The following is a 144,179-nucleotide window of genomic DNA, read 5'->3' as shown; positions in this document are numbered from 1 at the left end:
GATAACATTTCTGTGAAGTAGCTTAGGACACTTTGCTACATTAAAGGTCCCTCAACTACCGAGACAGATATTGCCCCTCCAGGCCTACTTTTCTCCAGGCCTGGAGGCTGAAAGGGCTGCCTGACATCACAGTAGTTCAGAGAAGGTGGCCTCCTGCTTTAGGGCTCATTTTCAGCCCACAAGCAGCCTGCCATATGTTATTGAGGGCCAGCTCTCCAAATGGACCAGGCCTTCCACCAGCACTATAAGATGGCCTGATATTCAAAATCTCTCCCATCAGTTCCATCTCTCCATTAACACATCCATCCACCCCCACCTCCATTGACACACCACCCCTATTCCCATTCCCATATTTGTCCACCACCTACACAGCACAAGTCAGGAGTGTGATGAAATACACTCCACTTGCCTAGATGAGCGCATCTCCAACAACACTCAAAAAGCTCAACATCAGCCAGAACAAAACAGTCCACTTGACTAGCACCTCATCCACTACCTTAAACGTACACTACCTGCACCATCGGTGCATAGGGGCAGCCGCCTCTACCACCTAGAAGGAAAAGGACAGCAGACACATGGGAACACCACCACCTGCAAGGTCTCCTCCAAGCCACATACCAACCTGACCTTGCAAATATATCGCCATTCCTTTACTGTCACTGGGTCAAAATCCTGGAACTCCCTCCCTAACAGCACTGTGGGTGTACCTACACCAGATGGACTGCAGCAGTTCAAGAAGGCAGCTCACCACCCCCTTCTCAGAGGGAATTAAGGATGGGCAACAAATGCTGGCCCTGCTAGTGACCTCACATCCCTTGAACAATTAAAAACATTCCCCTCGTTGGTTTGATCTTCCTATTCCCACATCTCCCAATTCCATTTATGCTCCACACTAGCCTCCTACTACCCTACTTAACATCCGAGGCTATTCTTTTCTCTCACACCAGGATAGATAGTTTCCCTCTAAATACACTCTGGAGAGATTGCCAGTTAATGTCAGATTTAGTGCTGCTGCCCTGTGTATACAAGGGACCAGGCTGAGATTTCCCAAACTCATTTCATGTAGGACCCATACAGGCAGAAAACCAAGGAACCTGTTTTTCATTCTAGTGGTCCTCAATTCAAACTCAAGTTTCACAGCATCACCAGGCTCTCCTTCACATAAAGTCATTGTAATTCATCCATTTACAGGGTATGGGCAGCACTGCCAAGGCCAGTATTTATTGCCCATCCCTAATTGCCATGAGAAGGTGGTGGTGAGCTACTTTCTTGAATAAAACAAAGTGGCTTGCTGGGCCTTTTCAGAGGACAGTTAAGAGTCAACCACTTTACTGTGGGTCTGGAGTCATGTATAGCCCATATCAAGTAAGGATGGCAGATTTCCTTCACTAAAGGGTAAACCAGATGGGTTTTTATGATGATCCAGTGGTTTCATGAACACAGTTACTGATGCTATCTTTTTAATTCCAGATTATTTAATTAATTAATTTAATTTAAATTGCCCATCTGTTATGGAGGGAATTGAACTCATGGGCTGGATTTCACACAGGTGGGAGTGCATATTGCTCATCATCTGATTGGCCGGCAGCTGTAGAAGTCCCAGCAGCACCAGAACTCAATAGAAGGCTCTGCTGGAACTTCTGGGTAAGGAGGCCCACGGATGAAGAGGACATGAATCCCAGAGAGACGTAAGTATCGGGCAGGAAGGGATCAGGGAACGGGTGGGTGAGCTTTGGAGGCCAGGCAAGGTGGAACAAGGAGCGGGATTTTGGGGGTTGGGGGTGCAGTATCATCATAGAGAATGCACATTGCGCAAAGGACACCACCTGAAGGACATATTCCACCTTCCTTCTAAACAGATTCCTTAAAAATAAAACGGCCTGCCCACTCCCACCTGCCTGCCTATGCCAACCATTTTATGGCATTGGCAGTGTATTATTCCGGTCAATTGATTGTTAATTATTAATTTAAAAATGGCGGGAAGTCTGCTGATTTCAATGCCCACTCACGTCCTGTGTTATGGGGGACAGCTCGGGGGTGGGCAGGAAGTTTTGCCACCTCTCACAGTTTATGTGCCATCCCCTGCCGAAAACACGCCCAGCTGGTGTGGGGGGGCAATAAAATCCAGCCCCATGTGTCTGGATCATTAGTCCGGTGTAAGAGGGACTACAAAAAAGGTCTTAATAGCATTCAAAGTTAATAATCTTACACCAGGTCACTAAATTACTAATCCAATAGCATAACCGCTATGCCAATGTGTCACAGAATGGCCATTGTGAGACCGGTAGCGACCCCCAGCTTGTCAGGATCAAGTCTCCTCGGATTCGGGTTGCTTGTGAGTGCAACACAAAGCATGTGGTAAACTCCATCTGAGGACAAATAAGGTAATTTTGATATACAGTTCATTAGCTAGTTAAAGACAGGCAGAATGTTTTACCTCCTAATAAATAAAACGCTTTCTTAAATTCTTTGCCGTTAAAAATCAGATAAAATGTCAATGTACCTTTGCTCATTATCCAAATACTCTGCCTTCTGAAGCTTTATATCTGTTCCTGTGTTCCTCTTGTTATTTCCATCCGTAGCTATCTCTTCCATTTCATTGCTCCACTTAACTGAAACAAAAACCTTCATGGGTCACATTCAACCAGTGTTAAACCAATATACTGTTTAAGTATCACAACTTACTCATGACTAACTATGGCCACAAATAATCCTGAAATACAACAAACAGATCAACTACAATGAGGTATATACTTTACCAAGTGAAGCAAAAGCATTTTGTCAAATGTTTTAGAAGATAGTAAAGGACTGAGAAATTCCAATAATATGTTTTAAAGCTCATAAGAAAGTGACTGATTACAAATCCATACAGCAATTATTCATATGCTTAAAAGGAGATCAATGTCAACCAAGGTCATAAGAAGCAACTGTGATGAATTTGCCAGATTCATAATGGTCAACTTGGCCCTGGGCTTTGAGCTGGTCAAATCCCATTCCAGGATTTTAGTGAAAAATGTAAGCTGCCACTTCAGTGAAGTAATGAGAGGTCGTTAAGGTGAACACATTAAACTGAGCTCTATCTGCTCCTAGTGATTCAAATGGATGTTAAAGATTCTACATCAATAAAAAAAAAGAAAAACTTGCATTTACCTTCCCATCAGCTGTCTCAAAGCACTTTCCAGCCCATGAAATACTTTTGAAATGTAATCACTGTTGTAATGTAGGACATGTAGGACTATTCAAATATTAAATATTCAAAGAGCAAGAAGCTCTCGAGTATCCTAGCTAACAGTATTTTCTCAACCAAAAGCAGATTACTTGGCTATTTACTTCCTTGTGTTTCAGTGTTAAGTGCAAAATAGCTACCAAGTCTGCCAATATCACTGTACTTCAAAGTAAATCAGTGTGTGGAAAAGCTTTGAGATTTGACAAGATTCCATATAAATGCAAGTCTTTCCTTTCTGTTAACGTTACTGTTTTATACAGAATTACATTGAGTCTACAACATAGAAACAGGCCATTCGCATGATTGACCTAAGCCGGTGTTTATGTTCCACAGAAGGCTCAACCACCGTACTCCATCTAACCCTATTAACAAATCCATCTATTTCTTTCTCTGTCATGTGTTTATCTACCTTCTCCATGCCATTCACCTCAATCACTGCTTGTGGAAGTGAGTTCCACAGTCTCATCATCTGAGTAAAGAAGTTTCTATTAATTCCTTATTGGATTTATTAGTGATGACTTTGTATTTATGACCCTAGTTTTGGGCTGCCAGAAACATTTTCTCTACATCTACCATATCAAACCCTTTCATAATTTTAAAGGCCTCTCTACCAGGCCACCTCCCAATCTTCTCATTTCTAGAAAAAACAGCTCCAGCCTGTGCAGTCTTTCCTGATAGTTGTACCCTCTTAGTGTTAACTGTATATTAATTTTGTTTAACTGTGTCAGTTATGGCTTAGTTGGGAGTACTCTCTCCTCTGAATCAGCAGGTTTTCGTTTGAAGTCCTACTCCAGGGCTTGAGCACAAAAATCAATAGCATCACTCCAGATAAACACAAAAAAACTGCGGATGCTGGAAATCCAAAACAAAAACAGAATTACCTGGAAAAACTCAGCAGGTCTGGCAGCATCGGCGGAGAAAAAAAAGTTGACGTTTCGAGTCCTCATGACCCTTCAACAGAACTCAGTATCACTCCAGTGTTGACTGTTTAATGAGCTGTTGAACCAAGGCCTTGTCTGTCCTTCCAGGTGGATATAAAAGGTCCCATCGCACTATTTTGAGTCAGAGCAGAGGAATTATCCCTGGTGCCCTGGCCAATATTTATTCCTCAATCAACATTACAAAAACAGATTATCTGGTCATTAACACAATATTGATTGTGGGAACTTGCTGTGCGCAAATTGACTGCAGCATTTCCTACAAAAGTAATGAATTGACTGTAAAGTGCTTTCAGACATCCAGTGGGCATGAAAAGCGCTATATAAATACAAGTCTTCCTTTTTTTAGTTGTATGTAGGTGGTGGCCTTTGACTGGGGAATCCCAGCCCTTATAAATCAACAGGCTTGTTGGGTTAGGAAGTGCGTGCTTGTAATGTGTAATTCTGTAAATCAATGCTTATAAAAGTGTGTAAAGATTGGCCCACAGTTCTATCCTTCACAAACTGGTTTTCTGGAATATTAACACTTAGTCCTAGTATCATTCTTGTAAATCTATTTTGTATTTTCTCCAATGCTTCTAGATTATTTTTGTAATATGGAGACCAGAGCTGAGCACAGAATTCAAAGTGTGGTCTAACCAATGTCCTATATAAGTTTAGCATAACTTCTCTACTTTTGAATTCTGTTCCCCTAGAAATGGACTCCAGCGATGCGTCTGCACTTCTTATGACCTGTTAATCTGCAATGCCACTTTTAATAATTTAGTTTAAATAAAGTTCCTCCTAGAAGCTTCCATGCGTGAGATTTGTGCAAAATCTAGTTATTAAATCAGCCTTCAAATATGTTAAAGCGTCAAACCAATACATAAAAATGTTAAGTCCACATATCCTGAATTTCTATATCAGCTATTTTGTATCAGGAAGCAAAGAAAATTCAGTCATTTTATGTACTGTCCCATCATTGCATCCACTTCACAGTACAGTAAAAGCGACCACAGGAATTGGTCAGAAACAAAATACATACTAAAAAAATGCAACAAATGCAGCACCAGATACAAAATAAAGCACGGCATAAAAGTTATCAAAACAGTTTGTAGAGTGCTCCCAATGTACGGTGATCTTTGCCCAGTTTATTACTGGGTTGCTTTTTCCGGTAATTGCTACTGTAAACTTGCAGGTTCTCAGATGCATTTATTCGTTGCTACTGCTATTTTATTACCTTAACCCCAGTGCCCTGACCACTGATTGTTTTTGTCCTTAGTTTAGGTCTCTGGAGTCCAAAAAAAAATTAAAATTTATCATATCTTTGCCAATAAATATTAATTGGTTCAGCCATTCTATTTGTTTGTCTACTTTAATACCCCTAAATCCTCCATTTCTGCAAACTACATTTTTTAAATCCTGCTGTGGTGCGAACAACATTTTTCAGCAAAGGTTAATTGCTAATGTATCATGTTTATCAATCCTGGTCAAGTTCATAAATTTATACCTGGAATTCACTGCACAGCTTTGGCACCAGTTTCACAATGGTGTCCCTTTGTGCTAGCAAAATCTTTCTTTTATGGATCATTGATAGGTTAAGTGGGCAAAACTGCTGCCAGTGGACTTCCATGTGGGGAAGTGCGAGGTCATCCAATTTGGACTTGAGAAAGATAGATGAGAATAATTTATAAATGGTAAGAAATGTAGAGAAGCAGAGAGATTTAAGAGGCCATTTAGAAAAATCACTAAAAGCTCATGGACAGATGCAAAAATTTATTAGAATTAGTTAGATGAACGTGAGCCTTTATCTCAAGGGAGCCATAACACAAAGGGGCGGAGGTTATGCCATATTTGTATAAAATTCTGGTTAGGCCACATATGGATTAATTGCACTCAGTTCTGAGCACTGCACCTCAGCAAAGATATACTGCCTTTGGTATGAGTACAGTGCAAGTTCACCAGAATGACACCAGGGGGGGTAAAAGGGTTAGTTTATGAGAGTAGGCTGTGTAAGCTAGGCTTGCATTCCCTTTACAGAAGGTTAAGTGGTGATCTAATTGAGGAGTTTAAAATGATTGAAGAATTTGATAGGGTAGCTAGAGACAAACATTTCCTTTTGTGTGAGTCCAAAACAATGGGTCACATCTTTAAAATTAAAGACACGCCATTCAGGGATGACATCAGGAAGTACTTCTTCACAAAAAGGGTAGTGAAAAACTGGAACTCTCAAACCTAAATTTTTGTACAGGTTACTGGTCAATTAAAAAATTAAAAACTGAGATAGGGAGATTTTTGTTAGGAAAGGATACCAAGGGGTATGGAACAAAGGCTAAAAAAAGGTACCTGGATCTGCATCTGAAGTTCTGTAACCTGCAAGGCTACGGACCAGATGCTGGAAAGTTGGATTAAAATGAGCGGCTAGTTTCTTTTTTCTCCTCTTGGCCGGCACAGACACAATGGCATTTTTCTGCACTATAACTTTTCTATGGTTCTATAGGCAGGTAAATAGGGTTGAGCAAAAGAGCACCCATGATCTTGAACAGCAGAATTCCTTCAAAGGACTAAAAGGCTGGCAGAACTGTAACACATCCTCCAACTGGACCTGCAGCCGCAGAGCAGAGCAAGGCCAGCACTGCTAATAACCATCAAGGTCACCTTGCCCTGAATTTTTATGCCAGCAGATCATTCCAGGCTGGGGCTGGTGACATTGCCAACATTTCTCAGTTCACTGCATCAGGGAAGTCATCAAGCCACTGTATCAAGGAGAGGAGGGTTCCATTGTCTTCGGAAGGAGTAGGTACCAAGGGAGTGGGATTCCGATAGTTCCAACTTCACACAAGGCTCTGAGGATGCCACATCTCCATGAGATGTACTGCAAATGCAAAGTCAATGAACATGCAATTGTTGTGTCACCATGCACAGACCATCTTTTTCTTTCATTTGTTGGTGGTACTTACAAGGCTGGCATTTGTCAACACCTAATTACCTTTGAGAAGGTGGTGGTGAACTGCCTTCTTGAACCGCTGCAGTCTTACTGGTCCAGGTACACCCACAGTGCTGTAAAGAAGAGTTCCAGGATTTGACCCAGCAACAGTGAAGGAACAGTAATATAGTTCCAAATCAGGATGGTGTGAGACTTGGAAGGGAACTTGCCAGTTGTGGTGTTCCCATGTGTCTGTTACCCATGTCCTTCTAGGTGGTAGAGGTCATGCGTTTGGAAGGTGCTGTCAAAGGAACCTTGGTAAGCTGCTACCGTTCATCTTGCAGATGATATACACTCTTGCCAAGTGGTGGAGGGAGTGAATGTTTAAGGTGGTGGATGGGGTTCCAATCAAGCTGGCTACTTTGTCCTGGATGGTGTCGAGCTTCTTGAGTGTTGTTGGAGCTACACCCATCCACAAATGGGGTGGTATTTAATGGAGGTGACAGGAGCCTCGCCCTCTGGCTGGAGAGCCAGTGGAGGCCTTGTGTCGCTTCTTTTCGGGAAGACCCGCTGAATTAAATGCTAATCAGGCAATTAACTTGGCTGGGGCGGGCCTTCACCAGGATAAAGGACCCCAGAAGCAGTAGTCCCGCCCCTGAGAGCTGCCAGCCAATCAGAATCCGGCAGCTATCATTGCAGACAATGCCACCAGGGGATCCGTGATAGCTGCCGGCAACGCACTCATCAGAGGCCCAGGATCACAGACGGACCCAGGCCACAGATGAGTGATGGCAAGATGGCGGTTGTGGGGTGGGGATTGCAGGGAATCAGGGGGGTCAACAGCAGGGACAGGGGGATGGCTCTCATTCCCTTCCCATTGCCAGGTCCCTCGATCATGCACTGAGTGCCTTTGAACAAAGGATCCCCTCTGAGAGCCCACTAGCAACCCTGATAGGGTTTGCTTTTTGGACTCCCCCCACCTGCTGCTAGTTGAATAGCAGCAGCGGCAAGATCAGGCCATTAAGTATGCATTAATTGCCCATTAAAGGGCCTTGATTGACAGGAGGGCAGTAAGGCCATCCAGGGCCTTCCAATCCTGGACTTAATCAAGGCAGGAAGGCAGCAGGGTCCCCACCCGCCATCCTCTCACCTGATTAAATGCTCCCCACTATCAAACTCGCCTCTCGGGAGGGCAATAACTTTCCCGCATGGGGTGTATTCCATCACACTCCTGACTAGAACACTATAGATAGCGGATAGTCTTTAGGGAGTCAGGAGATGAGTTACTCGCCATAGGATTCCCAACCTCTGACCTGCTCTTGTAGCCAGCATTTATATGGCTGGACCAATTCAGTTTCTGGTCAATAGCAACCCCCAAAATGTTGATAGTGAAAAATTCAGTGATGGTAATGCCACTAAACTTCAAGGGGAGATAGATTCTCTCTTGTTGGAGATGGTCATTGCCTGACATACCTGTGGCATACATGTTACCTACTATTATCAGCCCAAGCCTGAATGTTGTCCAGGTTTTGCTGCATGCAAGCACAGACTGTTTCAGTATGAGTCGTGAACGGTACTAAAAATTGTGCCATCAGCAAACATCATCACATCTGACTTTATGTTAAAGGGAAGGTCATTGATGAAGCAACTGAAGGTGGTTGAGCCCAGGACACCACTTCTGGAGTTCTTCAGGGTAATGTCCTGGGTCAGAGATGATTGATCTCCCAACAACCACAACCATCTTCCTTTGGACTACGTATGACTCCAGCCAGTGGAGAATTTTCCCCCTGCTTCCCACTCAATTCAATTTTGCTTAGGCTCCTTGATACCACACACAGTCAAATGCTGCCTTGATGTCAAGGGCAGTTACTCTCACTTCACCTCTGGAATTCAGCTCTGTTGTCCATGTTTGGACCAAGATTATAATGAGATCTGATGAACGTTGGTAAAAGTCCAGTATCTTGACAGTAATCATGATGTTTTCATCTATGCCTGTCAGCCGATCAATCATCTTTGAGCCACCACGTCACACCAGAGGGCAGCTCTTTGGCCACAAGGGCTACCCGTTCCACACGTGGCTAATAACTCTCCTCCACAACCTAACCAGTTGTGGACAGCACACTTACAGATAACAACAGCCACGCTGCAACTGGGAAGGTTATGGAAATCATCCCTGCCCACTGCTAGGTCCCTCGATCATGCACTGTGTCGGTGCAGACTCGATGGGTCAAAGGGCCTCTTCTGCACTGTGTGATTCTGTGATCACAACTTCCTCTTGGCCAAAATCCAGAAATAAAAGATGCTGCAAATCAACATACGAACAAGGAACAGGGGGAGGCTATTCGGCCCCTCAAGCCTGCTCTGCCATTTAATAAGATCATGCCCGATCTGATAGTAAGCTCAAATCTGCATCCCACCTACCCCCGATAACCTCCCTGCCTCTCTCCACACCGGGTGTCCGAATATCAGGAGCATGGGGCTGAAGTGCAATTAAAACAAAAGCAAAAGACTTTTAAAATAACCAAAAAGGGGGTGCAGCCTATAACATGAAACATAGACATGGTCCAAGGAGTCCACACGGCCGAAAAATGCACAGGCATCTTGGGAGTCCATGGACCAGGACAACATATGATTGTACAGGGCTGCTACATGCAACACCTTCCACTCCAAGTTTCCAATGGCAAGACGGAGGGCTCCCAAGTAGAAAACCCTCCACTGGGGACCTCAGCCGCTGGACGGCAACAAGGCACATCAAGGCATATCTGAATGGTGGGCAAAGGCAAAAAGGTAAAGGGTATGCAGCAGCAGACCGCACAGGAAACCCCTCTGCGCCGAGCGAAAAGCACGGAGGGCATTTCCATGAGGCGGCTCAGGTTGCGGGGCCCCACTACCGGAGGGGGGATTCGGGGTTTGGGGCCAATGTGGAATTCTGTCTGAGCAGGGGTTCATCAAGACAGAGCTTCACCGCGCACCTGCGCCTCCTCAAGCCCACATATACAATTGGGACGGGGCATGACTGTCCTGAGGTCTTGAACAGCATTGGCCTTGAGCCGGACATCCACGGATGCCCAAAGCACCAACTCCTGTGGAAGCATCCAGTCCACTACTCCGCCACCCAGCACATCCCCAATTTTGGTCACCCCAACTGCCGCAGCGCTCCCCTCCGCCAGCCACTTGAAAGGGTGGAGGTGCAGAATCCTGAGCAGCGGCTCTCTGGCGACAGCCACTACACCTGACGGCGAAACGCTGCGGCGCGAGGTGACTGTATTCCAAGCTTTGATCACATCCTGGTAAAAGATGGGTAACGCCTGCAAGGAGCCACGAAGACTCCTCAGGTCTATGAACAGGAGCTGCATGTCATAATTCAGGCCACGTACCAGGCGAAAGAAGTACGTCGCCAGGGCACACCATTTAGCAGGAGGCTCTACTTAAAGATATAGCTGCAGGGTCTGAAGGCAAAAAGTCACCACCTGGGTATAAAGGCACACCAGCAACTGACCAGCGGGAGATTCAGGACCCCAGCAGTGACCCTGTGCGGCCTTTTGTCCCAGAAGAAGTCTACAAACATTCTCTGGATTTTTAAGACAAAGTCCGGAGGAGGGATCAAAATGACCAGCTGGTACCACAGCATGGTGGCAATCAGTTGGTTTACGACCAACGCTCGACCCCTGTAGGACAGCACCCGGAGCAGTCTTGTCCAGCATTTCAGGCGAGCGGCGACTTAGGTCTCCACCTCCTGCCAGATCGCCAGTCAGGATTCCTCAGCAGGGCAGAGGTAGACCCCCAGGTAGAGGAGAGTGTTCCTGCTCCAGGTGAAAGACCTGAGCTCCTCGGGTAGGTGGTCCATCTGTCACTGACCGACCACGAGCCCGGAACACTTGTCCCAGTTGATCCTGGCGGAGGACGCAGCAGAGTAAGACTGCAGGTAACCTTGCAGGACATCTCGAGCAGCTCTGGGCCTTAATGGCCCAGCTTCGAACACCACCACCTTAACACGGTGGCAGTAGTCTGGGTGGGCTGGCTGCCTGAGCTGCAACAGCTGGGAGCCAAGAGTAGGCAAGTGAGGTTAGGTTGGGTGGCTCTGTTTCAGCTAGTACAGCACAATGGGTCAAATGGCCTCCTTCTGTGTCGTACATTTCTACAACTTTATGACAGTGTCATCCTGGGAGCTGGTACACACATTACCCTTTCCCACTCCACCGCCCCAGCCTTCTTATAGCTCAGTCAATAATGCAGATCCCAATAATCTAGCCCAGTCAATAATTTACGCTCCCCTCTGAATTATTATTTTTCGTATTCATTCACGGGATGTGGGCTTCACTGGGTGCAGCAGCATTTATTGCCTATCCCTAATTGCCCTCAAAGTGGTGGCGAGCTGCCTTCTTGAATCGCTGCAGTCCATGTGGTGTAGGTACACCCATAGTGCTGTTAGGGAGTTCCAGGATTTTGACCCAGCGACAGTGAAGGAATGGCGATATATTTACAACTCAGGAAGGTGAGTGACTTGGAGGGGTCTTCCAGGTGGTGGCATTCCCATTTATCTGCTGCCCTTGTCCTTCTAGATGGTAGTGATCATGGGTTTGGAAGGTGCTGTCTAAGGAGCCTTGGTGAATTCCTGCAGTGCGTCTTGTAGATGATACACACAGCTGCTACTCTGCATCAGTGGTGGAGGAAGTGAATGTTTGTGGATGGGGTGCCAATCAAGTGGACTGCATTGTCCTGGACGGTGTCAAGCTTCTTCAGTGTTATTGGAGCTGCACTCATCCAGGCAAGTGGGGAATATTCCATCACACTCCTGACTTGTGCCTTGTAGATGGTGGACAGGCTTTGGGGGATGAGGAGGTGAGTTACTAGTCACACAATTCCTAGCATCTGACCTGCTCTTGTAGCCACAGTATTTATATTGCTAGTCCAGTTCGGTTTCTGGTCAATAGTAACCCCCAGGACGTTGAAAGTGGGGGATTCAGTGATGGTAATGCCATTGAACATCAAGAGACGATGGTTGGATTCTCTCTTGATGGAGATGGTCACTGCCTAACACTTGTGTGGTGTGAATGTTACTTGCCACTTATCAGCCCGAGCCTGGATATTGTCCGGGTCTTGCTGCATTTAGTTTGGGCGTGGACTGCTTCAGTATCTGAGAAGTCACGAATGGGTGCTGTGCATTGTGCAGCCATCAGCGAACATCCCCAATTCTGACCTTATGATGGAAGGAAGGTCATTGATGAACCAGCTGAAGATGGTAGGGCCAAGGACACTACCCTGAGGAACTCCTGGAGCTGAGATGACTGACCTCTAACATCCATCTTCCTTTATGCTAGGGATGACTCCAACCAATGGAGACTTTTCCCCCTAATTGCCATTGACTCCAGTTTTGCTAGTGCTCCTTGATGCCACACTTGGTCAAATATAGCCTTGATGTCAAAGGCAGTCACTCTCTCTCACCTCAGGAGTTCAGCTCTTTTGTCCATGTTTGAACCAAGGCTGTCATGAGGTCAGGAGTTGAGTGGCCCTGGCGGATCCTAAACTGGGCGTTAGTGAGCAGGTTATTGCTAAGTAAGTGCCACTTGATAGATTTGTTGATGACCCATTCCATTACTTTACTGATGATTTGAGCATAGACTGATGGGGTGGTAATTGGGCGGGTTGGATTTGTCCTGCTTTTCATGTACAGGACATACCTGGGCAATTTTCCACATAGCCAGGTAGATGCCAGTGTTGTAGCTGTACTGGAACAGCTTGGCTGGGGTGTGGCAAGTTCTGGAGTGCAAGTCTTCAGTACTATTGCCGGGATATTGTCAGGGCCCATAACCTTTGCAGTGTCCAGTGCCTCCAGCCATTTTTTGATATCACAGGGAGTGAACTGAATTGGCTGAAGACGGGCATCTGTGATGCTGGGGACTTCCGGAGGAGGCCGAGATGGATCATCCACTCGGCACTTTTGGCTGAAGATTGTAGCAAATGCTTCAGCCTTATCTTTTGCACTGGGGGCTCCTCCAACATTGAGGATGGGGAAATGTGTGCAGCCTCCTCCTTCCTTCAGTTGTTTACTGTCCACCACCATTCACAACTGGATGTGGCAGGACTGCAGAGCTTAGATCTGATCCATTGGTTGTGGGATCTAGCACTGGCTGCTTATGCCGTTTGGCCCGCAAGTAGCCGTGTGTTATAGCTTCACTAGGTTGACATCTCATTTTTAGGTATGCCTGGTGCTGCTCCTGGCATGCCCTCCTACACTCTTCATTGAACCAGGGTTGATTCCCTGGCCTGATGGTAATGGTAGAGTGGGGGACATGCCAGGCCATGAGGTTACAGATTGTGTTAGAGTACAATTCTGCTGCTGATGGCCCAAAATGCCTCAAGGATGCCCAGTCTTGAGTTGCTAGATCTGTTCGAATCTATCCCATTTAGCATGGTGGTAATGCCACGTTGTGTGGAGGGTATCCTCAATGTGAAGGCAGGACTTCGTCTCCACAATGACTGCAGTGGTCATCCATGGTGTACAACATGGAGGAGCACTGATTCATCAGCTGAGGGAGGGCAGTGCATGGTAATCAGCAGGATGTTTCCTTTCCCATGTTTGACCTGATGCCATGAGACTTGATGGGGTCTGGAGTTGATGTCAAGGACTCCCAGGGCGACTCCCTCCCGACTGTATACCACTGTGCCACCACCTCTGCTGGGTCTGTCCTGTGGGTAGGACAGGTCATACCCAGGGATAGTTATGATGGAGTCTGGGACATTATCTGTAAGGTATGATTCCCTGAGGATGACTATGTCAGGATGTTGCTTGGATAGTCTGTGAGACAGCTCTTAATTGGCACTAGCCCCCAGATGTTAATAAGGATTTTGCAGGGTTGACATTGCTGTTTCTGGTGCCTAGGTCGATGCTGGGTGATCTGTATGGTTTCATTCCTTTTTTGTGACTTTGTAGCTGTTTGTTAGGCCATCTCAGAGGAGTCACAGAAGACGACAGATTTCCTTCCCTAAAGGGCATTAGTGAACCAGATGGTTTCTACAGCAATCAACAATGGTTTCATGGTCATCATTAGACATTTAATTCCAGATTTTTATTGAATTCATCCCACCGTGGCGGGATTCGAACCCAGGCCCTGATAGCACTACCCTGGGTCTTTGGATTACTAGTCTAGCGACAATATTACTATGCCATTGCCTCCCCAACAGTGTTAGTATCTGAGCTGCTGACTGTAAGTGTCAAATCAAGCTCTTCCTCAGACTTGTGCTCTTCTCCTCGCCCTTAATCATCAGACTTGCCAGGCAGCTGGTCTTGGGTCTCAAAGTATAAACACACAAGAGAAGGGCTGGATTGAGGGAAATGTGGGGGAAAAGCAAGAGGTGCATGGTCACACTATTTGCATCTTGTGCTTCAAACGAGATCGCTGGATGAGGGTGAAGTCAAATTTGAGGAGGTACATATGACAGGGAGAAACTGTCATTCTGCCCCAGAGGCTTCAACAACGTCAGTCACAATAGCCTCAGTGATAGTTGCAGCATTAATGTGAGCACCATTGCCTCAAGGAGCTCTGCCTGTCCTCGGCTGGCTCATGCTGCTCATCTTGTCCTGTAAGAGAGGGAAGGGTGTCAGTGAGTGTATTGCAATGTGTTTGATATGATCTCAGTTAAATAGCTGGGAATATTTGGAAATTGCAAAATGTGGGTGAGGTTTACAGCAGTGGTAAATGTGCAAGAGTGAGGTGGAGTGTATGAATGTTAGAAATGAGTCTTTTTTCAGACACTGATGGTAAGAGATGGGGTGTGGGCATGTAGCAGATTCTGAGGTTCATGGTGCATGAAGTTGGTAAGAGGCAGCATTTGAAGATGCATTTATTAACCTTGACCATTCATGTGAGGTCGCTGAACATTTGGCAATACCATAACCAAGCAGCTGGCTGAAGACTCCTCACGTTGATCTCCGTGTTTGTCTGTTCCTTTCCAAGTCCTTGCCTGGAGGGCGTCCTGCTGAGGGATGATCTTTCTCCTCCTTTCCACCTCTGCACTAGACCTCCAGTGCTGAATCAGAGAACCTGAGAGCTTTCTCTCTGGGCTGTTGCTCCACTGCTTAAATTTCCTCCTGCTCAGAAACTCTGGCAGCCACTTCCAGCCCCTGCTACAGCCAGAATGCAGCTCCCCTTAAGACGTGCAAGCTGACTTAAGATTTGTAGGCTAGCCTTAATTGGTGATAGCTTCACACAGACCTAGACTCCCTGCTGAGCATGCAGCCAGACAGCAGCATATTTAGTGCACACCACAATCAAGGAGATGAACAAACTGCAGCAGGTGTGCATACTGCCTCAATTCTACCGGGTGCAGGGTAATTTTAAAACAGCTTTACATGGCAAGGCATCGTCAGTACGTAGGCATTGTTATGCTACAGCACTACAATGAATGTTATGTGAATGATTGAGTGAATAAGGAAATAATGCTTACACTTGCTAGAAGCTACATATATTCAAAGGCAGGGACCTGTCCTCTGCAGGCAAAAGAAACACATCCAGGCATTGTGTCTTTTTGAATTAAACAAAAAAACAAGGAGAACAATAGCTCCCTTGTACATTCTCCATGGCAACATCTCGACCAATCAGTCGACTTGCCAAGCAACCAGCACCCTTTTCTCAAGCAGTATAAACTGTTGCTCCCTTTGAAATTTGGCATCCTTGTGTCTGTCCTGATGAGTACAAGATGAAAACCTTTGACAGCATGTCCCTTTTTTCCAGCAATACTCAAGTTGTGTACTATCAAGGGACTAAACATTGATTGAAAAGTAAAGAATAATTTTAGTCATGTGCTTGGGAAAAGCTCATCATCCAACATTCCCCACTTTTGTCTCCATGCACAGAATCTCCAAAGCCCTTTCCTCATAGCGAGTGAAGGGTTGTAGCTTCAATGAACCATCTTCCATCTGCAGATGTTTGCCTGGAAGCACATAGAACGTGGACAGGTGTTGTGATAAAATATGAGAAAGGATGATTTTGAATCAAGCACTCGGGCCAGCAGCCACTTTATTTGCATGTGCGAACATGAAGCATGCATTTGATGTGGATAGTAGCATGCTTCATGCTCGTTGTTTACCTCAACTTATTGGCCATAGGTTAAATGCTTTGGCCAGCCTGCAATTTACAGTCCCCTAGAAAAAGATGTGCATGCTGATTTGGAAATTGCATGAGCAGTTGTCAAAGTGATGTGCATATTCTCTCTGTGCTGCAGCAACAAGATTTCACTGCAATAATGTCAAGATTGCAAGGTAACATTGTGAAAAGAAGAAAAATGCGAGCAGTACCTTGACACCCTACCCGAGACCTGCTTAGATTCAATGGACAAATTAAACTGCAGTCACACTTGCAGGTACAATTTTTTCATTGTTCTCCTAACAAACATCCTAAGCAGTCCAAGCAGGCCTAGAGATCCTCCCAATCTGCCCGAGTGCAGCAGCAGCCGCTCTCTAGCCATTGATTGGTCGCTCCAGGGAAATTATCACATTGAGTGACTGTTTCCTCATACAGTGCGGGCTTCTAATCCATATTTGAGCCTGACGTGGGGTTCAGAAGTCAACAGGGAAGATCGAGTCCCAGAACTCTTGACTTTTCATGGCATATGGTGTAGGTCACAATTATCCAAGTGTTCAGCAATTATGATTTCAAACTTTTCTTGCTTATAAATTCCTCAACATCCTCATGCACCCTGCCTCCTGTTCAGCCTTATGTCCACAGTCTGCTTTTCTGAGTTTGTTTTCCCCAGCCTATCCAATCTTCCACTAGTCTACTCAATGTTTGATCAGCTTCTTTGTATGTAAAGCATCTTGAAATGGTCTGTCACATGAAAGGTTCCAAATAAATGTAATTGTCATCAATTCAATTTAATTCTGAATTTAACCTTATTGAAGATTGAAACTCACTAAACTATTTGAAATGGCATAGGGCATTTACGATTCCAAACAAAAACTGTGGAGGACTTTCATCCTTCTGCAGAAACAGTCCCCTGTCATCCATTTCAATTTATTTTTCTTTCTCAGTTTTCCCTATTGTCATTTTAATTGGAACTACACCTAATGTCCCCATATACAACTTCAACTTGCATTTATATACTGCCTTTACTGTAGTAAGACATATGAACATACAAATTAGGAGGCGTAGGCCATTTGGCCCTTCGAGCCTGCTCCGCCCATTCAATAAGATCACGGCTGATCTGATTGTAACCTTCACGCTCCCACCTGCCCCCATAACCTTTCACCTCCTTGCTTATCAAGTATCTATCCACCTCGGCCTTAAAAATATCCAAAGGCTCTGCTTTCACCATCTTTTAAGGAAGAGAGTTCCAAATACTCAAGGCCCTCAGAGAAAACAATTATTTTCATCTCGGTCTTAAATGGGAGAACCCTAGTTCTAGATTCTCCCACAAGAAGAAACATCCTCTTGATATGACCGCAGCCAGTGTTAGTTGCTGCGCAAACCAAATCCCAGGGAGGAACTTGGTTTACAGGCCATAGTCTTTTTTTGTATTCTGCAACTAAGACGACATACCGATCTCAGCAGTAAGAGGTCCAGTAACATTTTGAGATTTTAATAATTAAAAGTAAAAGATTTAACAAAAAAATGAAAACTTAAGCACACAAGATTACAGTTACACAATTAATGTTCCCAAAACGACACTCTACTTGATTAAACCTACAAGTAACCACTTTCCAGGCAACACCCCCTTATAGATGTTTAAATAAGAAATCCAGTAATATTTCACAAGGCAAACTGCTGTAGCCTCAATAAAGGTGTACCACATGACCTTTAACCACTTCTGCTCTGCGGTAGAATCTACTTCAGAATAAAACTGCTTGCTGCAGCCCATGACTTTTCTGGCTTGATTAGATAGGTGATTCAAACTGCACCCTCTCCCAGCCCAGTGCTCCAGCTCTCTCAACAGCTCAAACAGCTCCAGCTATTTCCACCCTAATAGCTAACCACAGTAACTCTAATATACCTTTTTTCCCTTTCATCTCAGTTTCATTGTTCTCACACACCTCTTTGAATCTCATACCCTTTCAAATATAAGATCTTTCATGTTTCTATCTTGCCTTTACTTTTGGGTCAATAAAATATAATACCCCCACTATTATTTACCCATTGACTACTACAAGAAGTAAACATGTTTGTTTCTTTTCATCTCTGACTCCCCTTTGATATTCAAACAAACTCTCAACTTATCTAAAACTACAAATGTTAGGTCAAACCTATTTACTTGTACCTCAAACTTCATACTTCTATCCTTTTCATGTTTCCAACCGCCCAGACAACCTGACTCCTATCAAACTCTTGCCCAGATTAATTAAAAAACACACACACACACACACACACACACACACACTTTCCATATCCACTTTGTCAAGACCCCTCAGGATCATATGCGTTTCAATCAAGTCGCCTCTTGCTCTTCCAAACTCCAGTGGATACAAGCCTAGCCTGTCCAACCTTCCCACATAAGACAACCCTCCCATTCCAGTAAACTGTGTCTGAACTGCTTCCAATGCATTTACATACTTCCTTAAATAAGGAGACCAGTACTGTACACAGTATTCCAAATGTAGTCTCACCAATGTCCTGTATAACTGAAGCATAACCTCCCTACTTTTGTATTCAATTCCCCTTGCAATAAATGATAACATTCTATTAACTTTCCTAATTACTTGCGGTACATCTGCATACTAGCCTTTTGCAATTCGTGCACGCGGACATCTAGATCTCTCTACATCTGAGCTCTGCAATCTCTCACCATATGTAATATGCTTCTTTATTTTTCCTCCAAAATGGACAATTTCACATTTGCCCACATTACACTCCATTTACCAGATCTTTGCCCACTTACTTAACTTATCTATATCCCTTTTAGCCTCTTTATCTCCTCTTCACATCTTACTTTCCAACTATCTTGTGTCATCAGCAAATTTGGCAACCATCCCATCCATCCCTTCATCCAAGTCATTTATATAAATTGTAAAAAGTTGAGGCCCCAGCACTGATTCCTGTGGCACACCACTCATTACATCCTGCCAACCAGAAAAAGACCCATTTATGCCTAAACTTCCTGTTAGCTAGCCACTATCCGTGCCAATATGTTGCCCCACTATACCATGAGCTTTTATTTTTCGCAATAACCTTTGATGTGGCACCTTATCAAACGCCTTCTGGAAATCTGAGTACAGCACATCCATCAATTCCCCTTTATCCACAGCATATGTTAGTTTGTCATGGTTAAGCATGATTTCCATGTTGACTCTGCCTGATTACCCTGAATTATTCTAAGTGTCCTGCTATAATGTCTTTAATAACAGTTTCTACCATTTTCCCTATGACAGCTGTTAAGCTAACTGGCCTGTAATTTCCTGCTTTCTGTCTCCCTCCCTTTTTGAATAAAGACACCCAACAAGCTTTCAACAGTGCTTTCAAACAAAATTTGACACCGAGCCCCATGAGAAGACATTAAAACAGCCAAATGTGGAGCGATGAAATTCAAGGATGAGCAAGAGACCAGAATTTGAGGAGCACAGAGATTTCAAGTAGTTGTAGGGTGGGAGGTTACTCCCAGGAATTTCTTTGAGGCTCCTTGTGCTCCGCTGCAGTAACTTAGGTCAAATTTATGGTGATGGATTGGGAGAAGCCCAAGGAAATTCACACCCCTAGTGTTGAGAGTCTGGACAATGTACAACTGCCAGCTGCCGATTCAGAACACCAAGTACTGATATAACCTATCAAACACCGTTGCTCTCCTTTTTAAGATACATTGTGAATCCTGGCACCATAGGCAAAAGAAATTATGAATTTGTCAGCAACTTAATACCTAGTTATCTTACCTCACTAGATGAAATGTCAGATGAGGTGTTAAATGTTGCTGCTGCGAACAGCTGAACACCACATGGTTGCCTCAGATGCTGAGCACAGTTAACTGCTTTTAAACATTTTAGAGCATGAGATTATTCTAAACAAAGGTCACCAATTTATACACATCAAAAACTTGTATTGTGCCTTAAAGTAATAAAACATCCCAAAATACTTCACATCAGAGTGAACAGACCAAACTGTATTAGGTGAGTTAAGAGAGTTAATCAAATACACAGATGGGAAGAAGGAGAACATTAAATTTAGGATAATCAGTCAAGCTCATGATGAGCTTCATTTACACACATTAGAAGCAGCATACATTCATATGCAGGGATCCATTCTCTGCAAACAAAGAAGTATTTTCAAGGTTTGCGCTTTTTTAAAATTACCCAGGAGCTTGGAGAGCCTATGGATCCCCATTGCTTTCTGCATGGCATCGCCTCAGCCAGAGTCACCAATCAGTTCGCCAACCAATCAGTGCCCTTTTCTCCTTTCGTATAAATTGTAGCGTTCATTTGCAATTTGGCATTCTTGCGTTTGTCCTGATAACTGCAAGACAAAACGCTTCAGCAACATATCTCTCTTTTCAGCTATTTTCAAATCTGCTTAATTAATATTTATGGAGTGGGCGGGGTGGGAGCGAAGAAGAACAAGGAGAGGTCGATCCATCACAGAGTGGGGATGCTTGCCAATCTACTAAGGATAATCTTGCATGCAAATACTGTAGTGGTTAGAGGGCCTACCTGAACAAGCAGCAGAAGATCCCATTAGTGCTAGTAAACTATAGGTTTGGCTAACTTAACTCTTGCGCACATTGGGCAGTCCCTTAATAGTGGTTCTCGCCAGCTTGTGCCTAAGTTTTCCAAACTTAAATACATGGGTTGTGTCCCTGTCAGACAGTACGCATGCCACATCAAGTAAACTCAAATTCTACTCAGTTTCTCATTCTCAATTTTTTTAGTTAAGTTTGAGGAATCAGCATTTGTGTTTTTCATTTCAAGGAGGAATATATTATTTGTTTTATAAAGTTATGCTGCAAAATCTCAACATTAAGTTCATCAATTTCTGAATTGATCATTTATCATTGTGTAATTATAACTGGAATTTACATAGAATGTTAGATGTCTCATGGAAAAATTGCCTTCATTTCCCCTTAAGAGTAAATAAGTCAGTTTTTACAAGATATTATACAGAATAAGGTTGAGAAACTAAAATGGGCAACATTTTAATAATTATTTTGCTAAAACTAAAATCAAAAATCCAATATAGATTAATTTTCAAGTTATAGCTTGATCCATTAGTAATATTATACACCCCTATTATGGCTTTAGCTGCACATCTTCCTCAATAATGTATTTAATAGGGGCATTAATCAAGAATAGGAAATAAATTAATTAGAGAACACAGTTTTGACTGTTATTGCACATATCTAGAAACAAAAGGCTTACATTCATATAGCATCTTAGCATATCCATGGGAGACATCCCACAGTGCTATGAAGTGCAACACTCGATAGTCAATTTGCATACAGCAAAACATCAGAAACAAGATAACGGACAAAGTTTGGGTGGTGTTGAGAAACGTTGGCCCAGGACAAAAGATTCCCTATTTTACTTCACACTGTACCACAGAATCTTTAATATGTATCTGAAATAGGGCCTCAGCTCATCTTAATAATGCCATAACAGTTCAGTACTACACTGATGAGTCAGTATAGATTGTGTGTTCAAATCCTTTGAAGCTGGCCAGATGAACAAAATGGTCTTTTGTACACAGGCACATTGCTACTTTCTAAATACAGGAATTTACTTGAGATCACCAAGCTCAAGCTGCCAAGCTTCGACCACGAGCAGACCCAAAGCCAATGCAAAAGCAAAATACTGCAAATACTGGAAATCTGAAGTAAAAACATGCTGGAAATATTCAGCAGGTCTGGCAGCATCTATGGAGAGTGAAACAGAGTTAACATTTCACAGACCAGAAACGTTAACTTGGTTTCCCAAAACCAATGCATATGCAGTCCTCAGGAAATCAAAATTGTGAACATACAAAAATGCTTTTGGTTATTCTGTAACTTGTTCAAGTATTTAAGTGTAAACCCAGCTTAATAGAAGGATATATTATGCGTTGTATTGGTGGCTGAAAAAATCCAAGTTAGCTCGTCATGAAGACCCCTTTTGACACTCACAGCATTTGTTGTTTTGCATTTTCCCTATATGCTCATATCGAATGGCTTTGATAATCTGCTGAGCCTGTGTAGATAATTGTTTGCGGTAAAGATCCAATCCAGCACACCGGTTACGAGATACTCTGTTCTCCATCTTTTTGCCTGGATGCTAACCAAACAGAAAAGAAGAAAAAAAAATCATAAATCCTAACTGTTCTTATTTGAAGTATTGACTTCTGAATGGACCTTTAAAATTAATGCCAAAAATATTTTCATACCCTAAGCACCAATCGAAAGTAGCTTTTATTACTCAGCACCATCCATCTTCATGATATTCCTTCAGTTTTATTTATATCAAATATTAACTTTTTGAACTGTTTTCATTAGAAATTCAAACATAATCTATTCCTAATAGTTTTACTGTACTAAAAGTGTTTTTAATACTTTGAATTAACCAATGTAAATAAAACAGCAAAGTACTGATAAGAGTTAAAGCAATGCTTAATTAAGAATACCCTTTTACTTACCAGTAAGTTTCATATCTTATACATTTATAAACGAAGTAAAAAAAATGCCAAGTATTGACTAGAAGAAAAAAATCACAAAAAAACTTTACAAACTGATTTATTTCTGAACTTCTTTACAAGGCAATTTAGTCGTCAAGTATCTTACGACAGGTGAATAGTGTTGAACTAAGTTTACACGGCAATATGCTAAAGATTAAGGATATCTTAAATCAGCTGTACTGTTTACTGTGTCCACCCTCCATAAAAAAACATGAACACGGGCCTATGAGTGTGAACAGATTTACTTGTTAATCATGAATTATTTTTCAGGTTTCTTTTTAAAACAACTTAAATCAGTCCTTTTCACATTTTGTTGGTCTCTGTAATTATGCCTTATAAAGTAACTGCAACTATATTATTGGAACCAATCCAAGGTATGTTCCTTAAGGATGTGTCAGAGGGGGTTGCTTAAGTACATCTAGCAACGCTTCTTAAGTAACCACAGTCACCAAGATTGTCTGAAAGTCAGGGATGAAGTTTATGGACTTACTTTTGCTGAAAATGGCTATAGGCTTTGTTTCAATAAGTAGCATTACAACAGGGTTGTACCTGAGGTTATAGTGACCAACAGGTGGGGGAAGCAGCAACAAACCAAAGAGCAATTTTTTTTGTATATTAGTTTAACCCCTTCCATTTGAAACTGTACTTGTTAATTTACAAAAAAAACAAAAGAATATGTTGCATATTGAGTGATACAGTCCTCAACTAAATAAGCAGCTATGACACATCATTTGATGATAATAGTTGAACATGGACTATACACGAAAAAGGTGTGTGTGGGTCCAGTCATTTAGCTATTCATTCTGGGCCATGTAGATTTAATTTGGCAGGTGAAGAGTGAAATTCAAAGATCAAGAAAGCTGAATGTCAGGTACACAAATGAGGGAAAAGGGCAACTAATCCCACAGAAACCACTATGTCAAGGTGGTGAAAGGTTATGATACATAGAAAAAAATTATTCCCTTCGGTGAGCAAGTGGTTCAACAAGCAGAGGTTCTAGACAGATAGACAACGGTTTATTGAAAAATCATCATCATGGCAGCAGGTGCTAAATTGTGATGACAAAACAAGTAATCATAATTCATAAGAGTTATGGACAATGAAAATAAAAAAGTATAAAATAATAAAAGTATTGCATAAGTATGAACATGTAAGTATAATTACAATGCATTGCAAAATACAGGTCTCCTTAATTTACAGAATAGAAAGAAAGGTCTACTGCACTCAGCATTTTGCATTAAAGTACATAGATCATATGCTGTCAGCTTGAGTTCCTTAAATTCTCAATCATTTATATACTATTTGAGTTTTGTAAATGAGGGGATTGGGCTTCACTTAGTCTATTCATTCTATATCTTATTTGCAGAATGCTGTCTTTTCTCCTTGGAAGGCATATGGCATGCTTGCCTTCATCGGCAGGAGTATTGAGTATAAAAGCTGGGAAGTCATGCTGCAGCTGTATAGAACCATGGTTAGGCCACACTTGGAATATTGCGTGCAGTTCTGGTTGCCACATTACCAGAAGGTTATGGAAGCATTGGAGAGGGTGTAGAGGAGGTTTACCAGGATGCTGCCTGGTTATTAGCTATGAGGAGCAGTTGGAGAAACTCGGATTGTTCTCACTAGAGCGATGGAGATTGAAGGGCGACTTGATAGAAGTTTACAAAATTATGAGTGGCATGGACAGAGAAGATAGAAGCTTTTTCTCAGGGTGGGAGAGTCAATTACTAGGGGACGTAGATTTAAGGTGAAAGAAGAAAACTATAGAGGAGATGTGCGGGGCAAGTTTTTTTATGCAGAGGGTACTGAGTGTCTGGAATTCGCTGCCAGAGGAGGTGGTGGAAGCAGGTACAATAGTGGTGTTTAAGAGGCAGCTTGACAAATACATGAATAGGATGGGAATAGAGGGATATGGACCCCGCAAGTGCAAAATGTTTTAGCTTAACAGGCAATATGATCGGCGCAGGCTTGGAGGGCCGAAGGGTCTGCTCCTGTGCTGTACTTTTCTTTGTTCCTTATCGCACATTTACTTTTGTGTGGTAATGGGAGGTGATATTCAAGAGTTGTCTAGCAAAGTCCAGACAAAAGTTTTTTTTCCACCTTTCAGCAAGAGGACACATATACGGTTGTTTTATAGATTTAATACCAGTGTCAAAAGATCTAGCGGAGGAGTTGTGCATTTCTTTTTTCTAGTCGGAGCTGACAGGATCTGAACTGCTCTATCTGTAAATTTGGTGGAAGCGGATTACAAAAATAATTTTAAAAGCGACTTGAGTAGCTACTTGAGGATGAGATACCCGTAGAGTTATAGTAGGGATGAAGGCATTTCAAAGAGCCAGCACAGGCACAATGAGCCAAATGGACTCCTTCTATGCTGTAAGCTTCTTTTATTCTATTATCTCAAAAAGGAAAGACCATAAATTTTCAGTGTTTAGCGAGTGCTTTAAGATATGGAGCAAAGGAATCGTTTGCAAACCTATATAGATTATTGTTTAAATCAATTTGGAGCTTGCGATTGATTATTAACTGCTTTCATATGTAAGGGAGTGAAGTAAACACTTCAAAATCATTGCCATTTAAGTCGCTATGAGTATTGCAGGTTCTCAAGTCAAGTTTATAACAGCTTCAAAACTTGAAAAAAGTTAGAAATCCAAAAAGTGTGAGATGGTTCAGTAGCTCCACAAATGGATCATGACCTGCATCAGCATTGCAGGTGGAGAAAGTATATGATGCACTGCAGGAACTCACCAAGCCTCCTTACACAGCATCTTTCAAATCCACAATCACTGCCCTCTAGAAGGGCAAGGGCAGCACAGCAGTGCAAAAGATAAGGCTGAAATATTTGCTACAATCTTCAGCCAGCAGTGCCGAGTGGATAATCCATCTCAGCCTCCTCCAGAGGTCCCCCGCATCACTGATGCCAGTCTTCAGCCAATCTGATTCACTTCACATGATATCAAGAAACGACTGCAGGCACTGGATACTGCAAAGGATATGGGTCTTGACAATATTCCAGCAGTAGTACTGAAGACTTGTGCTCCAGAACTTGTCATGCCTCTAGCCAAGCTGTTCCAGTACAGCTACGATACTGGTATCTACCCAGCTATATGGAAAATTGCTCAGGTATGTCATGTACATAAAAAGCAGGACAAATCCAACTCAGCCAATTCCCGTCCAATCAGTCTACTCTCATCATCAATAAACTAATGGAAGGGGTCATCAACAGTGCTATCAAGCAGCACTTGCTTAGCAATAACCTGCTCAGTGATGTCCAGTTTGGGTACCGCCAGGGCCACTCAGGTCCTGACCTCATTACAGCCTTGGTTCAAACATGGACAAAAAAGCCGAACTCCCAAAGTGAGTGAGAGTGATTGCCCTTCACATCAAGGCCACATTTGACAGTGCGTGGTATCAAGGAGCCCTAGCAAAACTGGAGTCAATGTGAATCAGGGGGAAGATGATTGTGGTGGTTGGAGGTCAGTCATCACAACTCCAGGGCATAACTGCAGGAGTTCCTCAGGGTAGTGCCCTCAGCCCAACCATCTTCAGCAGATTTATCAATGACCTTCCTTCCATCATCAGGTCAGGAGTGGAGATGTTCGCTGATGATTGGTGCTGAACATTGCACATTCACGGCTCCTCAAATACTGAAGCATTCTATGCCCAAATGCAGCAAAACCTGGACATTATCCAGACTTAGGCAAACAAGTGGCAAGTAACATTCACGCCACACAAGTGTCAGGCAATGACCATCTCCAACAAGAGAGAATCCAACCATTGCCCCTTGATGTTCAATTGCATTACCATCACGAAATCCCCCACTGTCAACATCCTGGGGGTTACCATTGATCAGAAACTGAACTGGACCAGCCATATAAATACTGTGGCTACAAGAGCGCGTCAGAGGCTAGGAATCCTGTGACGAGAAGCTCACCTGCCAGCTCCCCAAAGGCTGTTCACCATCTACAAGGCACAAGTCAGGAGCGTGATGGAATACTCCGCACTTGTCTGGATGAGTGCAATTCCCACAACACTGAAGAAGCTTGACACCATCCAGGACAAAGCAGACCGCTTGATTGGCATCACATACACAAACATACACTCTCCTCCACCACTGACGCACAGTAGCAGCAGTGTGCGCCATTTACAAGATACACTGTGGGAATCCACCAAAGGCTCCTTCGACTGCACCTTCCAAATCCATGATCACTAACACCTAGAAGGACAAGGGGCAGCAGATAGATGGGAATACCACCACCTGGAGTTCCCCTCCAAGTCACTCACCATCCTGACTTGGAAATATATTGCCATTCCTTCACCATCACTTGATCAAAATCCTGGAACTCCTTCGCTAACAGCACTGTGAGTGTACCTACACCACATGGGTCAAGGCGGCAGCTCACCACCACATTCTCAAGGGCAATTAGGGATGGGCAATAAATGTTGACCCAGCCAGTGAAATCCACATCCCGTGAATAAATAATAATAAAAAAGTACATTTGCCCTTCCACCCAGTGTCTGAGGACACTGCTAGTAAAAATAGCACAAAATAAAAGGTAATAGGTCTGAACTGGAGGAAGGCTTAATTCTAAAACCTTGTTTCCCATGAGAAAGAATATCCTTTCTTATAAATTATAGAATCACCCAACACAGGAGTCTTTTCAGCCGAAAGCTCTGCAATTTTGTCTCCTTCAATCCCTGTTCAAACTTATTATTGAGTAGGAATTCTCCACCCTTTCAGGCTGTGCATTCCATATCACCACTCACTCGCAGTGTAAAAAGTTATCTTCATCTCACTTCTGGCTACTTTGCCAATTATCTTAAATCTGTAACGGAAATGTTAATCCCGTTTTCTCTTTCCACTGATGCCACCATACTTGGAGTACTTGCAGAATTTTCTGTTTTTATTTCCAGCATCTGCAATATTTTGCTTCTGCACCATATTGACAATACTCTGCAGCCTCTCCAAGGTCTGGACATCCTCTCTAAAAGGTAGTGCCCAGAATTGGACACAATGCTCCAGCTACTACAGAATAGTTAATGGGAAAGCAGCGTTAGGTGAGACCCAATGGACCATGAGACCAAGAAGCAACATGCTACTTCAGTGGCTATGTCTGCTATCAATAACTATTGGTTAATTTGTCAATTTGTTAAATTTGTTTTACGCAAAACAGCATAAGACACTGAGGCAATGCAGTAACAACAGGCGCTGCTGTGCTTCTGCGAGTGGAAAAGAAAATGAAATTTCTGGTTGTGCTGACTGATAGGTCAATCACCTATTATGTGAGCAGTAGAGTGACCGATGAGATGATCTCTGTATTAGACAGAAAAGGACCAAACATAAATTAAAGGTTGAGGGTACTAATAACTTTGTCTGCACTGGGACAGCTATTACTTCTTCTACAAGCTCATATGAGACAGGTGTTTCTGTACCTCAATTACTCGCCATTCCACAAACAGTTTCTGAAGGCAGAGCGAGAGACTGCCAGTCTGCCTCTGCTGCCCGGCAGTTTCTTTTCCCGCTCAAACCACTTCAACCGTGGAAAACTGCAACTGGATTACATTAAAATAAACACATTAACTCTCAAATTATCTAGCCAACTATCAGAACTCAGCAACTCCCCATTAATTTGTTAGTACCATCCGAACAGAAAATCAGTTTGCAGTAGGGCTTGGATGGGAGTAATTGTAGAAATCAGCACGTGGAAAATACTTCCTATTTTTACACAGAACTTATACAAAGAAACAACTCATTCCTCCCAAATTGAATATGCTACTGTTTAAGTGTAAGCCTCCAAGCATACTAACTCGATAACATACCCTTCTATTGCATTCATCTAAACTTCTCCTTAAATGCGTCTGCAGTAATTGCATCAACTACACCATGCGGTAGTGAATGCCACATTCGCACCATTCTCTAGGCAATTCAGGAGAAACATACCCATTGGAATTATTAGTGACGCAAATATTTAAGACCCCTAGTTTTGGTCTCCCCTTCAAGTGGAAATATTTTCTCTACATTTACTGCTCAAACTATTTCATAAATGTAAAGACTTTTACTTAGGTCAGCTTTTTCTCTTCTAGAGAAAGAGCCCCAAGCTATTTAATCTTTGCCAATTGTATAATCTCAGTTCTCGTATTAGTGCACCTATATCCTTCTTGTAATACACACAGCATTACAAGTTTAATCTAACCAAAATTCTATTCAAGTTTAACACTGTTTTTCATTCTAAAAATGTTTGCAATGTTGATGCCCTTTTTTAACCTGCGTCATTACGTGATCACTTGTACATCTGCACCCCTAGTTCCCTTTGCTCCCACTTCCCAAATAGTATGCAGCCTCCTTATCTCTTCTACCAAAAACAAGTGATAGCTTAAACTGTGATCCTTTCTCTCCAAAAACCTGGGCCTTTTTAAAAACAAGTTTTTGTTCTCTGCTTGTTGGAGGCATTAGCAAGGCTGCATTGATTGCTCATCTTTGGTGGCCCAGAGGGTAATAAGAGTTAACTATGTGATGTGGTACTGAAATTATCATAGGCCATAGCAGCCCAGCAGTACTGATATATCTGATTCCGGACCAATAATGTGGCCCCGGAGCAGTCCCCAGTACAGAGACATCTGTTGGCAGGAACTGTTAACAAAATAAGTAAAGCTGAAGATCCCAAGACCTGCAGTTGCGGAACTTGGATATTCTTATTGACAATTTCCCCCCCAGAACATCTAAATTGCCTCCCAGTATTTTGGGGAAGGGATATCCAAGAGAAGTCCGAGAGATGACATCAACAGGGTGGATACTCAGCTAAACAGGTTTCAACCTCTTCTTTCTTGCCTTTGTAAGAGAAGAAATGGAGGCAAAGTTTAAGAAAATATTTCCCCCATTATCCAAGATACCCAAATTAAAACTGGTTTAGTAAAAATTAAGGTTAGGCCTTAATTATACATGATACATACAATCAGGATAGTTTAAAAACTGTACTCCACAAAATATGAAGCAAAAAAATCTGAGCAATTATGACACTAAAACTTGCAAAAATGGATTTGAGAATTCAGGAACCTCAAATACTTTGGTTGTTAACAATGACAAGTGAATATTTGTAATGTAATGTGAGAGGGTGTGCAAGCCTCCAAATCACCATGAAAAACAAGTCAATAGCTGCATTTTAATTGAACTAAATTAAAAACAAAGTAAAGATATCTGGTGACAGGAAAATAGAGCCTAGAAAATTTTATACATAGAAAACAATTTAAAATAGTGCTAGATGAATATTTTATTAAGAGCATAAAATGCTCAAGCTTAATTCACGTTTCTCCCTCATCATAAATCTAGGATTTTCTCTCTCCAGTTTTCAAATGTTACTGTACAATTATCCACATCAATCTGTGTTAGTGAAGTTATTTTTCAGAAGCATTTAACCATGTTTCACCAGCGAAGTTTTCCATTTGCAGTTTACACATCAGCTCTCTGATCCAATGTTCTGTACCCTAACCTTCTTCCCCAGATTCTCCACAATCTTCTTCAATTTGTCAGGGTCTTGAAAGAAATAAACATAAAGAACTCTCTCGCCTTGAAGATTCAAGTTGCTTGCCAAAATTTGCCGTTTTGACTTTATGTCATCAGCTATATTCCCAATAATTTGCGGCAGTCTCTGCAATTGGCATTCCAATCTTTGAAGAGGCTCAGACAGTTCCTTCAAAATAAATAAATAATCAAGGTTTAGATTGGTACCAGTGAACACTAGTTAAATCACTAAAAAAGGTACTGGAAATATATACTTAAATCAGTGATGTGAATAATTTGTCCAACAACATTTTGTTGTTCTTATTCGAAATGTAGTTAGTATTCGTACAGGTGCATTTTCATGTTCAAGGAGAGGAAGAGAAAATTGTGTGTCTGTATCAAGCATTAGAATAAAAGCAACATTCTGCAGATGCTGGAGTCCTGAAATAAAAACAAAGTGCAGGAAAATCTCAGCAGGTCTGCAGCATCTGTAGAGAGGCCAATAGGAATTCTTCAGAACTGAGAGTGAGGTAAGAAAGCATTGGATTTATGCTGTTGAAAAGGGGGAGGGTCAGGTGGAAAAGGGAAGATCAGGGGTGGGAGAGACAGCAAAGGAGATCAAATGACAAAGATGTCAAGAAACAAAAGGCAAAGGGAGTGTAATGGTAATAGTCTAGAGTAGATGAGGGGAGCGAAGGCTTGCTAGATAAATTTGAAGGCTACATAAAGGTAGTAGGAAAATATGTTGTGAAGACCACAAAGGAGTTTGCAGATGGATGTAGATAAGTGGAGCGAGTGAGCAAAGATCTGGCAGAAGGAGTATAATGTGGAAAAATGTGAAGTTGTTCATTTTGGCAGGAAGAATAAAAAAGCAAAGTATTACTTAAATGGAGAGCGACTGCAAAATTCCGAGGTGCAGAGGTATCCAAGTGTTCTCATGCATGAGAGTCACAAAAAGTTAGTGTGTGGGCACAGCATGTAATCAAGGCGGCTAATGGAATGCTATCCTTTATTACAAGAGAAATTGAACATAAAAGTAAGGATGTTATGCTTCAGTTATACAGGGCATTGGTGAGTCCGCATCTTAAATAGTGTGCGCGGTTTTGGTCTCCTTATTTAAGGATGTAAATGCATTGCAGGCAGTTCAGAGGAGGTTTACTAGATTGATACCTGGGATGAGCAGGTTGTCTTATGAGGGTAGGTTGGACAGGCTGGGCTCATTTCCACTGGAGTTTAGAAGAGTCAGGGATGACTTGATTAACATATAGAAGATCCCGAATGGTCATGACGAGGTCAACGTGGAAAGATGTTTCCTCTCGTGGGTGAGCCCAGAACAAGGGGCATGGTTTTAAAATTAGGGGTCACTCTTATAGGACAGAGATGAGAACTTTTTTCTCTGAGGGTTGTGCGGCTTTGGAACTTTCTGCCCCAGAAGGCAGTCCTGGGTCACTGAATATTTTTAAAGGCAGAGATAGATAAATTCTTGTTAGGTGAGGGAATCAAAGGTTGTGGGGGTAGATGGGAATGTGGAACTTGAAACACAAACAGATCAACCATGATCTTATTGAATGGCAGAGCAGGCTCGAGGGGCCGAATGGCCTACTTCTGCACCTATTTCGTATGTAATTGCAGAACAAAGTACTCTGGACCAATGCTTTGTTTCTTTTACTACTAAGAGCACAAAACCCATCACTTTCTACCTCTCCACTTCCGAAGTAGTCATATTGGACTCAAAAGATTAACTGTGTCTTTCTCTCTCCACAGATGCTGCCAGACCTGCTGAGTTTTTCCAGTCCTGTTTTTATTTCGAGCACTATTAGGTCAGATATCTAAACTTTACCCCAACCCTGGAAAAGCACCTATAGCCATCTTTTCTCAACATTAGTTCTCAGTAGCTTCTTCGGCTATCTAGAAGAGCCAGGATGAGGTCTGCTTTATGTCAATCATAACCAACACGGACAGAATGCACTACAAAGAGCGAGTAAGTGCTCCACAACTCAGCTCTGCAAGAATTTTATAATCAAGTCGCAGCAGGTAAATCATAATGCAAGCTACCCAACAGTCAAGCTAGCAAATTTTCAAGAATGTATTTAGAACAAATCTGCATGTTACTAAATACTGTGATCAAAATCCTTAAAACATTCCTGGTAAATGAGCTGTAACAATCTGTAAGCCAATTATAGTTTCTTTGCAACAATAATTCTTGTTCATTCAGAATGCATTGCAAACTTTCATATAAATCTATTTTCGGAGTAAGGTCATACAGTGGCATGGCCATTGGAGTTAGACTTTGTAGAAACTCTAAAAAATCATCTTCCTCATCTACTAAATCAATACTGATGAATTCTTGCAATTCACCAGACAACTTTTCTAAAACTCATTTCAAATCTAGTGACCCCTCATTATTAGTATAAAAAAAGCTTTTGAATAAGAAGTTGTCCCCAATCAAATAAATTGTTCCCACCATTTTGCCATACTGAGCCAATTCCGTCCTCTCACCCAACTCTCCCATGCCAATCAAAACAGAACAGACCGGAGTACAGTACGATCGAATAGATTACATGCAAAACTACCTCACTGTGAAGCAGAAGTTTCTTGGACTCAGAATACATAACATTCCGAAGTCTCTCAATATCAGATTCCAGTGCAGACCAGAGGTAAGAGTGCTCACGCCGGGTTGTTCCCAATTGGTCCTTTAATGAAATAACATCCTGCTGTAGATTTCTGGCTTGCTCTTCCAGACCACTGTAAGTTCTAAACAGTTGCTGTTTGTCATCTACATCAAAAATCTGACAGAGTCTGAAATAAAAGGACAAAAAAGTTTTAAAAGTGCTACACTTAGATGGGAGCAGAAAATTAAAACCGCCAGTTAATGATGCAGCAAGCAGTTCTTTTGTAAGATATGAATGCTCAAAATACAAGAAACTTAGTTCATTTTCATATGTTCCCAACACTATATTTCTTCCCCACCTGCCCCCACAAGCGAATATGGCCAACTTATGGAGAAAATCAAGACTACGTGAAACCAATGTAGTATTTATAATTTCCTCAAAATCTTTCTACAAATGTTCTGCCATCAATATCTTCAACATACATTTTCATTCCAGTAGTGAAACAGATCAAGCCATACACCATGGAGCAATATATCACCCATGGACAATAATTGCATAGAAAGCTAACCCTTTACTCAGCATACCCAAAAGCCAACAGCATCGACACCCGCAACAGTTGCAGTCTACTTTTAAATGATTCTCACCATTAGTGGCCAATAAGCCATGACAAAAGCGACAATGGTCGCCCCTTACAAGGGTCAGAAGTGAGACACCAGCTAATTTCCGCATTACAAAGGAAAATAAAAATAAACAGACAAGTTCATTAATTTCATACACATTTGCTGCTGAATAGCGCAAATCATCAAGTAACAGGTTCCACCATAAAACAGACAGATTGAGTAACCAAGGATTAGAGTATATAGAGAAAGACTGCTTTCACCAGTTACCAAATTGGTAATGAGGAAGGCTAGAAGAACCAAAGATGTAAGTTGGAAGACATTCTTCCCCCTACATATTTAGAACATGGCACTTCAGTGTCACGCCAAGGGGTAACTACATTGCTGAAGATGTTACCTTTCGAATGAACATTAAACCAAACCCACTTCCACAACAGATTCTATGAAGAGCCAAGAGAGTTCTCCCTGTGTTCTGGCCAACATTCCTGCCTCAACACCATCTACAAATACAGATTATACCTGCCATTTTTTCCACATTTAAACAGGGGAAACTTTCTGTTAACCAGCAAGTTAAACTCTGTAAAACAAAAAAGGAGCATTCTGGTGTAGAAGATAAGGTGACACATCTATTTGTGTCAGAATTTATTTTCCAGTATTCACATGGCATTGCTCAAATTCAGACAGTACAGTGTTTTACACCATGTAATATAATCTCTGTTGCTAAGTCATGTATGATGCTTGAATGAGTCAAATTGGAGTTCTTAGAGAGCATCAGTAGTATTGGATTCACCCAGTCCTGCTGAAGGGTCATGAGGACTTGAAACGTCAACTGTTTTCTTCTCCGCCGATGCTGCCAGACCTGCTGAGTTTTTCCAGGTAATTCTGTTTTTATTTTGGATTTCCAGCATCCGCAGTTTTTTGTTTTTATCTCTTTGTTTAATTGACTGCCACTGCTCTTCAAAAAATGCCTACCTTGAAGTTTTGTTCGTCTCTGCGACAAGATTTCCATATCTCTCTTTTGCCTTGTTCACCTTCATTGCTTTCCATTTCTCTCCTGGTGTTTGACAAGGTGTTTACTAAAACCCGCTTTCACAGTCATACCTCCTTTCTCAGTGACTGTCTCCGTCTATTATCTGCTCCTATCACTGCTTGCTTGTCCCTACAACCACACCACCCCCCTCCACTTCTCTCTCCCCACCTTAAAGCAGCTTATATTTCACCCCTCTCCTTGGATTCACCCAGTCATGCTGAAGGGTCATGAGGACTCGAAACGTCAACTCTTTTCTTCTCCGCCGATGCTGCCAGACCTGCTGAGTTTTTCCAGGTAATTCTGATTTTGTTTTGGATTTCCAGTATCCGCAGTTTTTTGTTTTTATCTCGTAGTATTTTAGTGTCTGAATTACACAATGTCCTTACTTTAGTGCAAATTGTCAAGCCAGTATCTTTCATTAGTTCAGGTGTTTAATGAAATCTTTTCTAGTCAAGAACACTGGACAGGAGATGCACAGCAGTAAGGGGATGTTGCTGGGTGGGGAATTCATGCACTTTGTTAGTGTTGGGTTGAAAGGGTGGTGGACCCAAGGAGTGATGTCAGCTCAGGATGTGGTAGCACAAGGAAGAACACATCTGGATTGGCAAACAATGAGAACAGAAAAGTGCAATGCATCAGAATTTGGGGTGCTTGATCTGGAAACACAACTAGATGCTAGGAACATGGGAGTGGAATCTTAAGGTTTAGGAAGATGGTTCTTGAAGTATTCGGGGGAAAAGAGCATCAGGGCCTCCCAATTTTTGGGGAAGATTGCAGATTATGGAAGTAGTCAGTTTTCACACACCTCTCTTCCTTCTCCTACCCTACCTAAACACTTCAAAGTAATTTTAAAACAATGGTCTCCCAGCAGTGAACAGCTAACCAGTTCTTAGACTTAAAGCACAGTGTATTTATACTGTTTTTGGCAAGCATGTGTCCCCAGAAAGACACTATGTAACACAGGAAGCAGCTTGACATTTTGTGCACTTGATGTGTATGCTATATGCAAATTTTAAACTTCAATATTAATCCACTAACCAGCAATTATACAGGAAATGCTAGAAAACATTCAGAAGGCCAGACAATGTCTGACATTTTGATGATAGGTGAAAAAACTGAACTGTTAACACTACATTTTGCTCTCTCTCTTCATGAACATTGGAGGTCTGTTGACTGCTTTCAGCATTTTCTACCTCTATTTCTTGTGCCAGCCCATCTATAAAATGACAGATTTTTTTTAAAAACTGCGAATGAAGTCTGTAGAGCAAATGCTTCATATTGAAGTGCATCATAATGTAAAACTTACTTTAATTTAGTGCTTTTAATATGAAAAAATATCCCAGATCCTCCACAGGAATGGAGAAAAAGAGTGCTGTGCCAAATGGAGATTAGAGTAATAGCTAAAAGCTAAGTCACAAGAAGAGTTCTGAGAAATTTAGGAAGTGAATTCCAGGAAGCGTTACCTACATAGCCAAAGGCACGATTGCCAATAATGCATAATAGACCCAATGCAGTGGAGAAAAGCTGGAGAAGGTTGTGTAAATAGGAAAGGTCTAAGCCATGGAGAGATTCAAAAGATAATGACTAGAAAGTGTCATGAGGCATTGAGGGTGCTCAATATAGTTTAATGGTCAATGCTAAGCATATCTGATATAGGGTATGACCAAGAGTGCTCAGGATTGCCTGCAAGGGCTAAGCAGTCAACTGCTGCTCATCCTATAACCAACAAATTTTAAGTTTGCTTCCCCACCTACCACCCTAATCTGCAAACACTGATCTGACAGTTACACCCATCCACCAGAATCTTGATACCCTGACCATGTGGAACCAAACTAGACACGCTAAAAGTGGTCTCACTAATTCCTTTTTACAAATATGAGTACCCATAGCACTAATCTTGACCCGATGATATGTACTATAACCCTCCAGACCACTGTCTGTTCAGTAGCATTGAGCGAACAATAGTATGGCCATGTAATTAGGCAATGCTGTGGATCAAACTTCCTTAATTCTATTGGTAAAATTTTGTTTTGCAAAATGACATGAAAGCAATCATTCCACATTAAAGACTACTCTGAGGTGGAGCAATTTAAAAATAACTTGAGTACTAACCTTTGGAGCCTATTTTTCCAGGATCTCTGTACCTTAGTTACTACTTCTGTTTCAAAAAAGCTAAATTGCTTTCCAGGTGCCTGCTATACTGCCTTATTTCTCAACTGCTTATCCAAAAAAGAGATCCAAGATCTTCCAACAGAACAGGTGGTGATGTTTCAGTTACAGAATCAATCCAAGCTTTATAGTCTAAAAGGACACAATATCAAAACTAGCTTAACATTTTAACAATTATCTCAGACTTTTATTATTTGTTGTAATAAACTGTTTGAAAACCATAACATTAAAAGCAACATTTCCCTCAATATTTTCTATTGAAAATAAGGTCAATAAATCCTGAGGTAGTTCAGTCCTTGAACTTGTTCCACCAGTTAGATCATCACCACCTTGATTCCAAATCCCTTAATACCCTTGCCTGACAAAGTATCAATCTCAGGTTTAAAATTATCATTTGACACCCTCAGCACAACTTAAACACTGAGCCTTTTCTTTAAAGTGAACACTTTCACTACTGAATCTCAGCTATCAACCCTTTTCTGCTCTCGAATGCCCATTGTTTCTCATTACAATGACCAGAATTGTGCATAGTGCCACATTAGGTGATTCCAGACCTATATACAAACTCAATCAATTCCAGTAGTTTGCACTTTCTTCCTATGGTTGTCTGACCTGTGTGTTGTTGCATTTTCTAATGATGGCTTCAACAATCTATCTACTACAAAAACCCCAATACCGGTCTCTTGTTGTGTCCTGTAGAATAAAATAGATTGGCCTGGTTTTACCATTGGTTATTATCCTTTCCCAATCTCACGACTATGCAGTTGCTTTGTGCGATAAACTGGGGAGCTAGACAAGTGGCAGTTGTCATTTAACACAAGCAAATGTTGAAGCCATCATTACAAAATACAACAGCACGCAGGGTCAGACAACCATAGGAAGAGAGTGCAAACCATTGGAAGTGATTGAGTTTGTATACAGGTCTGGTATCACCTAACATGGTTCTATGCACAATTCTGGTCATTGTATTGAGAAACATTGGGTATTCGAGAGCAGAAGAGGGTTGATAGTTGAGATTCAATAGGGCACATGTTCACTTTAAAGAAAAGGCTCAGTGTTCAAGATGCGTTGAGGGCGTCAGATGAAAATTTCAAACCTGAGATTGATACTTTGTCAGGCAAGGGTATTAAAGGATTTGGAGTCAAAGTGGCTACGATCTGACTGAATGGTGGAACGGGTTCAAGTAACTGCCTATTCCTGTTCCTATGATCCTCACTTTAAAATAAATTGTCCCTGTTTTCCACAAGGGCTTAAGAATCAGTCACGTTAGAATCATAGAAACTTACAGCACAGGTGTCATTCAACCCATCACACCTGTGCTGACTCTTTGAAAGAGCAATCCTGTTTAGTCCAACATCCCTCTTTTTTGCCTGTAACCCTACACGATTCTCATCCTCAAGTACCTGCCAAGGTTGCTTTTAAAATTAATGAATCAGCTTCCATCATCTTATCAGGGAGTGTGTCCCAGATTCCAACAGCTCAGTAAAAGATTTCTCATCACTGGAAGCCAGTGTCCAGTGGCGTAGCACAGGGATCTGTGCTGGGTCCCCTAATATTCGTCATTTATACAAACGACATAGATGGCTATGGGGGGGTAGGATTGGTAAGTTTGCAGATGACACAAAGATTGGCCGGGAGGTTAACAGTGAGGTTGAGCGTCGTGGGCTACAGGAAGATATAGATGGGATGGTCAAATGGGCAGATAAGTGGCAGATGGAATTTAACCCTGAAAAGTGTGAGGTGATACACTTTGGAAGGAGTAATTTGACAAGGAAGTATTCAATAAACGGCATGACACTAGGAAGTTCTGAGGAACAAAGGAACCTTGGCCTGTGTGTCCAAAGATCTCTGAAGGCGGAGGGGCATGTTAGTGGGGTGGTGAAAAAGGCATATGGGACACTTGCCTTTATCAATCAACGTATAGATTACAAAAATAGGGAGGTCAAGTTGGAGTTGTATAGAACCTTGGTGAGGCCACAGCTGGAGTACGGTGTGCAGTTCTGGTCACCACATTATAGGTAGGATGTGATTGCACTGGAGGGAGTGCAGAAGAGATTCACCAGAATGTTGCCTGGGATGAAACATTTAAGTTATGAAGAGAGGTTGGATAGACTTGGGTTGTTTTCGTTGGAGCAGAGGAGACTGAGGGGCAACCTGATGGAGATGTACAAGGTTATGAGGGGCAAAGACAGGGTGGATAGGGAGCAGCTGTTCCCCTTAGTTGAAGGGTCAGTCACGAGGGGATATAAGTTCAAGGTGAGGGGCAGGAGGTTTAGGGGGGATATGAGGAAAAACTTCTTTACCCAGAGAGTGGTGACGGTCTAGAATGCGCTGCCTGGGAGGGTGGTGGAGGCGGGTTGCCTCACATCCTTTAAAAAGTACCTGGATGAGCACTTGACACGTCATAACATTCAAGGCAATGGGCCAAGTGCTGGTAAATGGGATTAGGTAGGTAGGTCAGGTTTTTCTCACGTGTCAGTGCAGACTGAATGGGCCAATGGGCCTCTTCTGCACTGTGTGATGCTGTGATCTCCTCTCTTGCTCTTTTGCTATGATTTTGCATCTACAGCCTAATCTCTACAAGACTTCTCAGCACTTTGCCAACTTCTATGAGGTCACATATTTTCATAGGAGAACAGCCCTAATTTTACAACTTTGCCTCATCCCTTTGCATCCTAAGATCATTACATCTTTCTTGAAATGATACCCAGAATTGTCCATAATACTCAAGCTGAGGCTGAATCAGTGGTATACGTGACCTCTTTACTTTTATATTCATCTCCTCCATTTATAAGCCCAAGTAGCCCATGTGCCTTTTTAACCACCTTGTCAAGTTGTCCTGCTACCTTGAAGGATACCTGTAACCGATTTCTGCTCACATACACTTTTCAAAACCATGCTATTTATAGCATCCTGCTTTCCATAGTTGTCCTACAGTACATCACTTCACACTTCTCCATACTTAACAGCATCTGGCCTGCTTCTGCCCATTTCACCGTATAATCCTGAAACCTAAAGCTATGCTCATCCACAATCTACTGCCTTGCCAAGTTTTATATCTGCAAATTGTATAATGCTATTTCCTACACCCATGCCTAGATCATTTATAAAATTGGAACAGTAACGGACCTAAAATTTGTCCTTGGAAAATATCACTGTAAACAGACAGTGTGAAAAATGTCCAACAACCTCACTTTGTTTCCTGTCACAGAGCCAATTCTGTAACTGTGCTATCACTTGTCCCCAAATTCCACAGACTTCCTTCTTAATAAACCTCCTGTGTAACAATTTGTTGAATGTCTTCCTATGTTCATGCACTGCACCACCTTGGTCAACTCCTTTGTTACTTAACTAACTTGATAGAATTCTGTGAAGACATACTTTGCTTTTAACAATTCCATGCTGGCTCTCGATTAACCTGTGCCATTCCAAATCAAAATGAAGCTTTATTTTGTTCTTGATAATGGGTTCTAATAATCTCCCCATCACTGATGTTGGGCTGGCTGTCTTCTGGTTTATCCCTCTCCCATTGTGGTATAACGTTAGCAGAATGCAAATTCACAGCAGCCCAGGATGGGATCCTGGTCTCTGGCACATTACAACAAGTCTCCAGATTACCATTGCTATCATGATGCTGCCAAGCCTGTTGGGAGGAATTGGAATTATATGCAATTCAAAACAGGGAGGGGTAGCATGTCGCCATCAAAAAGCGTAACAGTGACCCAGCTAGGTTTTACAGCAACTTCCAGGATCATTTTACTGGTGCCCAACCATAAACTGAGAATTTTTAAAATCCATTTCATGATTTGCCATTTGAGGATTGAGCTCCTACATTTGTCAAGATTCGTCTGGACATAGTTGCAAGGTGCGCAAAATCAATTCACCAATATTTCCTGCAGAGCAAAGCACCTCCCATCCCAAAAGACTCTTAATAGGATAACCATCACAATTTGTTTTACTAATTACTCTTTGGAGATAGGCACAGCCACATCTAATGCCCACCCAGAGCTGTCCTGAGGCACTAAGTTAACCACAGTGTGGGACTAAAGTTACACACAGGCCAAACTGGGTACAGGAGGTAGGGTCTCTTCCTTGAAAGACATTAGTGAACAAGTTAAGCTTTTTCAAAAAAGAAAAATCAGGAAACAGAGATAATTTTTTTAGCCTGCTAACCCATATATTTAATTTGTTGAATTCAATTTCACAAACTGCCATGGTAGGATTTCAACTCTCCAACTCTGGGTTGCTATTCCAGTAGCACAATAACTAGATTAGGCATGCGCATGAAACAGAATGTGTAAACAATTTTTCATTTTTATATCAACATTTTTACCTGATAGTAGAGGTATCACTTGAATCAACTACATTTCGTTGTTTACTGCTTGGTTGGAGAGATTTATCAACCAGCATTTCTGAACGTTGCAAGAACGCTCCCCTGCTTTGTTCAAGTTCTGCAGTAAGGTTCTCAAGCTGTCGATGGACATCTCTGTGCTTACACAATTCCATTTCATATGCTAAATGAAGTAGTTCAAATCGAGTTTTCTGTTTGAGCAGCTGGCTTGCAACCTGGTCCTGCTTGGAGGTGTAGTAGTCTTGACGAGCCATCTGCAGATCAAAATTTCCCTTCACAACAGGCATATTCAAGAGTTGTGCATTCTCCACAATCAGGTCAGGAAGCTCCTTGTTAATTAAATATTCTACTTGGACATTTACCGGAATCAGTTCTTTGGTTAAACTATTCTTCTTGGCTTTTGCACCATTTAAGTCCATCAACTATGGAAAAAGAAACTACAGTTTAGTTAACAGTCATTTGGTAATACAGAACTTGAATATTGCTGAAAAGAGACATGCTGACAAGATTTTTCATCTTGCACTCATCAGGACATATGCAAGAATGCCAAATTTCAAATAATTACAACAATTTATACCACAGGAGAAAAAATGCTGATTGATTGGCTGAGGTGTTGTGCTCTATTTCTGCATCATGCATAAGGTGAGCCAATGGCTAGTGCTCTATTCACAGGATTGCTGATAAGGCCAATCTTATAGCATGTGGAGCTCTATGAATCCCATTGTGTATATTGACCAGCGATGGTAGACAGCAGTGGACATTATAATGGGTTCAAAGTACCCTGCAAGACAATGGCTATTCCGATCAGATCATTGGTCACTGCGTATTGCACAAACTAAGAAATGGGCCAAAGGCCATGTCTTTCGGACCTGAAAAGTGCCTGGTCTGCCCCAAATTAACCTGGATGGGCAAAGTATTTCAAAAATTTGAATAACAGGTTCAGAAAGTCTGCTATTATCCAATGGCTGTGTGGGTGGTGTTTTCCACAAACAGGATGATGCCACCAGCCCAAAAAGACATTCTGGCTACCACATAATTGGGAAACATGGTGTATGAATTTCAGTGCTAGTGCAATGCCAGATATTTACGCTGTACATCCCAGTGATTGGCTGATCGAATCAAACAACATGTTCCTTCAATTATACATAATAAGTAGAGTACAGGCTATACTTGCAAAACCCAAACCAAAACATCTGTTAGATGTGATTCCGTGACTGGGCAACACTTGCTGAACAATCCTGAGTGAGCTAATACTATACTAACAACCAATTTAAGATAATCAGTCAAACTCATAGCATGGCTATTTTGCACTTGCTAGAAAAGACATATTCAACCAAAGGGACCCATTCTCTGCAAACCAAAGGAATAATGTCCAAGCCTTGCGCCTTTTCTGAATTACTCAGGAGCCTATAGTTCTCCATTGCTTTCTCCACAGCAATGCCTTGGTCAGTCAAAGTCAACTAGCCAACAAAACGGAACCTGCTTCAGCTGTAGTATATCTTGATGTGATTTCACACCTGTCATATTTCACATTTAATTCCTCATTCTCTTTTTCCCTTCCAACATTATTACCTAGGAACATGAAGTACAGTTACAGTTACCTGGTCTGGCCAACATGTGACTCCAGACCCACAGCAATGTGGTTGACTCTTAACTGCCCTGTGAAATGGCCTAGCAAGCCACTCAGTTGTTACAAACCACAGCAAAGTCACAAAAAAGGAATGAAGCCAGACGAAACATCCGGCATCAGCCTAAGCACCAGAAACGACAATCTCAGCCCTGCAAAGTCCCCCTTACTAACATCTGGGGGCCAGTGCCAAAATTGGGATAGCTGTCTCACAGACCAGTCAAGCAACAGCCTAACATAGTCATCATATCTTACAGATAATGTCCCAGACACCACCATCACCATCCCTGCCTGAGGTGGTTCCCAGCAGATATGGTTGCACAGCCACAAGGGAGTTGCTCTGGAAGTCCTCAACATCAACTCCGGACCCCATGAAGTCTCATGGCATCAGGTCAAACATGGGGAAGGAAACCTCCTGCTATTACCATGTATTGCCCTCCCTCAGCTGATGCATCAGTGCTCCTCCATGTTGAACACCGCTTGAGGAAGCACAGAGGGTGACAAAGGCATCTGAGCAGGGGGCTTCAATGTTCATCACCAAGAGTGGCTCCGGAGCACCAATACTGACCGAGCTGGCCAAGTCCTAAATGACATGGCTGTTAGACTGGATCTGCGGCAGGTGGTAAGGGAACCAAGAGTGAAAAACATACTTGATCTCATCCTCACCAACCTGCCTGCCGCAGATGCATACGTCCATGGCAGCATCGGTAGGAGCATTATTGTGGAGATGAAGTCCCGCCAGCACACTGAAGATACCCTCCATCGTGGCATTACCACTGTGTTAAAGGGGATAGATTTCGAACAGATCTAGCAACACAAGTCTGTGCATCCATGAGGCGCTGTGGGCCATCAGCAGCAGCATTGTACTCGATCACAATTTGTAACCTCATGGCCTGGCATATCCTCCACTTTACCATTACCATCAAGCCAGGGGATCAACCCTGGTTCAAAGAAGAGTGCAGGGGGCATGCCAAGGAGTAGCACCAGGCAGACCTAAAAATGAGGTGTCAACCTGGTGAAGATATAACACAGGACTACTTGTATGCTAAACGATGTAAGCAGCAAGTGATAGATCTAAGCGATTCCACAACCAATGGATCAGATCTAAGCTCTGCAGTCTTGCCACATCCAGACGGTGAAAGGTGGAGGGCAATTAAACAACTCATTGGAGGAGTACACTCCACAAATATCCCCATCCTCAATGATGGAGGAGCTCAGCACATCAGTGCAAAAGATAAGGCCGAAACATTTGCTACAATCTTCAACCAGAAATACCGAATGGATGATCCATCTTGGCCTCCTCCGGAGGTCCCCAGTGTCACAGATGCCAGTCGTCAGCCAATTCAATTCACTCCACATGACATCAAGAAACAGCTGAAGGCACTGGATACTACAAAGGCTATGGGGCCTGATGATATTCCAGCAATTGTACTGAAGACTTGTGCTCCAGAATTGCCACGCCCTTAGCCAAGCTGTTCCAGTACAGCTGCAACACTGGCATCTACCCAGCTATGTGGAAAACTGTCCAGGTATGTCATGTACACAAAAAGCAGGACAAATCCAACCCGCCCAATTACTGCCCCATCAGTCTACTCTCCATCTCAGTAAAGTAATGGAAGGGGTCATCAACAGTGCTATCAAGCAGCACGTGCTTAGCAATAATCTGCTCAATGACACCCAGTTTGGGTTCCACCAGGATCACTCAGCTCCTGACCTCATTACAGCCTTGGTTCAAACATGGACAAAAGAGCTGATCTCCCGAGATGAGGTGAGAAAGACTGCCTTGGCATCAAGGCGCCCTAGTAAAACTGGAGTCAATGGGAATCAGGAGGAAAACGCTCTGCTGGTTGGAGTCATACCTAGCACAAAGGAAGATGCTCGTGGTTGTTGGAGGTCAGTCATCTCAGCTCCAGGACATCACTGCAGGAGTTCCTCAGGGTAGTGTCCTCAGCCCAACCATTTTCAGCTGCTTCATCAATGACCTTCCTCCCGTTATAAGGTCAGAAGTGGGGATGTTCGCTGATGATTGCGCAATGTTCAACACCATTCCCGACAGTCCATGTCCAAATACAGCAAGACCAGGACTATATCCAGGCTTGGGCTGACAAGCAGCAAGTAACATTCATGCCATATGAGTGTCAGGCCATCTGCAACGAGAGAGAATCCAACCATCGCTCCTTGATGTTCAATAACATTACCATCACTGACTCCCCCACTGTCAACATCCTGGGGATTACCATTGACCAGAAACTGAACTGGATCAGCCATATAAATACTGTGGCTACAAGAGCACGTCAGAGGCTAGGAATCCTAGCAACGAGTAGCTCACCTCTAACTCTCCAAAACCTGTCCACCATCTACAAGGCACAAGTCAAGAGTGTGATGGAATGCTCCCCACTTGCCTGGATGAGTGCAGTTCCCACAACACTCAAGAAGCTTGACACCATCCAGGACAAAGTAGCCCACTTGATTGGCACCACATCCACAAGCCTTCACTCCCTCCACCACCGACGTACAGCAGCAGCAGTGTACACCATCACACAGGATGCCCTGCAGCAATTCACCAAGGCTCCTTCAACAGCACCTTACAAACCGATGACGACCTGGATGTTCGCCTTGAAGTCACTCACCACCCTGACTTGGAAATATATTGCAGTCCCTTTACTGTCGCTGGGTCAAAATTCTGGAACTCCCTTCCTAACAGCACCTACACCACATGGATCATGCTGGCAGCTCACCACCACCTTCTCGAGGGCAACCACAGATGAGCAATAAATGCTGGCCCAGCCTGCGAAGCTCACATCCCGTGAATGAATAAAAAAAAAAAACAGCCCTCCATTCCTTTCTCCTTCATGCGCTTTTGTTGTAGCTTTTCCTTAAGTTGATACTATTCCCCTCACTCTACGTGGTAGCAAGTTCCATATTCTTACCACTCTCAGGATCCAAATTCACATTTCCAGTTCCTGGTCTCCTCTTTATATTGATTTGTTCTTCCTCACTAGTGTAAACAACCTTATCTACTCTCTCAAGCCTTAATAATTTTAAAGGCCTCTATTAAGTCACCCCTCAGCCTTCTCTATTTCAGATAGGAGACCCCCAGCCTGTTCATCCTTGACCAATAGTATGTCAGTGGAATACTAAAATCAACCTCAACATTAGAGTAGGAAAACGGAAGACCAAAAAAGCAAAAATAGCATTTCCCTGGCTCCTGCAAGCTATCTGTAGGCCACTGCTCCAAGTGCCTGCATGGATGTCAGGAGGCAATCAGGCCCAAGGCTGTCTTCACTGTCAACTAGATCACTCAGGCTCACCAGCTAGGCTTGAACATGAAATGTGGTTTACTGGCTGAGGGGAAAAATAAAATGTCACAAGGTGGAAAATAAAATCAGTGGCACTTGATTATTTTGCTCAAAATTCTTCCCTCATATTGAATAATTGCCTCTCTTGCTCTATTTCGATGCTTACTTTCAAATCAACACTCAGTGATAAAGAGGGCTAAAGTCAGTCTAGTGGTTGTCAACTTCAGCAATGTCATAGTAATATACATTGAGACTATAATCTTCTTCCCAACAAGAATCTTAACATAGTATTATCGGGAGGGCAATGTACTCCATTATGGCAAGCAGTATTTAGCACATTGCTGCTATTGGAATAAATAAGGACTGATATTGGAATAAGGGCTAAAGGTGCAGGGGAATCCTCCTCATCCACACGGAATACAAACATTAGAATTATTCTGTTAAAACTTGCAACTATATTTGCCAAGGCAATGTGCAGCCTCAAACTGCCAACTGTTGGATGAGCACAATTTAGAAGGTTTTAATTTCACTAATTTCCACGCTGAGAAAAAAGGTATATCGCTTCTGTTGTCTCAATAGCTCACTCCACATAAAAGGTTGAAATGCAGGCATGAGGACAAACAGAAATAAACACATCAAACACAAATACAAATTCAAAGATTATCAGCAAAAGGAACGAGATAATAGAATGCTGAATTCTATTCTCGTCAGTTGTTTACAATATATTCATTTAACAAGTACCAGGGGAAGTTGCTGACTCCAGACAAACTCCTGCCTGTGCTCAAAACACTGATGACTGCAATGGCTTACTCAATACAGAATGTGTGGGCGGCAGGACTTTAAGGCCCATAACATACCAAATCTTAACAATTTTAAAGAACGAGATGAATTTTAAGGTAAAAAAGAGAAATCAACATCACATCTGTCCAACAGTAAAGTTAGATATCTGCCCCTTCATTTGTCCACGAAGAATGGAATCAGAGGAAGAAAGTATTTTCCTGTATTCCTCCTCCCCTTAGGAAGAGGGTACCAAGAAAGTGCTTATGCATCTTTAATTTACAAAGTTAACTTTGATGTGAATCAGTGAGCTAAGATCCACTTTGGCAGTTTGTGAATAGGAATCCAGTTCATGAAATAAAAATTGGAGAAAATATGCTTAAGTTATGGTGTCCATGAAGCTCTCTATGGTAAAAACCTAACTGGTTCACTGGAATCTTTTTTGGAGGAGTACAGCTCCAACACTCAAAAGTTCAATACCTGACAAAGCAGGCCACCAGATTGGCACCCTATCCTGACCCCCTCAATATCTGCACTTTGCTGTTTTAAGAAGTTGATGTATAGTTATCAAGAGCTTGGTTGAGTTTATTTCTCCCCATGGGATAGTGGAAGCAATTGCTTCTCTGCTACTTACCCACCTGAAATTGAGCAATTGCACAGATCGAGGAATGAATGGTTACCATCAAGTTTAAATGATTTATTTAGGGGAACCTAATTTATGACTGCTTTATTAGGTGTATATTTCTTTGCTCTGAATAGTTTTACTGGCTGTAAGGGTAATGTGAACTGCAAGTGTTCAACTTTTTCAGGAGGAGAAACTTCTTTCGCTGCTTTTCAATTTAAAGCAAGTGTTCAACTAATTATCGAAGGAAATTGTTGGATGCCAGGAAAAGAAATTTGGCTTCAGTGAAATATTTAGCACATTATGTAATGGTTTGTTTTTAGTTTTTGGATCCATGTTGATTTTAAACATGTACAAAATTCCCCATTATTTTTTCGTTCTTCCTGCCAAAGTGAACTTCACATTTTCCCACATTAAATTCCATTTGCCAGATCTTTGTCCACTCACTCAACCTCTGCAACCAAATTTCCTCTTCACAACATACTTTCAACATATCTTTGTGTCATCTGCAAATTTAGCTACCATGTCTTCTCTCCCCTCACCTAAGTCATTGATGTAAATTGTAAAAAGTTGAGGCCACTCCACTCGTCACATCCTGCCAATCGGAAAAAGACACATTTACATAAGAAATAGGGGGAACGAGTAGATCATTCAGCCCCTCAAGCCTACTCCACCTTGCAATAAGTTTTATGCCAGCCAGCCAATCTTCTATCCATGCTAATATATTAGCCCCTACACCATGCACTTTTATTTTCCATAATAACCCTTGATGTAGCATCTTACCAAATGCCTTCTGGAAATCCAAAGGGCTTTTGTGAGACCACACCTGGAGTACTGTGCACTATTTTAATCACCATATTTAAGGAAGGGTATATTTGCATTGGAGGCAGGACAGTGAAGGTTCATTAAATTGGATCCTGGGCTAAGTAAATTGAGCCTATACTCTCTGGAGTTTCAAAGAATGAGAGGTGAGCTCATTGAAATATAGAAGCCTCTGAAGGTGCTTTACAGTATCACGAGGAAAAATTTCTTCACTCAAATGATTACGAATCTCTAGAATTTACTACCCCAGAAGGCTTTGAATGTTCACATTTACACTTAAGGTTGAGATTGACCTTCAGGAATCAAAGGATACGGGAAGCAGTCAGGAAAATTGAATTGAGGTCAAAGATCAGCCATTAACATAGGTTCAAGGTGCCATACAGTCTACTTGTGCTCTTAATTCTTATCTTAACATATGCTCAATGGAAAATTAATGAAGGGTATGACAGAACAAAGGGTTCAAATACATAATTCCCTAACAATGCAAGTAATAAGTGGATAGAGTACCATAAAATGGTCAGTAACATTTTGGGTTTTATAAATGAGGCACACAATAAAAAAGTAATCAAATTTTTACAAGGTAATATGAGGTCAGAGTACCATGTGGAGTTTGGAGTATAGAAAGGACATTGAGCTATGAAGTATATGTAAAAAAAATCTCTCATGTCACCTCCAATTCTCTGCCAATCAAAAAAAAAATCTCTCATGTCACCTCCAATTCTCTGCCAATCATCTTAAATTTGGCTAGGAGATGGGAAGCAGAGAATGGCCATAAATGGGACTTTTCAAGTTGGCAGATTATGAATAGTGGAGTGCCACAAGGGTCAGTGCTGGGGCCTCAGCTATTTACAATATATATTAACAGCTTAGATGAAGAGACAGAGAATAATGTGTCTAAGTTTGCAGATGATTCAAAGCTAGGTGGAAATGTAAGCTGTGGGGAGAAGAGAGAGAGGCTGCAAAGAGATGTAGACAGGTTAAGTGAGTGTGCAACAGGATGGCAGGTGGATTATAATGTAGGGAAGTGTGAAGTTACTCATTTTGGTCAAAAGAATATAAGAGATGACTTTTTTTTTTAAAAAGGTGAAAAACTTTTAGATGTTGATGTCCAAAGGGACTTGGGTGTGCTTGTACAAGGAACACAAAGTTAACATACAGGTACAGCAAGCAATTAGGGAGGCAAACTGTGTGTTGGCCTTTATTGCAAGCGGTTTGGAATACAGGAATAAAAGTCTTGCTAGAGTTGTTCATTACAGCGCTTTGGCAAGGCCGCATCTGAAGTACTGTGTGCAGTGTTGGTCTCCACATTTAAAAAAAGACATTGCATTGGAGGTGGTACAGCAAAGGTTCGCTAAATTGATCACGGAGATGAGGGGGTTGTCCTATGATGAGAGGCTGAGCAAATTGCGTCTATTTTCTCTGGAGTTTAGAAGAATGAGAGACAATCTCATCAAAACATACAAGATTCTGAAAGGGCTTAATAGGGTGGACGCTGAGTGTTTCCATTGGTCGAGGAATCGAAAGCACAGGGATGCAATCTCAAGATAAGGCGCCGATCATTTAGGACTGAGACGAGGGGAAATAACTTCAAAGAGTTGCAAATCTTTGGAATTCTCTATCCCAGAGGTTTGTGAATACTCCCCCACTGAATACCTTTAAGGCTGGGATAGACAGATTTTTAGTCTCTCAGGATTTCAAGAGATATGGGAACATATGAACATGGAGCAGGAGTAGGCCACTCAAGCTTGCTCCGCCATTCAATAAGGTCATGGCTGATCTGATTGTAACCTTTCACCCCCTTGTTAATCAAGAATCTATCTAGCTCTGCCTTAAAAATATTCAAAGATTCTACTTCTACCACCTTTTGAGGAAGACTCACAACCCTCAGAAAGTTTTTCTCCTCATCTCTGTCTTAAATGAGCAACCCATTATTTTTACACTCTTTTACTAGTTCTAGATTGTCCCAAAAGAGGAAGCATCCTCTCCACATCCACTCTGTCAAGGCCCCCTTGGGATTTTAAAGGTTTTGATCAAGTCACCTCTTACTCTTTTAAACTTCAGTGGATACAAGTCTAGCCTGTCCATTAGACAACCCACCCATTCCTAGTATGAGTATAGTAAACCTTCTCTGAACTGCTTCTAACACATTTACACCCTTCCTTAAATAAGGAGACCAGTACTGTACACAGTATTCCAGGTGTAGTCTCACCAGTCCTAAACAACTGAAACATAACCTCCCTACTTTTGTACTCAATTCCCCTCACAATAAACAATAACATTCTATTAGCTTTCCTAATTGCTTGCTAATAGAACGTAGGAAAGTGGAGCTCAAGCCCAAGATCAGCCATGATCGTATCGAATGGTGGAGCAGGCTTGACAGGTCTACTCCTATTTCTTGTGTTCTTCTAGTTACTGGTCCTTCTGCTACGGAACACTTTCTCCTTATTTATTCTCTCAAAACCACCCAAGATTTTGAACAGCTGTTACATCTCCTTTTAACTGCTTCAGGGAGAACAATCCCATCTTCTCATCCTTCGTATCATTCTAGTAAATCTCTTCTGCAGTCTCTCCAAGAACTTGACATTCTTCCTAAAGTATTCAACTCTGGCAACCAACCAACACTCCTGCTAAGACATAACCAATGTTTCATAAAAGGTTTAACACAACTTCCTTCCTTTTGCCTCCATTAAAAAGCATATGGTTTCCTTGGCTTTATTAATAGCCTTAACTGGTTTTGTCATCTTCAAAAATGTGCATACATACATCACCTGGTCTCTCTTATCCTGCACCCCTTTTAAAATTGCACCATTTAGATTCAATTGTCTTGTCTCATTCTTCCTACAAACAAAATACATCATTTTAAACTTCTCTACATTAATTTCAACTGCCCATTTCACCAGTCTGTGCCCTCCTGAAGTTTGTTACTATTCTTTCCGTTGTCTACTTGTGAGAATCATATCTCTCAAGACTAAAGTTTTCTTTTACAAAATGGAAGGATTTGGCATGATCTGAACATGTGGATGCCAACCTGGGATTTTTTTTAAAAAAGGTCATAAATTCACCTTGGAACTGTAAACAAGCCCGCCTCTTCCAAGAAATCACTTGACTATATGGCACCTGACAAGGAGTTTTTTTTTTGTTGAACTGCAAAGCACTTTAATTAATGAAAAGCTGGGAGACAAAAAGGCGATCACATGGCAGAGGGAAAAAAGTTGTGAAGCTGTTTGTTTGGAAGTCAGTTTGGTTGGAGAACAATGCTGCCTTGGCTGGCTCCCTCTCCTTAACTTGCCTAAAATCGTGTGTGGCTATCAACCTGTAGCCAGAGAATCCTCAACTGAGTCTAACTAGTCTGCATTTGGACCTGCAAAGCTGAAACCAGTTTTTCCAGACATCCATCAGGTTCACACGAGAACTCCAGGTTGAAAGTGTCAAGACCCTGTGGACTTTATCCTTTATCTTATACCACCCACCCTCCAAAACCCATCTCTGCGGAGGTCTCTGTTTGTCTGCGTGAGCGATTGGGGGATTCTTTAGGAAGAGATAGGTGGTTATACTTCACAATTACAGTCTATCATGCAATACTTCAAACACTTTTTGAAAATCGATATACACACAACTATACATCCTATTAAGCCCTTATATTTAGTAAATTTTGACTGGGTTGCCTGAGTATCTTTCTCTATAATAGTACACATCAGCGTAAAGAGTTTCTATGAACATTTCACAATTTGGGTATGGGGAAGGAAGTCCCATCAAAAGCCTTCACTAATAATCCAGCAAATGTGAAATTAAACCCTAACACGGCAGTTTGAAAAAAAATCACTAGAAATAAAACAAACTGGTAAAAGAGTTCATGAAGCTGCCAGATTGTTACAAGGCTCTAATTTGTTCAATAATGTCCTCTTGGAAAAGAAATCTGTTGTTCTTACCTGATCTAGGCTTCATGACTCCGCTGCCTTATGAAAAATCCAATTACATTTGTTTAACTGTTTGAAACTGAAAAGAAACTTGAGCATTATAGCGCTTCAAAAAGAGAGAAGTTGTAACAATTACATCGTCAATACTCAAAAATAGCCATACCTTTCTGTTTCGCATCGAGGAGTTTATCTGCTCCATATACTGAAGTCTAGCCTTGGTGCTCTGCTCTTTCGCTTTTGCCAAAATTAACTGCTGCTGGCCGCTGTTGTACGCTGCTTGGATTCTAGCCATTTGTTGCCGATACTCATTGCGTACCTCGTTACATTCCCCCTGTATGGATTGAGAGGTTATGTCCACTAGCTGAAATTTTTTTATGTCGGAGCTCTCAACCAACTCTGTTATGCCTTTAAAAAGTTGTTTCTTTGTATATTCCGTGAGAGCTGCTGTGCATTGTTCTTCTTGCTGCAGATAGCTGTCCAATAAAAGCTGTGACAGAAAAATGGTCTGTTGCACTGGTCTCCTTTCTGACCCAGTACTTGAATATATAGCAGACAGCTGCTGAACTTCTTCAATTACCTGTGACAGAGTAACATTTAATTTAGCATTTTCAGCAGCCAACTGTTCTTGTGTCTCTCTCAACAATTTGGTACATTCTTCTTCCTCATCCCTTAGTCTCATCGGCATATGACGTATTCCTGAAACCATCAATTGCTGCTTGTTCCGTCGCTGGATTTTAAGATTTCGAACCAGCTGTAATGTCTTAACCTCCTCTTCCAATTTCTCAATTGTCATCTCTGGCAGGTTGTCATATTTTGATTCTGCATCCCTAGGACATGTTGCCAAGACCTTATCCAAATCCTTCTGATCCAGACGATATTTAGGTGGAATATTTTGAAAATCAGTCAGCTCTTCTGCAGTCAATACATTCTGTTCATTAATACTATTACAAAACCATTCAACAAATTCCTTTTCTTCTCCAATGTCAAACCACCAATCAAAATTCTCCCCATTCAGTTGATTGGACTTAGGATAAGCAACTCTCTTTAGTGTCTCTACAAATATTTTCCCGCCACTCATAGTGGTTAGTGCATTATAATTTGTTCTGGGGTCTGAATGAACGGAGATTTACAATATCCAAGTGCAACAAAGTGGGATGCTGGATGTCTGTGTTAATCCCAAGCAGAAAGAATATATTAACAAAAAACAAAAAGCTGGTCAACATTTCTAAAATCAAAACAAAGTCTCAGATCAAAAGGGATCAAGTTTCAGAGAATTCACTCACTTTGTAGACATCAACAGTAATATTTCCATTAATACAACAAAAGCAGTACCTATTTTCCTCAATATTTAGAGTAACAGCTAAAGCAATTCTCTCAAACCATGCATTTAATTCCTGTGATTTAAATTAGAGGTAGTATCCAATTTCCCATCACTGATCAATGAAGTGCTACTTGGAAAGAGAAGTAGCTCACCTGTTGGGTATATATGTAAACGCAGAAAGCACACTAAATGAAGTTGGTGAGCTGCATTGTATTATGATGCTGTGGTGACACATGACCTGGTAGGAAGTAAATATTACATACGAACATACAAATTAGAAGTAGGCCACACAGATCCTCGAGCCCGCTCCTCCACTCAGTAAGATCATGGCTAATCGGAATGTAACCACAACCCTACATTCCTTCCTACCAACAATAACATTTCACCTACTTGTTAATTGAGAATCTATCTAGCTCTGCCTTAAAAATATTCAAAGATTCTTCCTCCACCACCTTTTGAGGAAGAGTGTGCCAAAGACTCACTACCCTCAGAGAAAACATTTCTCATCTGTCTTAAATGGGCGCCCCCTTATTTTAAAACAGAGACCCCCAATTCTATATTCTCCCACAAGAGGAAACATCCTCTCCACATCCAACCTGTCAAGACCCTTCAGGATCTTAAAGGTTTCAATTAAGTCACCTCTTACTCTTCTAAATTCCAGTGGATACAAGCCTAACCTGTCCAACCTTTCCTCATTAAACAACCCATCCATTCCTGATATTGGTCTAGCAAACCTTCTCTGAACTGCTTCTAACACATTTACATCTTTCTTTAAATAAGGAGACCAGTACTGTGCACAATACCCCAGAAGTGGTCTCACCAATACCCTGTATAACAGGAGCATAACCTCCCTACTTTTTTAATCAATTCCCCTCACAATAAAAGATAACATTCTATTAGCTTTCCTAATTACTTGCTGTACCTGCATACTACCCTTTTGTAATTCATGCACTAGGGCACCCAGATCCCTCTGAATCTCAGAGCTCTGCAATCTCACCATTTAGATAATAAACTTCTTTTTTGTTCTTCCTGCCAAAATGAATGATTTCACATTTGCCCACATTATACTCCATTTGTGGTGATACCCTGGCCAATTACCACCCCATCAGTCTACTCTCCATCAGTAAAATGATGGAAGGGGTCAACAACAGTGCTATCAAGCAGCACTCGCTTAACAACAACCTGCACAATGATGCTCAGTTTGAGTTCCACCAAGGCCACTCACCATCCCAACTTGGAAGTATATCACTAATCCTTGCACACTTGCTGGGTCAAACTCCTGGAACTCCCACCCTAACAGCACTGTGGATGTATGTACACCACACAATCTGAGCCATTCAAGATAGCAGCTCACCACCACCTTCTCAAGGGCAATTGAGGATGGCCAATAAATGTTGGCCTAGCCAGCAATGCCCACATCCCATGAATGACTGAAAGAAAATGCGGCAGATCAGTGCTTTCCTCGATATCTCTTAATGACCTAGACTTGGGTACAATTTCAAAATTTGCAGATGACATAAAACTCACGGGTACTTTGAATCTCGAAGGCGATAGCAATAGCCTTCGAGGGGACGTAGACAAGTTGAGAGAATGGGTGGACACACATCAGATAAAACTCAATGCAGAGAAATGTGAAGTGATACAATTGGTAGGATGGATGAGGAGAGAAAGAATAAAATAAAGGGCACAATTCTAAAGTGGGGCCTGGGGAAGAGTATATACGCACAAATTGTTAAAGGTGGTATGGAAAGTTGAGAGAGTGGCTAAAAAGGCATGCAGGATCCTGGGATTAACAATTAGAGGCACAAGAGTTAAAAGGTAAATGGAATGTTGCTGTTTATTGCAAGAGGAATGAGACATAAAAGCAGAGAAGCTCTACAGGGCCTTGGTGAGACCACATCTGGAGTACTGTGCGCAGTTTTGGTCTCCTTATTTAAAAATATATATAATTGCTTTCGAAGCAGTTCAGAGGTTCACGCAACTGAATCCTGGGATAAAGCAGTTGTCTTATGACGAAAGGTTGGACAGTTTGGGCCTATACCCAATGGAGTTTAGAAGAATGTGAGGTGATCTTATTGAAACATATAAGATCTGAAGGGACTTGAAAGGGCAGATACCCAGAGGACTAAAACTAGGAGACATAGTTTAAAAATGAGATCTCTCTTGAGACAGATATGAAAAACTTTTTCTCTCAAAGGGTCATTGGTATGTGGAATTCCCTTCCTCAGAAAGTAATGGGCGTTGGGTCTTTGAATTTATTGAAGGCTGAGTTAGACGGATTTTTGTTAGGCAAGGATTATGGCGGGCAGAGAGGAAAGTGCAGCTGAGACCACAACCAGGTCAGCCATGATCTTATTGAATGGCGAAGCAGGCTCGAAAGGCCAAATAGATGAAACTTTATAATAAACACTGATTGAGCCTCAACTGGAGTATTGCCTCCAATTCTGTGCACCACACACTGAATCACACAATTCACTGAGTGCCATTCTCCCACCTTTGACCTCTAACCCTGCCCATTCTTCCTCTCTTTAGGAAGAACGTGAAAGTTGTAGCGGACACAGAAAAGATTCCCAGAAATTGTTCCAGGGATGAACTTCAGTTACCACCCGCTGAGTGAGGAAAATTCAACCACTTGCCCCTTAATCTGAGACCTGACTCTAGACTCACCAGACAGGGGAAACATCCCACACCCATCCACCCTGTCACACGCTGTAAGAACGGTGCAGGTTTCAATGAGATCACCGCCCGTTCTTTGAAACTCTAGAGGGTACAGGCCCAAGCTCCTCAATCCTTCCTTGAATGGTGCAGCAGGCTCGAGGGGCTGAATGGCCTACTCCATATCTTATGATCTTAGGGGAGAAGAGGAGGGAGAGAGGGGGAGGGAGAAAGGGAGAGGGAATAAGGGGGAGGGAGGGAGAGAGGGGAGGAGGGGGAGGAGGGGAAAGGAAGAGGAGGGGAAAGGAAGGGGAGGGGAGGGGAGGGGAGGGGGAGGGGGGGGGGGGAGGGGAGGGCCTCATTGGTCAGCGCGACAGAAATGCCGCGAGATTAAACCCGGGCCTGGGCGGGAAACTCAAACACAACCTAAAAGACAACGACTGGTGTCTATCGCCTTACCCGCACATACAGACGGGCATTCCTGTACCAGTCACCAGCTCCTCTCCAGCTCGCTTCCTCCCTCAGTGTCCGAGCCGCGGGGCGGGAGACGGAAGGGCAGGCCTCAGGCTTCACTAAGGGAGACCGGGGAGGGAAGAACAAACGCGATTCTCACCTCACTCTCTGGGCGCTGTTAAAGATGCGGCGTCGGCGTCCAGAGATAATCCTCGGACAGGTTCCTTCAAGTGTTAACCTACTGGGCCGGACTTTATTCAAGATTCCCGCCGCTCGCGCTCCTCCTCACTCACCAACCGTCCACCAGTTTCCGTTAGCGCGCCTGCGCATTTCAGTCAGCCGCAGACCGACGAACCTTCATTTCGGGAGACAGGAGGCGACACTTCTGCCACCCGCCTTCCTCAGGCAGCGCCACTGGGAGGACGAGCACTGCGCCACATGAGGGGAAAAGGGAGGAGGGGAGGAGGGGATCCAGCCGAGCGCCACCAGCTGGCGGGAGGTCATATCTGGAGGACTGCGCGGCGAGGGCTGGATGGGGAGCGAAGTTCAGCGTGGAGGATAACCGCCGGCGGGGAACCGCACATGGGGGAGAGGCCGCCACTACAGACCGGCCAGAGAGTTTGGAGGGGTTGGGGGAAGAGAGCTGGAGGTTACCGCGGCGGAGAGACAGGTCGAGGCCAGCCATGGTTTTAGGTGAGTGTGAGAGTGGGGCCTCTGTCTGACAGTCAGGCAGAGAGGGGCCTATTGGGAGAGGCTGTGGATCCAGGAGGTCAAACTGACTCCCGTGGACACCGGCTCTGGTTTCAATGAGAATGCTCTTTAAATGAACCATGTCCTACTCAGCTTCAGCCTTTTCCTGAGTATTGAGGCATCGTAGAGGGTACAGGAAAATATTAGATATTTTGGAGAAGTTGGGACTGTTCTCCTTGCAGAAGAGAAGGTTGAGATGAGGTGGGGTGGGGTGAGGTGGGGGGCGGGGGGGGGGGTGGTTTGATAGAGGTGTTCAAAACCACGAGGGGTCGGCCTGGACAGAGCACATAGGGAGAAACTGTTCCCATCCATGGGAGGATGAGAGGATGAGAGGGTGAGAGGGCACAGATTTAAGGTAATTGGCAAAAGAGCCAGTGGTGACGTGGGAAACTTTTTCGCAAGGCAAGAGTGGACCTGGAATGCGCTGCCCCGAGATTGTGGTGGAGGCAGGTCCAGTCGAGACATGCAGCAAGAGGGCATTGGATTATTATCTGAGAAGGAAGAAGGTGCACGGTTACAGGGAGAAGGTGGGGGTTTGGCACTGGTGAACTGTTCGTTCAGAGAGCCCGCACGGACATGACGGGCCACATGGCCTCCTGTGCTGTAACCATTCATGATTCTGAGATTCAGCCCCACTCTAGACTCCTTTCAGAGGTTATTGCCTGTGATCATACAGCACAGGAGGCCATTCAGGCCAACCTGCCTGTGCAATCCATATATCCACACACTCCTACTCTTTCCCTAGAGACCAGCATTTCTTTTTCCCTTTTCAAGTATATATCCAATTACCACTGCACTATCATATTTTGGAGAAGATGTTTAACCAAGTCCTTTCTGATGTACATGAAATATCCCATGGCTCTCTTTCAAAGAGGAGCAGGAAGATTTCCCCAGTGCCCAGGCCACTATTTCTTATTAGTGCCTGGGATGTGAGTGTCGCTGGCAAAACCAACATTTATTGCACATCCCTAATTACCCTTGGGAAGCTGGTGGTGAGCTGCCATCTTGAACCCCTGCAGCCCATGTGGTGTAGGTACACCTACAGTTCTGTTAGGTAGGAGGTTCCAGGATATTGAACCAGTAACACTTAAGGAACGGCGATACAGTTCCAAGTCAGGATGATGAGTGGCTTGGAGGGGAACTTCCAAATGGTGGTGTACCCATGCATCTGCTGCCCTTGTCCTTCTAGGTGGTAGAGGTGACAACTTTAAAACATGCTGTCAAAGACATCATGGGAGATGCTGCAGTACGTCTTGGAGATGATACACACTCTGCTGCCACTGTGCTGGAGGAAGTGAATGTTTAAGGTGGTGAATGGGGTGCTAATCAAGCAGGCTGCTTTGTCCTGGATGGTGCCAAGTTTCTTGAACATAGGAACAGGAGAAGGCCATTCGGCTTGTCAAGCCTGTTCCGCCCATTTATTTAGATCATGGCCGATCATCTCCCTCAGCGTCACTTTCCCACACTATCTCCCTATCCCTTGATGTCAAGGGCAGTTACTCTCTCCTCATCTCTTGAATTCAGCTCTTTCACCAATGTTTAGACCAAAGCTGCAATGAGGTCTGGAGCCAAGGGGCCCTGGCAGAACCCAAATTGAGCATTGATGATCAGGTTATTGCTGCATAAGTGTCGCTTGATAGCACTATCAATGACGACTTCCATCATTTTGCTGATAATTGAGAGTAAACTGATGAGGTAGTAGTTGGCCAGGTGGAATTCATTCTGCTTTTTATGGACAGTATTTACCTGGGCAATTTCCCACATTGTAGGGTAGATGCTAATGATGTAGCTGTGTTGAACAGCTTGGCTAGGGGCATGGCTAGTGCTGGAGCACAATTACTATAGTCGGGATGTTGTCAGGGCCCATAGATTTGAAGTCACATGTAGGCCAGATCCAGTAACAACTGCAGATTTCCTTCCCTGAAGGACATTCGTGAACTACGACAATCCGATAGTTTGGTTACCATTCCTGAAACTGGCTTTTCATTCCATTTAATTGAATATAGAGTATAACGTGGGAAAATGTAAGGTTGTCTACCTTGTCAGGAAGAATATAAGAGCAGAACATTACTTAAATGGAGAGAGACTGCAGAATGCTGCAGTACAGAGGGATCTGGGTGTCCTTGTACATGAATCACAAAAAGGTAGCATGTAGGCACAGCAAGTAATTAGGAAGGCAAATGGAATGTTGTCCTTTATTGTAAGGGGCATGGAATATAAAATTAGGGAAGTCTAGGCAGATTCCCCATGAAGGGTCTGTCTTTTGAGGAAAGATTGAGTTGGTTGGGCCTATACTCATTGACGTTTAGAAGAATGAGAGGCAATCTTATTGAAACCTCTAAGAGGGAGCTTGATAGGGTAGATGCTGAGAGGATGTTTCCTTTCATGGGGGAATCTAGAACTAGTTTAAAAGTAAGAGGTCTCCCATTTTAAGAGGGAGATGAGGAGGAATTTCTTCTCTGAGTATCATTAGTGTTTCTCTCCCAGAGAGCAGTGGAGGCTGAATCATGAAATATATTCGGGGCTGGGTTCGACAGATTTTTGATTGACAAGGGAGTCGAGGGTTATGGGGGAGGCAGGTCATAAAATAGAGTTGAGGCCACGATCAGTCATGATCTTATTGAATGCTGGAGCAGGCTCGATGGGCTGAATGACCTACTCCTGCTCCTATTTCTTATGATGTTATGAACTCCCCAGCTGCCTTGGTGAGATTTGAACTCCTTCCCTGGAGCATTATCCAGAACCCTGGATTGCTAGTCTCCTAACATTACCACTATACTACCATTCCTGTTTATACAACAGTGACCACAAAACGCACACCATTGGATGTTAAGTGCTTTGAATGCCCTGAGGCCATGAAAGGCGCTATATTAATGCAAATTTTTCTCCCTTTTGTTGAAAGTTACTTGAATCCACTTCCACCATCTTTTTCAGGAAGTGCATTTCAGATCATAAAAACTCACTGCATCGAGGGAAATCTCCCCTCCTCTCTGGGTCTCTACCAAATATCTTCAACCTATGTCCTCTGATTACTGCCCCTATTGGCCATGGGCAATCGTTATTCACTATCAAAATCCCACACGATCTTAAAACCTCTCCAATTAAATCTCCCCTTCTCTATTATAGTGGGAACAATCCCACTAATAGGAATGAACAATAAATACTGTCCTTTCTGTTAAAAACAAAAAAACTGCGGATGCTGGAAATCCAAAACAAAAACAGAATTACCTGGAAAAACTCAGCAGGTCTGGCAGCTCGAACTCAAGTTCTGTCGAAGGGTCATGAGGACTCGAAACGTCAACTCTTTTCTTCTCCGCCGATGCTGCCAGACCTGCTGAGTTTTTCCAGGTAATTCTGTTTTTGTACTGTCCTTTCTGTGTTGCCTGCAGCTCCTCTGATGAGAGATGAGCTGCCTGTATCCTGACTCGCACCATCCTGTTCACTCATTGCACCAGTGTTCGCTGACCTAAAGTGGCTTTTTAAAAAATTTCTCAACCCAGATTTCATTCTTTCCATGCCTTCTTCTCCTCCATCTCTCTGCATCCTCCTCCAGTCTTACCGTCGTCCAAGTTCTCTGTGCTCCTCCAAAGAGAAGAGAAAAGGATTGTGGCACTACGGGGAAAGGTGGGGGAAGAGTGGGACTAGCTGACTTGCTGTTGCAGGCAGTTGGCACAGAGATAACAGGCTGAATGGCAGCCTTCTGTTCTGTAACGGCCTCTCGTGCATCACGGTCATCAGTCCTAATATCCCCTTGTGTGGCTGTCATCAGACTATGTTTGATAATACTCCTGTGAAGCGCCTCGAACATTTTGCGATGTTAAAGGTGCTATATAAATGCAAATTGGCTTACAGCTGGCTATCCTCCTGCAGCACACCTGCACACACCCATGTGTCCCTAAACTTTAGTTCACCCAACATTTGCATCCATATTCTTTAGGTTTGGGTCAGCGCACTGTATCACAATAGGAAGAGTGTACGTACTGTACATCAAGCAAACAAAAATGCATTTCCTAGATATTTAAACATGGTAATGGCTTTCAAAGCATGTTGGACAGCTGAATAACTAAGATAAACTTACTCTCTGTGTGACATTGGCACTTCAGTGTGCTTTCCACCACTACACTTCCAAATATTCCACTTTGGCTGTCTAACAGGACATAATGTGGTTTTGTCAGGGAATGAAGGATCAGGGACTGTGGCTCAATCAGGGTCTTTAGGGTCAGGGACCATAAGACATAGGAGCAGAAATTAGGCCATTCGGCCCATCGAGTCAGCTCCGCCATTCGATCATAGTTGATAAGTTTCTCAACCCCATTCTCCCGCCTTCTCCCCGTAACCTTGGTCCCCTTACCAATCAAGAACCTATCTATCTCCGTCTTAAATACACACAATGAACTGGCCTCCACAGCCTTCTGTGGCAATGAATTCCATAGATTCACCACTCTCTGGCTAAAGAAGTTTCTCTTCATCTCTGTTCTAAAAGGTCTTCCCTTTACTCTGAGGCTGTGCCCTCAGGTCCTAGTCTCTCCTACTAATGGAAACATCTTCCCCACGTCCACTCTAAACAGGCCTTTCAGTATTCTGTAAGTTTCAATCAGATCCCCCCCTCATCCTTCTAAACTCCATCGAGTATAGACCCAGAGTCCTCAAACGTTCCTTATATGTTAAGCCTTTCATTCCTGGGATCGTTCTCGTGAACCTCCTCTGGACCCTCTCCAGGGCCAGCACATCCTTCCTGAGATACGGGGCCCAAAATTGCTCACGATATTCTAAATGTGGTCTGACCAGAGCCTTATAAAGCCTCAGCAGCACATCCCTGCTTTTATATTCTAGTCCTCTTGAAATAAATGCCAACATTGCATTTGCCTTCCTAACTACCGACTCAACCTGCAAGTTAACCTTAAGAGAATCCTGGACTAGGACCCCCAAGTCCCTTTCCATTCCAGACTTCTGAATTCTCTCCCCATTTAGAAAATAGTCTATGCCTCTATTCTTCCTACCAAAGTGCATGACCTCACACTTCCCCACATTATATTCCATCTGCCACTTCTTTACCCATTCTCCTAACCTGTCCAAATCCTTCTGCAGCTTCCCTGCCTCCTCAATACTACCTGTCCCTCCACCTATCTTTGTATCATCTGCAAAATTAGCCAGGATGCCCTCAGTTCCTTCATCTAGATCATTAATGTATAAAGTGAAAAGTTGTGGTCCCAACACTGACCCTTGCGGAACTCCACTAGTCACCGGCCGCCAACCTGAGAAGGACCCCCTTATCCCCACTCTCTGCCTCCTGCCAGACAGCCAATCTTCTATCCATGCTAGTACCTTGCCTCTAACGCCATGGGCTCTTATCATACTGAGCAGCCTCCTGTGCGGCACCTTGTCAAAGGCCTTCTGGAAGTCCAAGTAGATAACATCCATTGGCTCTCCTTTGTCTAACCTACTCGTTACCTCCTCAAAGAATTCTAACAGCTTTGTCAGGCTCGATTAAATTTTAACATAATGCCCCTACTTTATAACACTGTTCCCCTAGAAATAAATCCTAGCACTTGGTTTGCTTGTGTTATGGCCTTGCTAACCTGGGCCACAACTTTCGGTGAATTGTATATTTGCAGTTCCAGATTCCTTTGCTCCTCTACCCCAAATAGATTCTTCTTTTCCAAGTGACATGTGACCTTATTTTTCTCACCATTGGAATTAAATTGCCAATTAAATACCCATTCTGCAAGTTTATTAATGTCATCTTGTAATTTGTTGCAGCTCTCAACAGAATTGACTGTCCCTCCCGATTTGGTTTTGTCCGTAGATTTAGAAATTGTAAATGGTGGAGTTGGGAGAGGGCAACAGTGTCCTTAAGCATTGTCTTAAATAAAGAAGAATATTTTGTGGGGTTTTTTTTGCACCTTTAACATAATAAAGTGGCCAAAGTGGGTTCACAGGAACTTTATAAGGTATTTGATACTGTGGCACATAAGGTGATATTAGGGCAGAAAACCAGAAGCTTCAACAAAACGGTAGGATTTAGAGGAAGAAATTGAAGTATAGAGGCAGAGATGTTTAGGGAGGGAATTCAGAGCTTTAGGTTCTAGGCAGCTGAAGGCTGAAGACAAATGGTGGAGCAATGATGCTCAAGAGGCCAGCGTTAGAGAAGTGCAGAAATCTTGGAGAGTTATGGGCTGGAGGAAACTATAGAGATAGGAAGGGATGAGGGCATGGAGCGATTTGAAAACGAGGAGAATTTTTAAATCGAGGGGTTGTTTGACCTGTAACTAGTCTAGGGGGCCAGTGAGCACACTGGTAATGGGTGAAGGTGCGAGTTAGGACAAGGTTAGCAGAGCTTTGGATGACCTCAAGTTTACATAGAGTAGAATGTGGGAGGCCAGATGAGAGTGCGGTGGAATAGTGAAGTCTAAAGGTTAACTAAGGCATGGATGAGCGTTTCAGCAGCAGATGAGCTGAGGTAGGGGCAATGTTAGAAGTAGAAATAGGCCATCTTACCGATGGTGTGGATATGTGGTCAGAAGCTCAACTCGAGGTGAAACATAACACGAAGGTTGCAGACAGCCTGGTGTTCCGATGAGGCAATAGAGAGCTTTAGGGATGATAGCAGAATGCAGGACTTGAACACCTGAAAGCACGGTTTCATGTCAAAGCAAAAATAATGGAATATGCAAGAAGAAATGAGGTACTTTTAAAATGTTGTCACCATTGTAATGTAGAAGATCCAGCAACCAATATGTTGCTCTTTTTGCAGAATTACTTTAAAGGACCAATGGTGGTGGTGGTGTGTCACAGTTCATTCAGGGAGTCTGAGTTGTTGTGGCGACATGTACCTGGAGCTATGGATAGAGATGATATAGGCTCCAATATCCTTCTCATCACATGGCTGACCAGGAATCTCTCCTGCTCTTACCACCTGCCCTTGGCATGTGTTGGAAGGATTTGCAGATTGATACTGAACCTGTTTGGCAGCATTATGAACACACCTTCTGTGACCATCAAGTCCTGGAGTGGGACTCAAACCCTGAGCTTCTGGCTGAGTCAGAGATCTTACCTGCTGCACCACAAGACTTCCAAATGGCATAGAGGGTAGATCAAATTAATTATTGAGAATGAGTATAAAATTGGGTAATTTTCAAAATCCATCATTCAGATAAACATCTTACCCAGACTGCAGGATACAAAACGTTGAAACAGTGGGTGATAATAACGTCTGAAACACAGAGTTTGTAGGTTAAAGGCTTTCCCAGAAATGATTTAAAGCAGCAATATTGATGCAATTCCTGTAGCAAGTGACGTCAATCTGTAAGTTGTTATGCTGATTCACTTCCTGTGCTTCAGCTGACATGTAATACACTATATTACTCACTGTGGTTTGGGTTAGTTTATGGCCCAAACTAGCGTGTCCAAACCTGCTACTGAAAACTGTGCTTGATAACCGAGCAGTAGAGATGATGTCTTGATGGGATGTAATGTATAAAACTTGTAGGAGGAGGGAGGGGAGATCAGTTGCCTAAATTTTGATGCCCAGTGCACAGGATGGGATGGTTTAAAGATTTGAAATAGCAAAGGTCTCTCAAAGTGAGCACAAAATAGAGGCTGATACCTCAGTGCAGTACTGAGGGAACACTGCACTGTCAGAGGTGCTGTCTTTTGGATGAGACATTAAACCTAGGTCCGTCTGCTCTCTTAGGTGGACATAAACGATCCAATGGCACTATGCGAAGAAGACCCATCCTGGCCAACACTTTATCCTCCAATCTACATCATTTTAAAAAAATAAGATTACGTGGACATAATCTCATTGCTGTTTGTGGGAACTTGCTCTGCACAAATTGGTCCTCCCATTTCCTAGACTTCAACAGTTACATTACTATACAAATAAATTATTGAATGTATGTAAAGCCTTCTTGGATTATCTGAGGCTGCAAAACCAAACTATTTGCAATCTTAGTTTCATATTTGTCCCCGAGATGAGGTGCCGACCACATATCCACGCCATCTCTAACATCACCTATTTCCACCTCTGTACCGTTGTTTGACTCCACCTCAGTCTCAGCTCATTTGCTGCTGAAATCCTCATTCATGCCTTTGATTACCTCGAAATTTGACTTTTCAGCACACATCTGGTAACCACCCACGTTCTACTCTCTGTAAATTTGACGTCGTCCAAAACTCTGCTGCTTGTGTCCTAACTCACACCAAACCCCATTTCCCTATCAGCCCTGTGTGCGTTGATCTATATTGGCTCCCAGTTAAGCAATACCTCATTTTTTAGGAACTCGTGTGTGTTTTTGTGTGTGTGTGTGTGTGTGTGTGTGTGTGTGTGTATAACTCATTGTGGAATTGAGCCATAAAGAGCAGGAAGGTTCCTTGCATGATCCTGCTATTTAAAAATTGGCTAGAATTCCCTTGGCTGAACGCAATCTGGAAGTGTAGGTGGGGACAGAGTTGAGCTCAATGTTATTTTAAGCATGTATAAATAGGAATGAGAAAGAGGAGTTCAGCCTATCTAGCTGGCCTATTATTTAGTCCCTAGTAAGACATGTTCCCTCTCTACCCTGGCCTCGCCACTAAAAGTGGTTATCTGTGCACCTCTCCGAATGCTGCAACTGAGTTTGCATTCTTGGTGAAAGATGACTATTACTTTAACTTCCGAAAATTAGTGACATTGCAAGACAGCACAGGAAACACACTGTATCTGTGCAACTTTTCACTTGAGCTTTCTTTTTTGACCCTTTTTCCTGCCCCCCCACCCCCCAAGTCTCCTGTTTTATCCCAAGGAGCTTCTCCTTTGTACACCAAGCATTAACACACAACACATCTGTAACACAATGAGCTTCATTCTGTGGCTTGTGTTACTAATCTCCTTTTGAGTTTTGGCTTAGACAGTTGCCTCAAGGTCAGTCCAAATCTGTAAGGTCAGAAGCAAAAAAAAACGCATGATTCAATTGTCATATAGGAAATACAGTATCCAATTTATGCACAACAAGCTCCCACAGAGATAAATAACCAGATCATTTGGTTTTTATTTTTAGATATTAGTTGAGGGATAAATGTTAACCAAGACAATGGAATTAATTCCTTGCTCTTCCCATATCATAACAGTGACTGCACTTCAAAAAGTACTTCATTGGCTGAAAGCAATTTGAAATGCCTGGTGGTTGTGATAAGTGCCAAATAAGTACAAGTCTTCCTTTCTCTTCAATATAGTGGCAGTGGAAACTCTGAGGGGGCAAAAGGGACCTCGGCTTAAATTCTAATCCAAAAGGTGGCTCCTCTGACTGTGCAGCTCCACCTCAGCCCTGCACTGGAGCATCATGATAGATCTTGTGCTTGGACCTCTAGAGAGGATCTTACACCCACAACCTTCTGACTCGAAGAGATGAGAGTGCTGCCTAATGAGCTGCAGTGAAATGGAAAGTTGTGTATTTCCATTGTCTCAGACAAGTTTTGTTTCATAATAGTTCTGGTGGATAATCAGGCAGACACAAATTGGAAGCCCCAACATAATAGTTTTTAAATAAATGAAATGTAGACGTGGATTTAAGCAACATAATGTGATTTTAGTTTGGAATATGGACCTTTCCATGACAATGTTAAATGCCAACCGGCTGAAAGGAATACAGAAAGTCTCACCACAAGCTCTACAAACTGGTTCCAAAACTTTTCCAATTGCTGTTTTGCTAGCTGATTTAACTCATTGGACAAACTTATCTAAAGTTTGACTCAGACACATTGGTTGGCAGTCATACATGCCACTTCCTTGTGTTTGAGGTGCTTTCATATAGCCAAGGGTTTAAATGAGAATCATCTTGGTACATTTTGCAATATGTCGGAATTTGTTATGATGCGGCAAAGGTTACATGTTCTACTTTAAATCAGTCTTTGCAGCCACAGCAAGTCTATTAATCGTGGCACATAACAACCAGTAACTCCCAGAAGTAGCCAGTGGTAGTTTTGTTGTAGAATAAACACTGTAATGTGTGATCAGTACCATAAGGCATAAGTTAGAAACATCGGAGCAGGACAAGGCCATTTAGCCCTTCAAGCCAGCTCCACCATTCAATTAGATAATGGCTGATCATCTTACCTCAATGTCACTTTCCAGCACTAACTCCATATCCCTTGATGTCACTAGTCTCTAGAAATCTATCAATTTCTGTTTTGAACATGCCCAATGTTTGAGCTTCCACAGCTCTCTGGGGTAGAGAATTCCGAAGATTCACCACCCTTTAAGTAAAGAAATTCCTCCTCATCTCTGGCCACTTAGGTCTGCCCCTTATTCTGAGACTGTGTCCCCTGGTTTTAAACTCACCAGCCAGGGAAAACATCCTATCCACATCTGCCATGTCACACCCTGTAAGAATTTTGTAAGTTTTAACAAAATCATCTCTCATTTTCGAAACTGTAGAGAATTCTTACCCAGTTTCCTCAGTCTCTCCTCATCAGAAAATCCCACCATCCCATGGATTAGTCTGGTGAACCTCTGTTGCATTCCCTCCATGGCATCCTTAGATCAGGTTATTTTTATATTCATTCATGAGATGTGGTTATCACTGGCTGGCTCCATTCATGATCTCAGCCATAATGCTAGAGAGGAGGTATCTGGTCAGCTCCCCATCTGAATGAAGGTTAGGCTCAGTTACTCTGGGGTCCTCTCATATGAAGCCAAAATTGATAATTTGATTGACCGAGTCCACTGTTGTGTCTGATCTCCCCAACTGTTTACTCTGCCCCAATTTCTCCTTGATTGCAAATGGTGAGTGGGCAAAATGCTCAAGGTATTCTTCCTTCGCCACTGCCCTGCATAAGCAGAGCTGCTTCCCATGCTCGAGCAGCAGGTCAGGTTACATCTTTGTCTTCACCACCTGGGTGGAAGATCTTGTGGGGAGGTTTGCACTCTGATAGTGGAACTTCAGTGAACCCCCTTTCATTTAAGCCACTGGAAGGGAATCCGTCAGGTTCCATAAGGAGCTCATGTCCCCATCTGCTCCCTGTACTCCACCAAGACAATGCTCAACACCCGAGATCGTGAAGATGGCAGTCAGCATAATGGCATTGTATCAAGGAGGAAGAAGAAGCAGATGTGACACTAGATAGCAGAAATGTGATACTAGAAGAATAATTTTAAACCTCCCTCATTCACCTGTATAAATTAATAATACTCCATTAACTTTGGTGATAATGGAAAATGTTATCTTAAGCAATGAATGGTTACATAAAATTTTCTGCTTTAACTTTCACTGAGTAAATATTTGCTACATCCTGTCCATTACCCTTACTTTTGTCTATATATAAATTCTATCTGGAAGCCCTGTTTCCCCCACCCACCCCATAGCCCACCTCACTCGTTGATCTATGTCTCTGAATCTTGTTTGTCTCCGGTATAAGACCCAGCACTGATCCCTCTAGCACTCCACTAATTACAGGTTGCCATCCTGAAAAAGCCCCCCTTATCCCAGCTCTCTGTCTTCTATTAGTTAGCCAATCCACTATCCATGCTAATATATTACCCCCAAGACAATGAGTTCTTATCTTATTAAGTAGCCTTATGTGCGGTTCCTTATCAAAAGCCTTTTGGAAATCCAAATATATTATATCTACTGGTTCCCCTTTATCTATCCTGCTTGTTATCTCCTCAAAGAATTGTAATAAATTTGTCAGGCATGATTTCCCCTTCATGAAGCCATGCTGACTCTACTTGATTAGATTATTCATTTCTAAATGCTCTGCTATTATATCCTTTATAACAGACTCTAACATTTTCCCATTGACAGATGTTATGCTAACTGGCCCATAGTTACCTATTTTTTTTGCCTCCCTTTTTGAATAAGGGTGTTACATTGGCAGTTTTCCAATCCTCTGGGACTTTTCCAGAATCTAAAGATTCTTGGGAGATTAATATCAGTGCATCCACTATCTCTGCAGCTTCTTCCTTTAATATCCTAGGATGTAACCCATCAGGTCCAGGGTACATACCAGCCTTTAGCCCCATTTGTTTCCCTAGTACTTTGTCTCTAGTGATAATTATTATGTTTATTTCCTCCCCCAGTTTTGCCTCATGATTATTTAGTATTTTTGGAATGCTATTAGTGTCTTCTACTGTGAGGACTGATGCAAAGTATTTATTCAACTCCTCTGTCATTTCCTTGTTCCCCATTATTATTTCCCCGGCCTCAGTCTCTAAGGGGCCTATGTTCACTTTCGCTTCTCTCTTCCTTTTTATATATTTAAAGAAGCTCTTATTGTTCATTTTTATACTACTTGCTAGTTTACCCTCAAAGTTTATTTTCTCCCTCTTTATTATTTTTTGGTCACCTTTTGTTGGTTTTTAAAACTTTCCCAATTCGCTGGCTTACCACTAATCTTTGCCACATAGTACGTTTTTTTTCTTTTAATTTGATACTATCTTTGACTTCCTTGGTTAACCATGGTTGGTTTATCCCCGTCCTAGAATCCTTCTTCCTCACTAGGATATAGCTTTGTTGTGAGTCATGAACTATTTTCTTAAATGTCTGCCATTGTTCATCAACCATCTTTTCTGCTAAACTCCTTTCCCAGTCCACTCCAGCCAACTGTGCCCTCATTCCATTGTAATTACCCTTTTTTAAGTTTAGCACAGTTGTTTCTGACCCAAGTTTCTCACTCTCAAACTGGATGCTAAATTCTGCCATGTTATGGTCACTTCTTTTATTCTGAGATCATTTATTAAACCTGCCTCATTACACATTACCCGATCCAAAATAGCCTGATCTCTGGTTGGAACCACAACATATTGTTCTAGGAAACTGCCCCAATACACTCAATGAATTCTTGCTCATGGCTTTCCTTGCCAATTTGATTTTCCCAATCTACATAAAGATTAAAGTCACCCATGATTAATGTACTGCCTTTTTTTACATGCCCTCATTATCTCCTGATTTATTCCTTGTCCTACAGTATAGCCACTGTTAGGGGGACTCAAGACTACTTCCACCAGCGTCGTCTTCCCCTTGTTATTTCTTAGCTCCACCCATATGAATTCTACATTTTCCGATCCTATAATTGTCACTTGGCCATGTAGTTTGATCTGTGAGGAGTTATATCATTCACAGAAGGTTGGCAGTCCAATGATGCTGTTATCAGCAAAACTAATGAAATATTCTGGGTATGCTTCAAATGGATTTGTTGTCATCAGCAAATTTGATGATAAGCAAAAAGTATACAAATTGTTGATGAATCAGGCTAATTCAAAGCAAACTGTGGATCGCCTCCAACCTTTCTCTCTCCCAGTAGCACTGACGGATCTTTTTCCATTATTTTTTTCTTCTATTGCTGAGCTAGTTTTTCAACACAGCTGGCTAATTTGTGATTAGTTCCATGAGCCTTAGAAATCTTACTAGTGGAAATTTCCCTTCTGAAAATCCAAGTATACGTTGTTCTTTTAGATAACTTTTCATCCACTGATTTAAGTTACCTCCTGAACCTGTTTCAGCAGCTGCTTTCTTGTCTGCACGTTGGCGTGAAACAGAAAGTCCAAACTTCAACCCATGTACAACCTGGCACACATAGCCCAGGCATTTTAGTTCTGTTCGTTTGCTGTTTACTCGTTTCTTACTCGCTGGTTCACCTGTTTTATGCCCCTGGGAATTTGGAAAATCTCAACCATTTAACATAGCATAATACCCCAAGGTGCTTCACAGGAATGTTACCAGACAAAAATTGACATAGCCAAAGAAAGAGATAATAGGACTGGTGCTTGGTCAAAGAGAGGGGTTATTAGGAGCATTTTAAAAGAGGAGAGGTAGAGGGGCAGAGGCTTAGTGAAGTCTTCAAGAGTTCAGGCCCTGGGAGGCTGAAGGCCTGGCCGCCAGTGGTGAAGTGAGTAAATGGAGGATGCACAGGAGGCCAGAAAAGGACGACACCGAGTTCTATGTATGACACAGTGGAGGTTTCAGATAGGGAGGGGTGAGGCCATGGATAAATGCAAAGGAATGGGAATCTGGATTGAAACTTTAGGCCTTTTGAAGTTCCCTGGCCAATATGGCCCATGTGGTTCACAGAGACAAGGAGCATGGGTGTCTCTGAGGCTGGTGAAAGGGACAATTCTTGCAGAGGTGGATTTAACATAGTTTGCATCATTAGGTTTATATTCCCTGGAGTATGGAAGATTAAGGGGTTCTCTAATTGAGGATTAAAGGATTTTTAAGGGATTTGACAGGGTAGATAGAGAAAAACTGTTTCCTCTGGTGAGAGAGCCCAGAGCATGGGGGCCTAACTCAGACCGCCCAGGAAGCACTTTCATCAAGGCTAGTGGGAACCTGGAACTCTTTCTCCAAAAAGCTGCTGAGGTTGTTGGGGGTGGGTGGGGGGGCAATTGAAAATTTAGGGTCAATTGAAAATTTAAAAACTGGGATTGATAGATTTTTGTTAACCAAGGGTGTTAAAGGTTACGGAACCAAGGCAGGTAAGTGGCGATGAGATGCAGATCAGCCATCATCTAATTGAATGGTTCGAGGGGCTGAATCCTGTTCCTATGTTTTAATTGAACATGCCTATTCTTTCCAATGTGGCAGGGAAAGAGCCAGGTTGCTAGTTGGATCCTGACTTTCTCTTTCAGTCTGCAGGTGATTCTTTAATTCCGGTTTGTACGTGCAGCCTAAACGACCTCGGGCAGCAAACATGGTAAAGCACTTCTTTGACTTATCTACTCTCAAGAGCACGTGGGACCAAGTTGCCTCTGCATTTTGGCAACGATATCCAAACCCCTTCAGGTAAGTGTCTGACCTGCTCTTTTGTGACTACTGTTTCTTTGGGGCACTAGATAATCTTCCTTTGGGGAGAAGGGGGATTTCTAAAGGATTGCTGACCCCTGAACTTTTTCTAATTTTGCACATGAACCTGCTTTGCTGGAGATTAAACTGAATAATTAGCAAAATCGTACCTGTTAATTATCACTCCCCTTCACGCATCCACACTCGTTAGTGAAACTGGTTAACCTGAACTGTTCCTAAAAGAAGCTTACGCAAAGTATTTTAGAATTTGGAGCACCTGTGTTTTTTTATTCATTCATGGGATGCTGGCTAGGCCAGCATTTAATGCCCATCCCTAATTTTTTTTTAAGAGTCAATGATATTGCTGTGGGTCTGGAGTCACATGTAGGCCAGACCAGGTAAGGATGGCAGATTTCCATCCCTAAAGGACAATAGTGAACCAGATGGGTTTTTACAACAATCGGCAATGGTGTCGTGGCCACCATCAGACTTTTAATTGCAGATTGTTCTTGAATTCAAATTCTACCATCTGCTGTAGTGGGATTCGAATATTACCCTGGGACTCTAGAATACTAGTCCAGTGACAGTACCACTACACCACTGCATCCTCTACCTTATCTATATGACACTTGAGAAGGAGTTGTTTGTTTGTTTTGAACTGCGAAGGACTTTAATTAATGAAAAGCTGGAAGACCAAAAGACAATCGCATGGCAGAGGCAAATCTTAAGTTTGAACCTTTGGTTTTGATTTCAGTCTTGTTGGGGAAAAGCTGAGAACAGAAGGCTATCCTGACTAGCTCGCTGTCTCTCCCTCTCTGCTTTGTGAAATTGTGTGGTTCTCAACCTGTAGCCAGATAATCCTCATCTGAATGTAGTTTGTCTGCATTATTTTGGACTTGGCTGAGAGGGGAAGAATTGGTCCAGCTATACTCCTCCATGCTGAAGCATCATTGGTGAACTTCCCGACATCTACTTGGCCCGTGGGAACTTTAGACCGACAGCATCAATCCTCCATGAACTTTAATTTTTCTTTCTTTCTAAGAAAGTTTTTTTTCCATCTGGCTGACTCTGCCGAGACTACCTGTGTGTCTTTTGTGTGTTTGTGTGTGTGTGCCGGGGAAGTTTAACAGGGTTAGCTAGTTACACTTTCAGATGACAATCGTGTGTCAACCAGTTCTTGAAACTTGTTCAAAAGGAGTATTGTTTAGTAATAAATTATTCATTCTGAGTTTTTTGAAAGAAGCCTGGTCAGAGTCTCTTTTCTTCTGGGTACTAGAAGTATAGGTAAACAATTGGCCATTTTGGTGAGAAAATTAAACATTTAAATTAATGGTACGGCCTGCGGAGTAGTGGGGCTTGATAATTTGCGCACTCCTCCCATCCCGGTCGTAACAGTAAATGTATTCTATTCCATTTAAATACAAATGTATACACACAGCGTTGTAATGTCAATCTGAATACAATTCCAAAAGGTCCACCTTTCTCTATTTCAGCAAACACGTATTAACTGAAGATGTGATTTACCGTGAGGTAACCCCTGACAACAAGCTGGTTTCTAGAAGGCTGTTTACAAAGACTAACCGCCTGCCGCGCTGGGGAGAGATGGTCTTCCCTGCTAACCTGGCACAATCTGTCTTTGTTATCGAAGATTCCGTGGTCGATCTTCAAAACCGAACGTTTACCACTTTAACATGGAATATTAACCATACCCGCCTCATGGTAAGTGCTGCCTTCTCCTTCATGCACTAACTGCTCACTGGTTGAGTTCACACTTGCTGCTTCCTAGATCATTTTTGAGTGCTTTTTTTTTTGAAAATGGAATGAACCTTCACAATGAAACCAGAAAAAAGGTTCAGCCTTTGTTTTTTTTATTATTTTGATAGTGATGTTCAACAATATAAATACCAAACTCAGTGGCTGCACTCTGTCCTCTGAGTCAGAAGGTTGTATGTGTCTCCAAGCCTCCCTCCATGACGAGCACAGAACCTAGGCTGACCCTACAATGCAGAACTGTGTGATTCAGTGTTAAAGATGCCGTTTTGCAAAATGAGATGTTAAATCAAGGTCACAGCTGCCTCTTCAGGTCAAAGATTCCATGACGTTTTCTTGAAGAGAGGGAAGATCTCCAGACATCCTAATAGAACAACACCAGAAATAGGAGCAGGAGTAGGACAATATTCATCCTTCAGTTAAAACAACTAACCAGTTGCATAAACACAACAGCCAAATTATGCACAGCAAGATCCCACAACGAGCAATGAAATAGATGACCAGATAATCAATTTCAGTAATACTAGCTGATGGATAGAGGTTGGTGAGGACACTGGGAGAGCCCCCTGCTTTTCTCCAAAATCAGAATTTTGTACATTCACTTGGGACAGATAGGCAAGACCTTGATTTATGTCTCATGTGAAAGACAACATGTCCGTGTTCCCTCAGTGCTACACTGAATGGTGCTAAATCTGTGTGTTCAAGTGCTGGTGTGGGACTTGAACCAGCAACTTTCTGATCCAGAGTTACCAACTGAACCGAGCAGACACTTAGAGTTGGCCTGGCAACATGAGTGACATACCTTGACAGTCATTAGCCTTCTGTTCCTTGATTAGCTGTAAACCATCTCCAAAGACTGACTTTTCTGAGCCCAGTTTTTTGCCCTCAGTGCAGACTCTTCTTTCGGAATGGATGGTTAGATCTAGGAAGGAAAGGCATCAGTTATGTGAAAAAGTTTTCCATATTAAGGGAAGAGAGTGGGGAGATATTTCACAGTGCAGGCATACCCAAATTACAGGAGCTCAATTCTTTTGTTGCCAATATTTTTTATCGCTGATGCCTCCTGAATGAACGTTGAGGGGCTGGAGGTTTGGAAAGAACTGTTTTTACGGCTATTGACTCTTGTAGATAAATCTACTTGAGAACCAGTGCATGATCACTGACTGGTACAATGTGGGTTAGCTGCCCCACCCAAATCTTACATCTGTCTATAAACACTAAAATATCTAATCGACACAATGTGAAAAGTAAGGTTACAAGAAAGTTTGTAATCTGAAGTTCTGAGTTAAAATGTGTGGTAAATATAAACCATACGTGTGATCCCATGTGGCCATCACAGAACTAAAGTTCCAACAATTTCAAACTTTTGAAACTGCACTCTTCATACATCGCTGGTGCATTCTCCAGAGCAACGCCTCTACCAATCGGCCACTTGCCAACCAATCAGCACTCTCTTCACATACGGTATAACTTGTTGTTTTCCCCTTATATTGGTATTCTTGCAAAGTGTCCTAATGAGTGCAAGACGAAAAGCTTCAGCTAGTCTCTTTTTTTCAGCAACATTCTTCACTAATTTCAGCAGGTAGAAGAAAAATGTATATATCGACCGAATCCAGAAAATCTGATGTGGACGCAGGTACAACGTGAGGCGTGGATCACTTCAAATGTATTTGGCTTTTCACGAGCAATTCAGGTAATGGTCTATCAGTGTTTAAGCGTAGGTGTGATTTTTGTTGCTATTTTCTGCTCTTCAGTCGGGTATACTGGAGTTGCAATATGTGAAAACAGCATGAGGGCTCTGGACAAAGTAGATAAAGAGAAACTTTTCCATTGGTGGAAGGATTGAGAGCTAGAAGATAGTGGGTGTTGCTACATCACATGGACTGCAGCAGTTCAAGAAGGCAGCAGTGAGAATGCCTTCTCATTAGCAGTTTGGGATGGGCAATAAAAGCTGGACTAGCCAGCAATGTCTGCACCCCATGAATGGATAAATTTAAAAAAAAACACTGATTTAAGGTAATTGGTAAAAAGAACCAATTTGACCTTTATTACAAGGGGATTTGAGTACAAAAGTAAAGAGGTCTTGCTACAGTTAAACAGGCTTATGGTGAGAGCTTTCATCATCTGGAATACTGTGTAATTTTGGTCTCCACACTTAAGAAAGGATATGCTTGCACTGGAGGGAGTACAACGAAGATTCACTAAATTGGTCCCTGGGATGAGGGGGTTGTCCTATGATGAAAAGTTAAGTAAATTGGGCTTATATTATCTGGAATTTAGAAGAATGAGTGGCGATCTCATTGAAACGTACACAGTTCTGTGGGGTATGATTGGGTAGACGCTGGGAGATTGTTCCCGCCAGTTGGGGAATCTAAAACACCGGGGTACAGTCTCAGAATAAGCAGCCAATTATCTAGGACTGAAATAAGGAGAAATTACTTCACTCAAAGGATTGTGTATCTTTGGAATTCTCTACCCCAGAAGATTACGGATGCTCCATCGCTGAATACTTTTAAGGCTGGGAGACAAATCTTTGGTCTCACGGGGAATTAAGGGATTGGGGAGCGAACGGGAAAGTGGAGTTGAAACCCAAGATCAGCCACGATCGTATTGAATGGCGAAGCAGGCTCAACAGGCCATATGGCCTACTCCTCCTATTTCTCGTGTTTTTGTTCAGTGGCCTGTGGTGGCAGATTCAATCATGGCTTTCAAAAGATAGGTGGATAAGCACCTGAAAAGAGAGAATTTGCAGGGCTACAGAGAAAGGGTGGGGAAATGGATTTGCTCTTGCAGAGCTGGCATAGACACAACAGGGCTGACTGGCCTCCTTTTGGACTTTAACCATTTTTTGATTCTCAGGGCTATTAGAAATGGTTAATAATCACTGGCTTTGCTAACAACCCCACATCCCCCAATGAATTTTTAAAAAAGGTTGGATGTGTTTCCGTGATTGGACAGCACTTGCTGAACTATCCCGAGTGTGCCAAGAATTACACTAACAACCAATTTAAGATTATTAGTCAGGCTCGCAATGTAGCTCATTTATGCTTATAGAAGCTACATATATTAATATGCCAAAGAACTGTCCTCTGTAGGCAAAAGGAACATGTTCAGGCATTAAGATAAAAGCAAAATACTGCTGATGCTGGAAATCTGAAATAAAAACAGAAAATGCTGGAAAAACTCAGCAGGTCTGACAGAATCTGTGAAGTGAGAAACAAAGTTAACGTTTTGAGTCTGTATGACCCTTCTTCAGAGCTCTGAAGAAGGGTCATACAGACTCAAAGCGTTAACCCTGTTTCTCTCTCCACAGATGCTGTAAGACCTGCAGAGTTTTTCCAGCATTTTCTGTTTTTATTTTCAGGCATTACACCTTTTTGAGTTAAACAAAAGCATGGGGTACAAGTGTTCCTGGGTGCATTCTCCATGGAAATGCCTCAACCAACCAGAGTCGACTTGCCTACCAATCAGCACCCTTTTCTCATGCAGTATGAATTGTTGCTCCCTTTGAAATTTTGCATTCTTGCGTCTGTCCTGATGAATAAAAGATGAAAATTGAGAGCATGTCTCTTTTTTTAAGCAAAAAAAAAGTTGTGCGCAGAGTGCCTGGGCGCTCATTCATTGTTGGCTTGCCTTGGCATGATGAGGAGCTCGCTGGATAGTGATAGCTTAGATCAGTTTCCCCAGTGTTATCCTTTGAAACTTATCCTGCATGAAAAATAAGCGGCTTCCTCCTTAGCCTTCTTGAGCTGTCTGCCCAAAAACAGGCCCGACCCACAGCACCGCAATCTCCCACAGGTGGGGCAAGGAGGCAGGTCCTGCATCCACCCCAGCCAGAACAGGGGTTGATCCCTGTGCTGTTTGCACCAACCTGACCCAAACCGGTTGTCTAGCCAACTGACCCAACCAGCCTCCCAATGAGTTCCTGTGGCAGCATACACCTATACATGCTGTTGTAGTCCGGAACTATGAGTAGTGATGGTAGAGGCTCCAATTTCTTACCATCACATGGCTGACCAGGATTCTATTTTGTTCTTACCGCCTGCCATTGGAAGGATTTGTAAGTTGATACTCCGCCTTTTTGGCCATGTTATGAATGCATCTTCTTTGGTCATCCTGAAGAGGGACTTGAACCCTGAGCTTCTGGTTCAGAGGCAGAGATGTTACCCATTGCACCACAAGACCTCTTGAGCAGCTTCCTAAAGGCCTCTATACCAGAGACCTATGAAAGTTCCCCTCCAAGCCACATACCATCCTGACTTAGAACTATATCGCCATTCCTTCGCTGTTGCTGGGTCAGAAAGCCCTTCCAAACAGCACTGTGGGTGTACCTACACCACATGGACTGCAGTGGCTCACCACCACCTTCTCAAGAGCAGTTAGAGAGGGGAAACAATTGCTGGCCTAGCCAGTGATGCCCACATCCTGTGAAAGAATTAAAAGAAAGAATCCATTGTTCCTTCATGGGTATCCCCATCTGTATAAATACCTTTCAACAGATTGACACATTTGAAAGTGAGCTTGCTCACTCATAAGTAAAGTGAAGCTTTAATAAAGCAGAATTTTTTGTGTATTATAGGAATTTGGTCTCGCCAGATTTAGAAGAAATCAGCTAAAAGCAACCGAAGGATTTGAGTATATACTTTCTCATTTGCATGGTATGTAAATTATTCATAACATTCTTTTTTGTATTCTTCCCTTGTCTTTTAACACTTGTTTTTCTAAAGTGTCTTCATATTTCCTGAACGGTGGAAGTCGGTCATTGTTTCAGAATCTTAAGTACCTTTTATAGTAGCAAAACATAACCCTTAAATGAAGGAAGCATAGAATGCCAAATCTTTGTATGAGTGATATGATAGCACAAAACCCATGAGCAGTGGTCAGTCACAGTGAACCCTTGGTTGGAGTATTTTGTATATTGCAGTAGCCATGGCTGAATTCAATTCAGACAGTACCAGTCGAGGCAATTGTTGTTGTCATTGTTGGAGTAGGATTTTGTAACAGATTTTCACCACCCTGGTCTGGCAATTTCTTTTAGTGGGCTATGACTGTACAAACTGAAATCTGCATCTACCCTTTTCTGATTGGCAAAGCTATGCCTATCCTGTGTCTAACAATAGACACTTTTTTAATGTGAGTTACTCGCTGGAGTTTAAGGCTGTCGCTACTCCAAATGATCACATGCCAACATAGCTTTATACGGGCTGAAACATCAAATCTAAATTATTCACCATTAATTTCCAAAATCCAAAAGTGTTAGACAAATGCAACTCAATGTTCCTAACAAAGATCTAGAAATATTCAACAAAGGATTACTCTCTCCACTCAACAGCACTTTCTGTAGACTCATTCAGGTCCCCTTTTTTATCTGTGAAATTACAGTTTCTTAAAGTAAATGGGTTAGGATTGTGCACTTTCATGTTACACATGGTTTGGGCATAAAAACTTGGTGACACTTTACACAGTTGTGCAATTTGCTTTGATGCACCTTGTCAATTCTCCCCAGTAGCACACTAAAAACATCAAATACTGTAAATTGGGTTTATACTATAGTGAAGCTGGTCTTCTATTTAATTCTTCACTCTCTTGAAGGTTGAAGAGTTGCTTAATTCTTATCACAGCAACGAAAGCACAGGATACCAAAGTCAGATACTGCAGATACTGGAAATACACAGCAGGTCAGGTTGCATCTGTGGAGAGAGAAACAGTTAAAGTTCCAGGTCTGGTTCGGTGTTCAGATTCTAATGAACGTTAATGACCCGAAACATTAACACTGCTTCTCTCTCCACAGATGCTGCCAAACCTGCTGAGTCTTTTCCAGCACTTCCTGTTTTCATTTGAGTTCTTGTCCTGGCCGATAGTTATCTCTCAACAAACCTCACTAAAAATGCAGGTTACCTGGTCATTATCACATTACCATTTGTGGGATCTTGTTTTGTTTCCTACTGAAGCCCTGAATTGCCTATGACATATCTTAGGACATTCTGAGGCGATGAAAGGCATGATAGAAATCCAAGCCCTATCATTTTCTTTCTTTTTAATTCCAAAACCTGAGAAATGTCTTTGGATCCCTCTTGCTGATGTCTGCAACCCCTCTGTTAATTTCTGGCTGTCTTTCTGAAAATAAAACCTGTTGTTGAGGAAGTCTACTGCCTTAAAGTAATGACTGTCACAGAGCAGGAGGAAAGCAACCTCTGCCTTTTAAGACATAGTCCTTGTTGAAGGAGGTGAATCAATAATGACAACTTGTCAGTTATTCTATGCACCAAAGCAAGGAGCTGATTACTATTGGAGATATTAATTAGTGCATAGCAAAATATTTACACTGTGATTTGTCACAATTAAACAAAGGAATGATTACATTTAAGTAGAGTCATTTGTATGCTGAATGTGTATCTGAAATTGTAACAACTGTGTTGCATGATCATTGTTTTTATGAAAATTGAATCTTTTCTTTCAACGCCATCGTTTAAATTTAGCAGAGGACTGCAACTATTTATTGCACTAGTGGTAAGTACAAATTGACTTGGAGCAAGTGCAATTAGAGATGCTATACGCATTTTACAACCCAACTTGCACAGATACAGACTCCCTCCAACCCCACGCCAATATAGCACTTAACTTTAATGTCCTGTCACTGGTCCCTAGGGAACATCTCAAAATATCTTTTTTGCCTGAAATCTCTCTTTGGGTATGGAGAATAGGACCAAGATGTTACAATGGTTCTGGTAAATGTGAAAATGAGGATCAATAAAGAATTGAAAGGTTATTGAGCTCTGATTAGTCTGGATGGGGATTCACTATGTGATCTTATTTTTGGTAATGGTCACTTTGATCTACAATATTCCTTGCCCCTTTTATAAGATTTCATTTTAAGAGGGTAACTCTGGTTGACTCTTTAGGAGGAATTTCAGACTAACAAGGAACATATTACTACCCTCTTTAACCTGATGAGGTTTAGCATATGGCTAGTTCTACCCTTTCAACAACTTACGTTTCTAATGCGCTCCTATCAACAACAGAAACCATATTTATATATGGATTTAAAAACAAGGACGAGGATTTTAAAATCAGCAACATAGCAAAAAATCCCAAGGCACCTGACAGGAGCATTATCAGACAAATTTTGACAACGAGCCTTGTGATATTAGGACAGGTGATGGAATTCTTGGTCGAAGGGAGAGGTTTGAAGAAACACCTTGCAGTTGGGGAGAGAATTCCATAGCTTAGCCTGGAAGGCATAACAGGCAATGAAGAGGCAAAGGGATACACAAGACCAGAATTGGAGAAGCGTAGAGTATTCAGAGACTATTAGTTTCAGCAGTTTGTTTCTTTGTGCGTGGAACACCCAAAACCTCAATTTGAAGAAAGGTCTGCCATCCATATCTGGTCTGACTTACATGTGACTCCAGCTCTGCCAAAGGTGGTTGATCCTGAGCTGCCCTCTGAAGTGGCTGAGCAATCACTGTTATATCAAACCCTTCCAAAGGAGGAAGTACAGAAAGAGGCTCCTCATGGGAAGCTAGGGATCAGCAATAAAGCTTCTCAAGAGAAGCTAGAGATGGACAATAAATGCTAGCTTTGCCGGTGACACCCACATCCTGACAATGATAGAAAAGAAGAAACACCCACAAAGCCACAGTGAGATTTCATGCAGTTGTTTGCCGATGATTTAAGTTGCTCACTCATTCACCTGTGCAAAGTGACTTTTGTTCTTTGGACATTTACACTGTCTATAAAGAAGAGTGCAATTTAATTCTAAACACTGAAATGCTCCTCCTTCTCCCTCCCTCGAAATCTGAATTCCCTTTCATGATTTTTGTTCCCAGGAACAACACTCCCTGTAGCGGCTCATTCTCAGAGAATCAAACCTGTTAAACACACAGTCAGATTTTCCCACTCTCACCCCATCAAATTCCCCCAAGTGACACCAGTGATCACTGGCTATTTTTTGCAGGTGCTGCAGCACTCACTTCTGGTTTTTACTGGTGGAGAGGAGCAGGTTAATAAGGAGCTACCAGCTGCAGCATTACCCTTGCTTCCGTAATCTCTTGCTTCTTTTTATACTAACGTGTAAAGTAACAGTGTCTTTTTTAAATAATTAAGGGAAGTCAGTTACGCCAATCTTTAAAGTAAGCAGAACTGAAACTGCTTCTCTAAATTAATCCCAGCATTTTCTGAGGGAGGGCAGTTTGAGGGCACAAGTACAGTGGCTAGCCCAGTGAAAAGGGGATGATTCGGACAGTCCCTACATAAGACCATAAGAAATGAGAGCAGCATCAGGCCATTCAGCCTTTGAGCCTGCTCCACCATTCAATTAGATCATGACTGTTCTGTATCAGCTCCCATTTACCCACCCAATCCCATATTAGCATTGTGGGTGCACCTACACCACATGGACTGCAGCCGTTCAAGAAGGCAGCTCACCACCACCTTCCCAAGGGCTGCTAAGGATAGCCCAGCCAGCAAAGCCCACGTCCCGCGAGTGAATAAAAAGAAAATATTCTTTGATTCGTTTAGTGCCCAAAAATCTGTGGACCTTAGTCTTGAATATAGTCACTGGCTGAGAATCCACAGGCCTGGGGTAGAGTATTCCATAGATTGACATCTCTTTGAGTGAAGAAATTTCTCCTCATCTCGATCCTAAATGGCCCATCCCTTATTTTGAGACGAGGGGCCCAAAATTGGGCTCAGTTGCGCTTTGTTTGTCTGTTACAGGTGGTGTTTGGGGACGAAAGTGGGATCCGCTGAGCAAGCGCACTTCTGCCCTGAATCACGCTGGCAACATCTTAATGAAGGTGTTAACTCACATAGCTAACATCAGCTGAAATGTTGCAGGGAGGGCCAGCCCCTACATCAATTATCCTGCAATGCTAACTTGGGCCTAGCCCTGCTATTTTAGACCCCCACACTCCAATCAATGCCCTCTTATAGACACGCACAGCTTATGCAGCTTTAAGCAACATAGTGCATCCCTTCCCCCACCACCTATTTAAAGGAATGAATAGCTACTCACAGGTTAGCTGCTGTTGATTTCTTCAGGCAGTTGCTGCAATTCTGCAAAGTGTTTGGTGCTTTCCATAGTTGTTTCAAGTTGTGAAAGTCTACAGGGAGTGATGTGCTGGCACTGTAAGAGGTTGTGCTAACCTCAAGGCTTCTGCATAAACCAGTTTCTTCCAGACACTGGTGCAGTAATAGGCCTTCCCCTCAGAATAAAACACAATTGGGAAAGTATAGTCTTCAGGCTCTGCACAAAGCCTTGTACCAAGTTGATACTCAATTCCTCAATGCTCCTTGACATTGAGCGCAGACTTTCCGGCAGGCTTCCCAATGCACAAAGTATTTTGGTGTGTAATGTCCATCAACCTCCTGTAGCCTGACTGATTGAATTATCATCTGAGTTCACTGCAGCAGAAATCATGTGCAACCTTGCCCTCCAAAGAGCTGACACCAGCACTGTCCTCTGTTTTGACTCCACTGACCACTAGCCTGGTTTCTTGCCATGTGCAAATCCCATCTCTAATCTCTCCTCTAATAGGCACACAGTATCAGTATCTAAGCTGATGGTTGAGTGGAAAATCAAATGACAGTCTCTGTTGTGATCCCTGCTGAGGTTACCCATGGGCAAGCCTGATTCCAGGATGGAACCCAGCTTGATAGATCCTAACTTTTATTTATTTGTCAAGAAAAATGGAAAGTAGCTACTGAACAGAGTCACAGGAGTCAGCTAATTAACTTCTAACAAAAGAATAAAGCATTTATTTGACCAGAAAAGATGAACTATGTTACAGTACTCCTTCACCCTGAACAATATCTTTACAGATGTATACAGATTTGCAAGGATAAAACAAGTTTACGTTTATTCATTCACGGTATGTGGGCTTGGCTGGCTGGGCCAACATTTACTGTCCATCCATAGTTGCCCTTGAGAAGGTGGTGGTGGTGAGCTGCCTTCTTGAACCGCTGCAGTCTATGTGGTGTAGGTACACCCACAGTGCTGTTAGGAAGGGAGTTTCCAGGATTTTGACCGAGTGACAATGAAGGAATGGCGATATATTTCCAAGTCAGGATGGTGAGTGATTTGGAGGGGAACTTCCAGGTGGTGGTGTTCCCATCTATCTGCTACCCTTGTCCTTCTAGATGGTAGTGGTCATGGGCCCTGGAAGGTGTTGTCGAAAGACCCTTGATGAATTCCTGCAGTGCATCTTGTAGATGTAACACTCTGCTGTTACTGTGTGTCAATGGTGGAGGGAGTGAATGTTTGTGGATGTGCCAATGAAGCAGGCTGCTTTGTCCTGGATGGTGTCAAGCTTCTTGAATGTTGTGGGAGCTCCACTCACCCAGACAAATGGGAAGTATTCCATCACATTCCTGACTTGTGTCTTGTAGAGGGCGATCATGCTTTGGCGAGTCAGGAGGTGAGTTACTCGTTGCACGATTCCTAGCCTCTGACCTGCTCTTGTAGCCACAGTATTTATATGGCTGGTCCAGTTCCATTTCTGGTCAAGGGTAACCCCAGGATGTTGATAGTGGGGGATTCAGTGATGGTAATGCCATTGAACATCAAGGGGCGATGGTTGGATTCTCTCCTGTTGGAGATGGTTATTGCCTGATGCTTGTGTGGCACGAATGTTACTTGCCACTTGTCAGCCCAAGCCTAAATATTGTCCAGGTCTTGCTGCATTTGGACATGGACTGCTTCAGTATCTGAGGAGTCGTGAATGGTGCTGAATATTTTGCAATCATCAGCGAACATCCCCACTTTATGATGGAAGGCCATTGATGAAGCAGCTGAAGATGGTTGGGCCGAAGACACTACCCTGAGGAACTACTGTAGTGATGCCCTGGAGCTGAGATGATTGACCTCCATCAACCACAACCATCTTCCTTTGTGCTAGGTATGACTCCAACCAATGGAGAGTTTTTCCCCTGATTCCCATTGACTCCAGTTTTGCTAGGGCTCCTTGATGCCACACTCGGTCAAATGCAGCCTTGATATCAAGGGCAGTCACTCTCACCTCTGGAGTTCAGTTTTTTTGTCCATGTTTGAACCAAGGCTGTAATGAGGTGAGGAGCTGAGTGGCCTTGGCGGAACCCAAACTGGGCATCAGTGAGCAGGTTATTGCTAAGCAAGTGCTGCTTGATAGCACTGTTGATGACCCCTTGCATTACTTTACTAATGATCGAGAGTAGACTGATGGGGCCGGGTTGGCTTTTTCCTGCTTTTTGTGTACAGGACAGACCTGCACGATTTTCTACATAGCCGAGTAGATGCCAGTGTTGTAGCTGTACTGGAACAGCTTGGCTAGGGGCACAGCAAGTTCTGGAGCACAAGTCTAAAGTACCATTGCTGGAATATTGTCAGGGCCCATAGCCTTTGGGGTATCCAGTGCCTTCAGCTGTTTCTTGATATCATGTGGAGTGAATCGAATTGGCTGAAGACTGGCATGTGTGATGGTGGGGACCTCCGGCACAGGCCGAGATGGATCATCTGGCTAAAGATTGTAGCAAATGCTTCAGCCTTACCTTTTGCACTGATGTGCTGGGCTCCCCCATCATTGAGGTTGGGGTTATTTCTGGAGCCTTCTCTTCCAGTGAGTTGTTTAATTGTGCACCACCATTCATGACTGGATGTGGCAGGACTGTAGAGCTTAGATCTGATCCATTGGTTGTGGGATCGCTTAGCTCTAGCTATCACTTGCTGCTTATACTGTTTGGCACGCAAGTAGTCCTGTGTTATAGCTCACCAGGTTGACACCTCATTTATAGGTATGCCTGGTGCTGCTCCTGACATGCCCTCTTGCACGCTTCATTGAACCAGGATTCATCCCCTGGCTTGATGGTAATGGTAGAGTGGGGGATATGCTGGGCCATGATGTTACAGATTGTATTCGAGTACAATTCTGCTGCTGCTGATGGCCCACAATGCCTCATGGATGCCCAGGCTTGAGTTGCTAGATCTATTCGGAACCTATCCCATTTAGCACAGTGGTGGTACCACACAACACAATAAAGAATATCCTCAATGTAAAGGCGGGACTTTCTCTCCACAATGACTGTGCGGTGGTCACTCCTACTGACTTATACTGTCATGGACAGATGCGTCTGCGGCAGGCAGGTTGATGAGGATGAGTTCAAGTATGTTTTTCCCCTCTTGTTGGTTCCTTCACCACCTGACACAGACCCAGCCTAGCAGCTATATCATTTAGGACTCTGCCAGTTCAGTCAGTAGTGGTACCACTGAGCTAGTTTTGGTGATGAACTTAGAAGTCCCCCACCCAGAGCACATTCCGCACGCTTGCCACCCTCAGTGCTTCCTTCAAGTGGTGTTCAACATGGAGGAGCTTTGACACCCGTTCTCTCCCATGTTGTGCCAATCTTCCCTTTTCCAGGTCAGAATCACTTCCTGCACAACTCCAAGCACCTGCTGCAGCCACAATGGAGCTCCCTTTACCAGGTGCAGGCTAGCTTTAAGAAGTGTTAGCAAGTTACTATTTTGAGCCCCGTGCTGATTTGTGCAGCCGATGAGCATCATGTTTAGCTGAGGTTGAACAGAGCAATTGTTCTAATAAGCAAACAGTAGGAAGATGGTGGGCAGCCTGCCTTACAGGCCCAGGTTAATCACAATGACATTTCCCCATGCCCATTTCCAGGAGATGTCCAATCTAGACCCCACGAACCCTAGTCCTACGCTCTCAAGCATCTACCCTGTCAATCCCTATGAAGTATCCCTATTAAGTATTTTTGCCATTTCAGTGAGATAACCTCTAAATCTTCTGAACTCGCGAGGATATAGACTCATTGTACTCAATCCCCTCATAGGACATCCCTCTCAACCCCAGGAATCAATCAGTGACTGCTTCTTTTAACTATCCAGGGACTGTTCATGGAAGGTGATTTTTCTCCTCCTCACCCACCATTTCAGTCAGAAGAATGAACCAACATTTACACAGGGCTGTAACATGATCTGAGCTTGGCCCAAAGCCCCTTATAGAAAAGGCTTTTTTTTTGTATGCGTTCATTAAATGGGAGTGTCACTGGCACGGCCTGCATTTATTGCACATCCCTATTTGGTGGTGAACCACCGCCTTCTTGAACTGCTGCAGTCTATGTGGTGTAAGTACCCCCACGGTACTGTTAGGAAGGGGGTTCCAGGATTTGGACCCAACAACAGTGAAGGAACGGCAATATAGTTCCAATTCAGGATGGTGAGTGGCGGAGGGGAGCTTGCAGGTGGTGGTGTTCCTATATATCTGTTGCCCTTGTCCTTTTTAGATGGTAGTGGTTGTGGGTTTGGAAGGTGCTGTCAAAGGACCACAGCAGGAGACAACTTGAAGCTGGTGCGGTTTAGGCTAATGTGGCAGTCAGTTTACACTTTGCAAGATCCCACAGGCAGCAATGTCAATTACCCTGTTTTTGATGGAAGTGGCTGAGGGAGAAATGTTGGTTAGGAGCAGGAGTAGGCCATTCAGCCCCTCGAGCCTGTTGCTCCATTTGATAAGATCATGGGCTGATCTGATTGTGGCCTCAACTCTTTCCTGCCTACCCGCTATACCCTTTGACTCCCTCACTGATCAAAAATCTATTTAAGTTCAATGACCCTGCCTTCACCACTTTCTGGGGAAGAGAATTCCAAAGGCTCATGACCTTCAGAGAAAAATATTCTCTTCATCTCTGTCCTAAATGGGCGACCCCTTATTTTTAAACTGTGCCCCCTAGTTCTAGACCCTCCCACAAAAGGAAACATCCTCTCAGCATCCATCCTGTCAAGTCCCCTCAGGATCTTGTATGTTTCAATAAGATCACCCCTCATTCTTCTAAACTCCAATGGACACAGGCCCAGCCTGTCCAACCTTTCCTCATAGGATACCCCCTTCATCCAGGGATCAGTGGACCCGGATTTAACGACTCATTTAAATTATGGCTGCAACATTCAAAGATTTTTTTTTTACAAGGGAGGTATGCGGATGCCAGAAATGTGAAATAAAGACAAAATGCTGGAAATACTCGGGTTTACTAGCAACTGTGGAGAGAGAAATGGAGTTGACGTTTCGGGTCAATGATCCTTCATCAAAAAAGTACTTGTTATTTTTGAGATGTTACCTCATGGCAAGGAGCATTTAGGATTTTATCAAAATAGCAATAAGTAAACCCCTTCTTAGATATAAAAACAAAAAAACTGCGGATGCTGGAAATCCAAAATAAGAACAGAATTACCTGGAAAAACTCAGCAGGTCTGGCAGCATCGTTGACAGGGCCCATCTCCCGCGCATCCGCCCTCACGCCTTCTCCTTCTCCTCCTCCCAGAAACATGATAGGGTCCCCCCTTGTCCTCACTTATCACCCCACCAGCCTCCGCATTCAAAGGATCATCCTCCGCCATTTCCGCCAACTCCAGCATGATGCCACCACCAAATACATCTTCCCTTCAACCTCCCCCCCCTCCCCGCCCCCTCGGCGGCATTCCGTAGGGAGCGTTCCCTCCAGGACACCCTGGTCCACTCCTCCATCACCCCCTACTCCTCAACCCCTACCTATGGCACCTCCCCATGCCCACGCAAAAGATGCAGCACTGCCCCTTTACTTCCCCTCTCCTCACCGTCCAAGGGTCCAAACACTCCTTTCAAGTGAAGCAGCATTTCACTTGCATTTCCCCCAACTTAGTCTACTGCATTCGTTACTCCCAATGCGGTCTCCTCTACATTGGAAGGACCAAACGTAAACTGGGTGACCACCTTGCAGAACACCTGCGGTCTGTCCGCAAGAATGACCCAAACCTCCCTGTTGCTTGCCATTTTAACACTCCACCCTGCTCTCTTGCCCACATGTCTGTCCTTGGCTTGCTGCATTGTTCCAGTGAAGCTCAACGCAAACTGGAGGAACAGCACCTCATCTTCCGACTAGGCACTTTACAGCCTTCCGGACTGAATATTGAATTCAACAACTTTAGATCTTGAACTCCCTCCTCCATCCCCACCCTCTTTCCGTTTCTTCCCCATTCCTTTTGTTTTTTCCAATAATTTATATAGATTTTTCTTTTCCCACCTATTTCCATTATTTTAAAATCTTTTATGTCCTGCTAGTCTTTCCACCCCACCCCCACTAGAGATGTACCTTGAGTGCCCTGCCATCCATTCTTAATTAGCACATTTGTTTAGATAATATCACCACCTTCAACACCTCTGTGTTCTTTTGTTCTTTTGTCTGTGACATCTTTTGATTATCTGCTCCTATCACTGCTTGCTTGTCCCTACAACCACACCACCCCCCCCCCAACCACCTTAAACCAGTTTATATTTCACCCCTCTCCTAATATTCACTCAGTTCTGTTGAAGGGTCATGAGGACTCGAAACGTCAACTCTTTTCTTCTCCGCCGATGCTGCCAGACCTGCTGAGTTTTTCCAGGTAATTTTTTTTGTTTTCCTTCTTAGCTATGTTAGTCAATTCAGTTGTCACCCTGTTTACTTTGCTGGTTTTATTTTTGCTGTGATTTTTTTCAGGTGAGCTGCCACCTAAAACTTTAAAAGAAACTGCGAAAGAGGCCACTGAGAAGGCAAAGGAGACAGCACTGGCAGCCACGGAAAAGGCAAAGGACCTGGCGTCCAAAGCAGCACCTCAAAAGGCAAAGCAGTTTGTCTGAGCCAGGAAGAGAGATCCTGATTGCAAATTGCGACTTTCGGCCTCTTGAGAATGACGCCTTGTGTATTTTTTTTTTATTAATTGTTCCTTGTGCAGACACCAAATGGTTCCATGTTTCTCAGAACGGTCTTTACTCATATGCACTGAAAGTTTACAGCGTTACTATTTTTAATTTTTAACTATGTCCCAGGATAGAATCACGCAGTTTACTGGAAGTCTTAGTATTCACGATAGATTAAAGGAATACAGGTATAGAGGGGGTTGCCAGCCCTTTTAAAACAACTTCCAGCGGCTTTGTGATGTTTTTCATCTTTCCCAATAACACTTAATTCGATCAAGCAATTTATTTGCCTTTTAATTTTTAAAATGTCCGCTTAAGCAAATAAGAGTTTAGCCCATGACAATAAGGTGACTCGCAGCCAGCATAATTATTAAACATTGATGAAAATGAACATTCCGTTAGGAAGAATTGGAGTGGGTTCTTTTTCTGGGTATTTTTTTGTTTTTGTTCCCTGGGCATTCTGGATTAAACTGGGCACCGTGTTTAACAAATGAAATTAAGGTGGGGCTCTTTTGTCTGATCTGTTCTTAATCAGGTGCTGAATTATTTATTTTTAATACTTTTTCTGCCTAACTTCAAGAAATTGTCTTGTCGGTTGTTTAGATGTAAAGTGCAGAGCTTTGACCCTCAGTGTTGTACCAGATTTCTTAAATTAATTTCAATATCCTTTTAAGTATTTAACAAGAAAGTAAAACATGAGAACTAGACAATCCAGCTATCGAAATAAATCCTAGCTGTAGACAGCTGCTGCGTTAGTTTTTGAAAATATGTGTCGGCATGTCGGGTCTTAGCTCATCCATCTTAACCGGATGCTGATTATTTATTTTAATCCTTGACCTGATTGAATGGCAGAACAGACTGGAGGGGCCAAATGGCCTCCTCCTGTTTGTATGTTCCATCGACCTGGAAGATAATTTACAGAACTGAATAATATGAAGGGACAGGAGAGACAGGGCCTTTCCCCTTCTTTGCTTGTACTTGTCCTCCCGCCATTTAGTTTTATTTATCCCTCTAGCTTGTGGCTTTACAGTTTAAGTTCTGCCGAAGGGTCCCGTCCACCTGTTTTTTTTTTCTCTGCTTCCCAGATGCTGCTGCATATTTCCAACAAGTTTTCTCTGCTCAGGTAACTGAAACTGTTCAGCTTTTTTTCCCCCCAGTAGCCCTGTATTTACATTTCACGGTTTGTTAGATAAAAAGGGCGACTGGAGTGCTGGCAAGTTTCCTCAAGATGACAAAAATAACTTTTTGTACAAACCCTTGCTGCTCAAACCTCTTTAATCTTTAATGTGCTATTATCATCTTAAGTGGACAGGTAAAGTTTACTGATTTATTCTGTATTTTTAGAAAAAGCGTTTCTAAAGATTTAATAGTCTGTCTAACCTTCAGAACCACCTTTCTTAATGTATAATAAATGTCAACTCAAATCAGTGAAATGCTGACTTTTCAACAATAGTGGAGTGCGTGCAGTCCAGAAAAGCACCCCAGTGTGTCACGCTGTTCATGTTCTGAATTCAGTAAGGACCTCCTGAAAAAGGAATCTGTTGTTAGCCTAAGGCCTGTGGGCATTCAGCCTAAACTTGGGAAAGAGGGAAGAAGAAAACGCTTATGTGGCACTTTTACAACCTCAGGACATCTGAAAGTGCTTTACAGCCAGTGAAATTCTTTTGGAAGTGCAGTGTAATGTAGAACCTCTGCGTAGCAAGGTCCCACGTAGTGACAGGATAATGACCTGACCTGTTTTAGTGATGTTGGTTGAGAGAAAGATAAATATTGGCCAGGGCACCAGGGAAAACACTTCTTTGAAATAGAGGCCATGGGATCTTTTTACATCCAGCTGAAAGGGCAGACAGGGCCTCTGTTTAACATTGCATGGGATAGACAGCACTCCCTCAGTACTGCACTGAAAGAGTTGACCTAGATTATGTGCGTAAGTCTCTGAAATGGGACTTTAACCCCATGAGCTTCTGACCCAGACAAAAGCGCAATCACACTTCTTACATGTGGTGTCAGCAATGATGATGGGGAATAGTTCTTTTGGAATAAGGGGAGAATGTACTGAGTCAAGTTATTCAGCTGCGCTGATCCCTGGGTGGGTTCAGCTTTAAATGAGTAATTGCTGACCTGATCTACTGTTCCAAATAGTTTGGTATTGGCTGCAATTTGACCCACTTGCATTGTATCCATGTCACTCATGTAAATTTAAAACAGCAGCAATCACAGCCTGAGGTAGCTCACACAGTACAAGCCTTCTCCTACTGCAAGGAACTACACAGTGATATAAATACTATAGATTTCATTTGGTATTTAATCTGCATGTGTATCAATCATGAAAGGTATGCTTACAACAGGTAATATTAAATCATTGATGACGGGTACCATAACCACGATGCTATGTTAGAGGGCTAGTAATCCAGAGACTTGAATTTAAATCCCAACCTGGCAGCTGGGGAATTTTCCAATAAGAGGTTGAGAGTTTGGTAGGTGCTCTCAGTTTACCTTGCAGATGGCACACACTGCTGCCACTGTATGCTGGTGAAGGGAGTAATGTTTAGGATGGTGGATGGGGTCCACCAACCAAATGGACTTAATTGTCCTTGGTGGCACCTTGTTTCTTGAGTGTTGTTGGAGCTCCACTCATCCAGGAATATGTGGAATCATGAGGTTACAGATTGTGGTTGAATACAATTCTGCTGCTGCTGATAACCACAGTTTTGAATTGCTAGATCTGTTTGAAGATGATCCCATTTAGCATAGTGGTCATGCCACGCAATTTGATGGAGGATGTTCTCATTGTGAAGACAGGATTTTGTCTCCACAAGGACTGTGCAATGGTCACTCCTACCAATGTTATCATGGACAGATACATATGTAACAGGTAGATAGGTGAAAGTGAAGTATGCTTTTTCCCTTGTTTGTTCTCTCACCACCTGCGGCAGGCCCAGTATGGCAGGTGTGTCCTTCAGGACTTGGCCAGCTCAGTCAGTGGTGGTGCTATGAAACCACTCTTGGTGATGGACATTGAAGTTCCCCCACCCAGCGTGCATTCTGTGTCCTTGCCACCCTCAGTGCTTCCCAAAGGTGATGTTCAACATGGCGGAGCACTGATTCATCAGCTGAGGGTGAGGGTGGTTTGGTGGGGGGGTGGCGGTAAGAGGCGACTTAATTATAACCTTTAAGATCCTGAGGGGTCTTGACAGGGTGGATGTGGAAAGGATGTTTCCTCTTGTGGGAGAATCTTGAACTAGTGGTCACTATTTAAAAATAAGGGGTCGCTTATTTAAGACAGATGAAGAGAAATGTTTTCTCTGAGGGTAGTGAGTCTTTGGAACCCTTCCTGCAAAGGCAGTGGAAGCAGAGAGTCTTGGAATATTTTTAAGACAGAGCTGGATAGAATCTCGATTAACAAGGGGTAGGCAGGAATGTTGGGTTGAGATTATAATCTGATCAGCCATGATCTCATTGAATGGCAGAGTAGGCTTGAGGGACCTAGTGGTCTACTCCTCCTAATTCGTATGTTCATATGTAAAAGCTGGACTCAAGAAGTGAGATGAGAATGACTGCCCTTGACATTAAGGCAGCATGTGACATCAAGGAGCTCGAGCAAAACTAGAGTCAATGGGAATCAGGGGGAAAACTCTCCATTGGTTGGAGTCATACCTAGCACAACGGAAGATGTTTGTGGTTGTTGAAGGTTAATCATCTCAGTCCTAGCGCATCACTGCAGGAGTTCCTCAGGGCCATGTCCTTGGTCCAACCATTTTCAGCTGCTTCATCAATGACCTTCCCTCCATAAGGTCAGAAATGGGGATGTTCATTGATGATTGCACAATGTTCAGCACCATTCACGACTCGGACATTGAAGCAGTCTGTGTAGCAACGCCGGGACAACATTCAGGTTTGGGCTCACAAAGGGCGAGTTACATTCACAACACAAGTGCCAGGCAACAACCATCTCCCCTTGACACTCAATGACATTACCAATGCTGAATTCTCCCAATGCCAACATCCTAGGGGATACCATTAACCAGAAACTGAACTGGACCAGCCATATATAAGTACAAGGGCAGCAAGAGAGGTCAGAGGCTGAGAATTCTGTGGTGAGTAACTCACTTGACTCCCCAAAGTCTGTCCACCATCTACAAGACACAAGTCAGGAGTGTGATGGAATACTGTCCACTTGCCTGAATAAGTATAGCTCCTATAACACTCAAGAAGTTCAACACCATTCGGGATAAAGCAGCCTGATTGGCACCCCATCCACCACCTTCAACATTCACTCCACCCACCACTGATGCATTGTGGCAGCAGGCTGTACCATATAAAAACTGAACTATAGCAACCGACCAAGGATCCTTTGAAAGTACCTTACAAACTTGCAACATCGACCACCAAGGACAAGGGCAGCAAATGCATGGGATCAGCACCACCTGCAAGTTCCCCTCCAAGCCACCCACCATCCTGACTTAGAGCTATATCACCGTTCCTTCAATGTCTCTGTGTACCTACACCACATGGGCTGCAGTGGTTCTAGGCAGTGGCTCACCACCACCTTCTCGAGGGCAATTTGGGGCAGATGATAAATGCTGGGCTAGCTAGTGAAGCCCGCATCCAATGAAAGAATTTTTAAAAATTGTACGGTTAAGCAGGCAAATTGCTGACCAAAATCATGGGAGAAATGGTAGCTTGTGGCAATTATTCAATGGGTCAAATGTTCACTCCCTTCACCAGCACCTTCCTGTTTCTACAGGACACACTGCAGCAACTCCCAAACCCATGACCATCAAAGCATCGAAGGACAAGAGCAGCTGGCACACTGAAACACCAAGTTCCCCTCCAAGTCACACCACCACAACATGGAAATATATTGCTTTTCCCTTATCTTTACTGGGTCAAAATCCTGGAAACCTCTGCCTAACTGCACATTGGGTGTATCTACACCATAAGGACTGCAGCAGATCAAGAAGCCAGTTCATTCCCTTCTCATGGGACACAAGTGATGGGCAAGTTACATTGCTGAAGAGCTGAAAATGAATATAAACCCATCCCCAAAACCATAAATACACAATTTGTACACTATTATGCCAAGCTCTATATAGAGCTGAATACAACTCAAAAACATTTGGGTGTTTTAAGAAATCTGGATTCAGACCATGCCAACTAATTCAAGAGATTATTAAGTAAACATTTATACATCTAGGGTGGTCAACACTCAAGGAAAATGAAGATAAATTTCCAGGATAATGCTGGGATCAACCTGGGAGATGTCATAGTGGCTTTAGAAAAAGTAATTTTCTTTAAACACTTCTGTTTATTTGCTATATAGGTGTAAGTTGGGGGAAAGAAAGGTTTTTTTTCTGATAGTCAAGAACTATCCAATCGGTTAACCAATTGGAAACCATTGGAAAGCAATGTGAAGATGGCACATTCCATTTCTGTGCCAAACGTAAAATTATTTTACCTAAAAATGTGAACCCCAAGGACGCTGGGCACACACCTGTGAAGGGAGACACAATTGCAAATCAAGTGGTCACGTGATGAAATCTCCAGAAATACATCCAGCCAGAGTTAGAAACCCTCCTCAACGCAGAAGCCACTAAGCTACAGCTGACACTTCACTGAGTTTCACTCCAAAGAGGGACAGTATCCTTAACGTTACTCTGACATTCACAGAAACAAGAGGTGGTTAACACACTGTCCAATGTCCAATTAAATATCTAAAACAGAACAAGATACCAAATCTTGAGCAATAAAAAATCTTGGGTATTGCTGAGAAAAGGCATTTTGTCGAAGCTTTTCATCTTGCACTCGTCAGGACAATCATATGAATACCAATGTCAGGGGAAGAGACTGTCGATTAGTTGGCAAGTGGACTCTGATTGGTAGAGGCACTGCCATGGAGAATAGACCAGTTAATGGTGACTGGCAGTTAACCGTCAAGCATTAATTGAAATTTACACCAGGCAGTTCAATTCTGATTGGTCAAGGCATCACCCTGAGGTATGAACCAGTGAACATTTTGTTTAGCAGAAACTGGCACAATGCGTGTACATGTTCTTTCTGTCTGCAAAGAACAGGGCCCCGTGTATTAATATATGTAGCTTCCAGTACACGCAAATGCACCACACTGCGAGCCCAACTGACAATCTTAATTGGTTGTCAGAGTAATTCTTAGCACACTGAGGATTATTTAGCAAATGTTGTGCAATCGCAGAATCACATCTAATGTTGGACACAGTGATTTGAGTTTTGCGAGCACGGGCTGGTTGAGGACGGTCTGTACCTTGCCTGTTGCAAACAGTGGAAGGGACATGCTGTTTGATATGATCTGCCAGTCTTTGGGATGTATGGCCTACTTAGCTAGCATCACACTGGCACCAAAATTCATAGACCACATTACTCATTTGTGAGATAGTCTTTTTGCCTTGTTGGCAGCATCATGTTAGTGGCAAATACCATCAAGCCAAAAAGATGGTTCTGCCTATCTCACAAATGAGTAATGTGGTACATGAATTTCAGTGCCAGTGTGATGGTTCATTCTCCATTGCGACACCACTACCAGAGTCCACTTGCCAACCTATCAGCACTCTCTTTTCATATAGTATAAAGTTATTGTTTCTGCTGACATTGGTATTCTTGATTGTCCTGATGAGTGCAAGAGGAAAAGCTTTGACAAAGTGTCTCTTTTTTCAGAAACACTCAAGTTCTGTACTACCAAATGACTTTAAAAAAATCTTGGGTCAAAATAGCTAAAAAGAAATAGTTAAGTTACTTTGCCCAAAAGCTCAATGAGTTGGTTTTAAAAAGGAACTGAGTTGACATTTCTCAGTTGCAGCTTTGCCTTTGAAATGGGGAAAAGGTCACTGATTAAGTAGACTCAGCACATTTATCGCCTTTGGACTTTGTAGGTAAATGCCCAAAAGAGCTCCCTAATTGCCCGTGGTGGTGGTCGATAGGGGCAGGGGAGGGAGGCAAAACACTGGTGGGTCACCTTATTGGACTATTGCAGTCTGAGTGATGAGACATCTATCCACAATTCTCACTATCTTGAGAATACTGTATGAATCCTTTTTAGTGACTTAGCAAAATATTGCCCAGATTTTGCTATAGTGGGGCATCACACAATGTACCGTTAGGCTTTCTCCTGCATCCTTCAGCTTGAAAATATTTTGCAAGCTGCTGGAAGTGCGAGTTGATAACAGCAGTGAAGATAACCAAATATCAGGGATGGAAGCGAACAGTTAGACTGTTGTTTCTATCTCCTTACCCAATGAGATTTAAGCATTGAGAAGGAAATAGATGAACAGAGAAGACAATAGAATGAGTGAGTACAAAGAAATAAAAAGAGATAAAGAGATTGGATTGAAGTAAAAAGAAAAACATTTAAAGAATGAAAAATATAAAATTTAGTATCTGCAGGGAAAAGATTCCAGTTTGAGTTGTTCCCTTTCTGAGTCAGAGATGTTGAGTACAATCGCAAGAACACAAATCTAATCATTGACTCTTTACGCTTTTAAGTACCAGACCTAACTTTCTACAACCAGGTATATAGGGCAATTAATATGTAACGGCAGCAATTACATAACTCATAGGGAGATTGTGGGGGAAACTAGTTTTTTCTCGAGGATAACCGCAAATTCATGAAAACATTCAGAAACTTGGAGATTTGTAATTCATGGCTTTAACTTTCCAGAAGTTTTTAAGATGATTTTTTTAAAAATCCAGCAAGCAGCATTAAACTATTAATTTTGTGAAAATTATAGGCTTTTCAAAGGTTTTCCACATTTGCAGCACCGTTTCCATTGAACTAATATTGTCTTTTATAAATCAGGGCGAGGGGTGTCCCAAGGGTTATGTAATTATTTGTATATTCTGGTGTTCCTCAGAATCTGTTAGCATTCACAAGGAGCACTAATAGAAGAGGTTCTGCAGGTGCTTGGTGTGGGAAGGTCTTGGAGTGTCACTATTTGAAGGAGGTTCGCCATGGAGATTAGCAGGGAGGTGAGGAAAAATTTTTTCACCAAGAGTTGTGGGGATCAGAAACTCTCTGCCCAAAAGGGTGGGTGGTAGAGGCAGAAACCCTCAACTCATTAAAAAGGTGTCAGGGTATGAACCTCAAGTCCTGTAACCTGCAGGGCTACGGACCGAATGCTGGAATGTGGGATTAGGCTGGGTTGCTCGTGTTTTGGCTGGTGCAGGCACAATGGGCCAAGTGGCCTCTCTCTGTCCCCTAAACTTCCTATGAAACATCGCAACATTGCAGGGAACTGCGTATGTGTTTGGTGGGGGGGCGCAGGATTGGTGGCGGTCGGAAAGAGAAAAGAGCACATTGAGATTTTGACAACGGAAGGAGGGTTGGAAGCAGCCCCGGGAACACGACAATATTTACCAAAAGCCAGAAGCGTCCCATCAAGTAATATCCAAAAGTCACTCTTACCCAGAAATCAAGCAATGCCACCTCTAGTGCAAAATTCCATCGCAGGGAATACGCGTCTCAAAATTTAAACACAACCATAAAACAATAAAGGACCAAATGATGTAAAAAAATGTTTTATTATATTACAATGAAAGAATGATACAACACATTACCTTCAGTGAGCTACAGGAGGGTAGCCAGCACCGTGTATGTGTGAATTTATATTATACATCTCAGGAGCTATATAAAGCATTCTATACTGAAAGTCGCTCCTCAACAATACATATTCACAAGTCTCTGGCACAGAACCCATCCGGTGTACCTCAAGCCATTCAACAAAGCCCTCCTCCTCACCAACAACCACCTCCTCCAATTACACATCAAGGAAAAAGTTGATCTGTTCAACAGAAACTGCAGTTGTTGAAACTTCCAACCGACCACTAGCTAGTGCCTTGGTAATTTTGAATCTCATTTTTCAGGAGGTAAGAGAGAAAACAATTCTCTCAATTCCAACAATTCACACAAGCAAAATGAGACACTTCCAAGTTAAATTCTTGTGGCGGAATGAGAACTGATCGTTTCCACCTTTCAAAAATAAAGCTCTTTAAAGACTTTTAAAAATGTTTTTTTTTAAAAAAAGCCAGTGATTGCGGCACAATAAGAGATTTAATACTGCAGCAATGATCCCCTTCTTGAAAGGCCTGGTAACTATCAATGGGCTCAATTATCAGAGTAGGTCAATGTTATACTTTATTAAAAATGATACAAGACCAATTATCTAAATGCTTTGCAATTATCAATTGTACAAATCGAAGGAATTCAGTTTTGGTCTGTCGGAGACCTTATTTAAAATATAAAGTCTATACTGCCTGCCCATACCCACCTCACCCCTTCCCCTAGCAAAGAAGGAAAGAAATGCTTAACTGCTAAAGTTTCCTATTTACTTTTGAAATTAAAAAAAAAAGCACAAGCCATCACCCCACCTTCCAGTCTGACACACCACTGTGGAAGGACAGCTGGTCTGGGTGGGTTGCTTGGCTCAAGTTGAGTTTAAAAAAAAAGCCCAGGCCCAAGACACGCCAACATCTTGAGGCTCTGTTTTAGCATCGTATGAGGGTGCGTGCACACGCCTCGTGTTAGGGAGGGGAAGGATCAGTTTTTAAACTCTACAAGTTTAACTCATGGCTCCCTGCTGCAAACCCGATGAGTGAATGGTCTTGATTCAGGCAGCCAAGAGTTAGCGGAAGACATCAGCAGTGTTGGACCTCGCTGGAAATCTCTTTGGCTCTCTGCTGTATCCCAATATGGAATTTCTTCCACATAAGTTAGGAGGCGGTCATCTCTGAACTAAGCTGCATGTGAGTTTTGCACATCTCCCCTCCTCCCTCAATAGCTAAAGGAGAAATATTTGAATAAGAGGATAGCTCAAGCAGGCTAATTTATTCCAAACCAGGATAACTGCACCAGCAATTCCCCTGTTGGATATGCTCCCAACCTAAACCAAGACACATCACAATGGGCCTTGACTACATATGGTTGGGTATTTTACAGTGGCACTGACAAAGTCCAGAGACAAAAATGGGGTAAGGGGCATAGGGAAGAGACCGAGAATAGTAAAACAGTTCTATGTGATTAAAAGGCTCACATCCACAGCACTGAGTGTCAACACCCAAAAGTAATAGTTGTGTCCAGATTCCTTCTGGAAGATTAAATTATTCACCCTGTTTTCCTGCCACACTCGTGCCTTACAGCAGTGTAAATGTAGTGTTAAGCGGCTGTACAAGATTGGGCATGTCTTACTCTGATCGAGCCATCCCACCACCTTCATCTCCTACTCAAATAAATACAAGTGCCTTGAGTCTGAAGTTCAGCATTCTCATCTGTGGGGCAACGGTAGCTGAGGGAATAAACTCAGGACCAAATGCAAACACACAAATCCCATTTACTGGTGCAAGCCCCATCTCCTCACTCAAAGTCAGGGCTATTAGACTCAGTGGAGTCTCGTACATGGCAGACACTCCAAGTCCCAAGTCATAACACCCTACTATGAAAGTGCAGGGCACTGATGTATATGTACTGAAGTGGTCCAATGTGAGAATGAATCACAGCACACAAGATACCCTGGTTAGCACAAATGAGGCAGCCTTCGATCCAAACCCTCCCCAGCCATGTTCAAGTGCAGCACCAGTGCCTGGAGCTCTGTATCAAAACAAAAGGAGGCCTTTCAGGCCCCCAAGCCTGTTCCGCCATTCAATTATATGATGGCTAATTTGCACTTCAACTCCATCTACTTGCCTTAGCTCCATATCCAAACCCAACAAAAATCTATCAATCTCAAGTCTTGGAAGTTTCAGCTGAACCAGCCTCCACAGGGACGAGTTTTGGAATACTCTAGGAAAGGGCCAGTTACAGGCTTTTAATGGCCAAAAAGCCTCTTAAGTGCTACCATGTCCCCAAATCACAAAACGCAGTCTATGGGGTAATAAAACACCACCACAAGTGCCACCAGGATACCAACATCAACAACTTGTATGGTCAAAACTCTCAACAATGAGTACCCAAAGAGGTCCACCAACAAGAGGGAGGGAATTCAAAAGGAAATCTGATTTTTTAAAAAAACATCAGAACATCAACACAGCTCAATATTGCACAACTCCTAACAGACAATCCAGGAATGTACAGCTAGGAGCAAGTCTCTCCTCTGACCTATCAATTAGCATAGCGAGGGATGAGATGAGCAAAACAGCACCAACTCCAGGCAGGAAGGCCACAGCTCCAGAAATCTTGTTGCGCAAAGACAAACCACCCCAACCCCCTAACCCAACGGCCAATCCCTCCGGCACCAAACAATCACTAGCTAGTCCCCCTCACTGGCTGTAGAGCTTTAAGTTGAGCCAGACGTTAAACGCATGAATGGCAAAACAATGCTGAATATTTAATTCAGGAAATCCAACCCCACTGATTACGCAGTCAAAAGACATTTGGTTAGAATTCCTTCTTTAAAATGCCTGAGGAAATCACCATGTAAAAGGGACTAACACGCGTGCGTGCACACAAACACACTCACACAGATACACACACACACACACACACAGAGCTGTAATGCTTTCTACACATCACAGTCATCTCCTTCATGACGTGGAGGTTCTGTGCGAGAGTTCCGCTTTTTAGTAAACAGCTTTCATTTTTTTTTTGACCACAGCGTTCCGTCGTCCGGGAGAGGAATGGACGGACTGCATACATCACTTCGGAATTTGATCCTATTAACAGTCACGTGTGTTTACCGATGAAAAAGTAAAATCTCTATTGCTTTCATGATTCAGAAATTGGCGTCAATAAGACAGAGAAAAATAAGATAACCTTCACAACAAAACTGCTGGAAATTCTGCAGTGTGTCAATCAAATACCACGTTCAATCGTTACAGCTATATCCCTTGTAATGAGGCATTTATAGTGTGATTTTCTTTCATTACAGGAACCAGCAATAACAATAGGATACAATATACTATTTTTTTAATAAAGTTTTGTTTTAAAAATTCAGCTGCCATGTTCTAACCTTTGACCTGTCCCCATCAGGAGGTTGGGGGTGGGGTGGGGGAGCAGGGAGGAGGGACCCGGAGCAAGGTCATGTTGTGATCTGTAACCACTGCGAGCTGCCTGGTGGGTGAGCTCAGAAGCAGTCGCTTTAAGAGTGCAAACAAGGACGAGAGCTGCCGTGAATTTCTTCTCATCATATCCACTTTGGGAGACAAGGGTAGGATGCAAGTGCCAACAATCGGAGGGCAACAGGGTCTCCGAGAAATAGTCACCAAGGCACAATATGACAATGGCAGAGAGTCTAAGACTCTGGTCTGGGTCCTGTACCATTTTAGCCCCTTCCCACCACATCCTGCCACCCCCTCTCTCTCTACCCAACAAGCATGGTTTAGATAACATTTAGGAAAATATAATACAAAATTTTGATACAGGAAATTTGAGACTACACTGGCTAAAATTACTTGACTATTATTTTTGTAATTTTTTCAGTCCTTTTTTTTCTCAAAGAGAAAGACCTCTCAAGAGGTGTGTACTTAAATGATTGATCAGTTTGTCTAGAAGCCATGCTCTAATGACTAAAACCAAGCAGACAGTGAAAACAAACACACTTTTAGTATCGCTAACATTTCAATAGAAGCAGTCTAAACGACACAGATAATGAAACTGCCGCATGCTCGGTGTATAATCGCTGAATGAAGCAGAAGCATATTTCGCTAGTTTTCTTTCCTTGCTCGATACGCCGATTTGCGGAGTTTCTCGTTTTTAAAACGCCCTGTGTAACACGATCAACTCTTTGAGGATTAACAAGGAGACAATAAAAGCACTGCACTGAGCCTTAATCGGAATACTGTCTAAGTTACTTTTTAAAAAAAAACACAAACGCCCTGCATCGGGAAAGATAGACGTTCGATATGTGATAGGACACACGTGAGCAAGTGCTTGCGGAGCTGAAAATGGTCTCTCCGGTTAATAACCCGGCAAAACAACTCAGTCAACGCTAGCAATGCCGCTTTCTGTCGTGTGCTCACCACAACTCTTACCATGGAGAGATTGGAAACGAGGCAAAAAAAAAAAAATTCAAATTAAAAGGAGAAAAGCAATACTCTACTTTCAAGGCTAATCATTAGAGCTGGCTTTTTCCCCCCCCCCCTTTTCCCCTTCACTTGCCCACCCATTATTATTGCAAATACCATCCCGCAATTCTTTGCATCTGTCAGCCAAAAGAATCAAACGTCGTCAGGTTGGAATGGATGAGCTGGGCTTGCAAAGAACTACAGCAGGGTAACAGCAATGCGAGTGCTCTTGTGGTTGGGGTGTCTGTGAAAGAGTGGCAGTTAACATCTCAGGAAAAGAACAACAAAAAATTCAATTTTATAAGTGCCCTGCGTTGACTTGTGTGGTCCTCTGCTGGTACCGAAGCAGCCACTACGAGAGCCTCGGTGTGATTGTGCGAGAATCTGCGTAGCCACTGTCACTCGAGCTGCTCCGGAAACTGTAGTGGTCATCGACGTCACTGGCACTGCCAACACTGTCCAACTCACCGGGGACAAACTCCATACCTTCAATGTCAACATCGGCTTCTGCACGAGAGCAAAGGGAAGAGAAAAATTTGTGTCTGATGTTAAAGAAAGACTGACTTGCATTTATATAACACGTCTCACAACCATCAGGCAGGTCAAAGCGCTTGACAGCCAATGAAGTACTTCTGAAGCGTTGGAATGTAGAAAACGTAATAGCTCGCTTGCCCACAGCAAGTTCCCACAAACAGCAATGTGATAACGACCAGTAATCAAATTGTTGTAATGCTGATTGAGGGATAAATATTGACCAGGATACTGGGGATAATTCCCCTGTTCTTCTTTGAAATAGCGCCAGATCATCTTTCACATCCACCCGAGCAGGCAGTTCAACTTCTCATCCAAAACACGGCACCTCTGACAGTGCAGCACTCCCCCGCTACTGGATTAGAGTGTCAGCCTTGATTTTTCTGCTCAAGCCCTGGAGTGGGACTTGAACCCAGAACTTTGTAATTCAGAGGAGAGTGTGCCACCCCACCAAGTCACAGCTGAAATAGCAACGGATATGTAGGACAGACTCCCAAATATAACAGACATTTGATGTACCAATCTGAAAACATGGTAAGACTTGATAAGCGTCTGGTTGGGAACCAGATGAAACAGTTACATAGAACTAACACTAGACAAAATGCAGTCAAAGTCACACAAATTAACGCTTCCTGTGTCACTCAGAAATACATAGCTTGCGTGAAACACAGGCTCCAAATTGAAGAGATGCTAGAATAGGAACATAGAACATGAGGCTGCCATTCAGCCCCTCAAGCCTGTTCTATCTTTCAACTAGATCATGGTTCATCTGTATCCTAACTCCATCTACCCACACTGGTTCCATATCCATTTACACCCTTACCTCAAAAATATCCATCAGTCTCTGCACGGACAAATATGTTTGACTAAAAGCATGGTGGTGGGCTGGTGGACCACTAATGTCTGGCTTCTCAATAGGTTAGAGAGACAGATGGTCTAGAGCTCTGCCTACCTAGTCCAAGGAAGGTGTAGGTAGGAAAATCTGAAGTTGTTCACTTTGCAGAAAGAATAAAAAAGCAGAATATTACTTAAACAGAGAACTGCAGAATTCAGAGATGCAGAGGGATCTAGGTGTTCTAGAACATGAGTCACAATGCTAGTATGCAGGTACAGCAAGTAATTAAGAAGGTTAATGGAATGCTATCCTTTACTACGAGTGGAAGTGAACATAAAAGGTGTTATACTTCAGTTGTACAGGGCATTGGTAAGACCACATCTTGAATACTGTGCGCAGTTTTGGTCTCCTTATTTAAGGAAGGATGTAAATGTATCGGAGGTGATTCAGAGGAGGTTTACTAGATTGATACCTGGAATGAGCGGCTAGTCTTGAGGAAAGGTTAGAAAGGCTGAGATGGTTTCCACTGGAGTTTAGAAGAGTGAGGGGTGATTTGATTGGAGTATACAAGATCCTAAACAGTTTTGACAAGGTGGATGTCGAAAGGATGTTTCCTCTTGTGGGTGAGTCCTGAACTAGGGGACATAGTCTTAAAATTAGGGGTCGCCCTTTAAGGACAGAGGTGGGGAGAAATCTTTTCTCTGAGGGTCATGCGGCTTTGGAATTCCCTGTGGAGGTGGGGTCATTGAATATTTTTAAGGCAGAGGTAGATAGATTCTTGTTAGGTGAGGGAATCAAATGTGATCGGGGGTGGATGGGAATGTGGAACTCAAAACAAACACATCAGCCATGATCTTATCAAATGGCGGAGCAGGCTTGAGGAGCCGAATGGCCTACTCCTGTTCTTATTTCTTATGTTCGTGTGATGGACTGAATAGCCTTGTATCTTTCCTTGCCATGTACTCAGGCAGGATTATTCACGAAATGTGACCGACCCTGTAGTTTGAAAATCTCTCACTCTTTCGATATATCACCCCACATTCAAACAGTCTCCTTCAAAATCACTCCCTTTGACTCAGTCTGATGTCAGTTCCAAAACTCCTCTTCTACCTCCAGCCCACTTCCTCCCTCTGGAATATTCCACCATCCAAAAAGTGCTATTAAAGATGCCTCCTTCATTTTAAAAAAAAAAAATTCCTTCATGGGATGTGAGCTCCACTGCAGTCCATGGAGTGTCGGTGCATGCAAAGCAGCGCTTTTAGGGAACAAGTTCCAGGATTTTGACCCAGCGACAATGAAGGCACCGTGATATAGTTCCAAGTCAGGTTGGTGTGTGACTTGAAGGGGAACTTGCAAGGGTGACACAGGCAGAAACCCTCATTGCGTTTTTAAAACAAATAGAGTGTGCACTTGAAAAGCCGTAATCCACAGCTCAACAGACCAAGAGCAAGAAGGTGTGTGGAAGAGGGCGGTGGAAGCCCAGTCATTATGTTTAAAGCAGAGATTGGCAGATTTCCAAATACCTATGACATAAAGGAATATGGGGATATAGTGTGGGGAATAGGTACTGAAGTGGATGATCAGCCATGATTGTCTTGAATGGCGGAGCAGGCTTGATGGGCTGAATGGCCAACTCCTGCTCCTTTTCTTATATTCCTGAAGTGGGATTAGACTGGGTAGCTTTTTTTCAGTTGACATGGACACGATAGGCCAAATACATCCCCCCAACACCACCGCCTCCCCCCCACCCCGCCCTGTGCCATTATTTTTTCTTTGTTTCAGACTGGTATCATGCTCATTATTTGAACTCATGTTAGCAGCTTGGCTTTAGAATGCCAATTCGCTCCCTCCACCATCGACACTCAGTAGCAGCAGTGTGTACCATCTACAAGGTGCACTGCAGAAACTCACCAAGGCTGCTTAGGCAGCACCTTCCAAACCCATGACCACTACCATCTAGAAGGACAAGGGCAGCAGATAGATGGGAACACCACCACCTGGAAGTTCTCCTCCAAGTCACTCACCATCCTGACTTGGAAATATATTGCCGTTCCTTCACTGTCGCTGGGTCAAAATCCTGGAACTCCCTCCCTAACAGCACTGAGGGTGTACCTACACCACATGGACTACAGCAGTTCAAGAAGGCAGCTCACCACCACCTTCTCAAGGGGCAACTAGCAACCCCCACACCCTGTGAAAGGGTAAATAAATAAAAAAAATAGGAGATTATAAACAGCACATAGTCAATCGGTGCTGGCAGACACTGTGCTGTAACATTTAGCAATGTTCTAGGGTTGGTAAGTAGAGCAGTGACTCACTACTGTAGAGGAACACAAAGCAAAAGCAACATATTAACACCGTCTGCACCGGGAAACCTCGCAACTCCCATCAAGAAGACCCAAGGACAGCAGCAGGCAGGAAGACAGGGATGACATATTAAATCAGGTGAAAGAGAGAAGAAATTTAACAACTCGCCCATGTCTTTTAAACCAGCGACCTGCAATTGTTGCTTAGGCATCAAGCTTTCTGCCGTTTAGGAAATGAGCAATTCAGGGTTGAAGGCAAGGTTCACCAATCTCCCTCCACTCCATGCTACTTCCCCAATGAATTCATTCTCGGTACGTCACTGATCCTTGTTTGCTAACGTTCCCACGAGGCATCTTTTGAGCCTCTTGCTCTTTTAGACAGGTGCTAGATAAATGCAAGTGGTTGCTGTTGCCATGAGGAGTTCTCACTTTACAGGACGAGTGGCTTGCCAGGCTACCCCGACAGGGCATTGAGCACCAGCCACGGTAAGTGAAGCTAGGCACGCAGACAGGGTCAGGCCAGAGTAAAGGTGGCAGGTTTCCCGAATGACATCGACCATCGTGCATTTCTCATGGTCGTTTTTTTAACCTGGTGCTAGCCCGTGAATAGAATTTGCCGTGTTGGGATGTGGCCTTGTGATCGGTGAGATGTCAGCTCAATGCACTCACTGTAGGTGAGTGCTCATCATGCCGGACTGGTAATCCAGTGGCCTGGGCTAATAATTTGAGAATTAGAAAAGTTGTCAGCAGCGGGAGTGACCATAAAGCTTTCAGGTTGTCATAAAACTCAACTGATTCAACAATGCCCTTTAGGGAAGCAAATGTGCCACCCTCACCTGGCCTGGCCGATCTCTGACTCCAGATCCAAATAGCCCAGCGAGCCACTCTCCGTATTCAGGAAGGCAGTGGGATGGGCTTTGCCAGCAACGCGCTCATTCTCCCCACCCACCCCCAACCCCCGAATTATTAGTTCCTTTCTGAAAGCCCCAGCACTACCGCACTTTAGACGAGAACTTATATTTATGTAGCGTCTTTACCGCAATGAAACATCCAAAGGTGCTGCACCAGGAGCGTTATGTAAACACAGACTGACCCCCCCACCAACCCCCCCCCCCCCCCCCCCCCCCCCCCCCCCCGCCCCCCCCAAGCCATCTCAGCTGACCAAAAGCTTGGTCAAAGGTGAAGTTTTTAAGGTGCATCTTAGAGGAGGAAAACGGGGCAGAACGGAGGAAAATTGCAGGGAGAGCTTGAGGCCTAGACACAGAAGACACGGCCGCTAATGATGGGGGCAATTAAAACCGGGGGATGGATGCGCCAGAGTTAGAGCCGCGCCGATATCTCGGGAGGGTAGACTGCAGTTACACCCCCAGGGCTCGCTGGAGTGAACCCTTCACGCAGCTAACTTCTGCCCCGAGCAAGCTCATGGACCTCACCTTGCTCAGAATCCGAGCGGTCAGTGGAGATTGCTGACCCCAGGCTATCAGTGCGAAGACGCTCCATCCCCTGCACTGCCAGCTGCTCCAGACGGCGCCTTAGGTACCGTCGCTCACGCTGAAGCTGCTCCTTCTGGTGAAGGGCCTTCTTGTCCTGTTCTTCTAACTTCTGCACAAGAGAAAAAGGGAAGAACGAATGAAGACAGACTTGCATTTATATAGCACCCTTAGAGACCTCAGGAGACCCCAAAGCACTTTACAGCTCACTAAGTACATTTTGTGAAGTGTAGCCAATGATGTAACGTAGCAAACTACAGCAGTTAAAGCTGGTCCGAGGGATAAATATTGGCCCAGGACTCAGCGGAGGACTCCCCCTCTCTTCTTCCAAATAGTCGCCATGGTACATTTTATGTTTCTTCACTGTCGCTGGATCAAAATCCTTGAACTCCCTAACAGCACTGTGGGTGTACCTGCACCACCTGGGTTGCAGTGGTTCAAGCAGGCAGCTCACCACCACCTTCTGAAGGGCAATTAGGGATGAGCAACAAGAAATGTCGGCCTAGCCAGCGATGCTCACATCCCACTGAACGAGGTCTATCGGAAGGGGCAGACAGAGCCTCGGTTTAATGTCTCCTCCAAAAGGCGGCTTCCGCTCACAGGCACCAGGGTGCTGCACTGGTGTGTCAGCCTGGGTTCTGCGCTCATGTCCCGGAGCAGGACTTGAACACACAGCCTTCTGGCTCACGAGATGAAGAGTGCTATCCACTGAGCCATGGCTGACACTCAACAAGAGGTCTGTGTGTGTGTCTACCAGTGTCAGGTGACCTTTTCTCTGCAACTGTGCAGCCTACACATGTCACACCCGTGAACTTAAAGCCCTCCCCACGCCGGCGTCATCGGAACGTGTCGCCTTCTTCATTTACAGGGTCGCGTGGGGCGCAAGAATCGGTAACATTTCACCCACGCTGGGCTCCTCCCTTCCCCAGGGAGAGGCCCTGCCCTGGTACAGCAGGACCAGCCTGGCCCAGAGAACCCCTGAGCCCACCAAGGTCACCAAGCAGTCACATCAGGGACCAAAAAAACCCCAGTCACCCACTTGGTCAGAATGGTACCAGCATTGGAACAGGAGAAAGCCAAGTCAACCCTGTGAGTCTAAAATAAAAACACACAAAGTGCTGGAAAGACTCAGGTCTGGTAGCATCTGTGGAGCGAGAAACAGAGTTAACATAGAAACTAGGGGCAGGAGTAGGCCATTCGGCCCTTCGAGCCTGCTCCGCCATTCATCATGATCATGGCTGATCATCCAACTCAATAGCCTGCTCCCACTTTCTCCCCATACACTTTGACCCCTTTCGCCCCAAGAGCTATATCCAGCTCCTTCTTGAAAACATACAATGTTTTGGTCTCAACTACTTTCTGTAGTAACGATTTCCACAGGCTCACCACTCTCTGGGTGAAGAGATTTAACATCGAGTTCAGTAAGACTCTTCGAAACACAAGAAGGAGTTCCTTCAGTCTGACGAAGAGAGTCAGACTGGACTCAAAATGTTAACTCCATTTCCCTCTCCACAGATACTGCCAGGTCTGCTAAGATTTTCCAACGTTTTTGTTTTTATTTCAGATCACCAGCATCCACAGTATTTTGCTTTTGTAACCCTGCGAGTCTGTTCTCCCATTCCGTTAGCTGGCGGGCTGATCTGCACCTCAACTCCATATACCCACCATTGCTCCATAACCCTTGAATCTTTACCCAATCTTGAAAGCTCCATTTGCACTCCCCCCCTCAAAACAATTTTTGCGGAGTCCCCAATTTCCCATATCCTTTGTGCATAAAAGTGCTTCCTAACTTACTATACCCACAGAGTTCAGAAGAATGAGAGGTGGTCATACTGAAATATGCAAGATCCTGAGGGGACTTGACAGGGTGGATACCCGATGGACGTTTCCACTTCTGGGGCAGTCTAGAACTGGGGGTTACAGTTTAAGAATAAGAGGTCTGAGATGAGAAGAAACCTTATCTCTCAGAGGGGTGTTAGTCTGTGGAGTTCTCTTCCCCAGAGAGCAGTGGAGGCTGGGTCAGTGCATATATTCAAGGGTGAGTAACAGATTTTTGATGTCAGGGGCTATCGGGAGGGCAGACAGAAAAGTGGGTTTGAGACCATAAACCAGATCTTATTGAATAGGGGAGCAGGCTCAAAGGGCCTACTCCTGCACCTGAGTCCCATGTTATGTTCCTAACTTCTTTCCTGTATGACCTTTTAAAGCCTCCTTGATGCCCCCAGATGCAGCAGTTTTGGTCCTTAAATTTAATCTTTCAAGGTGGCATTTATTTGACTTGGCCCTTTGAAAGAGCCAGCCGATTAGTTACACTCCTCAGCTCGTTTCCCCCAGAGGCCTGCAAGTTTTCCCCCTTCGAGCCTTGACCAAATTCCCTTTTGAAGGTCACTACTGAATCTGACTCCGCTGCCCTTTCAGGCAGCATATCCCACATCACAACACCAACACTGCCTGAAAGAACAGCTCATCTCCCCCTCTGGTTCTTTTGCTGATGACCTTGAAAAATTACTTCTGGTTTGAAACGAGAAACTTGGCATCCCAAAAATGACTGAAAGAGGTGAACCCGTCGGATTGCTGATTAAACAGGCTCAGGACAAGAAGCGAGGCCAATCTAACCGTCCCCATTTACCTTGATGTGAGTCCTCGCTCGCTTCAGTAGACTGAGAGTGGTGTGTCGCGAACAGTCAGGTCCAAGTGGCACCAGTTCCTTCAGCTGCTCCAGGTACAACCTCAGCTTAGCTCTCCTACAATTGAAAACAACAGTGGTCAGTGCACTTGGGAGTCCAAGAGCAAAACCAGCATCTGTATTGGAAAGACTCCAAGATTCTGCTCGCCCTGCACCCAGCAAGATTAAAAAGATGGTTGGAAGCATCAAGTCACGCTGGTCAAGCGGCATGGCCTATGACACCCGGCCATTGCCCAGTTGGTTGACCAAAACTTGTGGGTGCGTTAAGACTGGCCACAATGGATCCCCACCCACCGGCACAGCTACCCCCTCCCCCCCGCCACCCCAGAGAAAGGAAGTCAAGCAGGAACCAAATAGGCGCATCCAGCCACCCACACAACCCTCTGCGTTAAATCGCATCCGCCACATCTGTTTACTTTTCCAGTCTATATCCTTCCGAGGATTGTTACCATTCTCCTCCTGGTTATTACATTTGAGTTTCGAGGCATGTGCAATCTTTACAGTGATGATCTGTATACCCAAGGTCAACAATATATATCAAAATATACTGATACACTCACAGAGACCCCCCCTTCCCCACCAAGTGCTACAATCTCCAGTTGGAAAACCGACATTCTTTTTTATTCACTCATGAGGTGTGGGCATCGTTGGCTAAGCCCATGCCCATCCCCAATTGTCCTTGAACTGAGTGCTTGGTAGGGCCACTTCATAGGGCAGTTAAGAGTCAACGATGTTGCTGTGGGTCTGTAGTCACATGCAGGCCAGACCAGGTGAGGGTGACGGGTTTCCTTCCCTAAAGGACATGACTGAACCAGATGGGGTTTTTTTTTTAAAAGAACAATCGACAATGGCTCCATGGTTAGATCATCAAGACTTTTAATTCCAGGTTTTATTTATTTACTGACTTCAAATTCCACCATCTGCCATGGTGGGATTCGAATCCCTGGGTCTCTCTGGATTACCAGTCCATTGATGATACCACTACGCCATTGCCTTTCCACTTTTTACCTTCATTTATTTGGAAATCACAGCAAATTCTTCAGGCTGACAGGAATCAAGTAAAAGCAAGGAGGCATTGACACCAGGATAAAAGACATCCATTTATGTAGCACTTATCACAACCTCAGGAGACTTGACAGCCAATAAAGCGCTTCTGCAATGCAACTGCCATTGTAATAAATGAAACGCTGCAGCCAATTTGGGCATAGCAAGATCCCGCAAACAGGAAACAGTAATAAAAACAGAAAATGATGGAAAAACTCAGCAGGTCTGGTAGCATCTGTGGAAAGAGAAACGGAGTTAACATTTCAGGTCCCTATGGCTCTTCTTCAGGAAGCAGTGATGCTGATTGACGGATGGCCACGAATAACCTACAGGATCTTTTACACTCACCAGAGGGGGGGGCCTCAGTTTAATGCCTCTTCTAAAAGGTCAGACAGTGCAGCACCTTCTCTCAATGCTGCCGCTGGGTAATATCAACCTGGATTTGGGTGCTCATAAAACCATAGAGCCATAGAAAAGTTACAGCACAGAAGGAGGCCATTCAGCCCATCTTGTTCATGCCAGCCCGAGGACACCCAGGTGCCCTTTCTAATCCCACCTTCCTGCACCTGGCCCATAGCCCTGCAGCTTACAGCACTTTAGGTGCAGATCCAGGTACTTTTTAAAAGAGCTTAGAGTTCCTGCCTCTACCACCAACTTGGGCAGCGAATTCCAGACACCCACTACCCTCTGCGTAAAAAAGTTCTTCCTCATGTCCGCCCTACGCCTTCTGCCACTTATCTTGAATCTATGTCCCCTGGTTCTAGAATTCTTCATCAAGGGAAATAATTTTATCCTGTCCACTCTATCTATTCCCCCCATAATTTTGTACACCTCAATCAAGTCACCTCTCAGCCTTCTTTGTTCTGAGGAAAATAACCCCAACCTATCCAATCTCTCCTCGTAGCTACACTTTTCTAACCCTGGCAACATTCTTATAAACCTTCTCTGCACTCTCGCCAGAGCTATTATGTCCTTCCTGTAATGTGGTGACCAGAACTGCAGACAATACTCCAGTTGTGCCCTCACCAGTGTTTTATACAATTCCAACATTATATCTTTACTTTTATATTCTATACCTCTGTCAATGAAGGAGAGCATTCCATATGTCTTCTTTACAACCTTGTCTACTTGAACTGCTGCCTTCAGGGACCTGTGTACTTGTACGTCAAGATCTCTCACTTCATCTACCCCTCTTAGTACATTCCCAGTTATTGTGTAATCCCTGTAAATGTTTGACCTCCCTAAATGTATGACCTCACACTTCTCTATGTTAAAATCCATCTGCCACTTTACCACCCACTCTACCAACCTATCTGTATCATTTTGGAGATTATGGCTATCCTCTACACTATCTACTACACGGCCAATCTTTGTGTCATCTGCAAATTTCCCAATCATGCCCCCCATGTTCATGTCCAAATCGTTAATATATAACACAAACAGCAAGGGTCCCAACACCAAGCCCTGTGGAACACCACTTGAGACAGCTTTCCATTCGCAAGGGCATCCATTGACCATTACACTTTGTTTCCTGTTACAAAGCCAACCTTTTATCCAGTTTGCCACATTACCCTGAATCCCATGGGTTTTTACTTTCCTGACCAATCTGCCATGTGGGACCTTGTCAAATGCCTTGCTAAAATCCATGTACACAACATCCACTGCACTACCTTCATCAACCCTTCTTGTCACTTCCTCAAAGAATTCAATCAAATTTGTGAGGCAAGACCTTCCTTTAACAAATCCATGCTGACCATCCCTGACTAGTCCATGCCTTTCCACATGACAGTTAATCCTATCTCTCAGGATTGATTCTACTAATCTGCTCACCACCGATGTAAGACTAACTGGCCTGTAATTGTTTGGCATTTCCTTTGATCCCTTTTTAAACAATGGAACTACATTTGCATTTCTGCAAATGTTTCTGGGCTGCAGGCTGAACCCATAACCTTCTGACTCAGAGGCCAGGGTGCTACCAACTAAGCTGTAGCTGGCAATTCACCACAGAGCCCAGAGACGCAGGGGTTGAGTCAGTGTTACCTGTTCTGCTTTTGTCCCTAAAGCCTTTCCTGTGTCCTGCAGAAGGTGCTGACTCTCTCTCTCTCTCTCCTTCTACGGTAAGGATGCACATATAGCATATTTCACTCAAGAGACTGCCCTCCAGTGTGAACCCCAAGCAGGATGTAATACCCACCACACCAACCCACACCCCAGCTCACACCCCATCCCCGCTCGATTATACAATCGGCCAAGCCTTAAATGTCACTGCATCAAAATCCTGGAACGTCCTTCCAAACTGCGCTTTGGAAGCTCTTCATTATTCATTCTTGGAATGTAATGTGTGTGTCGCTGGCAGGGCCAACATTTATGGTCCATCCTGAATTGTCCTCGAGAAGGTGCTGGCAAGCTGTCTTCTTGAACTGCTGCAGTCCATGTGGAGGGGAGGAGGAAATCGGTCAGGGCGTCTGATCACTAACCAAAGGGTCCTGTTTGAAAAGGACCAAACTCGACAATAACCTCCTGACTCCCAAAACGGTTTAGAAACCTGCTACCGTTCAGCATCTAGATTTGCACACAATCATAGAATCACACAGTGCAGAAGAGGCCCTTCAGCCCATCGAGTCTGCACCGACACGTGAGAGACACCTGACCTACCTACCTAATCCCATTTACCAGCACTTGGCCCATAGCCTTGAATGTTATGACATGCCAAGTGCTCATCCAGGTGCTTTTTAAAGGATGTGAAGCAACCCACCTCCACCACCCTCCCAGGCAGCGCATTCCAGACCGTCACCACCCTCTGGGTAAAAACGTTTTTCCTCACATTCCCCCCTAAACCTCCTGCCCCTCACCTTGAACTTATGTCCCCTCGTGACTGATCCTTCAACTAAGGGGAACAGCTGCTCCCTATCCACTCTGTCCATGACCCTCATAATCTTGTACACCTCGATCAGGTCGCCCCTCAGTCTTCTCTGCTCCAATGAAGACAACCCAAGTCTATCCAACCTCTCTTCATAACTTAAATGTTTCATCCCAGGCAACATCCTGGTGAATCTCCTCTGCACCCCCTCCAGTGCAATCACGTCCTTCCTATAATGTGGCGACCAGAACTGCACACAGTACTCCAGCTGTGGCCTCACCAAGGTTCTATACAACTCCAACATGACCTCCCTACTTTTGTAATCTATACCTCGATTGATAAAGGCAAGTGTCCCATATGCCTTTTTCACCACCCCACTAACATGCCCCTCCGCCTTCAGAGATCTATGAACACACACGCCAAGGTCCTTTTGTTCCTCAGAACTTCCTAGTGTCATGCCGTTCATTGAATACTTCCTTGTCAAATTACTCCTTCCAAAGTGTATCATCTCACACTTTTCAGGGTTAAATTCCATCTATCACTTATCTGCCCATTTGACCATCCCATCTATATCTTCCTGTAGCCCAAGACACTCAACCTCACTGTTAACCACCTGGCCAATCTTTGTGTCATCCGCAAACTTACTAATCCTACCCCCGTCATAGTCATCTATGTTGTTTATATAAATGATGAATAATAGGAGACCCAGCACAGATCCCTGTGGTACACCACTGGACACTGGCTTCCAGTCACTAAAGCATCTTTCTGTCATCACCTTCTGTCTTCTACAACTGAGCCAATTTTGAATCCACCTTTTCAAATTACCCTGTATCCCATGGGCATTTGCCTTCTTTATAAGTCTCCCATGTGGGACCTTGTCAAAGGCTTGGCTGAAATCCATATAAACTACATCAACTACACTACCCTCATCAACATACCTAGTCAACTCCTCAAAAAGTTCAATCAATTTTATTAGGCATGACCTCCCTCTGACAAAGCCATGCTGACTATCCCTGATCAAACCTTGCCTCTCCAAGTGGAGATAGATTCTCTCCTTCAGAATTTTCTCCAATAGTTTCCCTACCACTGACATGAGACTCACTGGCCTGTAGTTCCCTGGCTTATCTCGACAACCCTTCTCAAATAGCGGAACCACAGTAGCTGTTCTCCAGTGCTCTGGCACCTCCCCCGTGGTCAGAGAGGAATTAAAAATTTGGGTCTGAACCTCTGCGATCTCCTCCCTTGCCTCTCTCAGCAGTCTGGGACAAAAATTATCCGCACCTGGAGATTAGTCCACTTTTAAGCCTGCCAACACCGCCAATATCTTGTCACTCCCTATATCAATTTGTTCAAGAACCTTGCAGTCTCTCTCCCCGAGTTCGATACCTTCATCCTTATTCTCTTGGGTGAAGATGGATGTGAAGTATTCATTCAACACTCTAGTGATGTCATCTGGCTCCACCCATAGATTTCCCCCTTGGTCCCTAATGGGCCCTACTCTTTCCCTGGATATCCTCCTCACATTGATATACTTATAGAATATCTTGGGATTTTCCCTACTTTTACCAGCCAGAGCTTTCTCATATCCCCTCTTTGCTCTCCTAATTGTTTTCTTAAGCTCCACCTTGCACTTTCTGTACTCCACTAATGCCTCAACTGATTTGCTTCCCTTGTACCTGCTAAAAGCCTCTCTCTTTTCCTTCTCATCGTAACCTGAATATCTCTGGTCATCCATGGTTCTCTGGGCTTGTTACTCCTTCCTATCACCCTATCTCACATCAGAGGGAACAGGCTGAGCCTGTTACCTCCCCATTTCCTTTTTGAATGCCCCCACTACTCCTCTGTAGATTTCCCCACAAGTAGCTGTCCCCAGTCTACCTTGGCCAGCTCCTGCCTTATTTTACTAAAATCCACTCTCCCCCAATCCAAAACATTTTTTTGTAACTTGTCTATTTCTTTGCCCATAACGAGCTTAAACTGTACCGTGTTGTTGTCGCTATCACTAAAATGCTCCCCCACCACCACCTCAGCCACCTGCCGGGCTTCATTCCCCGGAATTAGGTCCAGCAATGTGCCGTCCCTTGTTGGACCCTCTACATATTGACCTAAAAAGTTCTCCTGTACAGATTTCGAGAAATCCACTCCATCCAAGCCCTTAACACCATGTCTATCCCAATTAATGTTGGGAAAGTTGAAATCACCTAATTTAATTACCCTTTTGTTATTGTTTTTACACACCTCCACAAATTGTGCACATATTTGCTCAATTTCTCGCTGACTATCTGGGGGTCAATGATAAACACCTAACAATGTGACTGCCCCTTTTTTATTTCTAAGCACTACCCACAAAGGTTAATCTGATGCCCCCTCCAAGATATCATCTCTCCTTACTGCAGTAACTGACTCCTTAACTAATAATGCAAGGCCTCCTCCTCTTTTGCCTCCTCCCCTGAAGATTCTATATCCCGGGATGTTGAGCTGCCAATCCTGCCCCTCCCTTGACCACGTCTCAGTGATGGCTACTATATCACAATTGCACATGTCAATTCTCACCCTTAACTCATCCGTTTTACCTGTAACCCTCCTGGCATTAAAGTAGAAGCCATCCAGCCTTGCCTTACTCCCTTGAAACTTAATGCAGCTGTACTCCCTCTGACTTGATTGTTTTACTGCATTATGATGTGTTCCCTATTCTGCTAACATTCTGTGTCCCCTTCCCCTGGCGAATTAGTCAACAGGCAACTTTTAGAGGAGAGGGTGAGGCGCAGGAAACTCGGCAGTGCTGGGAACAAGATATAGTTTAAGTTTAATTTTTTTTTGAAATTTGTATTAAGGTGAAACCTGGGTTTGGTTTCAGTTTAGAGTTTTGAGATATAATCTGGCACCCTGTTTGTATGCATACATTTTAATGAGGTTTTATGACTCAAAGTGAAGAAATGGGTTACCAAGGGATTAGTTTTTTTTTTAAATTCATTCACAGGATGTGGGCGTCGCTGGCTCGACCACCACTTATTGCCCATCCCTAATTGCCCTTGAGAAGGTGGCGGTGAGCTGCCTTCTTGAACCGCTGCAGTCCATGTGGTGTAGGTACACCCACAGTGCTGTTAAAGAGGGAGTTCCAGGATTTTGACCCAGCGACAGTGACGGAACGGCAATACGTTTCCAAGTCAGGATGGTGAGTAGCTTGGAGGGGAACTTCTAGGTGGTAGTGTTCCCATGTATCTGCTGCCCTTGTCTTTCTAGATTATGACAGTCGTGGGTTTGGAAGGTGCTATGCAGCCTTGGTGAATTCCCGCAGTGCATCCTGTAGATGGTACACACTGCTGCTACTGTGTGTCAGTGGTGGAGGGAGTATTTGTGGATGGGGTGCCAATCAAGCGGGGCTGCTTTGTTCTGGATGGTGTCAAGCCTCTCAGGGTTGTTGGAACTGCACTCATCCAGGCAAATGCAGAGTATTCCATCACACTCCTGACTGGTGCCTCAGTAGTGGACAGGTTTTGGGAAGTGAGGAGGAGAGTTACTTGCTGCAGGGTTTCCAGCCTCTGAGCTGCTCTTGTCATCACAGTATTTATATGGCTAGTCCAATTTAGTTTCTGGTCAATGGTAATCCCCAGGATGTTGATAGTTTAGGGAAGTCACAAACAAAATAGGAAAAAAACTGTTCTGTTGCCTAGCAACAGGAGATCAGAGAAAAAGACCCACAGAGATACATGGAGACACAAAAAAAAAAGTTTTTAGTTTGTTGGTATGGGTATACCACAGAGTGAAGACGGAAAAGGTCCAAGGCGCGCACATTAGCTGGAATTGATGCCAGACTGTTAAGGAACTCATATGTATTGCTCTAGAGTTAAAGTAATAGTGAATTGAGAGAGAGTTTTCCGGATATCTCAAGGGGGATACCAATTATGGAAGGGCTTCTAATGAATATTCAGAAGTCTACTGGAAAAGAAAACCTCTTTGCAATTGAGCCAGCTCTAGTCTTGGTGTGGAAATAGTGGTACTTCTTCACTGGAGTGTTGGGTCTGTCAGAGTACTGCTGGGATAAAAGGGCTTGAATCATTTGTCCTTTTGCGGCTGTGTTGAAATCTTTCCAACCCTTTTGCTGTCAGTGTAACATAATTAATGTTTCTTGTTTAATAAATGTTTCATCTTTTTTATTAAAAAGTTAACAGCAGAATCCTGTGAACCTGTTTCAGTAAGTACCCTCCACGGTTTTAAAAAATATTATGACGGATCAAGCCAGGTTCCATTCTGGAATATGACTTGTCCAGTCACATCAGCAGCTTGGGTCTCTTGACAGTAGAATCACCAGTTGCACGAGGTGGTGGTCAAGGATAAAGGAAGACTGTTTCTGAAGGTTCACAAGCACCTCCTCCACTGATAAAAGGTCACAAGACCTGAAAACATTAACACTTTCTCTCTCCACAAATGCTGTCTGACCTGAATATTTCCAGCACTGTTTTTTTAATTCCTCCTTCACTGACAAGTTAGGAAAGTGCAGATTGAAATTGGCAGGTATGATGTGGTGGGCATCATGGAGACATGGCTGCAAGGGGATCAGGACTAGGAGCTAAATATCCAAGGATATACATCCTATTGAAAAGATAGGCAGGTTGGCAGAGGGGGTGGGTTAGCTTTGTTAGTAAGAAATTAAATCGATAGCAAGAAACAACGTCGGGTCAGATGATGTAGAATCTGTGTGGGTAGAGTTGAGGAACCGCAAAGGTAAAAAAACCATAATGGGAATTATGTACAAGCCTCCGAACAGTAGTCAGGATGTGGAACACAAGATACACCAGGAGATAGAAAACGTGTGTCAGAAAGGCAAGGTTACAGTGATCATGGGGGATTTCAATATGCAGGTAGACTGGGAAAATCAGGTTGCTAGTGGATCCCAAGAAAAGGAATTTGTACAATGTCTAAGAGATGGCTTTTTGGAGCAGCTTGTGGTGGAGCCCACTAGGGAACAGGCAATTCTAGATTTAGTGATGTGTAATGAGGCAGATTTGATAAGGGAGCTTAAGGTGAAGGAACCCTTAGGAGGAAGTGACCGTAATATGATAGAATTTACCCTGCAATTTGAGAGGAAAAAGCTGGAATCAGATGTAACGGTATTACAGTTGAATAAAGGCAACTACAGAGGCGTGAGGGAGGAGCTGGCCAAAATTGACTGGGAGATAAGCCTAGCAGGAAAGACAGTGGAACAGTAATGGCAGGAGTTTCTGGAAGTAATTTGGGAGACACAGCAAAAATTCATCCCTAGGAAGCAGCAGCACGCTAAAGGGAGGACGAGGCAACCATGGCTGACAAGGGAAGTCAGGGACAGCATAAAAGCTAAAGAGAAACCGTAAAATGTGGCGAAGAGCAGTGGGAAACCAGGGGATTGGGAAGCCAACAAAGACCAACAGAGGACAACTAAAAAAGAAATAAGGAGGGAGAATATTAAATATGAGGGCAAACTAGCCAGTAATATAAAAGAAGATTGCAAGAGTTTTTTTTTAGATATATGAAGGGTAAGAGAGAGGCAAAAGTGGACATTGGCCCCCTGGAAAATGATGCTGGAGAAGTAGTAGTGGGGAACAAAGAAATGGCGGAGGAACTGAATAGGTACTTTGCGTCAGTCTTCACGGTGGAAGACACGAATAACATCCCTAAAGTTCAAGAGAGTCGGGGGGGCAGAGGTGAGTATAGTGGCCATTACCAAGGAGAAGGTGCTAGGAAAACTGAAAGGTCTGAAGGTGGATAAATCACCTGGGCCAGATAGATTACACCCCAGAGTTCTGAAGGAGATAGCTGAAGAGATAGTGGAGGCGTTAGTGGTGATCTTTCAGGAATCACTAGAGTCAGGGAGGGTCCCAGAGGACTGGAAAATTCCTAATGTAACCCCCTGTTTAAGGGAGTGAGGCAAAATACAGGAAATTACAGGCCGATTAGCCAGACCTCGGTTCTTGCTAAGATTTTAGAGTCCATTATTAAGGATGAGATTTCAGAATACTTGGAAGTGCATGATAAAATAGGGCAAAGTCAGCATGGTTTCATCAAGGGGAGGTCATGCCTGACAAATCTGTTAGAATTCTTTGAGGAGGTAATGAGTAGGTTAGACAAAGGAGAGCCAATGGATGTTATCTACTTGGACTTCCAGAAGGCCTTTGACAAGGTGCCGCACAGGAGGCTGCTCAGTAAGATAAGAGCCCATGGTGTTAGAGGCAAGGTGCTAGCATGGATAGAAGATTGGCTGTCTGGCAGGAGGCAGAGAGTGGGGATAAGGGGGTCCTTCTCAGGATGACGGCCGGTGACTAGTGGAGTTCACTTTATACATTAATGATCTAGATGAAGGAACTGAGGGCATCCTGGCTAAGTTTGCAGATGATACAAAGATAGGTGGAAGGACAGGCAGTATTGAGGAGGCGGGGAGGCTGCAGAAGGATTTGGACGGGTTAGGAGAATGGGCAAAGAAGTGGTAGATGGAATACAATGTGGGGAAGTGTGAAGTCATGCACTTTGGTAGGAAGAAGAGGCATAGACTATTTTCTAAATGGAGAGAGAATTCAGAAATCTGGAGTGCAAAGGCACTTGGGAGTCCTAGTCCAGGATTCTCTTAAGGTTAACTTGCAGGTTGAGTCGGTAGTTAGGAAGGCAAATGCAATGTTGGCATTTATTTCAAGAGGACTAGAATATAAAAGCAGGGATGTGCTGCTGAGGCTTAATAAGGCTCTGGTCAGACTACATTTAGAATATTGTGAGCAATTTTGGGCCCCGTATCTCAGGAAGGATGTGCTGGCCCTGGAGAGGGTCCAGAGGAGGTTCACGAGAACGATCCCAGGAATGAAAGGCTTAACATATGAGGAACGTTTGAGGACTCTGGGTCTATACTCGGAGTTTAGAAGGATGAGGGGGGATCTGATTGAAAATTACAGAATACTGAAAGGCCTGGATACAGTGGACGTGGGGAAGATGTTTCCATTAGTAGGAGAGTCTAGGACCCGAGGGCACAGTCTCAGAGTAAAGGGAAGACCTTTTAGAACAGAGATGAGGAGAAACTTCTTTAGCCAGAGAGTGGTGAATCTATGGAATTCATTGCCACAGAAGGCTGTCGAGGCCAGGTCATTGAGTGTATTTAAGACGGATAGATAGGTTCTTGATTGGTAAGGGGATCAAAAGTTACGGGGAGAAGGCGGGAGAATGGGGTCGAGAAACTTACCAGCCATGATTAAATGGCGGAGCAGACTCGATGGGCCGAATGGCCTAATTTCTGCTCCTATGTCTTATGGAATGGCTGCATGGCCACAGTAGGATGACCACACTCACACGAATATACGAAATAACAGAATAGGTCATTTGGCCCCTCAAGCCTGCTCCACCATTCAATAAGGTCATGGCTGATCGGTTTGTGTTTTGAATTCCACATTCCCATCTACCTCCGTTAACCTTTCATTCTCTTGCTGAACAAGAATCTATCTACAACTGCCTTAAAAATATTTAGTGACCCCACATCCACTGCTTCCTGAGGCAGAGAGTTCCAAAGTCACACAACCCTCAGAAAAAGATTTCTCCCCATCTCTGTCCTAAAAGGGTGACCCCTAATTTTAAAACAGTGCCCCCCTTAGTTCTGAACTCACCCACAAGAGGAAACATCCTTTCCATAACCACCTTGTCAAGACCATTCAGGATCTTGCATAATTCAACCAAGTCACTCTTCACTCTTCTAAACTCCAGTGGAAACAAGCCCAGCTTGTCCAACCTTTCCTCATAAGACAACCCATTCAATCCAGTATATCTCCTCTGAACTGCCAACACATTTACATCCTTCCTCAAATATGGAAGCCAAAACTGCAGGCAAGTGGCAAGGCAATGTACAACTGATGTTCCCTTGCAAACAACATGTGTTCCCAGTGACGGAGAGGTGTGAGGTGGTGGTTGGGGGGGGGGAAGAAATGGCCTGACAGACAGCATGACCCAGAATTGTGACATTTTAACTCAGTAAAAAAAAAATCTAAGCAAAGCAGACAAGGAGCCAGACAGAAAGTTCACCTCCATCTGAAGCCTGTGGGGGACTAAGCAGACTCAAGTGACAACAGGGAACACGAGTGGGAGGATAGAAAGCTTATGCCTATCTCTGAAAAAAAACCACAACCTGCACTGTGAACTTTGAGTCAGAGATTGCACAGAACCCTCTAATCCCTTACTGAAGCAAAAAGCTAATGTCGTTTTAGAAGAAAATGAAAAGGTACAATTTTATGCAGCATTTCACCCACTGTCTCAGAAATATCCTTTAATGTCCCACATACAAAACACAACTTCAAAGTAGTCACCGTTGCATCAGTTTAGCACTTTTTTTTTTAAAAATTCATTCACTGATGTGGGCTTCACAGGCTGAGCCAGCATTTATTGCTCATCCCTAGTTGCCCTTGAGAAGGTGGTGGGTGAGCTGCCTTCTTGAACTACTGCAGTCCACGTGGTGTAGGTAAACCCACAGTGTTGTTAGGGAGGGAGTTCCAGGATTTTGACCCAGCGACAGTAAAGGAACAGTGATATATTTCAAAGTCAGGATGATGAGTGACTTGAAGGGGAACTTCTAGGTGGTGGTGTTCCCATCTATCTGCTGCCCTTGTCCTTCTAGGTGGTAGTGGTCGTGGGTTTGGGAGGTGCTGTCTCAGGGACCTTGGTGAATTCCTGCAATGCATCTTGTATATGTTACACACTGCTGCTACGGTGCGTCGGTGGTGGAGGGAGTGAGCATTTGTGGATGGGGTGCCAATCAAACAGGCTGTTTTGTCCTGGATGGTGTCAAGCTTCTTTAGTGTTGTGGGAGCTGCACTCATCCAGGCAATTGAGGAGTATTCCATCACACTCCTGACTCGTGCTTTGTAGATGGTGGACAGGCTTTGGGAAGTCAAGTGGTGAGTTACTCACCGCAAGATTCCTAGCCTCTGACCTGCTCTTGCAGCCACAGTATTTATATGGCTAGTCCAGTTCAGTTTCTAGTCAATGGCAACCCCCAGGATGCTGATAGGGGGGGACTCAGTGATGGTAATGCCACTGAACGTCAAGGGACAATAGTTGGATTCTCTCTTGTTGGAGATGGTCATTGTCTGACGCTTGTGTGGCGCAAATGTCACTTGCCACTAGTCAGACCAAGCCTGGATATTGTCCAGGTCTTGCTGCATTTGGACATGGATTGCTTCAATATCTGAGGAGTCGCGAATGGTGCTGAACATTGTGCAATCATCAGCAAACATCCCCACTTCTGACCCTGTGATGGAAGGAAGGTCATTGATGAAGCAGCTAAAGATGGTTGGGCGGGAACACAACCGACACTATCCTGCAATGATGTCCTGGAGCCAAGATGATTGACCTCCAACAGCCACAACCATCTTCCTTTGTGCATAGAAAGATCCCGGGAGCTAAAACCAGGCCAACCGGTCTGTGATTTTAGCGATGAATGTTGGGCAGAACACGGGGAGCACTCCTCTGCTCATCTTTGAATGGTGGCCATGGGATCTCAAACATCTTACATTCCATGCATTCAGGACTGTGGTTTAATGTGTCATCCGAAAGGAACCAACCAAAGTTGGTGGAGGGAAAGAGAGAGAGCGAGGGAGAGGGAAAGAAAGACGCAGGCAGAGGATGGTCACAGAGCACATGCAAGACCAACTGACAACTTAAAATTTGTTCACTGTAATATCATTGCATGATGGAGCAAGGTTTTTTTTATTCTTTTGTGGGAGGTGAATGTCACTAGCAAGGCCAGCATGTCTTTCATTTCCCATCCCTAGTTGCCCTTGAGAATGTAGTGGTGAGCTTCCTTCTTGAACCGCTGTAGTCCATGTGTTGTAGGTATACCCACAATGCTGTTGGGGAGGGGGGGTTCCAGAATTTTGACCCAGCAACAGTGAAGGAACGGTGATACATTTCCAAGTGAGGATAGTGAGTGGCTTGGAGGGGAACGTCCAGGTGGTGGTGTTCCCATCTATCTGCTGCCCTTGTCCTACTAGATGGTAGAGGTTGCAGGTTGGGAAGGCACTATCGAAGGTGCACACTGTTGCCACTGTGCATCCGTGGAGGGAGTGAATGTTTAAGGTGGTGCAGGAGTGCCGATAGTGGACTCCTTTGTCTTGGATGGTTTTGAGCTGTGAGTGTTTTTGGGGCAGCACTCATCCAGGCAGGCAGGCAGTACGTCATCACACTCCTGGCTTGTGCCATCTGGTGGACAGGCTTTGGGGAATCAGGTCAGTTAATCTCCACAGAATTCCCAGACTCGGACCTGCTCTTGTAGCCACAGTATTTATATGGCTGGTCCAGTTCAGTTTCTGGTCAATGGCAGCCCCCAGAATGTTGACAGTGGCAGATTCAGTGATGATAATGCCACTGAACATCAAGGGGAATCACTCCTCTCACCTCAGTTCAGTTCTTTTGTCCATGTTTGGACCAAGGCTGCAATGGCATCAGGAGCTGAGTAACCCTGATAGAACCCAAACTGAGCATCAGTGAGCAGGTTATTGTTGAGTAAGTGCTGCATGATAGCACAGTTGATGACCCCTTCCATTACTTTACTGACAATCAAGGTTAGACTGATGGGGCAGTAACTGGCTGGATTAGATTTGTCCTGCTTTTTGTGGATAGGATATAGCTGGGCAATTTCCCACATAGTCGGGCAGATGCCAGTGTTATAGCTGTACTGTAGCAGCCTGACTAGGGGCGCAGCAAGTCCTGGAACACAAGTCTTCAGCGCTATTGTCAGAATACTGTCGGGGCCCATAGCCTTTGCAGTATCCAGTGCCTTCAGCCGTTTCTTGATATCACGTGGAGTGAATCGAATTGCCTGAAGACCGGCATCTGTGATGCTGTGGAACCTCTGGAGGAGGCCGAGATGACCATCCACTCGGCACTTCTGGCTGAGGACGGTTGCAAATGTTTCATAAATACAGCAACATGGGACTTAGAAGCAGGGAGAGGCCATTGGGCCCCTTGCGACTGCTCCATAATTCGATTAGATCATGGGTGATATGATTGTGTCTCAACTCCACTTCCACTGCCTGCACCCCATAACCCTTGACTCCCTCATCTATCAGAAATCTGACTCAGTCTTGAATATATTCGATGACCCAGCCTCCACAGAGCTCATGGTGTAGGGGGTAACACGTTAGCATGGAGAGGGGATTGGCTCGCGAACAGGAAGCACAGAATAGCCATAAATGGGTATTTTCGGGTTGGCAAGAAGTGATGATTGGAGTGCCATAGGGGTCAGTGCTGGAGCCTCAACTGTTTACAATTTCTATCAATGACTCGGATGAAAGGACAGATGGGATGGCTGCTAAATTTGCTGATGACACAAAGATAGGTAAGAGAAGAAGTTGTGAAGGGGGCAGAAGGAGTCTGCAAAGGGGCATTAATAAGCTAAGCTAGTGGACAAAAATTTGGCAGATGGGATATAATGTGGGAAAATGCAAGCATGTCCACTTTGGCAGGAAGAACAGAAAAGCAGAACTCAGAGGTACAGAGGGTTCTGGGTGTCCTGGTACATTAACAGCAAGTGATTAGGGAGGCAAATGGTACACTGTCCTTTATTGAGAGGGGAATGGAATATAAAAGTAGGGAAGTTTTGCTACAGTTGAACACAGCGTTGGTGAGACCACATCTGGAATACCATACACAGTTTTGGACTCCTTATTTAAGTAAAGATATAAATGCATTAGAAACAGTTCAGGGAAGATTCACTCAACCGATTCCTGGGAAGGGAGGGAACGATCTTACGAGGATAGGTTGGACAGATGGGGCCTGTAACCATTGGAGTTTAGAAGAATGAGAAGTGATCTTATTGAAACAAGAAAGATCCTGTGGGGAGTTGACAGAGTGGATGCTTAAAGGATGTTTCACTGTGTGGCAGAGACTAGAACTAGGGGACACGGTTTAAAAATAAAGGGACTCCCAGTTAAGGTGGAGATGAGGAGAATTTTTTTCTCTCAGAGGGTTGTGAATCTTTGGAACTCTGCCCAGAGCGCGACGGTCAATGAATATTCTTAAGGCAGAAGTAGATAGATTCTCGACTAACAAGGGAGTCAAAGGTCGTCGGGGGTAAGCAGAATGTGGAGTTCAGGCCACAATCAGATCAACCATGATCTTATTGAAAGGCGCAGCAGGCCCGATGGGCTGAGCAGCCGACACCTGCTCCTAATTTGTATATCCATATGCTTCTGCCGAGAGGTTGCTTCCCCTCATGGAAGAATCCAGAACCGCGAGCACAATTTAAATTGGAGATGAGGAGGAATTTCTTCTCTCAAACTGTCATTAGTCTTTGGAATTCTCTTCTCCAGACAGCAGTGGAGGCTAAGCCACTGAATACATTCAAGGCTGGGTTAGACAGATTTTTGATCTACGAGGGAGTCGAGAGTTATGGCAGACAAGGAAAAAGTGGAGTTAAGGTCACAATCAGATCAGCCACGATTTTATCGATGGCAGAGCAGGCTCGAGGGGCAAAATGGCCTACTCCTCTTAGTGCTCCTATCTCTTATGATCCTGATTGGGTAGATTTAGAGAACATGTTTCTACGAACGAGAGAGAGAGAGAGAGATAGAGATATATATCAGGACTGGGGAGGGTGAAGCTGAGGCTGATAAATATAAATTGCTTAAATCCAACAAGGAATTTAGGAGATTCTTCTTTACCCAGAGAGCAGTGAGAATGTAGAACTCACTACCACCAAGGAGTGGTTGAGGGCAATATTATGAGGTGCATTTGAAAACTGAATAAAGATTGGAGGGAGAAAGGAATAACAGGTTAAAGGTGAGATGAAATAGGGTGGGAGGAAGCTCAAACAGAGCATAAACAGCATAGACCAGTTGGGCCGAATGGCCTGTTTCTGAGTTGTAAATTCTATGCAACATCTCAGGCTCCTTGCACTGTCGGGTTTCTGATTCACGTTGCAAAATCTTTTCATCTTGCACTCATCAGGACAAACACAAGAATGCCAAATTTCAGACAATGACTACAATTTATACTACAGGAGGAAAGGCATGGCAACATCTCAGCCAATCAGAGTCAGCTTGCCAACCAATCAGCACCCTTTTCTCTCTCCCCTGCCACGCCCACTGGGTCACAGTCTGAGGCATCAAATGGAGTCAAAGCGGGATGAAGTTTGGGAAGCACTGAAATTCTTACTAAACCTCGTCACCTCTTTCCTCCTTTTAAGGCTCCCTAAAACCTACCTCTGAACAAGCTTTTTGGTCACCATCTCCTTTAGTGGCATGGTGTCAAATTCTGTCCCTTCATGCTCCTGTGGAGTTTCATGGAATGCTTTGCTACATTAAAGACGCTATATTAATTACTTGTCGTCTGTCCTACTTTTGATCTCTCTTCTGTACCGGACTGGTGTAGAAATTCCACAACCAGTCATCAGAGCATCCCCAAAAATAAAAAGATCAAACCTCCGGTTCCTGAGCTCCCACGGCCCCTCCGGACACGCATGTGCATGTGTTAACACTGGGCAGGAGCTGTGGGAGCTGTGAAGCCCTCTGCAGCTGAACAGCCTGCCAACATTCAGCATGTCAGAGGAGAGCGAGCAGGGCCACAAGTGAAGAAAGGCCACTTAGAAAAGGTGGCCAAAGAGCATCCACTGCTGGCAGAATAGGACCACAACAAGGGTCAAACACCTAGCACAAGAACCAAAGAAGATGAGGAAACATTTTTAAAAAAAAAAAATGCAGAGTTATGATGGCCTGGAACACACTCTAGCTGAAAGGGCAGTGGAAACAGGATTCAATAAAATAATAAATAATTGAAGACGAAACATTCGCAGAGTAAAGAGCAACAGTAAGCCAGGGCCAGTGGTGACTAGCTGGATAGTTCTTTCAGTGACAGCACAGGCACAATGGGCTGAATGGCCTCCTCACGCTAAGATTCGAGGAGTGAAATGAAGGAAATTGGCTGGAATGGGCGGGGGAAGGAAGAACCAATATTATTTGGATTTAACTCCCCCTCTCAAGGGAACACGTGTTAGGGTAGGATAGTGATCAGATTACTGGGCTAATAAACCAGAGATGGCAAATCACCCGAGACTGAGAATCTGAATACAGGTTATTAAAATCTGGAAATAAAATCCTGGCATCAGTAAGAGTGATCATAAACTTCCTATCTGCCCCAAAAACCCATCTGGTTACTAATAACCTTTAGGGAAGGAAATCTGCCTTCCTTACCCAACATGGTCCGCATGTTGACTTCAGATCCAGAGCAACGCGGTCGACTCTTAACTGGCCTAGCAAATGGACACTCAAGTTCAAGGGCAGTTAGGGATGGGCAACAAATGCTGGGCTTGCCAGCAATGCCCACATCCCATGAAAGATTGATTTCAAATCCAGAATGGATTTGTTGGGCTAAATGGCCTGTCATTGTGCTGGAAATACTTTGTAACACTTTTTAGGGTGTTTGATCTTCTGCTCAGCACCTCAACTCATGGGAGATCCCCCTGCCTTCCCCGGAGGTGGGGACACCCGTTCCCCAGGTCATGCTCAGTGGGGCATCATGAGAGTCCACTGGTCACCCTGGCTGGTGAGAGTCAGTATCAGAATAAAAGGGGCAGGCCATTTAGGGCTGAGGTGAGAAGGAATTTCTTCACTCGGGAGAGTGGTGAATCTTTGGAATTCTCTCCCCAGAGGGCCGTGGAAGCTCAGTCATTGAGCACGTTCAAGACAGGAAATCGATAAGATTGCCAGATACCGATGACATCAAGGGATATGGGGACAGTGGGGAAAATGGGGTAGAGCTAGATGATCAGCTATGATCTGTTTGAATGGCGCAGCAGGCTTAATAAGAGCAGGAGGCGGTCTTTCAGCCTATGCTCTTATGACCTCACATTATTTCCTCTTAAAGAGGAGTCCCGCTTTTACATTTCCTGCTGTCGGACAATAAAAAGAGTAAGGTCCATCTAGTTCACCTTCTACCACCCTGGTGACGTGAGACACAACAATAAAAGGAGCTGTTAATTAATCATCGCTTAATCAACCTCGATCAATTAGTCTGCAACAGACCCAGACGTGAGGCAAGGAAAGCTTCGTCCCAAAGTCAGCTGCCCCGCCCAAACACGTTTCGTGTCTCTAATTACTCACCTGCCATTTATCCCAAAATGTTATTTTCAGGGGAAAAAAAAAAAAACAAACACTCGAATCCGCCTTCGAATGAATCAGTACAAATTCCTTCCCTGCCCTTTCCCGAGGGAGCCTGTTCCATATATTGGCCACTCACGCACCGAGGTATTGTTTCTGCAGATACAGCCTCACTGTCACCCTGGTTCTACAGCTCCGGACAAGGTGCAACGGCTCCTCACGACTGACATTGTCTAATCCCTTCAGGAGCTCCAGACACAGTAATCATGCGGCCACTCAGCCTTCTCTCACCTACAGCGAGCAGCACCCAACACCCGAGGTGGCAGCGTCACCAAACGAGACGAGCCCCCGCGTGCCTCGAAACACCGGAACCATCATCGGGGCCTTACAAGCTGAAGGTTACAGCTGCGGTTTAACATTAGACGAGTCTCGCAGAGTTGAAACTCCTCATGAAGGTTAAATGGGGTGGGGGGGGGGGGGGGGGGGGTGTTGTTTGCTGGGTGGATTTCGACCAGCTTCCCTACATCGTGTCAAAGGAGTTCCCATTCCAAACACACAATACGCAAGCAATGATACAGCTTAAATCCACAACACACAACTATTTCAGGATCTGACCTGAATTCCATCTTTCCACACTCACCTGTGCTTTTCCAGCTCATTGTGCGAGGACCTGTAACAAAAATAATTTAAAAATACATTTGTTAAGGCGATTGGCATGAGGACCAAGTGATGAGAATTTTATTTTTTAAACGCAACGCATCAGTGGGATTTGGAATGTGCTGCCTGAAAGGACAGTGGAAGAATATTAACTTTCAAAAGAAAATTGAATAAAGGTGGGGGGGGGGGGTGGGTGGGGAGAATAAAATTTGCAGAGGCAGCAGGGAAGAGCAGGGGGAGCTTGGGACTAAGTGGACAGCCGAATGGCCTCCTTCTGCGCTTCTTGATTTTTAAAGACTCTTTTCACTGGACGTGGGCTTCGCTGTCCGGGCCATCATTTATTGCCCTTCCCCAATTGCCCTCGAGGTGGTGGTGGTGGTGGTGAGCCACCTTCCTAAGCCACTGCAGTCCGTAAGGCGTAGGTACGCCCACAGCGCGGTCAAGGGAGGTAAATGGTTCCACGATTCCGAGACAGCTTCGGTCTGTATCTGTACTGTCTGGTTCGGTAAATCATCGGAGGAAACGTCTGGCAATGCTTCTCCAGCTTTGCAACGTTAAGGGAGCTGGAATAATTTGAAGGATTAATAATTATCCGCGATATCTGTTATTTCTTTGATTAAACGGCAGGGAGGCTCCTGGACACAGTCTCTGTGTCCACTGGGTGAAGGAGCAGGAAGCTGGTCGGACCTCCCATTCCCAACTGCTCCACAGTGACCCACACTGGAAACAGTGCATGTGGGCAGGATTAGACTGTGATGTAAACAGTTAGCAAACAGTACCTGTGTACCTGTATCAAAACAATTTCCTCAGCAAGGGCTTGCTGCCTAAAGTCAAACACTTGCCTTTTAAAAAAAAAATACGCCAGGCCCACAACAGGAGGGAACGAGCGGTGGGGGGGAGTAGTGCAACTAACGAAGCCCTTGCAGAAAGTCAGCGCAGGTACAAAGAGCTGAACGACGCTGCAAGGTTTTATTATCCTACTTTCTTTCATCTGCGGTGCTGCTGAAAAATCGTGCCACAGGAATAACCCACAGGTAGTTCTCGTGAGGTAAGGCACCACCACGGGGGTACTGAGCTAGCCATCTCTGGCATGTGCAGAACCCGAGAATCACCTTGGTCAAGGTGCCAAGAATGCTTGCCTCGATTGCACGGGGTGTAGGATACGAAAGCGGGGGATGTAATGGTGGAAACCGTACAAAGCGCTGGTTAGGCCACAGCTGGAGCTTTTGCGTACAGTTCCGGTCACCACATTACCGGAAGGACATAATTGCTCTGGAGAGAGTGCAGAAGAGGTTTACGAGAATGGTTCCAGGGCTTGAAAACTGCAGCAAATGAGGAGAGATTGGGTAGGCTAGGTTTGCTTTCCTTAGAGCAGGAGGTGGCTGAGGGGTGACTTGATTGAGGTGTACGAAATTATGAGGGACGTGGACAGAGTGGACAGTGTCCCTAGCCGAGAGATCAATTACCAGGGGACATGGATTTACGGTGATTGGCAGAAGGATTAAAGGGGGTATTAGGAAAGTTTTGTTACGCAGCAGGTGGTGGGCATCTGGAACTCACTGCCCGGTTTGGTGGTGGAGGCAGAAACCCTCAAGCCATTTAAAAAGGTAAGTGGCTCTGCACCCGAAGAGCTTTAACCTGCGAGGCTACAGGCCGGGTGCTGGAGGGTGGGATGATAACGTGTGGCTAGTGTTTTCGGCCAGCGCACACACGATGGCCTCTTTCTGTGCCCTAACTTTTCCACGGTTCTAAGACCAACCTGCACAGTCTGGGGCTGGGGAGGTGAAGGGAAGAACAAAAGCAGCCAGTGTTCCCACTCGCTGCTGCTCTTCAGCGACCCCCAACGTGCACGTTAGGTGCCAGGCCCTCTGTTTTAGCAACAGGAGTCAGGGGGAAGACCTGCGATTACCGTGCTTCATTCAGGAAATGGCTAAGGCCCGGCATGAACCAAGGGGAACCCAGTTGGAGAATTTCTCCTCCCACCCCTGGAAGATTAACATGGAAAACCTCAGCGCAGTCAGAGGAAAGTTCAAATGACAGCCTCTGGCCAACAACCACTTGCATTCGTATGAAGCCACGGACACATAAAAAAGGCTTTTCGCAGGAGTGTCAGCATTTGACAGAGAGCCACAGAAGGCAGCAGTTCAGAGAATCAAAAGCTTGGTCAAAGAGGTGGGTTTCAAGGCGCATCTTAAAGGAGAAGTGAGCATACCGAGTGCAGCCAACTAACTGAGTGAAGTCTTGGAGTTTGGCAAGAGGGGATTTCGGTGAAGGGGGAGGAAGAGTTCATTTCCCCTTTCTGTCTTTCTCACCCCATAGAAATTGGTCATCATGCCGCTGCAGGGAAAGGAGCTAGCTGTTTGGTGAGTATCTGGTAGTGGGTAAGTTCTATCCTATCCCTAAGGTTTAAAATAGAACACAATTTGGCGAAGTTAATAATATATAAGAAAGCAACATTGCTTAATTATATTAATTACTTAATTATTTAAAACACACTAATGCTAGCAGGGCAGGTGATGTGTCAAGGCTGCAGCATGTGGGAGCTCCTGGATAACATTGTGATCCAGGGCAAAACACATCTGCAGTCAGCGTTTGCAACTTGAAGAACTTCAGCTCAGAGTCATCGAGCTGGAGGCTGAGCTGCAGACACGACGGCACATCAGGGAGGGGGGAAAGTTACCTGGGTGCTTTATCCCAAGAGGCGATCACACCACTTCGGATAGGGTCTTCTGATTGGGTCAGTGGCCAGGGACAGGGGCGGGGGGGGTGTGTGTGTGTGACTGCGAGTGAGGCAGGTAAGGAGACTCAGAGGACAGGAGTGTGAGCCTCTGCAATTGTCCAACAGGTTTGAGGTTCTCTCAGCTTGTTTGGAAGAGAGTGGGGGCTTCAAGGTGGATGAGCAAACTGATCACGGCACCGTGGTATAGGAAACCAACCGTGTGGGGGGAGCAAAACAAGAATTCTAACGGTAGTAGGGGATAGTATAGTGAGGGGGATTGACAATGTTCTCGGCAACAAGGGACGAGAGTCCAGGCAGCCGTTTTGCCTGCCCGGTGCCAGGGTTCGGGACATCAGCTCAGGGCTAGCGAGGAACTTGCAGTGAGAGGGGGAGGATCCAGTGGTCATGGTCCATGTAGGTACCAACAGTATGAGCAGAATGAGGAAGGGGGCTCTGCAAAGTCAGTGTAAGCAGCTAGGCACCAAATTAAGCAGAACCTCAAGGATAATAATTTCTGGATTGGACAAATTAGCATAGGACAAATAAGATTAGAGAAATGAATGATTGGCTCAAAGACTGGGTGTGGGAGAAGTGGGTTCTGGTTCCTGGGGCACTGGCACCAGTATTGGGGAAAGTAGGATCTGTACTGTTGGGATGGTCTACACCTGAACTGCGCTGGGGCTGGTGTCCTCACGAGCCACATAACTAGGGAAGTAGAGAGGGTTTAAACTGAATAGTGGGGGCAAGGAGTCAAATTTGAGAAGATGTGCTAAACCACAGAGGCAAGGCAAGAGAGAATGGTATTAATATGGAAAATGAGAAACAGACTGTGACAGGAAGGGGCAGAGAGTACAAATCTAAGAATAAATCAGCAGATAGGCTAGGCGCTACAAAAATAGTAAAATGACAAAACGAAAGGCTCTGTATCTAAACGCATGTAGCATTTGAAACAAAGCAGATGAACTGATAGCGTAAATAGAAATAAATAAGTACGATCTGATAGCCATTGCAGAGACATGGCTACAGGATGATAGATTGGGAGCTGAATGTTGAAGGATATGTGACATTTAGGAAGGACAGGAAGTTAGGAAAAGGTGGAGGGGTGGCTCTGTTAATTAATGATGGTATTAACACGTTAGAGAGGGATGACCCAAGTTCAGGAAACCAGGGCGTAGAAGCGGTTTAGGTTGAGATGAGGAATGATAAAGGCAAGAAGTCATTTGTTCGGAGTGGTGTACAGGCCCCCTAATTGTAAATACATGACAGAGTATAAAAGATGAGATAATGGGAGCTTTCCAGCAAGGTACTGCAATAATCATGGGGCACTTTAATCTACATATAGACTGGAAAAATCAGATGGGCAAAGGTAGTGTAGATGAGGAGTTCATAGAATGTTTTCAGGATAGTTTCTTAGAACAGCACATTCTGGAGCCAACCAGTGAGCAGGCTCTACTAAACCTGGTATTGAGCAACGAGATAGGATTAATTGATAACCTCCTAGTGAAAGCACCCCGTGGTAGCAGCGATGATAATATTGAATTTTACATTCATTTTGCGGGAGAGGGGAGCAGGTCTGAAACTAAGCTTTTAAACTTAAGTAAGGGCAATTATGAGGGTGTGAAAGCAGAACTAGCTAAAGTGAACTGGTAAATGAGGTTTAAGGGATAGGTCAATGGAAGTTCAGCAGCAGACATTTAAAAGGATATTTCAGAATAGATACATTTCAATGAGAAAGTAAAATTCCAAGGGGAGGGCCCACCATCTGTGGTTAACTAAAAAAGTTAAAGACAGTATCAAACTTAAAGACAATGCATACAATTACCCAATGATGAGTGGCAGGTCAGAAGATTGGAAAAGATATAAAGAACAGCAAAGAGTGACAAAAAGGTTAATAAGGAGGGAAACATTAGAATATGAAAGAAAGCTCACTCATAACATAAAGACAGAAAGTAAGAGTTTCTATAGATATTTAAACAAGGAAAAAGAGTTAACAAAGTGAGCAGTGGACCTACAGAGTGTGCACCTGAGGAATTGATAATGGAAAGTAGGATGATGGTGAATAAATTAAACAGGTATCCTGCTCTGGTCTTCACTACAGAGGACACAAGTAACATCCCGGAATTAGGTGTAAATGAGGAAATGGAAGGGAGGGAGGAACTCCAGGAAATTACAACCACCAGGGAAATGGTATTGAGCAAATTGTTCAGGCTGTGGGCTGACAAATCCCCAGATACAGATGGACTTCACCCTAAGGCCTGAAAGAAGTGGCTAGTGAGATAGTTAATGCGCTGGTTTTAATTTTCAAAAATTCCCTAGATTCAGGGAAGGTTCCATTAGACTAGAAAATAGCAAATATAACTCCTTTATTTGGCGCGGGGGGGGGGGGGGGGGGGGGGGGGGTGGAGAGAGACAAAAAGCTGGAAATTACAGGTCAGTTAACCTGACATTTGTCAAAGGGAAAATGTTAGAAGATATTATTAAAGATGTTATAACAGGGAACCTAGAAAAATTCAAGGCAATCAGGTAGAGTCAACATAGTTTTGTAAAAGGGAAATCATGTTTAACCAATTTATTGGAGTACTTTGAAGGAGTCACATGGGCTGTGGATAAAGGGGAACCAGTGGATGTACTATAATTAATTGCCAGTAGGCACTTGATAAAGTGCCACATCAAAGGTTATTACAGAAAACAAAAGCTCTTGGTGAAGGGGGTAACATATTGGCCCGGGTAGAAGATTGGCTGGCTAACAAGAGGCAGAGTTGGCATAAATGGGTCTTTTTCTGGCTGGCAGGATGTGACAAGTGGTGTGCCACAGGGATCAATGCAAGGGACTCAACTTTTTACAATTTATATAAATGAATTGGATGAAGGGACTGAGGGAAAGGTTGCTAAATTTGCTGACGACACTGAGATAGGTTAGAAAGTAAATTGTGAAGAGGACTTAAGGCAACTACAAGTGTGACATAGATGGGTTAATTGAGTGGGCAATAATCTGGCAAATGGAGCATAATGAGGGCAAATGAGAAATTGTTCATTTTGGCCAGAAGAATAAAATAGAAGCTTATTATCTAAATAGTGAGAGATCGCAGAGCTCAGATTCAGAGGGATCTGAGTGTCTTAGTGCATGAATCACACAAGTTAGTATGCAGGTACAGCAATTAGGAAAGCTAATAGAATGTTATCATTTATTGGGAGGGGAATTGATTATAAAAGTAGGGAGGTTACACTTCAGTTGTACAGGGCATTGGTGAGAGCACATCTAGAGAACTGTGTACATTACTGGTCTTATTTAGGACGTAAATGCATCAGAAACAGCTGACAGAAGGTTTATTAGACTAATACCAGGAATAGGTGGGTTGTCTTATGAGGAAAGGCTGGACAGGTTAGGCTTGTATCCACTGGAATTTAGAAGGGGAAGAGGCAACTTAATTGAAAACTTTAAGATCCTGAAAGGTCTTGATAGGGTGGAAGTGGAGAGGATGTTTCCCCTTGTGGGAGAATCTAGAACTAGGGGCCATGGTTTAAAAATAAGAGGTTGCTCATTTAAAACAGACACGAGGAGAATTTCTTTCTCTCAGAGTTCTGAGTCTTTGGAACTCTCTTCAAAAAGCGGTGGAAGCAGAACCTTTGAATATTTTTAAAGGCAGAACTAGCTAGATTCTTGATTAACAATAGGGGGTGAAAGGTTGTCGGGGGTAGGCAGGAATGTGGGGTTGAGGTTACATTCAGATCAGCCATAATCTTATTGAATGGCAGAGCAGGCTCGAGGGGCCGAGTGGCCTATTCCTAATTTGCATATTTGTGCATTTGTTCACATGTATAGGTAGAGGGACGGGCGGGTGTAGGGATGGAACTGCAGAGCTTGGGTCCCAGGCAACTCAAGGCATGGCCGCCAATGGTGGAGTGATTAAAATTGGGGATGCGCAAGAGGTAGAATTAGAGGAGCACAGATATCATGGACTGGAGATTACTGAGATGGAGAAGAGCAAGATCATGGAAGGATTTGAAAACAAAGATAAGAATTTAAAAAATTGAATTTTGATCTGCCAACAAGTAGTTTCAAATTATTCTTTCATGGGATGTGGGCATCGCTGGCTAGGGCAGCATTTATTGCCCATTCCTAATTGCCCCTGAGGTGGTGGTGAGCTGCCTTCTTGAACTGCTGCAGTCCATGTGGTGTAGGTACACCTCACAGTGCTGTTAGGAAGAGTTCCAGGATTTTGACCCAGCGGCAGTGAAGGAATGGCGATATATTTCCAAGTCAGGATGGTGAGTGGTTTGGGGGGGACCTTGCAGGTGACAGTGTTCCCATGCAACTGTTGCCCTTGTTCTTCTAGGTGGTAGAGGCTGTGGGTTTGGAAGATGCTGTCAAAGGAGCCCTGGTAAGTTGCTGCAGTGCATCTTGTAGATGGTACACACTGTGCACGGTGGCAGAGGGAGTGGATGTTGAAAATGGTGGATGGAGTGCCAATCAAGTGGGCTATTTGTCCTGGATGGTGTCGAGCATGTTGAGTGTTGTTGGAGCTGAGCTCATCCAGGCAAATGAAGAGCATTCCGTCACACTCCCGACTTATGCCTTGTAGATGGTGGACAGGCTTATGCGAATCAGGGGGCGAATTACTCTCTGCAGAATTCCCAGCCTCTGACCTGCTCTTGTAGTTGTTAAAAGTTAAACATTCTAACCAGAAGTCCTAACACAGCTAACACATGTCCATCCTTCAATTCTTTGCTGCTTAAACAGATCCCATCACATCATGTTGCATGGCCTAACCCAAAGACTCCAGCCAATCAAGACCAAGGGATCCTCAAACCTCGTCTTGGCTTCTTAAGCTTGTCAAAGCAGCATTGGTGAATTGGCCCCTGGCATTTTCTGCCCTCTGTGAAGTACTCCAGCTCTCCTAAAGCACAGAGCCCAGGATGCGGCCATCCAGCCCATCAAGTCTAGCCTAGCAGGATTCCGGAACTAATGTCACTCAAGGGCCCAAATCATTTTTAGATTCTCCCTCAATATACTCTGCAGGGCAAGATGCAGGTGCTTTTAAGACCCACACTCACTCCATCTCTCTCTTCACATATGTCAAACCTCTTCCCATTGCAGCTGAGTGTCATGCACCACAGTAACCCTACCTCACCCCTTTCAGCTGCGGAACAACCATCACACATAAGCATCAAGAGGACTTCAGAGGGGAGGCAAAAATCAGAGGATGCAGCTGCATGTGGGAACACAGGAATAGGCCATTCAGCCCAAGTCTGTTCCGCTGTTCAATTAGATCATAGCGGATTTGTATCTCAACTCCATTCCCTTGCCTTATATACTCGAACCCTTACTTGAAAAAAAATCTGGCAACCTCATTCTGAAAAGCACCAACTGACTCCCACCGAGTTTTTTGTTTGTGGAGTTGGAGGGGGGGGGGGGTTCATATTTCCACTACCCTTAGTGTGAAGAAGTGCTTTCTGCACTGCTGACCTCTAACGTTAATGTTATGCTCCTTTGTTCTGGATTCCCCTGCAGAGGAAATAGCTGCCCTGTATCTCCCATACAGAATCCTTAAACACTTCAATCAGATTATACAGCAGAAACAGGCCCTTCGGCCCATCGTGACCGTGCCAGCCATCAGGTACCTATCTATTCTAATCCCATTTTTCAGCACTTGGCCTGTAGCCCTGAATGCTATGGTGTATCAAATGCCCATCTAAATACTTAAATGTTGTAAGGGTTCCTGCTTCTACCACCCCCTCAGGCAGTGTGTTCCAGATTCCAGCCACCTTCTGGAGGTAAAAATTTTTCCTCAAATCCCCTCTAAACCTCCTGCCCCTTACCTTAAATCTATGCCCCCTGGTTATCGACACCTCCGCTAAGGGGAAAAATTTCTTGCTATTTACCCTATCTATGCTCTGCATAATTTTGTATACCTTTATTAGGTCCCCCTCAGCCTTCTCTGCTCCAAGAAAACAACGCTAGCCTATCCAGTCTCACTTCATAGCTGAAAAGCTCCAGCTCAGGCAACATCCTGGTGAATCTCCACTGCACCCTCTCCAGTGCTATCACATCCTTCCTATTGTGTGGCGACCAGAACTGCACACACTACTCCAGCTGCAGCCTAACTAGCATCTTATACAGCTCCAGCGTAAGCTCTCTGCCCTTATATCCTATGCCTCGTCTAATAAAGGCAAGTATCCCATATGCCTTCTTAACCACCTTATCTACCTGTGCTGCTGCCTACAGGGATCTATGGACATGTACACTAAGATCCCTCTGATCCTCTGTGTATTTCCTAGGGTCCTACCATTCATCGTGTATTCCCTTGCTGTGTTTGTCCTCCCAAAATGCATCACCTCACGCCTTGTGTTGCTCAGACCTACCCCATCAGTGGGTGGGAACACTGTGAAACTTGAATATAATTGAAGATGGTTATAAGCACGTAATCACCCAGCGCGATGTCATAGGGACCTTCAGATTCCAGTAATGGGGGCGGGGGAAGAAAGGGACATGGTGGTGTAATTGCAATGTCACTGAGCTAGCAATCAAGAGGTTCAGGCTAACACCCTGGGAACATGAGTCTGAATCCCACCATGGCAGCTGACTGAATTTAACAATTGCATTCCAATTCTATTGATTAATGGAAAAATATCTGGAGTTGTAAAACTCATCTCAGTAATGGTGGCCATGAAGCGATCATTGATTGTCATAAAAACCCATCTGGTTCACCAATGCCCCTTTGGGAAGGAGACCTGCTCTCATCTAGTCTGGCCGACATGTAACTCCAGGCCCACAGCAACGTGGTTGACTCTTAACTGCCCTCTGAAATGGCCTAGCAAGCCACTCAGTTCAAGGGCAATGAAGGATGGGTAACAGACGCTGGCCTTGTTTGCTGGCAACACCCCAATCCCATGAAAAGCAAAAGGCAATAGCTGCAGCCAACAACTGGCCTCAGTGCCTTTACCAGCCCTTAGGTCACATATTGGTAGGCTATTCAACTGGAGGAAAGAGCAGAGCGATGGTGGAGTTGGAGCTTTGACTGGGGGGTGTGGGGGGGGTTTAAAAGGAATAAATTGCAAAATGCCAACCAGTGATCCCTGCTAGACCATGATTGGCATATATCAGATAAAGATTGAGGAGCGACCACAAGAGAAGTAGAGGACCAGGGGAAAGGTCCCTCAGGAGAGATGTGGACATAAAAAAAACACTACACAACCTTCTTACACATCCGGGATCAAGTTATGGCAAAACCCAATCTTGTCACTTGTCGGCTAAGACAGGTTGCGCAAAGTTGCATCAGTCAGTGGAGGAAGCTGGAGGGAGTCACGCTTACTAAGGTCGGAGTCACACCAGATGCCAGACAATCCTGTTTGCATTTATTTTGCTAAAAACTCACTATCTGTTATGCGCTGCTTGCAGAGATTGACACACGAACATACAAAAAAGGCCATTCGTCCCCCTCAAGCCTTAAAAATATTCAAAGGCTCTGCTTCCGCCGCCTTTTCAGGAAGAGAGTTCCAAAGACTCTCAGCCCTCAGAAAAAATTTCACCTCATCTCCGTTTTAAATGGGCGACCCCTTATTTTTAAACAGTGACCCCTAGTTCTAGATTCTCCCACAAGAGGAAACATCTTCTCCATATCCACCCTGTCAAGGCCCCTCAGGGTCTTACATGGTTCATTCAAGACATCAACACAGGAACCTTCCCCTCACTCACTCTTCCCCATCCCAGTCCTAACTTTGAAGAGTTAGCTGCCAACAGCAAAACAGAGCTAGAAATTTCAGAAAACTCGACATTCGAGGGAGATAAGTTTGCAGGGCTACAGGGATGGAGCAAGGGGAGTGGGTTGCTCCAAAGTGCATTCAATGGGCCAAACAGTCTCCTTCTGTGGGCCATAGGGACTCCATGAGGAAAAAAAAGTGTTTTTTTTTCATTATCCAAATCAACATAAGTCAACCAACACAGAAAAGTGATGACAGAACTAGAAGCGTTGGGGCTCAACCAAATAAATTAAAGTCAACTCTGACAGAATAGTTAATAAAGATGTTTTAATGTTTTTTATTTATATTGTTAAGAGCTGAAATTGTTTCCACTGGCAGGAGGATCAGTGACCAGAGGATATTGATTCAAGGCGATTTGCAAAAGAACTAGAAGTGACAGGAGAAAAAACATGGTTAGTGGTCAGGATCTGGAATGCTCTGCCCAAAGAGTGTGGCGGAGGAAGATTCAATCTTGGCTTTCAAAAGGGAATGGAATAGTTATTTTTATTTTTATTTATTCTTCCACGGGAAGTGAGCATCACTGGCAGGGCCAGCATCTGTGGCCCATCCCTAATTGCCCTTGAACTGAGTGGTTTACTAGGCCATTTCAGAGGGCAGTTAAGAGACAACCACATCACTGTGGGTCTGGAGTCACACGTAAGCCAGACCAGGTAAGGGCAGATTTACTTCCCTAAAGAGGCAATAGTGAACCAGATGGGTTATGACAATCAACAATGGTTTCATGCTCACCATTAGCAAGACTAGCTTTTAATTCTGAACTCATGTTCCCAGAGCATTACATTGGGTAAGTGGTCCAGTGACAGTGCCACTATGCTACTGTCTCCCCATTACATTATTGGGGAAAGAAAAGGCAGGGGGCGGGGGGGGGTGTGGGTGTCAATGACAAGGCCAGCATTTGTTCCCCAGCCCCAAGTGCCTTTTGCTAGCCCATTTCAGGGGGTACACTGCTGTGGGTCTGGGAGTCACGCGTAAGCCAGAGCTGGTAAGGATGGCAGATTCCCTTCCCTAAAAGGGGGGCTGGTGAAGCCGAAGGGGGTTTTGCAACGACAAATCGAATCACAGAATCGTTTCAGCGCGGGGTGGGGTGGGGTGGGGTGGGGGGGGCTGCCACTAGGCCCATCGTGCCTGCGCTGGGCTCCCCAAAAAAGAGCAACTTCGACGGTCAAGCTTCACGGTCACTGCAGCCGCTGCCAAGCACCGGGGGAACCTCTGGAAAAGGGGAAGCAACCGAATGGGCGAGCGGGCCCAGGTCTGGCTGCAGTGCGGCAGGGCTCAGCAAGCGAAGGCTGCACAAGCTGACACAGACATACAAACGGGGCAAAGGTGGGACAAAGTGGGAGAGAGAGAGAGAGAGAGAGAGAGGAGAGAGTGAGAGAGTGAGTCTTGGGGCTGGACCTTCAGACTGGCTCAACCCACTTTCCAGTAACACAAACAAGGCGTCAGGGCGCATGCGCAGCACCGAGCAGAGCTACAGACAAAAAAAAATGGGAGCCAAAAAAACATCTTGAGGGGGAAAAAAATATGCAACACTTATCTCTTTCCAAAAAAAAAACACAACACAGATATATATATATATATATATATACACACACACACACACACACACAGGGAACAAAATCAACCCGACTGAACGAGTCACCTTTCCTTTCAGCTCCGTTTTTGCATCCTATTTAATCTGATGTGAATATTTTTTTGCGGAAGAAAAACACACAAATCAGCATCACGTCCACAAACCTGAGGGAGATAATCTGTGCAAAATCGTTGGGGTGGGAGGGAGAGAGAAGGAAGTGGGGGGGTGGGTGGGGGGGGGGGGGTCGTGATTCTTTCCAGCAACGTATACTTTTTTTTTGCTTTTAAGAAATCCATTAGATTGCAATACTCGCACTGGAACCCCTTTAGAACAAAACAGCAAGTATTTTTTTTTTAAAAAACCACACACACACACAAAAAAATTATAAATAGGTTACCGGGGATTAAATTCAGGGAAGGTGGTGGGGTTGGGAGGAGGAGGGGGGGGGGGGTGAGGGTTTGCAAAAAAAATAAAAATAAATAAAAAGTGTAGAAGCTGGATGGAAACGTGTGCAAGGGGGTGGGGGGGGGGGTATATCAGCAGCTGTCCAGTGTAAAATGAGACTAAAAATATATATATATGTGTGTGTGTGTGTGTGTGTGTGAGAGAGTCAGAGAGAGGGAATATTGTACGCGTGGCAGTGTTTATATCCGACCTAAACACACAGCAAGCCCAATTTTTTTTTTGGGGGGGGAGGTGGAAGAGAGAGAGACAGAATGGCGACTGGGAAAGATTAAAGAGCCAAATATATAATAAAATACACACACATACATGCACCAGGAGACCCCTCTCAGAGCCCTCTCCCCCCCTTCTCCCTCTGTACCTGTTATTTGGGGTTTTCCTCGTCTTGCCTTTCTTCCTGTTGAATTCGGCGTTACAGGGCAAAATCGACGCGTAGCCGTGTTCTGCCTCTGAAAACAACAACAGAAAAAAAAACACAACAACACTTGTACCTCTTCTGTAATGGACAAATTCACGCAAAGCTGACTGCAAATGGTGCGAGGGAGGGAAGGGAGGGAGGGAGGGAGGGTGGTGGTGGTGGTGGTGGTTGGGGGGGGGGGTGTTAAAAGAGAGACGAAACTCTGCAGTGATACCTCTCTCTCTCCTCTCGATGTACTCGGCTGCTTCCAGCAAGGTTTGGATATTAAAAAATGCCATTTCTCTATAGAAATCTAAAAAATATAAATATATATATATGTATATATACACACACACACACACACACAGTTTTTGTGCGTCTCTCCAACGAAAACAAAAAAAAAAATGAGCTTCCGGCCTATCCGAGAATTAACATTGGAAAAAATAAGGCTTTGCAAAGAGAAAAAAAAAATAAAATTAAACTATGTGACTTAAAGGGAGAGGCAAAGATAGACAGAGAGAGAGAGACAAGTTTTTGCAGCCCTTCTGTTAGCTCAACCTAGCCTGCTGAGCAGCCGATGCATTGTGACGTAGTTTGATTGACAGCCCCCCGTTCTCGCCAATGAGCGCACCTCAACAGCCAGGCTAGGTTGCGCCACCGCACGCCTTCAACCCCGACCGCCCCCCCCCCCCCCCCCCCCCCCAACCCAAGCACCGAAGACACACACAGATGTATCAACAAGTGCCGGGCGTCGCCGCTGATTGGCCCGTGTCACCCATCGCTGTTGCAGCCCGCGCCCTAGCAACAAGGGCGCGTGACCCCGGCCGCCGCGCGCCGATTGGCGGCCGCCGCCGCATGCAAAGTGAGCCCCGCCCCCTCCCCTCTTTCCCCCACCACCCCCCCACCTCTTCCACCCCGGCGCACACAATCCTCGCGCCCATTGGCTGCCGGCCGCGCATGCTTAGTGAACTGGGCTACTCCCCAGTGTGGTGTGTGTGTGTGTGTGTGTGTGTCAGAGACAAGGCAGGGAGTTGAGGGCTGGGCCTTTTTTTGATGGGGAAAGGTATTTTGTTCTCTGTGTGTTTGTGACAGTTGAAGCATTGTTCAGGGCTTTTTTGGGAAATAAAGCAACAGATTAGCATCGTTCCCCTCCCCCCTGCCGGCCCAAGACATTGTTACAAAAACAAAAAGTCCTGGAAAAACTTAGGTCTGGCAGCATCTGTGTGGGGAGAGAAACTGAGTTAACGTTTCGAGTCCAATATTGACTCTTCAGGACAAATCTGTTGCAGAGCTGTATTGGGACGATG

The 144,179-nt window shown here is 43.9% G+C and overlaps 3 protein-coding genes across 6 annotated transcripts; 1 reads left to right on the top strand and 2 right to left on the bottom strand.

Moving 5' to 3' along the window:
• Positions 1-29,832: 29,832 nt before the first annotated feature.
• On the bottom strand, positions 29,833-56,807 carry haus3 (HAUS augmin-like complex, subunit 3). 3 transcript variants are annotated; one of them, XM_041185804.1, is made up of 6 exons: positions 56,016-56,264; positions 53,501-53,586; positions 52,191-53,192; positions 40,946-41,385; positions 32,758-32,983; positions 29,833-30,374 (listed from the first exon to the last, which is right to left on the bottom strand). In XM_041185804.1, the coding sequence occupies exons 3-6, from the start codon at positions 53,103-53,105 to the stop codon at positions 30,141-30,143; spliced, it is 1,815 nt and encodes a 604-aa protein (XP_041041738.1). In that variant the 5' UTR covers positions 53,106-53,192; positions 53,501-53,586; positions 56,016-56,264; the 3' UTR covers positions 29,833-30,140. The 3 variants fall into 3 exon arrangements, with proteins under 3 accessions (XP_041041738.1, XP_041041737.1, XP_041041739.1); XM_041185803.1 differs by lacking the exons at positions 53,501-53,586; positions 56,016-56,264 and adding an exon at positions 56,617-56,807; XM_041185805.1 differs by lacking the exons at positions 53,501-53,586; positions 56,016-56,264 and adding an exon at positions 56,463-56,485.
• Positions 56,808-56,955: 148 nt separating this feature from the next.
• LOC121276997 (PRELI domain-containing protein 1, mitochondrial-like) lies at positions 56,956-90,866 on the top strand. Of its 2 annotated transcripts, none has more exons than XM_041185808.1 (6): positions 56,956-57,149; positions 71,809-71,962; positions 73,456-73,681; positions 75,315-75,425; positions 78,312-78,390; positions 89,234-90,866. In XM_041185808.1, the coding sequence occupies exons 2-6, from the start codon at positions 71,871-71,873 to the stop codon at positions 89,371-89,373; spliced, it is 648 nt and encodes a 215-aa protein (XP_041041742.1). In that variant the 5' UTR covers positions 56,956-57,149; positions 71,809-71,870; the 3' UTR covers positions 89,374-90,866. The 2 variants fall into 2 exon arrangements, with proteins under 2 accessions (XP_041041742.1, XP_041041741.1); XM_041185807.1 differs by having other exon boundaries at positions 56,958-57,149; positions 75,312-75,425.
• Positions 90,867-97,964: 7,098 nt separating this feature from the next.
• mxd4 (MAX dimerization protein 4) lies at positions 97,965-143,466 on the bottom strand. The gene is made up of 6 exons (XM_041186095.1): positions 143,108-143,466; positions 142,837-142,924; positions 129,947-129,976; positions 110,248-110,362; positions 107,562-107,730; positions 97,965-102,963 (listed from the first exon to the last, which is right to left on the bottom strand). Exons 1-6 carry the CDS (start codon positions 143,169-143,171, stop codon positions 102,809-102,811), a joined length of 621 nt encoding a protein of 206 aa, XP_041042029.1. The 5' UTR covers positions 143,172-143,466; the 3' UTR covers positions 97,965-102,808.
• Positions 143,467-144,179: the final 713 nt, after the last annotated feature.

The sequence above is a fragment of the Carcharodon carcharias genome, chromosome 4 (genome assembly GCF_017639515.1).
Source record: "Carcharodon carcharias isolate sCarCar2 chromosome 4, sCarCar2.pri, whole genome shotgun sequence".
NCBI lineage: Eukaryota > Metazoa > Chordata > Chondrichthyes > Lamniformes > Lamnidae > Carcharodon > Carcharodon carcharias.
The sequence above is the reverse complement of the archived record's forward strand: the minus strand, read 5'-3'. Positions and strand labels throughout refer to the sequence as shown.

Excerpts from the sequence above, each read along its gene's own strand:
- haus3 (XM_041185803.1), bottom strand. The coding sequence starts at position 53,105 with ATGAGTGGCGGGAAAATATTTGTAGAGACACTAAAGAGAGTTGCTTAT. Across the intron at positions 41,386-52,190 it reads CCTCGATGCGAAACAGAAAG|TTGATGGACTTAAATGGTGC; the intron begins GTATGGCTATTT and ends CTTTTTCCATAG. Across the intron at positions 30,375-32,757 it reads AACTTCTGCTTCACAGTGAG|GAACTGTCTGAGCCTCTTCA; the intron begins GTAGTTTTGCAT and ends TTTATTTTGAAG.
- LOC121276997 (XM_041185807.1), top strand. The coding sequence starts at position 71,871 with ATGGTAAAGCACTTCTTTGACTTATCTACTCTCAAGAGCACGTGGGAC. Across the intron at positions 73,682-75,311 it reads TTAACCATACCCGCCTCATG|CAGGTAGAAGAAAAATGTAT; the intron begins GTAAGTGCTGCC and ends CACTAATTTCAG. Across the intron at positions 75,426-78,311 it reads GCTTTTCACGAGCAATTCAG|GAATTTGGTCTCGCCAGATT; the intron begins GTAATGGTCTAT and ends TGTGTATTATAG.
- mxd4 (XM_041186095.1), bottom strand. The coding sequence starts at position 143,171 with ATGGCATTTTTTAATATCCAAACCTTGCTGGAAGCAGCCGAGTACATC. Across the intron at positions 142,925-143,107 it reads CATCGAGAGGAGAGAGAGAG|AGGCAGAACACGGCTACGCG; the intron begins GTATCACTGCAG and ends TGTTGTTTTCAG. Across the intron at positions 107,731-110,247 it reads GAGCGAGGACTCACATCAAG|AAGTTAGAAGAACAGGACAA; the intron begins GTAAATGGGGAC and ends TCTCTTGTGCAG.